The sequence below is a fragment of the Odocoileus virginianus genome, chromosome 7 (assembly GCF_023699985.2).
Source record: "Odocoileus virginianus isolate 20LAN1187 ecotype Illinois chromosome 7, Ovbor_1.2, whole genome shotgun sequence".
NCBI classification, from domain to species: Eukaryota; Metazoa; Chordata; class Mammalia; order Artiodactyla; family Cervidae; genus Odocoileus; species Odocoileus virginianus.
The window spans coordinates 60,632,549-60,776,727 of NC_069680.1; the positions used below are offsets into that span (position 1 = coordinate 60,632,549).

Here is a 144,179-nt window from a genome sequence, read left to right on the forward strand (position 1 = left end):
GCCAGGAAGTCAGCAAACCCTACTGAGCTCCATATTCCAGAGATGGAGGAAGAGGGACCAGGAGGAAGAGGGGGTGAAGTGACTGGAAGTGAGGGATGGGTCCACTTCTCTCTTTGGAGACAAGTGGGCCTTGGGGTGAGCCTGGGAGGTGGCAGCTGGCAGGAAGCAAGGGGCACTGATTGAGGAGCCCACAGCCCTGGGTTTGAATCCACTACTTATTGGCTGTGTGAATTTTGATGTTACCGTTGCTCTGAGCCTTGGATTTTTCTACCTGTGAAATCTACCTACGGGTCACTGTGAGCCCTGAATGAGATCAGATCATCCCAGGCAACCAGAGGTTAGGCATCTGTATTTTTGCAACAGAGCAGTTTCCCATTTGCATGTCATGTGTTTATTTCCACAAAGTGCACTTGGTTCAGTTCGATTCCCTTATCTTTCTCCTAACAGATTGCAGAGCTGCTGAGAAAGATCTCATCTGTTCACAGTCTACCTTCAAAATACACAGGTAAGAAGCCAGACCCAGAATGTCTTCTCTTTAAATACAGTAACAGTGGGTGCAAAGCCAGGCAGTGACACAAGCATTCTGCAGGGAGTTGCGAACGCAAACACAAGATGGAGAAAGCAAAAATAGATAGATTCGAAGGATGGGCTAAGAAACTTAATTTTTTCTTTAGAGGCTATACCTTGAGATATTTTAAAATAGCAAGTGTCTCCATTATATAGTTGTGTATTTAAAAATTACATATGTATTTTCAATTATATATATTTTTTAATTTGGCTGCACCAGGTCTTAGTTGTGGCATGAGGGGTCTTTGATCTCCCTTGTGGCATGTGAACTCTTAGTTGCAGCATGCGGGATCTAGTTCCCTGACCAGGGATTGGACCCAGGACCCCCACATTGGGAGTGAGAAATCTTAGCCACTGGACCACCTGGGAAGTCCCCTAAGAAACTTTAAAAGGGGAGGTACCCTTCAGAGAATAAGAAAATTATGATACTCTGCAGGGGCAGATTTATGATTCTACTAATACTAATACAGTGTATCTAGAGTAGTCAGACTCAGAGACAGACAGGAGAGTGCCAGGTCTTGGGAAAAAGGGGGAAGTGGGGAGTTATTAATGGGTTTCAGAATTTCAGCTTTGCAAGATGTAAAGAGTTCTGGCGATGGCTGATGGTGATAGTTGCATGTGGTGTGAATATAACTAAAGACACTCAACTGTACACTTCAAAATGGTTTAAATGGTTCATTTTATGTTATGTATATTTTATATGAAAAAAACTGGAAAATTTTTGTGGGCTTTCTGGGGGCAAACTGGTGGCAGGGTTGAGGACAGAGCAGGAGGAAGTCAGCGAGATGGCATAGTTTTTGGTTTTGTCTGTATGTTTTGTTTTTGGCTGTGCCACTTGGCATATGGGATCTTAGTTCCCCGACCAGGGATCGAACCTGTGCCCTCTGCAGTGGAACCATGGAGTTCTAACCACTAGACTGCCAGGGAAGTCCCAGGGCATAGTTGTTATAGATGATGCTACCACCAGGGAAACATCCCTAGTTTCCTTTTAAAGGACCTTTCCTTTAAAGGACCTTTTAAAAACAGGACAATTTTATACTGACCATGAAGCTTTTTGCTGGATTCACAGCAAATCCCCACCTAGTCCCTGTTCTTGACTGAAGCCTGCTGAGCAAAAGTTTTGTGTGAAAGGGGTTCCCTGAATTGACATCGGGAGAATGGCAGCGGTGCTGGAAGTGTAGAATGGAGCCACAACCTGTGGACGGAACCAAGTCAGTAGAAGCAGGAGCTCAGAGCCATAGTGACCATGACATTGTAAACACTCAATGCCAATACCCCCAGCCACAACCAAGAAGTCTGCAGAAATCTCAAGGAAGACATTGGCTTCCCAGAGAGTCAGGGCCATCTTCTCTATATCTTAAAGGACAGAGATACCCCAGCTGCATCTGGGTCATATTTATGTAATATCCCTTTCCTTTTTGATTTTGTCAACCACATGGTGCTAACTCTATGCTTGTCCTGAATGTAAGTCCAACTTTTGGTGCGGGTTACTATTCATAGGCAGCAGAGTCCAGCAGATAGAAGCACGATTCTAGAAGCAGATGTGTTGTGTTTGGATCCTCACTTTATTATGTGGCCTTGGGCAAGCTGATTCACCTTTCTGACACTCAGGTTATTCATCTAGAAAATGAGAGTGATTCTCTACCTCCTAGGGTTTTGGGTGAGCATCAGATACAGTACCACATATAAATTTAGTACGTACAACAATACAGAGTGTTCATCAGTAGCTAGTACTTTAGTCCTGCCCCAATGTCTGGTAGGAATTCAGTCGTTGCTATGGATGAGTCTTCTAAAGTGGCCTGTGAGTTCCCCACCTCTGTGCTAATCTGCCCAGAACCCTGTGAGTCCTGACCCAGGGGTGAGCACAGCCCTGTCCACCCCTTGACCTTTGATTCTGTGGAAGCAAACAGAAGCAGGGAAGCCCGACACAGGGAGGCTTTCTCCAAGGGAATCGGGATGGTTTGGTTCAGCTCATCCCCCTTCCCGGAGCAAACTACATAAGCACAGACCTCCTGCTGATGGGAGAGTGGAACTGTCCTCTTAAGGGGAAGACAGTAGTTTAATGGGCTCCACGTGATAGGAAAACCAGTACTGCTGTTGAGGACTTAGGGACGGAGTCTTCGAACTCAGGGGTTTTTCTTGAGGGAGGCGCAAACTCCTCAGCTCTCTGCCTTTGCTGCCTTCTCTTCTGGGTTCTGGCTGGAGTGCACGCGAAGAACTTGAGCTTTGCCAATGTTCTCTGGGATGGGGAGAGGGGACACAGCAGGCAGGAGAGTGTGAGGGAGCTGCCCAGGAGATCTGGGGAGACCCCTGCTCCCCGCTCCAGGCCCCAGTGCCCAGGTCAGGCCAGGCTTCTGCTCAGGCTCCCCGGTCACCTGGGAGGGACTGACTGCCTTCCCCCAGTCTCACCTCCACCCTCTTCTACATCTGGGTGTCACTACTACATCCAGGTCACAGATGTCTGCTCAGTACCTACTCTGTGTCAGACACTGCTCTGGCACACAGGACCCCTTACCGTCCGGGGGAGAGCATTGTACATCAAGAATGCCTGTCTTCTCTCCCTGCAAGCTTCCTCCCTTCACCCTCCTGCCCTGGTCTAAGGCACCCCTTTCCTCCCTTGTCCCCCTCATCCCCTCTGGACCTCCACAGTCCATTCTCCACACGGCCACCTGAGGGGTCCCCCCATGCCCCGATAATCCTCCCGTGGACCCCATGCCCCCTGCGTGAGACCACACGCCTGACCTTCCCTGGGGGCTGGCCCTGCCCACCTGTCTCACTTCTTACCACAGTTCCCAGCCCACTAGGGTCTAGCCGCCCTGGCCTGCCTGCCTGCTCTTTCACCCTCACACCTGGCAATGGAAGCCTTGTCGTAGGCTTTCCCTTGACCCACAGAGGGTTGGATCCTTTCTGCTTCTTGGTTCAAGGGATCTTCTCCATGCCCCCGCCACCCCCAACTCACAGTCATTCTGACTCTCCTATTGCCCTGTTATTTCCCGTATGGCACCGTCTCCCTCAGGTGTCTTTGTGGTCTGCACGTCTCTCCCTAGGATGTAAGCTCCAAGGCAGTGGAACCCATCTCTGAATTCTCCCCCAGTGATCCCCAGATCACTGGGTACTAACTAAGGATCTGCTGAGTGGATGGATGGATGGATTAACCGAGCAGCTTCTTTGGGCAGGGGCCCATCTCTAGAGGGGTCCTTGAATCCCCCAAGGGATCTAGCCGTGGTGGGCTTCAGTGAGCCCCCCAGTGCCCTGCTCTGGGGACTCTTACCTGGTTGTTCGCTTTTTGATAGAGGTGGTGTCTTCATCTTCTTCGGGGATTGGCTAAAACCAACACAAGGAGAGATAGGAAGGTCAGGCTGGAGCCAGATGGCCAGCTGAGTGACAGGGCAGGCGGGGAGGTGGGGAAGGTGCCCCTGGGAAAGGCAGGAGTCAGCAGGTATCTGTCCAGGGATGGCCCCACCCTGAGCAGGACCCCCAACAACTGTGGCACCATCGCTCACTGTGGCCACAAGGAACCCAGGCCTTTCTCCAGGGAGATGCAAGAAAGGCCACTGCACTGGCCCTCCCTTTGCCTGCTGCTTTCCTGTAGATGGGAACCCTAGTGAGCCCTAGTGAATTACTGACAAGCATGGATAACGCCCCTATCCTATATAGGCTCTGCACTTCAGCAAGCCTTTTGATGCACCCGATGTAGTGTTTCTTCTCTATGGCTTTAGGAGAGGGGGTTTTTGAAAGAGTAAAACTGAGGCTCACAGATGGGAGGTGGCTTGCCCAAGATCACCGTGAAATTGCCTTACCATTGGTCTCAAGGTAAACAAGAAAACCAAGTTTGGGGCCAGAGCAAGCACCTGTACCCTCAACACATTCAAACCAGCACTGCATCCCGCCTCCTTCTTCCAGGCTGCCCAGTCTCCAGCCACTCCCAAATTTCACATTCCCTATTGCTTCGAATTCCTGGCTTTCCCAGCCCTCCTCACTTCTGACTTGCCCTACTCTTGCATTTGCTTGTTCAAAATACACATCTCCATGTTCACCCCCACTCTACTATGTGGCAATCTCTGGGCATCTGCCTCTCCAACCAGCTCCTCAGTGACTCTCAGTGCTGCTGGGCTGGGAAGTTGGATAAGCCTGAGTCTGCATGCATGCTAGGTCACATCAGTCTTGTCTGACCCTCTGTGACCCCATGGACTATGGCCTGCCACGTTCCTCTGTCCATGGGATTCTCCAGGCAACAATACTGGAGTGGGTTGCCATTGCCTTCTCCAGGGGATCTTCCCAACCCAGGGATCAAACCCTTGTTTCTTATGTCTCCTGCATTGGCAGGTGGGTTCTTTACTACTAGCGCCACCTGAGAAGCCCATGGCTGAATATGAGTCCCAGCTTTTCTGCTGCCCACCCGGGTGACTTTGGGCTGTCATTCAACTGTCCTGAGCCTCAGTCTTTTTATCTGTAAAATGGGAAGCCATACTGCCTCCATGGGTGGCTGCATGGACTAGAAATGTGTTAAACACCCAGCCAGGTCAGGTACACACAGTGGACACTCAGGATCGCTGGTCCCATGGCTGACCCTCAGGCCCCACTGCCCTGCTGTGTGTAGCCTCCCCTCATCTTCCCCTTGCCCAGCTTGTCACTAATCCTTCTTTCAGCCATCTGGAGGACTTAGTACCAGCACAAAGTTACTTCTGCCTGCCTTATGTTACCCTTCCTTCTCTGCTTGTGTCTTCCCATGGCCCAGGAGCTCCTGGAGAGCTTGATTTGTGTGGCTTATCCAGCTCTGTTTTGCTACAAGTGACACAGGTCACTGCCCCCCCCCCCCACCCCCACCGCCATATCCTCCACAGCAGGCCTCTGGAGTCTGGACTGGCAGAGAAAGTCTCTGAGCCATAAGGTGGCACCAGGGGTCCCAGGGAGAGTGGGGCCTCTTCCTTTAGTGCAGGCACAGGCAGCCCAGGCTCTGGCCTCCTTTCCCGGGCCTCCTCGGGCCACACCTGGGCAGACAGGTGGCTGAATATGAGGGAGCAGTTCCGGGAACAGAGGGGCAGGTGAGGGGTATGACACCCACCTGTAGGGTAGCTGGGGCCTCTCTTGAAGTGAGTCTTGAACTTCCAGGAGCTGGTTCAGGAGTTTTTCTGCTGGGATGGACACTGGGGGTTGGGGAAGGAGCTGAGCCACCGCGGTCTGCAGGAGCCCCAGTGCCATGTCTTTCTCTGTAAGCACAGCCGAGGTGGGGGGGAAAATGCTTAGGGGCAAGACCTCGGCCCCCAGCCTGCTGTTGGATGGGGTGGGCAGGAGCAGGGCCTCCAGCTCTTCTGCCCCACAGGAGTCCATGGGGAGTGCCATGCATCTCTCTGGCTCCTATGTGTGCAGCATGCCTCAGCCTTCCACACCTTTACACACCTGCTCATGTGTACCTTATTCTTGGTTTACCTGCCATCACACCCCCTGGCCCTCTGGGAAGTCTGCTGGGGACCCGCCTTCCTCCCCTTCCTCCTTCCCTCTGGCCCAATCAGCTCTCTGGCTCTCGTTCCTCACTCCTCTACTTAGATACACTCTCCACTCACCATCCCAGTGTGTATGTGTACATCTGTTCACGTGTACACATGTGTGTGCTCCTGTGTGTGTGTATTTGCATGAATGTGTATATCCATTTATGTGTACACATGTGTGTGTGCTCTTACGCATGTATATTAGCATGAATGTATGTGTCCATTCATGTGTACACATATGTGTGTGCTCTTACGTGTGTGTATTTGCATCTCTGTGCATGTGCGTTTCCCACAGTGGTGGATTAAGGTCTGTCTGTCTCCCTCCCAGGGGGTGAATCCTATGGTCAGCATGGAGGAGGGTTCATTCATAAGGAGCAGTATCATAGAAACCCTGCGGAGGAATGTGGAGGAGAGGGCAGTGACGTTGTCTAGCTGGAAAAGGTTAGTTTGTGGCTCCAAAAAGGAGCAGCAGCCCCCGTGTAAGGCCATGGGACTGGGACGGGAGCCCAGTGACATCTGAGTCCTGCAGAACCAGAGGACACGGCCCTCAGCAGCCTCCACTCAGATGAGGACCTGGGCCTAGGACGGTGTTCTCACCCTTGGCAGGCGCATAGAGTAGCCAGAACTGGATAGCATTCAAGGAGTCTGTCTGCAGAATTTGCGAAAGCAGTTCCAGGATCTGTGGGCAGGAGGACAGGCCTGGGTCAGCGTGGCAGGACAGCATGTTCTAGCTGGCAGCACAGCCCCTCCCCATAAAGTGTTCTCTCCCCACATCCTTGGCTAGACTGGCCCCCACGATGGTCCCTGCCTACCCTCTGCATGGACTTTACACTTTGTAGAAAGCTTTCTCTGCCAACAGCCCTGGAGGAAGGTTCTTCACCCCCTTCCTGGACAGATGAGGGATCTGAGGAGGACACCTGGCAGAGATGCTGCGGCAGAACGAAGCCTCTGAGTCAGTTTCTTGGACCCCTCATCCCTGAGCCCTGTGTGGTTGTACCCCAAGGTCCCTCACTGGGAAGGGGAGGTCAGAGCTGGCCGTCAGCTCCTCAGAGACGCACCGAGTCCCGATTGCCTGGGTCCTTGGTGTGGGAATTTCAGGGACCTCACGGGCCTCCTCTCCCTGAAGCGCCCGAGCTCAGAGTCTGGAGATGTTAGCAAAGAGGTGGACTGGTCCCTGTGGACGGCTTCAGGGCTGTAGCCAGCCAGTTCTGTGCACCACTTAATCGGCAGCCCCTTCCTGCCCAGGGCTGGGCTGTCTTTGCTCCCAGGGGCCTCCTCAGCCCACTCAACCCCCCACATCTTTGCTACTTCAGGGCCCTTCCCCCACTGTGTCCTCCAGTAAAGGGTCCGCGGCAGGAGATCCAGGCCTGTCTGAGGAGGGCTACGGGGGCTCCCTAGGCTGGGCTGCTGGCGGTGGCGGCGGCAGCCATGTAGAGCTGGGGCCTGCAGTGGGTGGTGGAGCTCCTGGAGTCCTAGGAAAGTGGGATCCCCTCAGTGTTTGGCGGCCAGTCTCCCCAGGTCTGCCATGTCTGTGGCAGAGTGGAAACTGGGCCAGGCCTCACTCCAGGCCTCCGCCTGCTAGGCTGCCCCACCTCTCCCCCCGGGGAACCCGCCTGCTGAGGCAACCCCCACCCCCCATCGGCCTGGGGCTCTCCTCCCTTCTCCACATCCAACTTACCTGCCCTGTGCCCCCTCCCCATGGGACCCGAGAACCTACTTCCAGGCAAGGTGAGGCCGCCCTATGGTGGAGAAAGCACTGTGTTTGAGCCCCTGCCAGGCCGCTCCTTCTCTGGGGACCTGGGCCATGGGCCATCACCCGGCAGGGCCTCAGCCTCCTCATCTGTGGGGTGGGAATCCCTGCCCTGTCTGATCTGTCTGTTCCCCGTGCTGTCGTAAGGCTCCCGGGGGCCGCGTGCTATAAAGCGCTGGTCACGGGGCAGGTGTCAAGATGCCGCCACAGTCTGGCCTCTCCTGGAGAACACGTGCACCTCTGAACAGAGACTCGCACTGCCTTGCCCACTGGCATGAGTCCTGCATGCCTCGCAGGCCCTAATGGTAGACTCGAACACAGAGGAGGGGTCTTTATGCTCCGCTGCAGCACAGACCAGACCCCTCCAGAGTGTGGGGACCTGGCTGGGACCAGCCTTGCAGGCTGTGGGGGCAACCCACTGGGTGTGGTGAGGATGCACCGGGCAGGGCCTCCACCTCCATGCTTCTCATTCCACCACTGTGGCTCCCTTCCTTAACTCATCAAGTACCACTGCGGGGCCAGACCTTGTGGTAATGCATCTGTTGTTCCAGTTTGACTAAATGATAGAACTAAGGTCCCTAGAACGGAAAAGACTTAAAGATGGAAAGGCTCACACAGAAATCTAGAGGCAGCTGGGGATTGGAATCCAGGCTCCTGACTCCCAGAGCTGGGGTTTTTGAGTCTTAGGGTCTCAGGGACAAGACCTTCTCCCTGGGAGAAGCAATACTTGAAAGCACTTTGCAAAGGTCCTAGTTGGATCCCCGCGAAACTGGGAGCAGGTTCCACCAAGTTCTCTGCCCTCAGATGAGGGCCTCCATAGGGCCCACAGCCCCCAGCCTTCCCAGAGCCTCACCAGCAGCTCCTGATCCTGTAGGAGGAAAGTCTGGTCTCCTCCATCTCTGCTTGCAGGCTGGTTTCGGCCCTGGTGGGAGTGGCGGCGGGCCATGGCCCGGGTAGAAGCAGGGATGAGCCTGCCAGTCTCTGCTGAGTACTTTGCCCCCTGTTCACGCTGAGGCTCCTTCTTCTGCTAGGGAAAAATGTGGCCAGAGACTCCAGGCAGAGAGGGAGAAAGAAGAAAAAGCAGAGGGGGAAAGGTGAAAAGAAGAGGAGGCGGCCAGGGACCCAGGATGTCAACCAGGCCGGCCTCAACCTGTCTTAGACCCCCCACTCACCAGTGGAGGCAGCCCTTCCTTTATAGCCATTGCTCTTCCTCCTGGAATTTTATTGAAGGTCGGCTGCCCTCACCCCCATGGTCCTCAGTCCTGCCTGTGTAGGCCCTCCTTCAGATCCCTCCCCTCAGCCCATCAGAGATTTGAAAATAGTATCCTGTACCAAGACCCCCACTACCTTCCTTAATTCTTAGCTCAGCTGCCCCCAAACCTGTCCCCCACAGCTTAGCATCCTTTATTTGCCCTGGAAAACCTTCCTGAGCCAGGTGGGCACAAGGCCTGGGACCTCCTGCCCCTGGAACTCCAGTTAAGACTGGTAGTATCCTTCTCCCCATTATATCTATTTTTAATATTTATTTATTTGGCTGTGCTCGGTCTCAGTTCTGGCTTGGGGAATCTTTTAGTTGTGGCTTGCAAACTCTTTAACTGGGATCTTCCTGGACCAGGGATCGAACCCGTGTCCCCTGCACTGGCAGGTGAATTTTTAACCACTGGACCACCCATTTTAAAGATAAGAAAACTGAGGCCCAGAGAGCTTAGCTGAGTTACCCTGAGTGTTACAGCGAGTTAGCTGTGGAACGAGAACGAGAACTCTGCTGCCCAAGACAAGGGTAGGACCAGTCTCGGCCAACAGGGGCCAGGCCTGTCCTAGGACCAGTTCCAACTACCTTCATGCTGCCTCCTACTTGTCTTTACTGGTTTATCAACAAATAGCACTCAGGCTACCCCCAACCTCTCTGAAATCCTTCAGTGATTCTTCACCCCTTTGTCAGGTAAAACAGGAAACTAAGTTCAGAAATGAGAAGCAAGCTGATCTTGCCCACATCCAAAGTCGGCCCCCCTCCGACAAGTCTCTCACTGCTGCCCACTTATCTCCTGTACTTTTAAACCCTCCATTTTCTAAGACGATGTCCTGGATTTTCTAGTTTGCGAAAGAACATCTGTGCCAGATGCCTCCACCAGGAACGCCTCCCCCTGTCCTCTTCTAAACTATGAACCCTTCCTGGATTTCTCCACCAGGGACATTGTGTCCTCTGAACCCTCACTGTGACCCTGTCTCTTGGGTTATATTCAAGGACCTTCTCCTCTGCCAACAGCAGTGCCTCCCACCCTCCTGAGAAGGTTTGCTCTGTGCTGGTGTGGTTGGAACCACGTGGGAGCGATTTAGTTACAAAGGAGTGGGCCCATTTCATTTCTTCTTGGACAGCTCCTTTGTTCTGCACCCACCTCCTTGCTCTTCAGCTCACTCTCCTTGGTGAAGATGGCCACCTGGGAAGCCAGGTCCTTCAACTCCTTCTTCCAGGCCTCTGGGAGGAAGGGGCAAGATCTGGCCAACTGATCCCCGGGGTCTCCCCGTGCACCCTCCCATTGTGCTGAGTGTGGAAGGGTGATAGGTGGAAGAGCCTCCTCTCCTCCCTGCCCTCCCACCCAGCATCTTAAAGGGAAGGGCATTTTCACAGGGCACTTGGTGCCCTTGAGGGAAGGAGCTGGAATCACACTATTGGTGGATGGGTGGGTGTGCTTGCTGCTGAAATTTGTGTCCCAGCTTGTGTCTTAACTGGGAAATGCTGGAGAATGTTTGGCTACGTGTACCGAGATATTTGTGATTTAGACTAGCTTTGCCTCCTTTAGGAAAATGAAGCCAGGGCAGAGATTTGGTCAATAGGCTGTGCCAGTTGCTACAACACTGAGTGGCTCCTGGCCAGGTTGGTAAAGGGCACTGCAGGAAGCCTTCTGGGCCCCTCTGCCCCTTCTCCAGGGTCCTCCCTGCTCTTCAGGGAAAGAGAGAGGCTTGGCCTAAGTGGAGGCCTCTGAAATGCTGCCCCAGCACTCTCTGTGGCTAACTCTCCTGACTGGCTGGTGCCTGAGCACACAGGTTACAAAATTCAGTATTTCCAATACTGTTCCTGGCTAGAGCTGGAAGTCACATGTCTGTTGCCCAGATCTGTTTGTCCTCTGCTTGTTCTGACTCCTCAGATACTTCAGATCCAAGCAGGGTTGCATTCCCGAGTGCTGAGGACCCCCACCCAAGAGCCATGGCCTTTTCCTTCTCAGGCACCTGCCCAAGCCAGGCAGCCCTTGGGCACAGGTATAGCCCCAAGGTAGAGGGCCCCAGTACCCACCAGAATAAAGTCGGGGGTCCCGATTGGACTGCGGGTCTCCAACAGGCACTGAGATGGTGGGCATCCTGATCAGGTAGCCGGGTAAGAGTGTGGCTTGAGGGGAGGTGGCCAAAGCGAGCTTGTCTCTGACGACACAGACAGGCTTCCCGGTGAGATCTGTTAAGGGTTGGAGGCAGTGGGAAAGGGGACCTGGTTGGACCCCAAGAACTCCAGGAAAATGGGAGGAGGCTGGTGGGCAGGGAAGCACTCAGCCCCACTTCTTCCAGTGAACACAACCCCAGAGGTGGCTAGGGCTGGGAGGGCCTCTCAACAGCTCTGACCTTACCCCTGGAGACACTTAGCATGGCAGCGAAAGGATGGGCTCAGGGTCACATAGTGAGACTGGCCGAGAGGAGATGAGAACCCGGGATACCTGGGACCCTCATCTGGGGGTCCCGCTGGTTTTCTGTGACAGGGTAACGACGTGCAGGTATGAGCGCACAGACTGTGTGGAGCACACAGAGGCAGGAGCTTCAAGAAGAGGAGTGGGAGCAGGGCATTAAGCCACAGTCTGTGGCGAGAAGGGCCTGGGCTCAAGCCACAGGGGCCGAGACCCTCTGGATAAAACTTCATGCCATCGGTCAGCCTTGCAGGTCTGAGTGCATGGCAGCCTGGGGGTGGTGAGAGAGTTTACATGTGAGGAACCTCCAGGCTAAGGTCTGTGTGGGACCATAGCATCATTGGCTTCCCAGGTGGCACTAGTAGTAAAGAATCTGCCTGCCGATGCAGGAGATGAAAGGGACATGGGTTTGATCCCTGAGGTCAGGAAGATCCCCTGGAGGAGGGCATGGCACTCCAGTATTGCCTGCAGAATCCCTTGGACAGAGGCGCCTGGTCGGCTACAGTCCATGGGGTCGCAAAGTGACTGAAGTGACTTAGCATGTATGCAATGGCATCGTTAGATGGTTAAGCTTTGGAGAGCAGCATGGTTAGGACTTAACCGCAGTGTCTCACTCTGTCCTCCTGGAACACTTTCCTTTGGTGCCAGGACCCCTCTCTCTCCTAGGTCCTCCTAGCTCACCAGTCACTGCTTTGCTGCTTCCTCTTCATCTCCCCAACCCCTTAACCTTGGGGTCCCCAGATTCATGCCAGGTTCTCCTCCCTGGCCTCTCCAGGGTCCTGTGATGACCCCCATCCAGCACACTTCTTCAAACACCACTCCCATTTGAGTAGCTCTCACATTTGCATCTCTGCCTGAAACTGACGCTACTGCCTACTTGGCACCTCCCCTCGGGCTTCCCCACCCCGCCTTCCCTTGGACTTCTAAGAGGTATCTCACATGCTGCATCTCCCAGCATCTCAGAGCAAACCCTGAACCTTCCCATCCTCCACTGGCCCTGTCTATAGGCTCCTCTATCTTAGTCAGCACAAACTCAATTTTCCAGTTTCTCAGACCAAACACCTGGGAGTCAGCTTGACTCTTCTCTCCATCTCATACTCCATTTTTAATCCATCAGCCAAGTCTGTTGGCCTCACCTTCTGTATCTCTCTAGAGCAGGGTCATTAACTCCTCCACTGCTATCTCTCTGGTCTAAGTCACTGTCCATTCAGAAGCCAGCAGAGCCCTTCTCTTACTTCTTTGCTCTCAACCCTCTGATGGTTGCCATCTGACTCAGTGAGATGGCTTAAGGATGACCATGGTGAGCTCCAAGGCCCACCCAACGTGGGCCCCGCTGCCTCTAATGTGTCTCACTTCTCCTCCTCCTTATTCTGCTTCAGCCACACCCACGTCCTCACTATTCTCCAACAGGAGGCTCTTTCTTGCCTCGGGGACATTGTCGCGGCTCTTCTGTCTGCCTGGGACATCTTCCCCTTGAGATCCACATGGGTTATGCCCTGTCTTCCTTTAGTCTTTGCTCGAGTATCATGCTGTTGGTCAGGCCTTGGCTCTGTATATGGCCTTGGCACTTCCGATCTTCTGACACCTTATCTGTTTCCTGCTCTTCCCCACTAAAGTTCAGCTCTGTGAGACCAGGGACACTCTGTCTTGCTTGGTCATAATGCCAGGACCTAAAACGTGCCCGACTCATAGTTCACACTCATTAGATCTTTGATGAACAAATAGCTGAGTGGATGAAATGGCCTGAGTCAGAGAAGAGAGCACAGCTCTGGAGCAGAATATATTCATCCCTTTCTCTGATTTGTAAGGTGGGGGAACCGGCAGTGATGTAAATCCTGCAGGGCTCTGCAGTCTGCCCTTGGAATCCTCACCCTGCCCCAGGTAGGTCTTGGCTTGGCCAAGAGTGGCTGGATCCTCCCTTTCTAGCGGCCCCCCGACCCCCACCATCAGGCCCTGGCCTACCCCAGCCCTACCTTGGATGTGGGTCACGTGCTGGGGCTGGGGGTGGTGCCTGGAGAAGAAGGAGTGGTGGCTGAGGCGACCGAAGCGGTAGGCACTGGGGGTTTGGGGCTTGGACGTCCTCACTGCCTCTCGGATCAGCTCGAAATCCACGGTCCCTGGGATCGTCAGTTCTTTCTGTGGCCCGCTGTCCCCGTGGCTCCTTGGCTGGCACCCCGACTTCTTTTCCAGTTTCGGCTCAGCCTTTGGGCTAAAGGAGAGGACCAGGGAGAAGCAAATGGAGCCCGAGGCAGCGGTTCCCACCCGAGCTTATGGGAGTCCATTCCTGAGATATTCTGAAAACTGCTTAACAGATTCCACCACCACCCCCATGGCGCTAGAGCCAGGCCTCCGCCAGGGTCCTTTCGCAGCCATGCCATTCAGCCCTGAGGAACTTCCCATCTTCCTATGATGCCTGAGTAGAGAGCCAGGATCCATCTCAGAGAACTCAGATGGAATCTCCCAGCACCCCAGTTTTCTCTCAGAGACCATTTCCAAAGCCAGAAGGAGAAGCCATAGACCCACCTCCTCATCCAGATACCTGCATTGGAGTAAAGGTACATTATGTACATCTCCAGGGCCAGGGGGCTGACCCTAGCATGGGCCTCTTCCCAAGCCAAACAGTTGGCGGCCCAGGAGAAGCCAGCTATAGGCTGTCACCCAACCCCCCCTTGCCCTCACGGGCAGTTTTGGCCCAGACTCAGCATCCAGGAGCTGATACCAAAGCCAGACTGGGCCAGCCAGTCCTCTTCCTGTGGGGGCCCCCCTGGGAGCTGCAGAACTAATGGGCTGGCTATCTGGGCTGCGTCGCTGTGGAGAAGCTTCAAGCTCTTGCTTCGCTTCGCTTTGCTTCACTGGAGACAAGCGTCTCAGGTTCTCCGTCCTCCACCTGCACCCCTTCCCTCTCCTGAGGATGCTGTGCCTCCCCCCCCACCCCCAGAGGAATAGGTGGAGTCAGTCCAGCAAGGATCCAGGGGTGGGCTGCTCTCCGCCAGGGACCTGGTTGGGACCACCTGCCTGCTCGCTGTCTGCTTCCCCTTCTGGCGGCCCTGGCTGAAGGGAGGCCCTCTGGAGGTGTGTAGGTGGACTCTGGATGTGCTAAGCAAGGCATTTTGCCTCGGGGCCCTCTGAGAATTTCGCTGACCAGGCCCCTGAGTTTCCTGTTCCATCCTCAATTTTCTTCTAGGGGATCTGGGACTTAAAGAAATAAAGTAAACCTTCCCTGAATGTCACTGTTAGTTGATCTCCCCTGCCCCCAACTAACAGTGGAAGTCACCCCCTGAAACCCCTGGAATGTTTATGCTCCTGCCCCGAGCTACCACACCCACTCCCGACCCAGGAGGGGCCCTGCCTGGGATGTGTTAACTCAGGCCTGAGAACCCACTGGGCGCCTGACTGATAGCAGAGGGAAGGCGACCTCCACTTGGACCCTCGGTCTGTAGAGTTCTTTTGTATTCTACCCTCCCCAGCTCCCTCCACCTCCTCCGTCAGCAGGGAAGGCATTGGGGACCTTACCTGGGCAGTGAATGCTCTGCCAATTGGGCCCTCACTTCTGTAGCCATTGGGAAGCCTCTAACAGTGTAAAGACTGGTGCTGTTAATACGAGTGTTGAAGATGCATAACAGGAACAGACACTTTAGGGGGAAAATTGGCAATATCTTATAAAATTGAACATTTGCATGCCACGTCCCAGTATAACCCAGCAACTGCATGTGTGTGCTTGCTAAGTCACTTCATTCGTGTCTGACTCTTTGCGACCCATGGACTGTAGGCTACCAGGCTCTTCTGTCCGTGGGATTCTCCAGGTAAGAATAGTGGAGTGGGTTGCCATGCCCTCTTCCAGGGGATCTGCCCAACCCAGGGACTGAACCCAAATCTCATGTCTCCTGCATTGAGAGACAGGTTCTTTACCACTAGTGTCACCTGGGAAGCCCTAAAATTGAATGTTTGCATGCCATATCCCAGCATAACCCAACAATTACTGTTCCAGAAATACACCCCAGAGGAACTCTTGCAGATGTGTAAGAATATTCAAACCAACATTGTTCAAATTAGCAAAAACCTGGTGACAGTTTACATGTCCAATGCAGAAGAGTGGATAAATATGCCATGGTCCATTCAGACAATTGAACACTGTATTGCAGTGAAAATGAATGAACCGCAGCTACATGCAACAACATAGATGAATCTTACAAATATAATGAATAGTCAGGGAAAGCAAATTGCAGAAGACCATATAGCCTGAGATCCTGTTTAAAAATAAAATTCAAAAACAAGGAGAATTATCATAAAGGTAATAAGACAAAAGCAATGAAACTCTGCAAAATTCATGTAGTGGCTATGTCTGAGGGCAGATAAAGAGCAGGGGGAGGAGAGGAGCACATAGGATGTCTTGGTGGTGGTATTCTAGTTCTTGGTTTGAGAGGTGCTTTTATTAGCATTCATCATATTACTAAATAAGCTAGATGACATGAATGAAAGATAAGTGTCAACGCCAAATTGACACATCAAGGTGATTATGAATCTGTAAGTGGAGTGCTGGGGTTGCAGGTGCCGAGGATGGGTTGAGCAATCAGTACATTCTGAGAATTAACCCTCTGAGTCATAGAATCTGCAGAGATTCCCTCAGGGCCAGGCTTCCATCAGGTTAGGGTGGAGGGGAGCAGACAGCACTGCCTGAGATTGGGGAAGGGGAGAGACTTTGAGATCAAGGAGGCAGGCATCCTGATTCAATCTCCTAATCTTTCCCTAAAGACAAAACCAGCTGGTAGGGCATCCTTTGAAGGTAGTTTGGACATCCTTGATGAAGAGGCTAGGCTCTGGAGCAGTGGTTCCCAGCCGTTTTGTTACCAGGGACTGGTTTCGTGGAACACAATTTTTCCACAGATCGGGGAGTCAGGGGGAATGGTTTCAGGATGAGTCAAGCACATTACATTTATTGCGCACTTTATTTCTTTTATTATGTCAGCTCCATCTCACATCATCAGGGATTAGATCCCAGAGATGGGGGACCCTTGCTCTAGAGCACTTTGATGCTGCAGGGTTGAGAACAGGGCATTTACAAGCCCCATACCCACCTGCCTACAGGAAAAGGAATCAACACAATAGAGACTTTTAAAAATACTTCTGACTGTGACCATAGTAAGAAACTCATTTTTATATCATAACCCAATTCACACATACACACACACGTGTGCATGTACTTATGTGTGTATCTGAAACTGAAGCAGTTCTTGTTCTTGGTGTATATGACACATACTGATAGTTTCATCCTACTTTTTGTCTTCATTTAGTCATTATCAAATTCAAACTATTACATTGATTTTATAGGCTACTGTGGATTATATCACACAGCTGCTGGGAAGAGGTCAACAGGGCCTCTAGTGGGCCTGGCCTGCCTTTGCCAGAGCGGGCCAGGCCGGGCCCCATTGCATCTGTCCTTGACCTTCCTTCCCTCTCCCCCAGGTCCCCAGTTGGCCAGGCACAAGGGCCCTGAATGCTGATACCAATTCAGAAACAGAACTTCTCTTTCCCCTTCTGTGCCCCACCCCAGGCTGACCCCTGAACTCACCAAGGAAAGTGGCCGCTATCCTATGCGGGTGAGGAGCCCTTGCTGCCCGGGCAGGAAAGAGCCAAAGGTCATGACAGCGGGAAGCCTTGTCAGTTCTGTGGGTAAGCCTGTCGCTTTGTGACTGCATCAGCCAGTGGTTGCTAGGTTACCCCTGCCCTACAACTCCAGAACCGCTCCCCAGCACCCCTCTCCTCACCCCCAGCCAGCTCCTCTTACCCTTCCTGGAGGGGCAGAAGGGCTCACCGAGCGCCCCCTGCTTGCCTGCCCTCCAGGCTCCCTCTCTGTCTCCCATCCAGCACTTTCAATGGGGCCCAAGGAAGAAAATGAGAATCAGGGGCTGGTTGCAGCCAGTGTGCAGCAGGCAGAGAGAGAAAAACTGGCAAAAAGGTTTGGTTGGGCTGGGTGCCAGCTCTGTCGGCAATGGCCGGGCTGTCTGCCACTGTGGAGTCTGTCCCCCCGCGCCCTATTTCTAGGGGTTGATTCTCAGAGAGCTAGCTGTCTCTTAGATGGAGAGGAGGTGGCCGCCAACAGGATCCAAAGTCTTCCTGCGGCCCTACTCCAGGCAGGAGAGCTGGGTGGAAGGGCCCTGGGCTGTCAGTGGCAGGGGTCTTGATGGGATTCTGACCCACCCTAGGTGTGTTGCCCAAGGTGTGGGACAGTGGCAAGAATACTTGGTTCCAATTCCAGCTCTGCTTCCTAGCTGTGTGGCCTCAGATAATTTACCTGATGTTTCTGAGCCTCAGTTCTCATGTCTCTGAAATGGGAGACTCCTCATGCTCATTCTCATGGGATTTTTGAGATTGCCTAATGTAAAGCCTTTGACTGTGTGGATCGCAACAAACTGGAAAATTGTTAAAGAGATAGGAATACCAGACCACCTGACCTGCCTCCTGAGAAATCTGTGTGAAGGTCAAGAAGCAACAGTTAGAACTGGACATGAAACAACAGACTGGTCCCAAATTGGGAAAGGGGTACATCAAGGCTGTATATTGTCACCCTGCTTATTTAACTTGTATGCAGAGTACATCATGAGAAATGCTGGACTGGATGAAGCACAAGGTGGAATCAAGATTGCCAGAAGAAACATCAATAACTCAGATATGCAGAAGATACCACCCTTATGGCAGAAAGCAAATAATAACTAAAGAGCCTCTTGATGAAAGTGAAAGAGGAGAGTGAAAAAGTTGGCTTAAAACTCAACATTCAGAAAACTAAGACCATGGCATCTGGTCCCATCACTTCATGGCAAATAGATGGGGAAACAATGGAAACAGTGACAGACTTTATTTTTCTGGGCTCCAAAATCACTGCAGATGGTGACTGCAGCCATGAAATTAAAAGACACTTGCTCCTTGGAAGAAAAGCTATGAGCAACCTAGATAGCATATTAAAAAGCAGAGACATTGCCTTCCCGACAAAGGTCCATCTAGTCAAAGCTATGGTTTTCCCAGTAGTTATGTATGGATGTGAGAGTTGGACTATAAAGAAAGCTTAGCACTGAAGAATTGATGCTTTTGAGCTGTGCTGTTGGAGAAGACTCTTGAGAGTCCCTTGGACTGCAAGGAGATCCAGCCAGTCCATCCTAAAGGAAATCAGTCCTGAAGATTAATTGGAAGGACTGATGCTGAAGCTGAAACTCCAATACTCTGGTCACCTGATGTGAAGAACCAACCCATTTGAAAAGACCCTGATGCTGGGAAAGATTGAAGGCAGGAGGAGAAGGGGATGACAGAGAATGAGATGGTTGAATGGTATCACCGACTCAATGGACATGAGTTTGAGTAAGCTCCGGGAGTTGGTGATGGACAGGGAAGCCTGGAGTGCTGCAGTCCATGGGGTCGCAGATTTGGACACAACTGAGTGACAGAACTGAACTGAATGTAATGCACATGGAAGTGTTTAGAGTAGTCCCTGGCACCAGATGTGATCTCCTACTTTATTACCCTCTCGGAGCCTGTAAAATGGGGTGTCCTCACCTAATTCTCAGGTCATTCTGAAGGACAAATGAGCTGATAGAAGTGAAGCACCTCATCAGATGCCTGGCGCACAAGGAAGGAAGGAAGGAAGGAAGGAAGGAAAGTCACTCAGTTGTGTCCGACTCTTTGCGACCCCGTGGACTGTAGCCCACCAGGCTCCTCCCATGGGATTCTCCAGGCAAGGGTACTGAGATGCTCACAAATGGTAATAGTACTAATCACTACTCTTATTGGTATATATATATATTTTTAATTGATCTATTACTGGTATCTTGATGGAGGGGGATGGGATGGGTCCTGAGCCTGAGAACTACTGCGAGCAGTTTACTTTTTTTCTTTGAGACTCAGCTGAAAAAGGGGCTCAGGATAATCATTTGTCCACAGGACTGAGGTGAGTTCAGAAGCCGCGAGGGGTGTAAACAGGCTCTGTAAATGGAAGAGTCTGCAGACGGCACTTGGTGCTATCCAAGGAGTGAGGCTGCTGGCCCTCAAAATGGATGGGTGTGGGCCTGTTGGAGGGTCTTTCTTCTCAGCCTCCCTGGCTTCTTATCAGTGGCCCGAGGCTTCTAGACTCTGTGTCTTCTGCTGGGGAGAAGAGCAGGAAGGGGGATAGCTAGAGGCAAACACAAGTCCTTTAAAAGTTCTGCCCATCCCCTCTGGGGAGTGGTGACTCAAGCCATTGCAGTGACCCATTTTGGGGTGGCCTCTGAACTTGACCTTGCCTCTTTTAGGCTCTGGCTTCTCCTGGGCTTGTCTCTAGAAGAATGAGGTGACTCCTTTGAAACCATTCTGAAAGCCCCCTCTTGCATGCTTCTGAGAATCCTGGTGGCTACAAGGATAAATGAGACTGTATTTGAAAGAAGAGAGGGCTTCTTCCCTCCTGCCAGCCCCTCCACGCTGCTTTCAGCTCACCTGGGGGATTTCCCACAATGTGGCCTGACTCAGTCAAGAATGAAACCCACTCATCCTCCCGTTGCACTTCTTCTCCCTACCACTGTGCTGTTTAAAACTGGACCCCAGGTCTCCGTGCAGATTGCAGCTTTGGGACTGAAGGGGTACCTTATAGATGTCCTCGACACTGTTCTGTAAGATTTATGAGAGAATTCAGGGGAAACCCTTCTGACTGCTGTTTGTGTCCAGTCACTCGGTCATGCCCCGACTCTTTGCAACCCCATGGACTGTGGCCTGCCAGACTCCTCTGTCCATGGGGATTCTCCAGGCAAGAACACTGGAGTGGGTTGCCATGCCCTCCTCCAGCGGATCTTCCCAACCCAGGGATCAAACCCAGGTCTCCCGCATGGCAGGTGGATTCTTACTGTCTGAGCCACCAGGAACACTGTCTTAATAACTGCAGTTTTAAGTACATCTTGATTTCTAGCAATGTGAAACTTCAAGGAAAACTCTATTTTTCTCCTCCACTCTCAGTATTTCTGAAACTGGATGTATAGGGGTTTCTCCACACCATACCTTTCTCCATGTCAGCAGGCACCAACTGGGTGTCCTACAGCTCTAACTTAATTCTGACGCTCTCTGCTGGGGGTGGCATTGGACCCCACATGTTATGGGCTCAGTCCTTCAAGGCTGCCCCTCTTCAGACCCTGAAACTGAGTCCCACTAAAATCCAGCTCCCTTACCAAGTCGATGATTGATCTCTCTATCCAAAACTTAATTCCCTTTCTTGTCCCCTCTGACCTCAGTCCTATGCCAACTGGACCCTCACCAACCAGAGTCAGAGGACTAAAATTGCTGTTGTTGATAACATTGTTAATGTCCTAAGGTTGCTACTGTGGATATATCATTAAGGTCTAAGTCATGCTGTTTCTCCAGGTCAAAGTGAGTTAACAGGCCTCAAGCCATGGACAACCTGGCCAAAGAATCCTAAACTAGAGACCTCCTGAATCCCAAAACTATAGTCACAGAAGTGTCACCTGATGATGATTAATCCCAGCCTCTCTGTTCTTCCCTTCAAAACACCTCTTACTCAGAGACCAAATGGAGAGGACTTGAGACTTATCTCCTGCTTCCTTGCTGGGTGTGTGGCCATAATACCCTTACTTTGCTGCAAACACCCACTGTCAGAATTTGGCTTTCTGTGACCTCAGACACATGAGTCCATGCTCATAACAACATCAGGCACAGGTCCAGGTTGTTATCTGTATTTCTGACTGGCCAGCATTAAATTGGGGTTCCCATGATCCCCTCCTTGGGTTTGAAAGGTTGCTAGAATGACTGACAAAGCTCAGGTAAATATTTACCTATGTTTACCAATGTATAGTAAAGGGTATTATAAAGGATACAGATGAATAGTCAGATGAAGAGGTACATAGGACAAGGTCCTGTGTGTAGGAGCGTCTATCCGTGTGGAACTGGGGGTGCCACTCCCAACATGTGGACATCTCAACCCAGAAGCTCTTCAAACCCCCAGAAGCTCTTCATCCTTTCGGGTTTTTATGGAGATTTCAGCTGGGGCTTCCTGAGTGGCTCAGATGGTAAAGAATCTGCCTGCAAAGAATTCCAGTTTGATTTACCTATGGTGTTTTTCAGTGTATCTCTTTGTATAACCTTTTGGTGGTTGCTGTAGGCATTGCATTATATATACAAAACTTACCACAGTCTACTGGTATCATTGTTTTACCAGTTCAAGTGAAGGTTTTAAGTATAGACACCTTACTTCCTTTTATGTAATTTAGCCTTCCCTTTTATAATACAACTGTCTTAAATAATTTCCTCTATATACATTTGGAATCATATCAAGCAATGTTATATATAATTTTTGCTTCAACTGTCAAACATGTATTTAGAAAACTCATGAGAAGGAAAGCCTATTTACACATTTTTTTTACTTACTGTTTTCTTCCTTCCTTCCTGATGTTCCAAGGTTTCTTCTCTTATTGTTTCCTTTCTGTTTTGAGAACTTTCTTTATTCTCTTAGGGCATGACTGCTGGTGACAAATCATCTTAGTTTTCCTCATCTGGAGAATATTTTGATTTCTCCCTTCATTCCTATACGATATTTTTGCTTAGATATAGGATTCTGGGTTTTCATTTCTTTTTTATATCATCTGAAAAATACTGTACCACTACATTCTGATCACCATGATTTGTGAGAAATCTGTTGTTATTCTTTTTTTTCCTTTATAGGTGAGGTGTTGTTTTCCTCTGGCTGCTTTTAAGATTTTTTTGTTGTTGTTCTTTGGTTTTCAGAAGGTTAACAATAATGTATCTGCATGTGGCTTTTTTTGGCTTTATTCTGTTTGGTTTGTTCAGCTTCCTGAATCTCTAGGTTTGTCTTGCCAAATTTTGAAAGTTTTCAGCCATTATTTCTTTGAGTTCTTTTTCAGCTCTTCACTCTTGTTCTGGGACTTTGATAGAACAAATATTAGAGCTTTTGTTATAGTCCCAGAGGTCCCTACAGCTCTTTTCACTTTCACTTTTTTGGGGGGTCTAGTTTTTGTTTTCCAGACTGGGTAATTTCTATTGTTCTATCTTCCAGTTCACTGATTCTTTCTTCTTTCACTTCTATTATGATTTTGAGCCCATCCACTGAGATTTTAGTTCAATTATTGCATTTTTCAGTTCTACAATTTTCCTTTGGTTCTTTATGTCTCCTATTTCTTTGCTAAGGCTTTCTATTTTTTTCCCCCACTTATTTCAAGTATATTCTTTATTGCTCATTGAAACATTTTAAAAATCACACATCTGCTATAAAATCTTCGTATTTATACATCACATACCTTTAATACCTTCTAATACCTTTATGATTTTTCTGTTGGCATCTATTGCATTTTTCAAGGAATTTTTCCAAAGCATCTACCTTTTCAAAGTTTATAGCATCAGCTCTGCCTTTGTATTATCTCTAGGAACTTCTCAGGGCTTCCCTGGTGGCTCAGGTGGTAAAGAATCTGCCTGCAATGCAGGAAACCCGGGTTTGATCCCTGGATCAGGAAGGGCCCCTGTAGAAGGGAATGGCTACCACTCCAGCATTCTTGTCTGGAGAGTTCCATGAACAGAGAAGCCTGGTGGGCTACAAGTCCATGGGGTTGCAAAAAGTCAGAAGTGATGAGCACTTTTACTTTTTTTTTTTTACACTTTTACTTTTTTAGCTTTCACATGTCTTGGTACTTTCTCTAGGAACTACAGTTGATATAGTGATATTTTTTTCATTTCTGATATTGCACTGAATTTGCTCATTCTCTCTCTCTCATTCCTTGATCAGTCCTGCCAGGGTTATTATTCTTAGAAGTCTCCCCCACTCGCACCAAAAATTTTAGGTTTTGGGGTTCTCTTATTTTCTTTCTTCCACTTTCTTTGAGTTTAGTTTGGTTTTTGTAATCTCTTAATATGGATACTTAAGTCATTTGCTTTCAATTTCCTTCTTTTCAAATATATTGTACATTGAAGGTCACAATAGCTGCATTCCACAAAATTTTCCGGTTTATAGGAGATAATGTTACCTTGCAAAGTGAAAGTGTTGGTTGCTCTGTCGTGTCTGAGTCTTTGTGACCCAATGCCCTGGGGCCTGCCTGACTCCTCTGTCCATGGAATTTCCCAGGCAAGAATCCTGGAGTGGATAGCCATTCCCTTCTCCAGGGGATCTTCACGACCCAGGGATCAAACCTGGGTCTCCTACATTGCAGTCAGATTCCTTACCATCTGAGCAAAAAAGTTTAGTTTTAATTTGCAGTTCTTAAATCAGTGGAGTTGAGCATCTTTTCATATGCTTAAGTGCTATTTGTATATATTTCCTGTGATCTCAATTCTTGTCCTTTGTCCAGTTTTCTGTCGGTTTGTTAGTCCTTGTATGGATATATGTTAGATTATTTATTTGTAATATGAGTAAGTAAAAAAAATTTTCCCTAGTTCATTAATCTTCTGTTGACTCTGTCTATGCTGTGAATTTAGATTCCTCTCCTCCTAAACTGGTATTCTGCTGAGGGCTTACTCACCTGCTTTTGGAATTCAGAAACCCCCTTTGCTTTGTTGGGCTTTCATTCATCCCCATGAAAAATCCTCAGAACAGAGGCTCTGGAGATACTCAGACCTGCCATTCTCTAGCTGTGCAGTCTTAGATAAGTTTTGACACCACTAGGCCTCAATTACCTCATCTGTGAAATAAAGATAATAATCCTGCCAAACTTATAGGGCTGTTTGATGCATAAATGAGATAATGCATATAATCACCCAGCACAGTGCCTTGCTCATCATGAAGTCTTAATGCATGGTATTTTTTTCTTACTATTTGAAATCAAGCAAACATTTCATGAATGGCTGCTGTATTATCCTGGTGCTATTTCCCATCAGTGTACAGGAGAAAATCCTGTGATGACGCGCCCTTTATCTCACCTGTTCTGTCTTTTCTGCTTTATACATGGGATTCTGGATTGTGGCCAGTATCACTGGGTGCTTTGATGAGACTTAACTGCTCTGAAATTTGAGTCACTACCAGGCTCTTGGATTTACCTACCATGGCATTACCTGTGCTTCTATTGTCCCAAAGTCTGTGTGACTAGCTGTTTGACGATATTTTAGAGAAGAAAGGAGGAAAGAAAGAGGCATGACTAATGACCCCACATGGCTCAGCCACCCCACCTGTCTCCCCTATGATGGTCAGTTACCTGGTAACCTGTCATCTGAGTGGGACTCACGGCTCAGGAGCTGGCAGCTACAGACTGGTCTAAGTCAGCATTCAGGAAGTTTGACTTAGAAGAGCAGACATCAGAGAAGAGAGAATAAGTCTGAGCTCTCCAGAAAGATCTAAGTTGATGGAATCCAACAAGTTTCCTATCTCTTTTCAACTTAAATGTCATTCTCTGCTTCCACCCCAAGACCTCCCTTCAAACTCTCGTTGAATGCCCAGTAATTCTTATAATTTCACGTCTCTTTACTGTAAGCCTGTCAGTTCCAAGAGATTAGAGGATACCTCTATCTTGTTCATCACCAAGCATATTGCCTTGCTCTGCATGATGGGTAGTTACGTGGGTCTGTTTGTGTTGTAATAACTCATCAAACACCTGGTACAATGCCTCATGCCCAATAAATATTCACTGAATTCATGAATAGATGAAGCAGAGTCTAAGGTAGTTGTTCTGGCCATTCACCTGTTACATATCTGAATCCTCACCTCTATAGAATTCCTACCCACTATGTGCTAATATTTGTCAACAAAACAGCTCTAGTGACAGGGAGCTTTCTGCTGCCCAGGGTTGCCTGTTCATTATCTGTGTGATCCTGTTGGCTAGAAAGTTCTTCTTAATATTGTACTTAAATATATCTCCTTGAAGCTTCCAGTCAATATTCTTCATTTATTCATAAGAATAAATCAAGTCTAGGTCCTCTGTGTGATGACAACTCTGTACACATTTGAACTTAGTTCTCATACCCACCTCTTCTTCTCTAGGCTAGTCACAAAATCACTGAGTAGACACATATTTGTTGAGTACCTGCAACATGGAATACACTAGAGAACACAAAGATGGAAAGAAATAATAAGTATCTTCAAGAGATTACTGGTCTTGTGGGGCATCAATAAAAATGAAGATCAAATGTGATAAGGAGAGCGGAGACTCCAAGTTCATCTGTGAGTTTTGGGGAAGGCTCTACAGAGGAGTGGGCTATAGAAGGTGCTCTCAGTGGACATGGGAGAAGCAGATGTTCTAAGAAGTGAGAGTATATGCAGAAGTCTGGAGATATAGGAGCCCATGGCATGTTATGGGAACTCTAAGTAATTCCGCATGGCTAGGGAAACCTGAAATCCCAGATGGCACAAGACAGTCCAGTTTTTTTCTGCTTTCCCAGAAAACTTACTAATATGTCCTCAGCCTCAGAAGTGTCCCAGATTGGATGATTAATTACATGGTTACTCTAACTATGCCAGGGGTATAAAGTCTGAGAGGTAGGTAGAGACGTGGGAGCTGAAGGTAGAGAGACAGCAGGGGCTGATCCCCAGGGGCCTTCTGGGCCAAGTTCAAGAAGAACATTCAGTTAACTGGGCCTTGTATGGTACCTTCCCTCAGAGGTCATCCTCTCCAGGTATATAATTTAATTCACAGACAGATCAGTACATCTACTGATAGATGTTTATTGCTGTGGATTACCATCTTTTTCATGATTTTTTTTTGATGTGGACTGCTTTTAAAGTCTTTATTGAATTTGTTATAATATTGCTTCTGTTTTATGTTTCTTGGTTTTTTGGCCATGTGGCATGTGGGATTGTAGTTCCCCAACCAGGGATCGAAACTGCATCCCCTACACTGGAAGCCCAAGTCTTAACCACTGACCCACCAGGGAACCCCCCTATAGATTACCATTTATGGGAGACTTATAAGGTAAGCACTTTCCAAATAGTCTGGGGTATGGCCCAGGCAACCTCTGCTGACCCTTGTTCATGCATTTTATGTAATGGATTCTCTGACACTTAGCCTTAGTTTTGACTTGTTGTGGTTGTGAGGTTGTGTCCAGAGACGGCACTGGGCAATGCCCTCTGGACTTCTTGCTCTCAACTAGAGACTTTGTAAGACTTCCCCGGGGGGATGTAGTGAGTGTCAGAAGCAGGCCTATAGCTATAAACAACTTGCTTTAAAGGACCGAAATGATTTGTATATTATAGGGATTTATAAGAATATTTGAACGAAACAAGTTTTTAATTGGGTCTAAGATGATGCAATAATGAGGGATTGTTTCATTAGCTGTGGGCAGTCAGTGGAATGGTTTATACATTTGGAATACTTGACTTATATGAGAAGTGGATAGTCAGAGTGGGTATTTGAGATATGTCTGAATGAGTGGTTTCCATTGCAGTGACCCTTGTAACATCTGTCCCTAAGTGGCAGGTGATGGTTGGCACCTCAAAACTGAGTGTTGCAGTCCCCTCAAGCAGATCCACAAGGACTAGCTTCGGGTTGCTTGTGCCCACCAGGAGGCGAGTTGGCAGTGGACCCCAGGGTTTCTGGAGACTTCGGAACCCCTGTCACTGCTCTGACACTGGGACGCTCAGAGAGAACGTAAGGCAAGCAGGAATGGCCGTGTCATCCTGCCCTCCCCATGTGTCCGTTTTCAACCTACTGAAGCATGGGAATCTAGGTGTATGAGTTTGCTAGGACTGCTATAACAAAGGACGATAAACAGGGTAGCTTGAGCAGCAGACATTTGTTGTCTTACTGTCCTGAAGACTAGAAACCTGAGATCCAGGTGTTGGCAGGACTGGTTCCTTCTGAGGGCAGTAGTAACAAAGAATGGGCCCCAAGCCTCTGCGCTGGGCGGGCAGTTTTCTGGCAGTCCTTGGTGTTCTTTACCTTGTAAAAGCATTGTCCCCATCTCTACCTTTGTCTCTGTGTGGTGTTCTCTCTGTGTGCATGTCTGTGTCCACACTTCTCCTTTTTGTAAGTACACCAGTTATATTGGATGAGAGTTTCATCTTCCTCTAGTTTGACCTCATCTTAACTAACTACATGTGCGGTGACCCTTTTTCCAAAGAATGTTCCATTCTGTGGTGCTGACAGTGAGGACTCCGACATATTAATTATTGGGGGGCACAATTCAGCATACCACACGAGGGTAGATAGAAATAGCTGCAGTGTGAATGTAGCTACTCTATTGGTTACTGCTGAAACCCACTCTGTTTTGTGGGACATGATCAGATCAGGAAGAATCCTGTGGTTAAGGGGGAGGTACCCATACTGGTCTGACAGGTTAAAGGTATAGCCCTCTAGACATGGGTTAGTTTGTCTTGAGCTATGAAATGACTTGTCCCCTGGGGCTGCTGTCCTGAGGTTACACATGGCAGGTTGCTGGTCAGGGCACAGTGTGGACTGAAGTTCTGGGAAGTTCTTTTTAGTCTGTTTATCTCACTTTCCAAGAGTCCTAAGCTCGTGCCCTGGTTCTATCTTAGAACCAACTGTCTTTACTCTTTGCTGAGATAAATGCAAAAGCCTGGTGCCTAGTCTGCCATTTGGATCTTCTTCCAGCCAAGTGATCACTTGATGATCACTCTGCAACTACACATTTCTCTTCTCTATCTTGGGAGAGAAAGATGGAATTAACAAAGAGATGTGATTCAGCAAGTGACATTATGGTCACAAGATAGATTTTGCAAATGACAACAGGAACACAATACGGTCATTCAATATTTTTGTGCTTTCTCCTGAGAAATTATACTGGCTTGCTGTTTCCTATTGCTAGGTAAAGCAAAAGAGCCAATATTCTACTTAAAACGGCAGCATCCATGACCACCTGCTCGTCCCCTACACTTTCTGTTTCCCATACTTGGCTTTACTTCTTTTTTCCATAGCCCTTGGCACCTTCTAACTTGCCATATAGTTACTCTGTTTGTCTCTTTCGAAAAGAATGCAAGCTGCCTGTTGGCACAGATCTTTGTTTTGCTTAGTGATTCATCCCCCACTCAGGATATTGCAACATAACATTTAAATAGTGAATGGATGAATGAATGAGCCTGAGGTCTGCTTCCCGAAGTAGTCACTCTCCCATTTACCTGCTTGGGACCCTGAAGGCATGTGTGTTTGTATACCTGCCCTGCACATCTGCCCCTACTGACCTGTACAGCCTCTCCCTCCCCTCCCCCTTACTCTGGCCACACTCGCTGGCCCTCCTACACTGGCCACTGGGCCTTGGCATGCACAGTTCCCTCAGCCAGAACACTCTTCTTGCATCACTCAGCCTGGTTAACTCCTGCTCATCCCGCCCTCTCAGCTCATGCTATCCTTGATCCCTCTGCCTGCGTCCATTCCCCTAAGCAAAGAACATGGAGAACTGCCCTTAGTTTAAGAACAAACACAGGGAAATTTCTTTGACCTTGTAAGACATAAAATGTTTTTCATCTGCTTGCAGAGATGGATGCCCTCTACTTCCACTCTGACCCTGAGCCCTGGATGCAGGTACTGCCCAGCTGTCCCAAGCCTACTCCTCTGAGTGAGTCAGCCCTGGAAACCGGTTCTACAGGGCCAGGCAAGGAGTAACCATGGGTCACTAACTACCCACTTAGTCCTTTGTTTGCACAGGACTTTGTTTGCATGATGTTTACTCTTCATCACATCCCATCTGTGTCAACACTGAGAGGAGAGGGGGAGGGCGCCGGCATCCAGGCCACACCAGGCATCCCCAGCACAGGACCAGGGCAGACACCCTCTGCCTCCAAATACCTATGTGGTCAGGGATCGCTCCTGGGAACTGGAGCACAGAGAGGTGGAGTGGCATCTGGAAAGTGTAACCCAAGTGGGGCAGAGAGAATTCTAGACTTACAGAGTTGGAGAGCAGTGTCCCCTGTCTATACAATTTTGAGGTCAGGACATTGAGACCCAGAGAGGGTAAATGGTACATCCAAAGCGACACCATGTGTGAGTCTCAAAGCCATCATGAGAACCTGTTTCATTACATTTTGTGGGCATGGGCTTCTGGAGCTGGAAGGTCAGGAATTCCAGGTTTGATTTTTACTGGCTATGAGACCAAGGCGTAGACACTGATGAGAATGAATAGAATCTAGCAACTTGAGAGTGGCGCGCGCGGGGCGTGGGGCGGTGCTGAGGAGACGAGCCTGAGGCACGGAGGCTGAAGCGAGCTAGACGCCAGGACAGCCCAGGGTGCTGCAGCGCGGCGGGAGCCCGTAGCCAGAGCAGTCCCGGAGCAGAAACAGCCGCCGCCGCCGTCCGCGGAGTCCAGCCGAACCGGCCATGGCGTTGTCGATGCCGCTGAACGGGTTGAAGGAGGAGGACAAAGAGCCCATCATCGAGCTTTTCGTCAAGGGGATCTCCCCAATCCAGGGGTGGAACCCAGGTCTCCTGCATCCAAGGCAGATTACCATCAGAGCCCCGAAGGAAGCCCCTCTTCAGGCTGGCAGTGATGGTGAAAGCATAGGAAACTGCCCCTTTTCCCAGAGGCTCTTCATGATTCTTTGGCTCAAAGGAGTTGTGTTTAGTGTCACAACTGTTGACCTGAAAAGGAAGCCTGCAGACCTGCAGAACTTGGCTCCGGGGACCCACCCACCATTTATAACTTTCAACAATGAGGTCAAAACGGATGTAAATAAAATTGAAGAATTTCTTGAAGAAGTCTTATGCCCCCCCAAGTACTTAAAGCTTTCACCAAAACACCCAGAATCAAATACTGCTGGAATGGACATCTTTGCCAAATTCTCTGCATATATCAAGAATTCAAGGCCAGAGGCTAATGAAGCTTTGGAGCGGGGTCTCTTGAAAACACTGCAGAAACTAGATGAATATGTGAATTCTCCCCCCCCTGATGAAATTGATGAGAATAGTATGGAGGACATCAAGTTTTCCACACGTAAATTTCTGGATGGCAATGAAATGACTCTAGCTGACTGCAACCTGCTGCCCAAGCTGCACATTGTCAAGGTGGTGGCGAAAAAATACCGCAACTTTGATATTCCAAAAGGAATGACTGGCACCTGGAGATACCTAACTAATGCCTACAGTAGGGATGAGTTCACCAACACCTGCCCCAGTGATAAGGAGGTTGAAATAGCATACAGTGATGTAGCCAAAAGACTTACCAAGTAAAAGAGCACTTACAAGAAAAAAAAAAAAAAAAGAATCTAGCAACTTTTATCTGGTGCTGGTTTAGTTGCTAAGTTGTGTCTGACTCTCACAACCCCATGGACTGTAGCCCGCCAGACTCCTCTGCCCATGGGATTTTCCAGGCAAGAATACTGGAATGCATTGCCATTTCCTTCTCCAGGGGATCTTCCTGACCCAGGGATCAAACCCAGGTCTCCTGGATTACAGGTAAATTCTTTATCTACTGAGCCACCAGGGAAGGGTGTTCAAAATACAGATGTTTGGACCCTATCCCTCATTCACCAGGGAATATAGGGAAGTCCTAACATGGGGATTCGGAAAAATTCCTTGGCAGTTCTGATGTGTAATGCTAGATGGCAAGGATGGGCTGGATGATGCTTGAGTCCCTTTAACTTGACAGACATTCAGCAGTAGATATGAAGATGAGGCTTGTCTTAGCATGCATTCCTGTCATCAGTCCTCAGTGGGATAGTTTGGCTCCCTAGGAGGCATCTCAAAACTTTAAAAGTTTCTAGTTGTCACAATGATTGGGGCAATTTCTCTGGCATCGGTGACGGTGATGAATGTTAGGTGTCTTGTAATATGGACATTGCAAAGGTAGCCCCTCACAACGAAGAGGTGTCCTGAGCCCTACACATTTTGTTTTTTTAACATAATATACAGCCAGCACAATCATATAGGGAAAAAGCTGTGGTTCACAGTCACATGAGCCAAGAGCTTGATTTCATTTTCATACAAGAAAAAGTGGATTTCTTTAAAAACATGGTTTTATTATACACTCTTCCCGGTAAACATCTACCATGCTGAATGTTGCACATAGGTTATCCTTCATTTTGCTTGGAACTTTATCAACTCTTAATCTGTCATTTTGGAAAATCACATCACCCATGGCATTGCTGTTCACAGAGTGATAGAGTCACAGAGACAAGACCTCTGTTCTGCTTTTGTAGCTTTCCTGCTCTCAAAAGCTGTATGTACTAATGTAAAGAACCTCATTTAGCCCTTATTTCAAAACAGCAAATATAAAGGGAAAAGTGACAAGAATATTCAATTAAATATCACCTTCTCTTCAATGAATACTTATCCATTGTAAGTTCAGGCATCTGCTAACTTCATGGACAATTTTTTAAATGATGTCTTTCACTTTTAAAGTTAGGACACTATATTGCTATATAGGTGGGTACACACCCCTGTTTATGACATATATTTTGTAACCCCCATTAAAAGGGTGTTGGGCTCGTTGGTTTGGGACTTACTGATCTAGAGACAACAGACAACAAAACCCGCAGGAATACTGTAGCTCTTGAGCAAGCCTGAAAGGCCTAGGGCAAAAGGTCTGCTGCTGCTGCTAAGTCACCTCAGTCGTGTCCGACTCTGTGTGATCCCATAGACAGCAGCCCACCAGGCTCCCCCGTCCCTGGGATTCTCCAGGCAAGAACACTGGAGTGGGTTGCCATTTCCTTCTCCAATGCGTGAAAGTGAAAAGTGAAAGTGAAGTCGCTCAGTCGTGTCTGACTCTTAGCGACTCCATGGACCACAGCCTACCAGGCTCCTCCGTCCATGGGATTTTCCAGGCAAGAGTACTGGAGTGGGGTGCCATTGCCTTCTCTGAGGGCAAAAGGTCTAGGGTGCACTTAATGGGGCAAGTGGCACGTTGGTTGGAAAGACTAATCAACTGTCATGATCAGGTCCTGATGGGGTCTGAGCCAGACCAAGAGCAATGAGGTGAGAGGGCAAGGTTTGGTTTAGCCAGTCCCAGAGCCCAGACTGGCAGGTTATCTGAACTCCATCATGCATGTGTGGGAGGTTAGACTAATAGCTCTTGAATGCCTTCTGTGGGTTTGGCCCTACATTGGGTACACATATCTACCTGCCACCACAGTCCCAGGATAGATGCTATCAACCTTTGTTTTTCAACTGAGGAAGCCCAGGCTCAGTTAAACCCACTTGCCTGTGGCCACACAGTGATTTCTGGGTAGAGGCTTAGGCTGCCTTCAAAGTTGTTCCGTCATTGCAGGCCCAGGTGGTTTCCTTTTGCCCAAGGAAGTTGGTATTTATTTGGTTTTCGATAAGCAGTCACTCTCTGGTTTTGATGCTTTGCTAGGAGTGATTGTGCAGCCTGGATAGCAACAGGCGCTTCCTCAGGAAAGGTGGACCTTCTTGGGAAATCACTTGTTTCTCAAGATCAGACTTGGCCACTCTGACTTTTGGCTGATTTGGCGCCTGGGACGCGTAGCTTAGTGATCCACTGCTCCTTAGTCTTCATCCCACTGTGGCAACATCTGGACATGTGATTCCTTCCCAGGTGCTGCCACGTCGGGCCGGCTCTCAGCGCCCTTTTCCCAGTGTCTGGTCCGCTCATGATCATTTCACAGCCTGCTGCCACTGAGCGGTCTACAGCCCCTCCTTGGGCAGGGCGTTTTAGGCTCCATGAGCAGATGTCCTGCGGTATGGGGCTTTCTTGTGGGCTGTTCCTTCTCAAGAGATCAGAAGCTGCAACCTCCATGAGATTTGCTGGCAGTTCTGTCCTAGCCTAAACTCCCACAGGAAATCCCCGGTTGGGAGGGCTGGGGCTGGGGGGAGGGGTGTCAGGGACAGGAGTGGAGGCATGATAGCATGTTCCTGCTTTTCAGAGTGCAGTGTGCTCGTATCCGAAGGGAGGGGTGTCACCAACTTGGCCATGACCAGCTGCCATTTTAAGCAGAAACAGATTTGCTGGTATGAATTATTTTAAAAGAAGCCACGTGGGAGAATAAAGAATCCCGGACCATCTTCCTCCACACTCTCCTCCCACCATCCCCAACCCTCTGTCATCAGCAGTTATTTCAGCCCCTCCCTGGTCTCCCCCCACCCCCGCAGCCACCCTGCCTCTCCCCCTCCTCCTCTCCCTCTCCCCCCACCACCCCAGGCCTTTCTAATCCCTCCCAGTCTTCTGTTATTCTGAAAGGCTCCATGGTGGCACCAAAGGCCAACTTGGGGAGCATTAGTTCTCCTCTTTACCCCTATCCATTTTTTTTTGGATCAGTCTCCTTAAACCATCCCAAACAAATGCACAGTCTTAACTGAAAAACACCGTGCTTTCTCTGCGGGCAAGGTGTTGAGGGAAGTGCTTCTCAAGTTTCACTGTGCATGTTATCATGTCCGGGGATCTTGGTAAAAAGTAGATTGCAATTCAGTAGATCTGGAGCAGGGTTCCAGGAACCTGCATTTCTAATCAGCTCCCTTGGGATTCCAGGGCTGTTCGCTGGGAGACCTCATTGCCAGTACGGGAGCCCCAGCACCCCACCTCTGCCCCTCCACCAGCCAGCTGAACCCCTCATTTGTAGAACTTCTGAAGCCTCTAGGGTGGGAGTGTCTAGGGGGTGGGGGAGGGAGGAGAGGGCATGTGGTGCCTTCCTTGACCACCACTCTTACTTTTGCACATCCTTCCTCTCTCTGAACTTAATTCTCTCTTTGGTTTATGTCCCCTTTGCTCTCTGCTCTCTTCCTTTCTCCCCAAGGCCCACCAATATAGCTGAACACGTGAACCTGATAGTCAGTGGGGACTTTGCTCTGTTTTGGTACATTGTGATTCTCCTGTAAAGGCTGACGTTTTCTTTCTTAATCCTCACACATCTTTTATCTCTGGTCATTTTCTACTTGATGTTTCTCTTGTAATCCCTGATCATATGCTGCATCAGAGGGGGTGTGGAAAACAGGAATAGTGGGGCCTGAAACCTCACCCCCTGTCTGTCCCCTACAACAGGGCCCCTGGGCTCTGCCAGGAATTGCCAGGAGGCATATTCCTTTCTTGGCCTTGGTTTCTTCACGCATGTATTATGGGGCTGAACTGCAAATAGTTGAAGGGCCTCTAGCTCTCACATTCTTTGATTCAAATTCATTAACAAACATTTTTTAGGTACTTCCTACAAAATCTGAAGTCTTTACTTCCCATTTGAACTCTACTCCATTCTCCTGCGTGTCTTTGGGATGACCATTTACCTTCTTGGGGCTTTAGTGCCCTTGGTTACAGGCTTCCCAGGTGGCTCAGTGGGTAAAGAATCTGCCTGCAGTGCAGGAGATGCAATAGACGCGGGTTCAATCCCTGGGTCTGGAAGATCCCCTGGAGGAGGGCATGGCAACCGACTCTAGTATTCTTGCCTGGAGAATTCCATGGACAGAGAAACCTGGCGGGCTACAGTCCATAGGGCTGCAAAGAGTCTGATACAGCTGAAGCAACTGAGCACACACACATGTCCTTATTTACAAGTTGAAAGATGATGACAGTAAGCCCGTCTGGGCAAGTTAGGACATAAATAGAGCTTTGGATGTAAAGGTGCCTAGCATAGTTCTATCTCAGTCAGCTCAGGCTGCTATAGCAGAGTACCACACTGAATGACTTAAACAAGAGACATTGATTTATCACAGTTCTACAGGCTGGGAAGTCCAAGGTCAAGGTGCAGGCAAATTCAGTTTTTGGCGAGATCTTCTTCCTGGCTTGCAAATGCCTACCATTTCACTGTGTGCCTGCATGACTACTTTGTGCAGTGAGAAAGGGAGAGAGAGAAAGGGAGACAGAGAGGGGACGTGCTCTGTCTGGTCTTGTCGTCTTCTTCTTGTAAAGACTTGAATCCTATTATGGGGCTCCACCCTCACTACCTCACCTAAAGCTGTTTCCCAGAGGCCCTGCCATTAGAGCTCAACATATTAATTTTGGGGGAGATCTTTCAGTCCATAACAATAAAGATTAGACAGTACGGTTGAACTGATTCACTTGGGAAGAACGAACAGGCTGCCTGCTGTGCGTGTGACCAGTGAAGCTTACCACACTGGTGTAGGGAGGAATCAGACATGGACCTTGCTCTTCAGTCAGCTGGCACAGACGTTCTAGATGAAAGGATGAGAGGTGACAGCTAAGAAGCAGGCCAGGGAAAGCAGATCCTGGGATCTGAAGAAGTAATAAAGCAGGAGGGAGTGGGCTGAGGACTAGGGAGGACATAACCTGGAATCCCCAAAGTGAAAATGAAAGTCGCTCAGTCATGTCCGACTCTTTGTGACCCCATGGACTGTATCAGTTCAGTTCAGTTCAGTCGCTCAGTTGTGTCCGACTCTTTGCGACCCCAAAAACCGCAGCATGCCAGGCCTCCCTGTCCATCACCAACTGCCAGAGTCTACCCAAACCCATGTCCGTTGAGTCAGTGATGCCATCCAACCATCTCATCCTCTGTCGTCCCCTTCTCCTCCTGCCTTCAATCTTTCCCAGCATCAGGGTCTTCTCAAATGAGTCAGCTCTTTGCATCAGGTGGAGTTTCTGCTTCAACATCAGTCCTTCCAATGAACACCCAGGACTGATCTCCTTTAGGATGGACTAGTTGGATCTCCTTGCAGTCCAAGGGACTCTCAAGAGTCTTCTCCAACACCACAGTTCAAGAGCACCAATTCTTTGGTGCTCAGCTTTCTTTATAGTCCAACTCTCACTTCCATACATGACTACTGGAAAAACCACAGCTTTGACTAGACGGACCTTTGTTGGCAAAGTAATGTCTCTGCTTTTTAATATGCTGTCTAGGTTAGTCATAACTTAATTCTCCAGGCCAGAATACGGGAGTGGGTATCCTTTCCCTTCTCCAGGGGATCTTCCCAACCCAGGGATTGAACCCAGGTCTCCCACATTGCAGGCAGATTCTTTACTAGCTGAGCCACAAGGGAAGCCCAAGAATACTGGAGTGTGTAGCTCATCCCTTCTCCAGGAGATCTTCCTGACCCAGGAATTGAACTGGGGTCTCCTGCATTGCAGGCAGATACTTTATCAACTGAGCTATCAAGGAAGCCCTAAAGTCACTCTTCTTTTAGAGATATTTTATTTATTTGTTTTTGGCTGCTTTGGGTCTTCACTGTTGCACAGGCTTTCTCTAGTTGTGGCAAGCAGAGTCTACTCTTTAGTTGCTGTGCACAGGCTTCTCATTTCGATGGCTTCTCTTGTTGTGAAGCACAAGCTCGAGGTGTGCGTGGGCTTCAGTAGTTCTGGTGCGTAGGCTTAGTTGCTCCATGCCATGTGAGATCTCCCCGGACCAGGATAGCAAAGGTCACCCGTCATTTCTAAAAGCACTTGTATTGGCAGGTGGATTCACAGCCACTGGACCACCAGGAAAGTCCCCCAAATTACTCTTGATGAATAACCATTGGCAGGAAGTCCCAGGACATTTTCTGACCCTTCAACACTGAGAGTGAATGTCTACTGGGGAACAGCAGCAAAAGGGTTAAAGGTATGGCATTATTAGTGCCTGATTCAGGAGCTCTGGATAGTAGAGATGTCCGGGACTTCTGATGGGTGGAGGTGAGGCTGGGGAAGCCCAGAGAGAACTTATTTGACTCTTTGAGAATTTTGACCATTCTAGCTGGGAAACTGGGAAGTGCAAAAGGGGCTGTGCAGAGAAGGGCAGGCGTGATAACAAGGAATTCCATCCTAAAAACACTAGATGAGGGTAACAACAGAAGTAATGACCGCCCCCCCCCGCCCCCCCCCCTGCCAGTTAGTGTCATGACAACATTTTGCAAGAGGATGGAATTCGGTACCCTCCTTAAGTGTCCACGTAGGTGTCATTTAAATAATTTGTTGAAAAAATACTGTATGCAGATCACTGATCAGTTACAAGTGACTAACCTGTCTTCTGCTTCTGCCGAATTAGTGTCGTGACGGCACAGACAAGTCATGAAACTGACTTCAGAGTTAGTGCTTTTAGAAATGACGGGTGACCTTTGCTATCCTGGTGAGTACTTTCACCCACCATTGCTAATGAAAATAAAGTAGTATTGGTAGAATTTTTGCCCAACACCTATAGTCACTGTTCTCCCTTTTTGTGGGTAGAGGGAAGGATGGGGATGACATTTCCAATAAGGGGCCTTTTCCTGTCGCTTTTCTTCACGCATCGTTGACCTCAATAGGAGCCTCCAGGAAAGAGACAAAGAGTAAATCTCTGAGTTGCTCATTGAAATCCCAGAAGCCTCTCCAGAGACACATCTTGAATCGACGTTCTGGATCAGTTTGTACAGTGCTCTGCACGCTGACTCTCTCAGGGGCTTCAAGTCACCAAAAGTGACCAGTAAATTGGCTTTAAACAGGAGACTGACGAAGCTGGGTACCTTCTGGGGAGGGCTGGTTCCACCTTCCCCGGAGGGCTTTGGTACCGCCCCCGCCAGGCCAGTAGGAGGCGCGCGCGCCCCCTGGGGCTTGGAGGGGACGCGGGCCCGGCGCCCGAGTCCCCGCGTGCGCGTGATTGGCGGCGGGGCCGCGCACGCCAGAGCTGGGGAACGGGGCAGGGGGGACGCGGGGCCATTTCCGGGCGGGGCGGGGAGGGGCGGGGAGGGGCGGGGCCGCCGGCGGCCGGATCTTTAATCTCGGCGGCGGCCGGTGAGTCGGTCTCACTGTGAAGAGAGGCAAGGCCGGCTAGAGAGTGTCGGGAGGGAAGGAGCGCGGGAGCTGGTTCCCGGCTGAGAAGGTTTACTGGGCCCCCGCGGACCCGAGGAAGAAGAGGGGTCTGCGCTGGGGAGGAGGGCTTTGGTTTGGGTTTGGAGAGAGTCGGGACTGAATGGGAGGCGGGTCCTGGCCGGGGCGGAGGAGGAGTGTCGGGACGGCGGGGGGTCCTGATGCGGAGGGGGTGCGGACAGCTGGAAGGGCCGGGCCGGACCGAGAGGCCAGCACTTCGGGGGCGGGCTTGGGTTCGGGCTGAGGGTAGGGGCGTAGGCCACCCGAGGTTTTAAGTTGTATGCCAGGTTAGCGCATGGGTGGGGGAGGCTCCAGGGCCGAGACGGAGCGGGATATGAAACTCCACTCGCGGGCGCTTTAGGAGTGGTCTCGCGGCGGGAAGGTTTGGCGATCCTTCCCCGGCGAGGAAAGGGTTGTGTGGAGGGAGGGGTGAAGTCTAGAACGAGGCCAGCTTGTTTCTGAAGAGCGGCCAGTGGAGGCTGGACCCTGGGGCTGGGCTGCCTGGAGCGGCCGCTGGTCCGCCGGGTTAGTTTGAAGTGGGCGGGGCTCCGGGCCTCGAGGCCTCGGTCCGCTGCCGGCTGGGCGTTTCCTTCGTATCTACCTGGGAGGGAATTGCTTTTGTAGAGGGGCTGGCTCTGGTGGCGTTTGGTCAGCGGCGGGAGGGAAGCAGAGTGCCAGCAGGATTCTTAATTCGCTGGGTTGGGGTGCTGGGCTGTAGTGTGAAACCGCGGAGTGAAAGCTGAGCTCTCCAAGGAGGGAAAAGAACCATTTCTCTGCAGCTCTGGCGAATGTAGGCGGGCCAACGGGACAGTTTGTATCGTTAGAAGTAAACAAACCTGGTTCCCTTTTGCAGAGGGGAGACACTGAAAGGACAGCTGGGAGAGGAAAATGCCCAGTACAGACCTAATGTCGTTGGTGAGTCCTTTTCCAAATATCTTTCTTGTTGTAAGGCACTTTCCAGTATGTTTTATTTTTAGTCCAAAGGATGAGTGTGTAGATTTCATCTCTGATGCTTGCCTTTGGTAGCTGAGAATTTCTGCCTCCTTTTATTTTGGATTTAATGATTAGATGGGTAAGTGACTGAAATAAATGTATGAATATATGTATTTATTTAACGAATATGAAGAATATTTTGCAAAATTCTTGCAGTTGATTTTAATCTCTCCCTTCGTATACTACCAGAACCGTTTAAAAACTTCAATGAAATTTTGTCTGGATCTGCCATATATTAGTTTATAAGTGTTAGTTTCCCAGACTAGAGTTATTCCCTGGAAGGCAGATATCTTGTCTTATTTGTTTAGAGGTGATAAACACCTGTCATGGTGCTCTGTATATAATAAGTTGTTAATTGCTGAATTGAGCTAGTTTGAATTTACTTTCTTCTGTTGTGGTGAGGTGTTTGGCCTGTTTTGGTAGAGGCTGTTTTTTTCCCTCTCCTCTTGAGATCTTTCTGTGCTGTTTTTTTTTTTTTTTTTTTTTCCCAGTGAGCAGGGAAAATAGAATTGCCAAATGAGTGTTTACCAAAATGACGTTTTATTCTTGGGACATTTGTGGATTCCATAGAAGTTCTTTATTGATTTTTATTTTTTTCATAGAGGGTGTTAGTGAGAGAATTGTGAGGAACCCATGATTTTCAAATAGCAGTGTGTTTAGTTTTTAATAAGTTACGTCTTTGAATCTGATGTCTCTTTGTACAAAGAGACATTGATTTGAAAACATTTCCTTTCCCTCTCTTGATGTCACTATCCCAGAGGGTTGATAGCTGTCACTGGGAAGTTGGCAAAAACTAGTAGTGAGTTTTTTTTTTTTTTTTTAATATCCATGGCTGATGTCCTGTAGTGTCAAAATCTCTAAGGTCTGCAGGAGAGGTTGAGAGATCAACCAAATTGTGGAGAGCAAGGATGACTCTGGAGACATAGACAAGTACTTGGTTTATCCAAGATTCAGATGAAGGGTTCTAAAATAGGTTTTTTTTTTTTTTTTGCCTCAAATTTCATACATTGTCAGTAGATAATAAATTTTGTTCTGTAATATTAAACTCTTATTACAAGAGCAGTTATGTTAGAAGAATTGGAAGCTGTTAATAAGAGGAAGCAGCCCCCAATAATTCTGCTATTCAGAAATAGCCACTGTTAGCACCTTGCAGAATGATCTGCAATAATTGGCAATTTCTTTCTCTTTTATAAATCAGTATGTATATGTAAATTAAGATTCCTATATGTTAGTAGGATATAACTCCATGCCCAGAGATGCGTGTATTACTTCCTGGGCCTGTAGGCCCCCTTTTAGCAGTCCAAGCAGTGAGTGGTTTTATTTAGAATATTAACTTTGGAATCAGTTTTGTTTTGAAGTATTTCTCTAGCTATCACTACTGCTTTTCATTTCCTTGTTTGAAAATCTAGATCGTTATGGGTGTTGCTTTGCTCATTGGTGTAAGGAATTAAATCGTATGGATAACAGCTGGCCCTTGAGAATCATCACTCTCTGAAGACACTGTATGTGTTGTTTGAGGTGCTCTTGATGGAAGAATTGTCCTTCTTTCTTTGACTGTACTGTGCTAAATGGTAAAGAACCAGTGACCAGGGCTGGGTTTTCAATGAGGATGCTATAAACATTTGGTCAAGATCTGAGTTCAGGGTGTTTCTCTGTACTTGCTTTGTATCTTGTGATGCATTACACATGTTCTTGGCCCTCTAACTGGAAAGAAAGGACTCTAGTTAATAGAAGATAACCTCAGCATAGGGCAGCATATGGTAGAATTTCAGAATTAGAAACAACCTTGCAAGTTGTATGATGCAACTTCTTACTTTTATTGTACATGCATCCTTTTTAGAGTATCTCTGCTAAATGAATATCCAGTCATCCATCTTTTCTCCTGCGGGAATCAGATAGGCATAAGCTAAGATGCAATAAGAGATGGATTCAGGAGTAATAATGTAAGTCTGATAGCTAACATTTATTAAGCATATATTATGCATTAGGTGCAGAAATAGATATTCTACATACTCATTTAATTTTCCTAAAATTCCTTGAAAAATATGCTGGCATTCTCCTTTTATAGATGAAAAACTAGACTTAGCATATCATAGCAATGAAGTGGTGGAGCTTTATTTTAACCACAGTTGGTCTGTCTTAAAAACCCTCTTTCTTTGGCCATTAAAAAGAATTCATTTGAATCAGTTCTAATGAGATGGATGAAACTGGAGCCTATTATACAGAGTGAAGTAAGCCAGAAAGAAAAACACCAATATAGTATACTAACACATATATATGGAATTTAAAAAGATGGTAATGATATAACCTATATGCAAAACAGAAAAAGAGACACAGATGTACAGAACAGACTTTTAGACTCTGTGGGAGAAGGCGAGGGTGGGATGTTCTGAGAGAACAGCATTGAAACAAGTATACTATCAAGGGTGAAACAGATCACCAGCCCAGGTTGGATGCATGAGACAAGTGCTCAGGGCTGGTGCACTAGGAAGACCCAGAGGGATGGGATGGAGAGGGAGGCGGGAGGGGGGATCGGGATGGGGAACACATGTAAATCCATGGCTGATTCATGTCAATGTATGGCAAAAAACACTACAATATTGTTAAGTAATTAGCCTACAACTAATAAAAATAAATGGGAAAAAAAACAACAACCCTCTTTCTTGTCTACTTTGTGAAGCTACCTCTAAGTTGTCTTCATGGAAAGGCACAGAAGTTACTGAACTTTGTGGCTGTTGAGAGCAGGTTTGTGTGGAGGAGGAGTGAAATAGTTCTGTCCTCTAAGGGGTCACTTTGGAAGAGTGGGGGAGGGTGCTTTTGGCTTCTGATCTAATCTTCTCTGAACATACATGTTTTATTATACAGATCTTCATGTTTGTTTTCTCTTACATTGCAGTTGGGGCATTATCTTGAAATTTTTATAAGTTATGTCTCTAGATATAATGTTATATTCTTCGAATTTCATTTCATAATAAAGGGCATTATGAAATATTAGTTATAGAAAAGGGCATTGGGTCTGATAGGGTTGAAAACTACTGTGTGGAGGGCGGTAAAACTCGAAGGTGAACTGGAATCCATGTGTAACAAACCTAGGATTCCAGTTGAAAACTCCTGGGCTGTCAGCCCTCAGTGGTTTCTTGCTGTTGATTTTGTCCTCATTTGATTAAGGTGATATGCCTGCCTTTTTTCCATTTGCTCATTTATGCCATGGACTGTAATACTTTCCACTTATGTCTCAGAATAAAATGAATGAGTGGATTCATTCATCTGAGAATTGCAGCGCTTTCAGAGGGAATTCAAGTCTGGAAATCTTTTAGCAATCTTTCTCCACTTTAGCAACCATTCTTTTTATCCATATTTTCCTCCTTCCTAGTGCTCAGGGGCTAGATCACTTTGAGAGTTGCAAAATACTCCTAGATTTTAAGAAAAAGATACTTTGTAAAGGTAAGTCTACCTTTTAGACCTGTCTAAAGGGGTGGTGCAGTGTTACTGTATGAACTGTGGTAGGCTGGGTGGGGTTTGAGTGACAGGTGTTTATCTAGGGTTGAGATTCTCAACCAGGAGCAGTTTTTGCTCCCCTCCCCGCCATGGCCCATGGACATTTGGCAATGTCTAGAGACATTTTTAAGGGCTTCCTTGCTGGCTCAGCGGTTAAGAATCCACCTGCAATGCAGGAGTTGCAGGTTCAATCCTTGAGTCAGAAATATCTCCTGGAGTAGGAAATGGCAACCTGTTCAGTATTCTTGCCTAAAGAATCCCATGGACAGAGGGGCCTGGAGGGCTACAGTCCATAGGGTTGCAAAGAGCCGGACATGACTAAGGTGAGTGAGCATAAGCACAGTGATAGTTGGGTTATTTTGCCCATGTGTCAAGCTCTACTACTTTGGAATATACATTGGAGAGCATAATTTTCTGAAGCATGGTAAAATTTCTAAGAAATGCTGTCTTTTACTACATTTCTGCAACACTGTTTTCTTGATTTGGAAGCAGTAAACCTGTCTCAGTTTTTTTTTTCAGGTTCAAAAATAAAATCTTTCCAGATCTTAGAGCTTTATCTTTGACCCTTGAATCCTTTTCAGGGATGCTTTCTTAATGACTCTCTAATGGAGTTTAAGCAATAAACTGAAAGATGGACATTAAAAGCTCATTTCTGTTATTTGAATCTGATGTCTTATTTGTAGGCTTGTCTAGAAGAGAGGGAGGACAGACAGGACACTTGAAATTTTGTTGACAGTTTGAGTGGCCATTATAGGATGAGCACTGGTTTTGGTGGTGTTCTAATTTTGTAAATAAAGCAAAATATAATAAAAAGTATGATAATTTCTCCAGGTTTTGGTGTGAAGGAAAGGGAAGTTATAAATAGATAATCCCTAAATCTCTGGCTTGACTTTGCAGTCTGTGTGTCAGGAATTTTTAGTAATATATACCTTCCTAATTAGGTTTTGCACAATCTAGTATTACATGCAGTTTGTTCACATTGGTGGCAGAAACGGCAATCAGCTTGGGATTGAGACTTTTCCATAGGGAACTGATTTGCAGTGAATCAGTCCTTGTGTGGAAACACACAGAATGCAATTACTGAGGAAAAACCATGTTAAGGGGTAAGGGGAGAGAAAGGAGCCATTCACTGGGGGGAAGATGGAACAGTGCAGGCTGAAAATAATTTGTTGGGTCTGTCAGTTATCTCCTGGCGCACTCCAACAGTGTGAGTGCCCAGAGTTAGGGAACACCAGCGGGGTTGGTGTTAAGAGCCATTAGCTGTCTTAGGCCTGAAAGGGCAATGGAGGGACTTGAGAGAGAGAGTAAGCTGTGGGAATGCAGCCATTTCCGACCAGTGGCCTAGCAGGAGGGGATCCAGGGAAATAAACACCTCAGATGTTCTGCTGGAGGTTTTCATCATCAAACCCAACTAGCATCCAGAGGACATGGGGACCTGGGTGATTGAATTGAGAGAACAGCCCCATGAGGCACGTAACATAGTTGGCAAAGGTTGGGTAGAGCATCAGGATACCCAGTATGCGGAAATCAAGGTCAAGTTAGTTTTGTTTTTTTCCCCTTAATATATTTTTGTCTGTGCTGGGTCTTCGTTGCTCTAGTTGCGGCAGCCAGGGGCTGCTCTCTGGTTGTGGTGCTCAAGCCTTTCATTGCAGTGGCTTCTCTTGTCGTGGAGATGGGCTCTAGGGCATGTGGTATGCAGGCTTAGTTGCTCCTGGCATGTGGGATCTTCCCGGATCAGGGGTCAAACCCGTGTCTCCTGCATTGGCAAGTGGATTCTCTACCACTGAGCCACCAGGGAAACCCTCAGGTTAGTTTTGAAAGATACAGTGAGAAGACAGTGTTTGAGCAGAGTCTTGAAGAACGCAGGTCAGGAAACATTATAGAAAAGAAATGTTCTTGTTTATAACAGAAGCATAGATTCAGAAGCACAGTTTGTTTTCATAGTAGCCTTAGAATCTTAATTGTCAGAGGGCCTTTAGAAGTCCTTCATTGCCACTTACCTTGCCATGTGGGAAGCCCTTCTAGGTTGCCTGGCCAGGAGAGGGTGCAGAAGACTTTCTCGGGGAGTCCTTTCCATTGTCGGACAGCTTTAATTGTTAGAAAGTTTTTTATTTGTCCAAATCACAGAATGTATCAGGGTTAGGTTTGGCTGAATATAAGAGAAAAATCTAAAGTATCAGAGATTTTTAAGATAGAAGTAAATTTTTCTAGAGTAAGAGAAATTCCAAGTAGACAGTTGATGACTGATAACCATCATTCTTAATTCTTTGAGGAAGTTCCACTGCTCAGAATGCATCCCTTTTGGATCAGAACAGCTGCTTTGAGCTTGAGCTGTCAGGTTTGCGTTTCATTTGGCAGGAAGAGGAAAGGGAAGGAGAAGAGCTTGCCTGCATTCTTAATTTATTATACAAACACACCTGTATAAAACCTGTGAAACTATTAGTCACTCAGTTGTGTTCTACTCTTTGCGACCCCATGGACTGTAGCTCTCTAGGCTCCTCTTTCCATAGGATTCTCCTGGCAAGAATACTGGAGTGGGTTGCCATTTCTTCCTCCAGGGGAATCTTCTTGATCCAGGGATCAAACCTGGATCCTCCTGCATTGCAGGCAGATTCTTTACCGTCTGAGCCACCAAGGAAGCCCCAATAAAGCACTTATCCTCGTTTTAAAGAATAATAAAGGAAACAATCGTGTATCTACCACCTGGGTTAAAAATAGAATATTTACCCCCAACCCCATGTTCCCCAACCTGGTAACATCTCCTTCCCTTTCTTCTAGGAATACTACTCTACTATCCTGATTTTGGAGAATAGTTATTCCCTTGCTGTTTAAGAAAAAAAAATTGTTACCACCTATCTGTGCATCCCTAATTTTAGTTTTATTTTTAACTTGCTACAAATGGATTTATATGTATTTTTTTAACCATTAAAAAAATTGAAGTATAGTTAATTTACAATGTTGTGTTTGTTTCTGGTGTATAGCAAAGTGATTCAGTTACATATATATACATTTTTATAGAGAGAGAGATTGGAGAAGGAAATGGCAGCCCACTTCAGTGTTCTTGCCTGGAGAATCCCAGGGATGGGGGAGCCTGGTGGGCTGTCGTCTATGGGGTTGCACAGAGTCGGACACGACTGAAGTGACTTAGCAGCAGCAGCATATATACACAGAGATATGCACATCCATTTATATTTCAGATTCTTGTCAATTATCGGCTATTACAAGATATTGAATTTATTTCCTTGTGCTACACAGTAGGTCTTGGTTGTTTATTTTATATACAGTATTGTGTATATGTTAATCCCAAACTTCTAATTTATCCTTCCTGTCCCCAGTGTCCCCTTTGGTACCCATTAGTTTGTTTTCTATGTCTTTGTGTCTTATTTCTGTTTTGTAAATAAGTTCATTTGAATCATTTTTTAGATTCCACTTATAAGTGATGTCATATGATATTTGTCTTTGTCTTACTTCATTTAATATGATAATCTCTAGGTCCCTCCATGATGCTGCAAATGGCATTATTGCATTCTTTTTTTATGGCCGAGTAGTATTCCATTATATGTATGTACCACATTTTCTTTAGTCATTCATCTGTTCATGGATGTTTAGGTTGCTTCCATGTTTTGGCTGTTGTAAATAGTGCTGTGATGAACACTGAGGTGAATGTATCTTTTTGAATTAGAATTTTTCTCTGGATATATGTCCAGGAGTGTGATTGCAGGATCACATGTTAACTGTATTTTTAGTTTTTTAAGACATTTCCCTAGTATTCTCCATAGTGGATGCACCAATTTACATTCCCACCAACAGTGTACAAGGGTTCTCTTTTCTCTACACTCTCTCCAGCATTTATTATTTGTAGACTTTTTAATGTTAATCTTTCTGACTGGTAGATACCTCATTGTAATTTTGATTTGTGTTTTTCTAATAATTAGAAATAACGAGCATCTTTTTGTGTGCTTGTTGGCCATCTGTTTATGGTTGATTGATTTTTATTGTTGTATAGCATTTAGTTATAGTATAATCAATATATGATTACCACAATTTATTTATCATACCACTGAAGATAAATATTTGGACTGTTTCCAATCTGGGACTTCTTTATGAAGTTTACTGTTATGAACATTCTTGTATATGTGTTTTTTTGAAAAATGTCTATTTAGATCTTCAGCCCATTTTTGGATTGAGTGGTTTGGGTTCTTTTGATATTTAAGCTGCATGAGCTGTTTGTGTATTTTGGAAACTAATCCCTTGTTGAGTAGCATCATTTACAAATATTTTCTTCCAGTCCATAGGTTGTCTTTTTGTTTTGTTTATGGTTTCTTTTGCTGTGCAGAAGCTTTTTAGTTTAGCTAGGTCTCATTTGTTTGTTTTTGTATCTGCTTCTGTAAGGGATAGGTCCAAAAAAAAATGCTGCATTTTATGTCAAAGAGTGTTCTGCCTGTGTTTTCCTCTAAGAGTTTTATAGTATCTGGTCTTACATTTAGGTTTTTAATCCATTTGGAATTTATTTTTGTGTGTGATGTTAGGGAGTTTCCTAATTTCATTCTTTTGCATGTTGCTGTCCCGTTTTCCCAGCACCGCTTACCGAAGAGACTGTCTTTTCTTCATTGTGTGTTCTTCCCTCCTTTGTCGTAGATTAATTGGCCATAAGTGTGGGTTTGTTTCTGGGCTTTCTGTTGTGTTCCATTGATCTGTATGTCTGTTTTTGTGCCAGCACCATACTGTTTTGATTACTGTGGCTTTATAGTATAATCTGAAGTCAGGGAGTGTGATTCTCCCAGTTCATTCTTCTTTCTCAAGAATGTTTTGGCTATTCGGGGTCTTTTATGTTTCCATACAAGCTAAAATTTTTTTGTCCTAGTTCTGTGAAAAGTACCACTGATAATTTGATAAGGGATTACATTGAATGATTTATATGTATTTTTGATGGTCTTCCTATATTACTTAGTAATATTTGAGACTCATCCATGTTCTTGCATGTAGTTCATAGTTTAGTTCATTCATTTTCATTGTTGTATAGCATTTCATTATAGCATAATCAATGCATGACTATCACAATTTATTTACCATACCTCTGAAGATAGATATTTGGACTGTTTCCAATTTGGGAGTTTTTTGAAGATTACTGTTACAAACATTCTTGTATATGACAGATGATCACAAGTGTTAAAGAGTTTTTCTGGGATTTATTCCTAGTAGTGAAATTGGTGTATTCTAAAGAGTATATATCCTTAACTTTCCTAGGTAATGCCAAACTTTGCCAAAGAGGTTGATACAGTTTATAACTCCTATCAACATTATATGCAAGTTCTTGTTTCTACAGAGCTTGACAAACTTGATATTTTAAAGGCTTTTAATTTATTTACCAGTCCAGTAGGGTTGAAATCTAATTGCTTTCCTTGCACATTTCCCTGATTACTAATGACATTGTGTCCTTTAAATGTTTATTGACTATTTGGATTTCCTGTTTTGTGGATGCCTCTTTGAATCTTATGCCTTATTATTTATCTGTTTCCTCTTGTAGTTCTGTTAGATTTTGTTGTATATAATTTGATGTTTTCTTACTAGGTACATATAGATTTAAAATTGTTACATCTTACCTAGTGAGCTACGATTTTTATCTAACAATGCTTTTTGACTAAATATAACATAGCCACATGAGCTTTTTGTTATGAAGTAGGCAAACTATACATTTTTGGTGAATGAATGACTACCTGTTGTAGAGGCAGAAACTTCAGAGCATTCTGCCAAGTCTGTTCTCCTGGCACAGTGTAATTTATGTGTCCTGTTATCCTATGAAGTGAACAAAGCACTTTAAAAAAAAGGCAATAGAGTTTTCTTTTTGGGAGGTACAACTTGTATACAGCAAAGGGCCCCAATCTTAATTATACGGGCATGTGGATACACATCCTCACTGCCCAGATCAAGATGTGAGAAGTGTCCAGCATCCCAGCAAGCGCCTCATTTCCCTCCCACTTGATGCCTGCCAAAGGTGGTCACTCTTCTCAGGATAGGTGGTTTTGAAGATTTTTCAACTTTGTGTAAATGGAAACATATGTTATCTTTCATGAATGTCTTTTTCCCTCCAGTGTTGATTGTATCTCTGAATTTCATCCATGGTCCTGTGTAGCAAGATTTTTAAAAATTATTACTGTGCAGTTTTACAGTGTATGAAATACCACAAGTTATTCATCCTATAATTGATGAACATTTATGTCTCTGTTTTTTGACTTGTTATCAAGACATTGAGCATTTTTGAACTTGTCCTTTAGTAACCGTAAACACAGTTTGTTGGATATGGTTGTTGGGTCATGAGGTATACTGCCAAACAGGTTTCTAAAGTGGTTGTACCAGTTGCTGCTACTCTGTTTTCTTAATATGTAACTTCTGGATTTAGCTTTGGGCAAAAAGTCTTCACTTTTTGTTGCCCGCATACTAGACAGTGGAGAGAACTTTGAGAACTTTCCTGAAGTAAAGCAGGTACTTTTAAAATGTGATCACACCCTTTCTTTTCTCTGCATTCTTATTTACTCTGTAAATATTAATAAACATTTGATGGGGAAAACAAGCAAACTTGGTCTTTTTTGAATATTAAAAGTTTAGATTTGTAAAACACCATTTGTAGCAGTTAATTCCAAGGGTAATATCATAATCCTTTGGAACTCTTTGGAACCTAAGTAGGAGTTGTGGAGTATTTGCACTTCATGCTTGGTAGTGAGAAGACCTGTCTCTTTGGAGACTTTTACCACAAGGCATTTGAATTCAGCCCTTTGAATTGCATTTTGGCTGATGAGTCTAAAAAGGAATGCATTGATCCTATCTTGAGTTCTCGTCTTAATGGTGCTGAGTCTTTGAGAGAGCTGAGGCAAATGGATATTTGTTTCAAATTTTAATGGGACGGAGTTGAGGACAAATATGAGAATGCCTTTGTGGTTCTGCTCATGGTTGAGTTGTATCACAGCCAGGATGAAAGAAAGCCTAAGATTACATTACCCAGCCCTTCTTTTTGATAAGGTTGCAGATGTTTTCCCACGTATCATGATTGTAGCAGTCAGCAGCATATATCTGGATGACTGAAATCAGGTTTATGATCTGTAAATGTAATTATTAATAGGTAACTGGTTTAATCTGGTTTTCTTAGAATGGAAGGGGACATTTGCAACCTTCTGATTGAATTCAATTGATGAAGGCAGTAAGATGACTTAACATCTGTCCTGCGAAACCGAGGAGCAGCTTACTATTTACCTGCATTTATTAGCATCATCTGTAAGAAAATACAGCATAGGCATGGGAATCAAACTTCGTAAAGCCTCTCAAAGCTCTGCCTCTGTGGCTTTGCTTGGAATCTTGCAAAGGTCACTTTTCCTTGCTGCCTATGAAAAGGAAAGGAAAGTGTTTATCACCAGAGAATTCATTCATCAGATGCTTAGTTAAGTGTGTATTATCTGAAGCTGTTTGCTCATTACCTTACTGCACTTAAGATTCACAGCAACCCTTGAATTATTATTTTTCTTGTGAATTTTTTTGTTGAATTATAACAATGTCATCTGTTTTTGCAGATGAGGAAAATCCAGTTGCATAGAGGTTCAGTAACTACCAAAGGTCACACAGCTTCTACGTTAGAGCCAAGATCAGAGTAGAAACCTTTGAACACTATCCAGACTTTCTAGGATACAGCGGTGGCCTGTGAAACACTATTAACACAACTCTCAGAGTCCACAGGAGTTGTGATGAGTTATAAGTTCAGGACAGTACTCAAGAGGTGGGTGTCCTTTTCAGATATGCTGGATAGTGGCTGGAGTATGTGTTCATAAAAAACACACAAAAGATGTTTTTTAAAAGTTTCATCGTTTTAGCAGTTAGTAATTCTGTTTATGAACTCTCAAAACGATACCTTTAAACAGTAGTGACCCTTTTTGTCTAGTTTATACATAATTACTCTGCAAATTTCTTCGTTTTTAGACGCTTACGGATGCTTTCATTTGGAGCCCAAAGCTTTAATCTCTGTTTTTGAAATTGCAAAGCTTCTGCTATCTTTGGTCATATGGAAACTTTTTTTCAGAAGCACTTTTTTTTTTTTTGAAGTCTATGAATACAAACAACTTAGGTGGTTGGTCTTAGCTGAGAGAGCATTTGGTGAACATAAATGGAATTGCTGAGTTATAATGCTTTTTTTTCTTTTAAAGTATACAATCCAGTGGTTTTTAGTGTATTCACAGAGTTTGTGAAACCATCACAACAATTTTAGAACATTTTTAGAAGAAACCCCTTACTCTTTAGTAGTAACACTCTCCTAGTCTTGGACAAATACCAGACTACGTTTTGTTGATAGATTTTCTTGTTCAGAACGTTTCTTATAAATGGAATCATACACTATGTGGTGTTTTATAATTAGCTTTTTTCACTTAGCATGATGTTTTCAAGATTTATCCATGTTGTAGCTTGGATCAGAACATCATTCCTTTTTATTTATAGGTGTGAGGCTTTTTCTTGAAGAATTTTAAGTAATGGATATATTCAGTGTTTCTCTTTTGTTCTCACCTACAGGGAACATGGGAGTCTTGGGTTTACTTTATACAATAGGATAGTTTGTTGTATTAGAGGAGTTATTAACCTGAGGAATATGACCCCAGTGACTGGCCTTTAGGATGCCCTGAACCCTTTGTAATTATCTGCGAGATTTTATATTCCTAAGCATTTTTTGATGGGGGAACATAGGGGACTGAGAACATTTAGGTTTTGTTAAAAGATAATTTACCCCAGAAGGTAATGTCGTGACACTCATACAGGTATGAAATGAATACACACTTTATTTTACTTACAGTGTTCAAAAGAGAAGTCCAGCGAACCAATACATTTTTAGATCAGGAGTATTAAAATGAATATGCAAATGGAGTCAAAACAGTTTCTTCCATAATGGAGAGGGACGTCATTGAACCTTTACTGGTCATGCAGATATAAATTAAGATCAGTCTGCATTGCTGTCAGCTTGTACATGTCTGACTCTTTGTAACCCTATGGCCTGTTAGCCCACCAGGCTCCTCTGTCCTTGGGATTCTTCAGGCAAGGATACTAGAGTGTGTTGCCATGAACTCCTCCAAGGAATCTTCCTGACCCAGGGATCACACCTACATCTCTTGACCACTGAGCCACCTGCAAAGCCCAAACCTGTAAAACAACTTAACATATAATCAGAATCCAATAACCCAGAGGGGTGTCCTTGACAGTATATACTTTTCCAATGGAAGCACACATTTTCTCTTACACTATCCAAAAAGTCTGAAAGTACTGACTTTTTGAAAGTAAAAGTCTGAAAGTAATGAATACTTCCAAGTATTCATTTTAAATTTAGAGTCTTCAGTTTTAAAAAGTAGCTCCTTCATGACTCGATTTTGAAAACAGACATTCTAAAAGTGTTTATATCAGTTGAGGATCAGTCAGAGACCCAGGGACAGGTCTCTAGTTTATTTTTTTGAACAGGATTACTTGTTAGAAAGTTCCAGAGAAGTAGCCCTTGCGGTTTACTTAGGTTACTCTTTTGGGCATGTGTTCAGTATTTCTCGTCTCTAATAGCTGCGTGACTGTTACTGAAGGGAGGGGATTTCTGTAACTAGTTATAATTTGGAAAGTCTAGCTATCTTAACTCTGACAAAGGTAGGTGGATAATCCTATTAGTAAAAGAAGTATGGGCAAGGGAGAAACCTAGATGACTTACTTCTTCCCCAGTTGCTCAGGGAAGTCAAGAATTCTCCTTTTTGTGTGAAGAGTGGGATTATTCCCACTTGACTTTGCTTATTAGCCAAGGGGTCCTTTCCAGTATTACAAGGATGATGAACTTCTTTTGTACTTTGATAGGTAACTTCGTGTACATGTGCACAGTAAGTCATTTAGCTACTGACTGTGAGAGACTCTGGGAGTTCATTGCAGATTTGGTAACGTTATGTGCTCAAATTTGCGGAGTGCAATTTCCCCCCACATCTGCCCTATTTGCCTCAGCCTGAGGTCGTATTTACCAAGAAAACACAGGTGGCTCAGTGGTAAGAATCTGCTTGCAAATAAAGAAGACATGGGAGATGCCAGTTCAATTCCTGGGTCAGGAAATAGCAACCTGCTCTGGTATTCTTGCCTGGAAAATCCCATGGACAGAGGAGCCTGGAGGGCTACAGTCCATGGGGTTGAGAAGAGTTAGACACGCCTGAGTGACTGAGCGTGCATGTATCCCTCAGTCTGTTCCTTTTGCTTGTCGGACTTAGTTTTGTGTATTTCAGTATTCTCTGCTGGGTTGAAGCTCCCCATAATGTCTTTTTTGATATATTTCAGAAGAGCGGTGCTCAGAATTGACAGTTGACAGAATCAGCATCTGTCTTCACTGGATGCCTGCTCTTGACCACAAGTAAATGAATAAAAAGTTTTCAACGACCATTTGGTAGTCTTTGGGGCTGCCAGCTTTTAGGAGCTTGAATTTTCTGTGAATACACTCTTAACAACTGTGTTACATTGCATGGCTGTCTCCTCTCTGAAGCCAAGATTGTGTCCCAGTGATGGTTGAGGTGCTTTGCCCAAATAACTCAGTGTAAAGTGTAGAGCAGTCAGTCTTGTCAGGCCTGTGGACTAGGACTGAGAATGTCTATCTGACTCTCCAGGCCTGACTGGAAGGCAAAATATGGACAGATAAGCGTTTTGAGATGAACTTCTCAGATACTGGATCATTTGACTTACATAGCGGAATTTTGGGGGAAGTATATGGTTTGCTCTTTACCTCCTAAGAAATGATGACTCATTCCCTTCAAACATTTCTGTATCACACAGTCACCCCTGGTTGGTTGGAATGGCCGTTTGGTTTATTGCTCAATTTCTTTAATGACTCAAGGGAGTTTTCCCTTTGGGCTTGTGATCTGTTTTTGCTGATAAACTTTAATGCCTTTTGAGGCTCTAAAGACAATAGTGTTTTCTTACCTGTTTACTTTGTACTTTGAAGTTCTGCAGAATGTAATCTGTAGGAGAATCAGATTTGATTAACTTTTTTCCTCCTATTTTTAGAGTAGAAGTAAAGTAATAATAAGCTCTTAACTCTTTGACTTTCTTCTCCATTTTAATTTCACGCCCTTACTGCAGTCTCTGTCATTAGAGTATGGTTTGCTTTTAAGACGTTAAGACCGTGGGTGGACTGTGGGTGGACCGTGGGTGGACCGGGGGTGGACCGTGGGTGGGGGTGGACCGTGGGTGGACCGGGTAAAGCAGGCTTTTCTTTTCCTCAACAGCCCATTCCTGCTTTAAAGCTCAGACCTCTTCTGGCTCTTGTGGAAAAACTACTGAGTGTTGAGTTGTGTGCTTTTATTAGAGGATTTTGATTATTAGTATCTAATAATTAGATTAGATCATTAGTATCTCGCCAAAGAATAAATATTAGCCATGAGCAGTGAATTGATGTGGCTGGGCCCCAGCTTTAACACTTCCAGTTAAGCTTGGTGGATGTCTTTTACCCCCATCTGGTAATATGTTCTGGAGAAGGAAATGGCAACCCACTCCAGTATTCTTGCCTGGAGAACCCCATGGATAGAGGAGCGTGGTGGGCTACAGTCCGTGGGGTTGCCAAGAGTCGGACACAACTGAGCGACTCAGCACAGTAATATGTTAACTGCTGAGTATTTCTTTTATCAAAGTAGGGGATGGGGAGAGAAGGGACCATGTTATGGTGTAGAGAAAGGGTTCCTAACCAAGTGAGGATGTCACCGTCACCTGGGGGACATTTTCCAAAATATATATTTCTGGGCTCCACTCTGTATGTACAGTCCTCCAGGACGGATTGTTCTGAGAAAAGCTCCTTGGATAATTTTGGTACCTCCTGCTGGTTAGAATCCTTTCCATTACGGGGAAAGGATTGTTATTATTAAGGAAAGAAGCATCATCCCTTGTGGGTCTGGAAATACCTTCTTTGAGTGATAGTCTTTTTTAGAATGCTTCTTCTGGTCTAGTTGTTAAGAGGGATTGGGTGGAGAGGGAGGTGGGAGGGGGGACCGGGATGGGGAATACATGTAAATCCATGGCTAATTCATTTCAATGTATGACAAAAACTACTGTAATGATGTAAAGTAATTAGCCTCCAACTAATAAAAATAAGTGGAAAAAACAAACAAACAAACAAAAAAAAGAAATTTAATGGGGAAAAAATATCACTGCATATTTGGGAAGTTGATTAAGTGCAGTACTGTTTCTCAAAGAAGTTTTTGTGGAGGGAGAGGGGGAAAGAAGAAGTGGATGGTGCCATTATACAAAGTTTGCTTACAGAGTCATGTTCTCTTGAAGGGATTCAAGGACTGAAAATGGCTAATATCACTGGGGAGATCTGTAGGTCAGTGCTGATAGGAAAGTAATTTGTGATGGAAGAATTCTGAGTCTCCTGGACTTAGATGGACTCTGTCACATCATAGTCCTGGCCTCGTGAAAATGTTAAGAAAATAAAGCCTAAGTATAAAAAGCATTGAGATTGTGTTGAGTGGAACCTTAGTGTTAATTCCTGTGCTGTTACACAGCTACATTCTAAATTTAAGGAAGTCAGGAGGGAAATCACTCTTAGACACTGGTTTTAAACCTGAAGGTCATGATCCATTTAGAGGGATGCAGAATCAATTCAGTGCCAAGCCTTTAAAAAGAAGGAAGAAATAGAAAAGAAATGTAAGTCTCTCACTAGTAGTAAAGTATTTTGGAAATTTTTGTTTTGTTTTTATATCTTCTGTTGCTATATATGCTAGTTTGTGTTGTAAAATACATTTCTGTGGAACTGCACTGGGAAAGTTTGAAACTCAGTCCGAAAAGTAACAGGCCCCAAATTTACTAGATTTGTAGACCGCTACTGTTGTGTTCACGAAAGTGTCTTGCTCCCTTGAAATGACATGGGAGGTGAAAGAGTTCAGTATTAGAATGCTACCAAGCTCCCAGACACTTCAGCAGTTGCCTTTTCTTTAATAATGATTAGGGTTATTGAATAAACCTTTAGATTGGAAATGGGATAAAGAAAAAGAGGAAGTCTGGTTGCTTTATCATTATTTGACAGCTTCTTAAAGTGCTTAATGTTTGAATCTTCACACTAAAGTTGATCTTTTTTCCTTTAATTAAAAGGTTTATGGTATCCTTTACTCTCATTTTATATACACTCATTGGGCAAAGTGTTTTGGTTTTTTCCTCTACAAGAATACATTTTCAGTTTTCTAACAGTGTGAAGGAGAGAATGCTTTTTTGGTGAAAGTTTCACCAATACCAAGATCCTTGCTTAATAGATCACACCCACACTCACCCACAGACGCATACACACAGACACTATTTAGTGACTATTCTGTGTCCCTTCTAGATAAAGAAATAGAGTCACAGACAGGTGAAGTAATTTTCCTGGAGTTGTACAATAAGCTAGTGGCCTTCGTAGATGACCATTCATAGCTCTTGTATTTCCACAGACACAGTGTAGAGATTAAGCTGGAATAAACAGAAGCCTCTGTAGTTGTGTGTTACCATATATCCAAGGTATATTCTACCCAGAACATAAATTGTGGAAAGAAAATCCTTGGAATGGCACTGGATTGTGATGTGTTTAGTCCTTCTCTGCCTGTGATGCTGAGGATGAAGGATTGAAAGAGGACTGGTTTCCTAGCCTCTGCTCTAACTCAAGCCCATCCGGATGAGCTTAGGTACCCCATTTCACTTCAAGGCATCTATAAAATGAAAACGTGGGTTTGGCCTCTAAAGTTCTCTTCAGCATTTAGATTGCATGCTCCCCCAGGGCTGGTTTATTGCATCAGAATCCAGCCTGGGGTTGGTGCTGTTGGCAAGGTCCCTAGGAGCTGCCGCCTCCTTCTTTCCAAGGAGATGGCAAACATGACCCCACAGAGCCCTTTCAGGCAGCGAGCTGTCAGTGTTGAGGGGCTTCTTCATTGAGGACTGAGCCTAGGTGGTTTGTGGTGACCTAAAAGGACCTTGGAATGAGGCCGGGAGGTGTACTTTCTGTGAGCAACTAGTTACCTATTCAGAAAACTTGCTAGGACCCGTCCAAGTACAGTAGCGTTCTATCATTGGAATAAGAGAATATAGAAATGCATCTCCTTAAGAGGTGTTTCTCTGTGCTTAAGGAGATGTAGTCAGAGACTTCAAATTCATGGATTCCCATTATCTTCTCAGAGCAATTACAAAGAAAATATACTTCTGCTGATTATAATTTTGTAAATATTAGCAAGGAATGCCTTTGTATTTTAATAGGCTTTTAACGATGGAATTATTAATAGTCTGCATTTGTTGATCCTTTGCTCTTTCCCTAATATTAGTTATGTTACTTTTTTGTTCAGTCAGTGCTGTGATAACATCCACAGTTACCGTCTGACATTGGTAAACTCTTATTTTATGGGTGAACTAGGAACTAGAATCACCAGAGGAAAAAGTGATCCGAAAAGCTGGAATGATGGTTCTCCTATCGTCCCATTCATGCACACTATTTAACCATTTGGCTTTATCACAGCTCTAATACTAGAAGATGCTCTGTAATAATCGAAACTGTGACATACCTTCGATGATGGTAGACTCCTCTGATCTTTGTCAGGTCTCAGCCAGCACCGCCACTGCTGTGCGGGGTTGATTGTTGATAGCAACAGTGGGCTCTCGGGAATGGCCACCAGGAACTGTGGGGAGGGGGTTGCAGATAAGCTGTGTTTCTATGGATAGCCCTCTGGGGACCCAGGACTTGCCCAGTGCTAATTACTGTATACCATAGCCTAATTGCTAAGGGCATAAATGTTTTCAGCAAACATTAGTTGAACTATGCATCTTCCTTCTAAGCGTTCATGCTACTGCTAGAACATCGCATGTAGATTGCCAACAGGAATGCAAGCCAGCAGCATTGTCTTTTTCTCACAATCTCCTCCACCATCTTCAGCTCCCCTCCCTCTTGTCTACCACAGTTAATGCTGTCACTGCTTACCCAGTCTCTCAAACATGAATTTGAGAATCTGGAATTATCTCCGTACTTCCTATGTCTAATAAGTCACCAAACCCTATTTGTTCTGCCTCTAAAATTATTTTTCAAATTGTGCTGTTTTTTTGACCTCGATGTATAGCTTGTAAGGTCAAACCCAGTTTATTTCTGTTTTGGACTATTTCAGCAGTCGTCTTAACTAAAATTTTTTGTCTCTAATCTCTGTCCTGTTTCTATTCCTTTCCCATGAAGTTATCTTAAAAAAAAATTGCTCTCTTGATTAGTAACCCAGGCATTTTGTTTTGTTTTTATTTGCTCTTCAGTTTGCTTTTTTCTTAAACTCTACACTGTGTTCTGGGAAATTTTCATTGTGGTTCATTTAAATCTGTCTTCTTTTTAATGCTGCTAAGAATGGGTATATAAAATGTATATATTATAATTTATTTAACCATCTCTATCAGTAGATGTTTATGTTTATTTATATTTTTTTCTTTTGCTGTCACAAAGTGTATGTTCTTGAAAATGCACATAGATACAAACAGGTAGATACCAAAAATTGGAATTACTGAGTCAAAATGAATGTACATTTAAAATGTTAATAGATACTGACAAATCACTTACAAAAGTACCTGTCAATTTATACTTCCAGTCTCTGTGCTTTTTTTTTTAAAGACCAATTTAAATCTGGACCTAGCGTACTTCTCCTAGCCTCGGTTCTCTTGTAACTTGATGTGCTCCCTCATTGACTTGGTCTCTGTCAGCCACTGTCCAAGCCTTTGTTCAGTACAGACTGTCTGCCGGGCACCATGCTATGTGTTGAGGATGAATTCTGGAGAAGACAGAATATGGTCTCTGCCCTCATCTTGTGTGTGCTCTTACTGCACAGAGCTTTCTGCCATTCCCAGACTCCTTTATGCATTTGCAGCTGTTATTCTCTCTTCTGGGTATGAGTTTTTTTTTTTTTTTTTCCCTGCCTAGAGACTTTTCTTTGGTCATTCTCTAGATTTTATCCTCTGTCTTGTGTTCTTCATCTCCCCACAGGTAGAGGTAGGTAGGCCTTTTTTAGTGATCTCTCTTAGCATTCTTTTTATAGTGTTTATCCTGAATAGTTCTGATTACTCACTTATATATGTGTGTGCCCATGTGTGTCTGCGTGTGTATGTATGGGCCTCTCATTAGATTGTAAGCTCAGTAAGGGCAAGAACTTACACCATTTACCTTGATGTTCCCCCAGCTTAATGCCTTAAACATTGGAGAACCTTCATAAATGTTGAGAAAGGGAATGAATGGAAAACTAAAGATGAACTTATTTTGTCTGGGGCACTCAGGGGCCTTGTGAATGTGACTGGGATCTGGTCAGCCTTCCGGGAGCCAACTGTGCAGGGAGATGAGGGTCACGAGGCGACTGCACTGCACATTGTCATAAGCTCTGTGTTGAGGCACAACTGAATGCTTGACAAGAGATTTACTGTCATGAGTTGGGTATTCTGGTGACTCTTCAGAGGAGAGGGTTTTTTTCTTGCTTGTGCTAGCTGTTGTGAGTGATTCACATCGTAAGATACAGTTCCTTGCCTTAAGAGTTTTTGTCAAGTGGGGCCTTAGAGCAGAGAGGGATGGACTATGGCCTATGGGCCAAACCTTGCCTGCTGCGTGTTTTTGTATAGCCTGTGAGCTAAGAATGATGCTTTAATTTTGCAATTGTTTTTACAAAAAGTATTTTGTGATTGTGAAATTACATGAAATTCAAGTTTTAGCATCTGGAATTAAATTTTGTTGGAACACGGCTCCCTTCAAGTCTTCACCCTCTGTTTTGTGGCTGCGTTTGCTGCGGCCGCAGAGCTGAGTAGTTGTGACACAGACTGTTTGGCCCGTAGTACCTAAAATATTTACCCTGTCGCCTTTTTCAGAAATAGTCTGCTGCCTTTTGGGTTGTGTTGTTGTTGTTCAGTTGCCCAGTCGTGCCTGACTCTTTGCAACGCCATGGACTGCAGCATGTCAGGCCTTCCTGTCCTTCACCATCTCCTGGAGTTTGCCCAGGTTCATGTTCATTTCATCGGTGATGCCATCCAGCCGTCTCATCCTCTGATGTCCTCTTCTCCTTCTGCCCTCAATCTTTCCCAGCATCGGGGACTTTTCCAATAAGTTGTCTGTTTGCCTTTTGGGTTAAAGATTGGGAAAGATTCAGATAAAGAAGAGAAGAAGAAAAAGACATATTGAGAGGATCAGTTTGAGTTAAGATAATGGGATGGGCACTTCCCTGGTGGTCCAGTGGTTAAGAATCCACCTTCCTATGCAGGGAATGTGGATTCGATCCCTGGTCAGGGAACTAAGATATCACATTCTGTGGGGCAATTAAGACCGTGTGCCACAACTGGAGAAAGCCTGTGCCACTGCAGCGACCCAGTGCAGCCAACAAAAAAGGTAGTAGGACAGTAAATCCTGCAGTCTTCTAGAAGTTTTAGAGCTGAAATGATGACCCAGCTTAACCTTTTATTTTACAGACAGAGGATCAAAAACTTGGTCGAAGTCCACATGTCTGTTAAGGGGCAGTGTCCGCTGTAGTTCCTGGAGCAGAAGCTTTGCGGACTTTAGAGGATGATAAGATTACTGCTGGGGTAGGGCCACATCATGAATGGCCTTGCCCTTGAAAAAAAAGGGCTGAAGAACAAACTAGGAACAGACTTCCTTTCTCTCTGAAAGTAATATATATATTTTTTCTTTTGTATTTCTAGAAGGCCTTTGAGCCCTACTTCGAGATTTTGGAAGTATATTCCACAAAGGCCAAGAACTATGTGAACGGGCACTGCACCAAATACGAGCCCTGGCAGCTGATTGCATGGAGTGTTGCGTGGACTCTGCTGATAGTCTGGGTCTATGAGTTTGTCTTCCAGCCAGAGAGTAAGTACACTGCCCCACTCTGTAAAGGTACAGTGGCGTTAACACCGGCTTTGAAACTCGGGGCTAATGGACTGGGCTGACTTCTTGCCTGGTTGGTTTGGTTCTGATTTTTAAAATCTGTTTAGATAGAAAGGGCATTGCCTTCTGACTGGTAGTTTTAATAGGACTCTTGTGTGACTGTAACTGTCTATGTTGATTTTTCTGGATTGGCAGTTTACATTAAAACCCCTGAGAGATTAGTTATCGTAAGGATTCACAGAATGTGGCTCAGACCCTCTTCACTTTTACTTTCTTGCCTAAAACATAATTGTGTCACCCGGCGTCCTCCAAGCATGGATTTATTGCTTTCATTGTAGGCTATCTTTTCGGTAAAGATTATGTGAAATTGGAACAGCACCCATGCAGTGACCACTGGCATGTCTGCTGTGTGTTAGGTACTGCCATGCTCTAGAGATAGCTGTACAGTACAAGTAATAGAGGGTCCCTGTCCTCTTGAAATTGAAGCTCTGCTGTCAGGAGACAGCACACTTTGAGCTTCCTGGGTAGGGACTCCGGGAGCCAGACTCATGGGATGAGAAGGCCACTCCTCAGGGAGTGTGGAAACTGAGAGGTTTTTTAGTGATAAGTTTGTCCATCTTCCATCCTTCCTAAGACCCTGCTCATGTTCCCTGTACCCCCACCCTCACCCCACCACCTGGTTGTGTGTTACCTGCTTACAGATTCTTCCCCTGTGGGCTGTGTTGGGTAAGTCAATGGTAGGAGAGGTGCTGGGTATTCTGTACATATCCCTGCACCCCTTCCTCACCCATACTAGGGTATCTGAGTTAGTAACATTGATGAGACTTGCTTGTCATTTCTCGTCTGTTTAAAATTTCTGTTAACTATTTGCTTCCTTGATAACATCTATTTGAAGGGGCTCTTCAACTGATATTTATTTCTTCTTTTTTTCTTATTCCCCTAGGAAAGTCAGCTTAGGGGCCAGATTCTGTTTTATCCCTTTACCATGAAGATTAGCCAGCCATCTGGTAACACTCTGCCACATTGCCAAGTTATAGCAGAGTTAGCATTGCACTTAATTAAAGTAGAGATGAAATGTCCTCAGTTTCTGCTCCTAGTGCTTGCAAGACTTTCTCATAAATTCATGACAGACTGGACAGACTAACCCTTGTGCTTCATTTGCTCCATGGTTTGGAAACAGACGCAGCCCTTGTCCTTCTGCTCAGGCTCATTCCTTTCCTGGGAAGCATTTGATTCAGTGCCGCCCACCATCCTGTCTGATTCCAGAGGGTTCTAAGGAGTAGCAGTTCTTGCTTTTTTTTATTGTGATGAAATATACAGAACATAAAATGTATCATTTTACCCATTTTTAAGTGGAAAGTTGTGACATTAAGAACATTCACATTGTTATGGAGCCATCACCACCATCCATCTCTAGACCTTTCTGGTAGGCTCTGTGCCCATGAAACTTGAACTTCCCACTACTTTCTCTCCTCAGCTCCTGGCATTCACCATTCTGTGTGCTTTTTCCTTTTAAAGTGGCACATTCGTAAATCTGAACTACGGTCAGAGACCTTGAGGCTTATATTCCCTCAATATGCTGGGTATTAGCTTTAGGTATTTACTTGTATTTCCCATTGTTCAGCCCACGGTGCCTGTGTCCGTTTTGTTTAACCCATAGTAGAAGCTCAGCCATCTGAGGTCCTGGTACTTAACTTACCTGCCTTTAGTGTTCAGAAATGAATGTGCTAGCTCTGAGTACGCCATGAGAAAACTAATACTAGCAGTGTGTTAATGGTATGTGCCATCTAAATCTTCATGAACTCCAAGCCACTGCATGGTTTTAGTAACATTTTTTCTTACTATAAAAGCAGTACATTTTCATTGTATAAAATCAGGCAATATGGTAAACCATAAGAATAAAATTAAAATCTTGTTACCTAGAGATAACCACTGTTTATGTATCTGTGTGTCTGTGGCTTCCCAGGTGGCTCAGTGGTAAAGAATCTGCCTGCCAATACAGAAGACACAGGAGATGTGGGTTCGATCCCTGGGTTGGGAAGATCCTCTGGAGTAGGAAATGGCAACCTGCTCCAGTGTTCTTGCCTGGAAAACTCCATGGACAGAAAAGCCTGCAGGCTCCAGTTCATGGGGTTGCCAATAGTTGGACACGACTGAGCAACTGGCCATGCACGCACCCATCTCTTTCTATATCTGAATCATACAAAATTAATTTTGTAGTTCAAAAATTGCTGAATATTGGCAATTTCATACTGCTTAAATACACAACACGCTTTTTATTTTATAACTTCCAACTTGAACTTTAGACACAGAAATGTCTTCCCTCCAGAGATCAGGTATTTGATAGAATTTCCAATTTTTTCAGCACCTTGCTCACGTAGAAGTATTCTGTATATTAGTGAGCATCGAGTTCCTTTTGGTATATTGCCCTAGAGGAGTCTAAAGTCCGACTAGTGATAAATTTTGCTGATCTTCAAATTCTGGGTACCCTTCTGAGGGAGAGAGGGTAATTGTGGAACACAGGATGGACACAGGTAGATAAGAACTGGACGCGGCAGGAGCGTAGGGCAGGGTTGGCAGTCTTCTAAGGCGTGATCTCATTTTTACTTCTCCTCTGTGGTTTTCAGCTTACATCCTTCCTCATTGATGTTGGTTTTACCTCTGGGATTGTCTGTAGTTCATCAGTAGAAATCGGAGTTCTGTGGTGGGATGAGGTTTCTAGCCATGGCACCTTGGGCAGTGCCCTTAAACCTGTTAGCCTGTTTCCTCGCAGTGAAATGGGCACACTCATACTGCTTTACCCTGTCAGAGAGTGCTGTGAAGCTCGAGTGGCATCGCTGGTGTGAAAGGGATTTGTAAACTAAAAAGAGGCATGCGTTGTTGTTCTTACACTGGCATTTCCTACTTTACCACCTTAAAACTTTCTCGTTACTCTTCTTTCTGGACATCTGGGGACTTTTACTTTTTAAAGAAATTAACTCATCAGTGTAGTTGCTTTACAATGTCGTGTCACTTGCCGCAGCCCAGCAAAGTGAATCAGCTATCCGTGTACACGTTTGTTCTGGTTTCCTTCCCATTCAGGTCACACGGAGCTCTGTGTTCGAGCTCCCTGAGCTACACAGTCGGTTCTCATTAGTTACCTGTTCTGTACATGGTAGTGTACCTCCTGTTAGTCCCACTCTCCCAATTCTTAACTTTTACTTTGGAGATAATCTTTTTAGGTCTTGACCACATGGTCTTTTCATTCTTAATTTCCCTGTCTCTGGTCTGTATTCTGTTCTTTTTACTCTGTACCATGTTATCTCACAGATTTCACAAAATTATGTGTTCTCCTCCACCCAGTCACATTAATGTACTTTCAGACACCTGATTCAGCTTGCTGATTTTTAGATTTCTTTCTACCTCATTAATTAATTGCTTCATCCATTAAAATAGGGAATAGTTCTGAATCTTTACAGCTTTAACACTGTTAGAAATAATCAAATAACAAGCAGCTGAACCATCTAACACTAAATGCTACTCATTTGATGGATTGTTGTGGTGACATTTAAAAATACACTTTGGAAAAGTTTTTAATAATGTAGAAATACTGTAAATGAGAAGAGAATACAATATTCTGTGTACTGTAAGATTTTAGGACTGAAAGGAAATACTCTAAAATTTAACCAAAAAGTAACTGGTTTCAGCTGTTTGTCTTAGTCAGCCTGTGTCTTAGATACCTGGTTTTGTCCCAGATATTTACAGAGTGTTAACCTCAGTGCTAGGCCCTTAGGGATGCAACCTAGGCAAAAACTACTAGTAAAGATGCATAGCATCATTTAATAAATACCTGTAGATGGTGCAGACATTTTCTTTGGCTGTTGAAAGCTACTTCTGGGCAAGGAAATTAGAATACCCAGATCTCCTAGGACAGCGGCAAAGTTCATTCAGTTCATGCCTTGTATCCTTGCAGAAAGCTTAGGTCTAGATTCCTTTGAAACTCATTTGGGGTAACTGAAAATTCTGTTGTGTATGTGAAGCAGTATACAGTCCTGGGAGTATAGGACTAGAAAAACAGACTTCAGTTAAATCCTTGCCCCATCACTGATATGATCCTCGGTCTTGAGCAAGTTATTAATGCTTTGATCCTCAGCTGCCCTTGGATAGTAGGTAGTGCCTTCTATGCCAGCCTCAAAGTCTTGCTGTTGGAGTCAGTTGAGATACACTGAATGTGAATTCATTAAAAGGCATGACTGTGTGTTTAGTTGCCATGTATTTATAATAATTGTAATTTACAGGATCAGAATTTGAGATTTGTCCTATGTACTGCCCAACAGAATGTCTGATTGGTGTCCATGATATCTGAAAGCCTTTTTAGGTCCAGAAAATGTTGTTGGGATATGTGTTGAATGAAAGACTAGAGCATGGATTCTGAGAAGATGCATGGGTTGGTCATTTGTTTTGAGGCAGGGGAGAGAAATGTTGGGCACCTAGAAACCTTGGGAAGGTGAGGAACTCTGCGGTACACTTGGGCCAGCAGTTCTGTTTCTGGGAACTTACCTGTAGGTACGTTCTCAAGTATGCAGTATAGCATGTGTTACAAGGCTAAGCTATTTCAGTGTGGTTTGTAACAGACATCAGAAACAACCTAAGTTTCCATCAGGAAAGGGCAGGTTAAATAAACCAAGGTACGTCCATCTAATGGAATACTCTACAGTTGTAAGAATGCATTAGGGAGCACTGATCTTTAAAAGACTGATACTGAGTAGAACAGGTCTAGTGCAGTGCTGGAGTATGCTACCCATTGTGTAAAAGAGACAGACAAGAACGTGTCTTCACTCTTGCTTGTGTATGCATACAGAAACTCTAGAAGGGTATCTAGAAACTAGTGGTAGTAGTATTAACCTGGGGGTAGGATGAGGGTCTGGGGGATAGATGAGTGTGTGTGTGTGTGTGTGTGTTTATTTTTTTGAACCATGTTATAATATATTACTTGTTCAAAAATTAAAAGTTTTTTTTTTTTTTTTTTTTTTTTTTTAAAGAAACTACCTTTGTAATCTGAAGGCAAGTGTGATTACAGAGGACATGTTGAATATTGAATAGTTCATCCATTATGACTGTCAGGTCATAATCCATGGGAATTTCAATAGAACCATTTGTTTCTTTTAGGTTTATGGTCAAGGTTTAAGAAGAGATGTTTCAAGCTTATCCGGAAGATGCCTATCATTGGTCGTCAGGTAAGCAGAGTCATTTTACTTTTCCCTACTGCTTCCCTCCCCCATGATCATCACACCTCTTTATTTCTAATTACTAAAGCTAGGAGTTCAAGGGGGATGGGTGCATTTTGTCCCCCACCTCCAAGAAACGTTTGACCATGTCTGGAGACATTTTTGGATATCAGAAGAGGAGGTGGGTGCTCTGGGCATTGAATGGATGGGATGAGGGATGCTGCTAAACATCCTCCAGCGCGCAGGGCAGGCCACGCAGTGGAGACCCATCAGACTCAGAACGCCAGAAGTGCCACAACTGAGAAGCGTGACGTCACTCTTTCTCCACCATATTTGACCAAAGGAGAAAGATGTCTGTTCAGGGAAAATTTGAAATTAGACAACCTGACAGAAGTGACAGGAAACTTTGGAAAAATATTTGGTGGTGGCGGTTTAGGCGCTGAGTCGTGTCCAACTTTTGCGACGCCATGGACTGTAGCCTGCCAGGCTCCTCTGTCCATGGGGATTCTCTAGGCAAGAATGATGGAGTGGGTTGCCAGTTCCTTCTCCAGGGGATCCTCCCGACCCAGGAATCGAACCCGGGTCTCCTGCATTGCAGGCAGATGCTTTACCAACTGAGCTGCGAGGGAAGCGGAGCAATATTTGGCTGAGCTGAATTTAGATGCTTAGCAGGGATTGAGTGCTTACATGGTTCAGGGTTGGCAGGCTTTCTCTGTCGCGGGCTGGATGTGAAGCATTTTCAGCTCTGTCCCTGTGGAGGGAAAGCAGCAGTAGAACAGTGGGTGGAGGAGTGGGCCTGCTTTGCAGCAAGAATCTCTTCATAGCCACAGTCCACACGGCCTGTAGTTTGATTAGGCCTGTAGTTTGCTGATCCCAGGTTCAGAAACCTAGAGAGCAGAGCTGTTCTCTTGCTCTTTGTTCATATCTGTAGTCTAGTCTGTTCCCTTCACTGGCTCCTCTCTTACCTCACCCACGCTCAGGATGAGACAGTCGCCTCTACCTTCCCCCCGGTTCGTTATCACAGATGAAGACAAACAGGGCCGGCCCCACTGCAGGCTCTAACGAAGGCACACGGCCCTGATGGCTTCATCTCTCCTGCTTCTCACCCTCCCCCTCAGCTTTCCTGCAAGCTTTCTTTCATTTTGGCTTTCAGTTCTTTCCCCCTTTTTTGGCCAAATCAGAAAAGATGGCAGTTACTTCGAGCCTTTGACTGAATGTCCGTTCAGACCACTGTGTGAACTCTTCCAGAACTTTGTATTTTTAGGTTCATTTCCTGTGGGGAAGTTGAAGTAATAACGGCTGGTGAAGGAGAGAAATGAGGGCTTTTATTTGACCCTTAATCATATTAAGCCCTAAAATTAATCTACTGTAGTCCTTAGAGAACAAAGAGCAGGGGAGAGGAAGGATACCTGATTACAAGGGAATCAGGATACCGAGGATAGGCTGATTACAAGGGAAAAGAGTGTTTCCCCTTATCATTTCCTGTATCTTTTCCCTACCCTTATTCGTTACACTTTGCTCCTTCCATTTCTAATTTTGATAACAAATGAATGTTGGGGTTCCAGAACCCATTAAATTTATATATCAGCATTGGAAGATACTATTCCATTGTGTTATTGGGTAAATACAACAGCATTGGAAGGTACTTAGAAAATGTATAAACACCTTTCACCTTTCAGATGCAGATTTTGAGGTGCAGAGATGAAAGTTACTTGTTCTGAGTGAGTGTGTGTGTCCCTCCCTCATTCGTTGAGCTTTGCTCAGCGTTAGGTACCATTCTGGGTGCTGGGGACATAGTGCAGGACCACTTGGGAGGCCATGCCCTTCCCACATGGAAACTACATTTCAGTACTAAGGAAAGACAAAATGAATAAGGAAGCAAACACATACGAATTTCCCTTTGAGGTAAATGCTGTGAAGAAATTAAAATGCAGTGGAGCTTCTGAGGCAAGAATTGATGAGGTGATGTGAGGAAGTGCTTGCTGTGCTTTCTGATATGCCTCTGATGGTCATTTTTGTCTATTTTATTACAGTAGCATCATCTGTGCATGGAAGCCCAGCTTTCATAGTTTTGGTTACACTTATGCAGCACAATTCTTTATTTAAATCTAAAAAATAGCTTCATGTCCATCACATGCTGCCCTGGCATTGTCCAGGACTGTGCCCTGTTCTTCCTGCCAGTGCCTGCCTGATAGACTGTTGCAGACATGTTCTAAAGGAGTGGCTTTCCCTCTGGTTTTATTGAGGGCCACATCTAAGAAGACCATCTTGGATTCTAATCATCCACTGCTAGAGATGAGACAACCTAAATGTTTGGAATGAGACATAAAACTTTAACAGACATATTGCTGAAACCATGTCACTGTAACACAAATCATAATGTGTAGCCACTCTTCCCTAAATCTACAAACCAAGAGTGTCTCATTATAAACAGCAGCGTCTGCTGTATTCTTCCTGTCTGCTCTGTTCCTCCCCTAGCCCCTAACCCTAGCACTTTTCATGACCTTTATTTTCTGACTGTGATGCTTAAAGATAAGCTTCAGGACAGGACTTAGCCCCGCCCCACCTAAGCTGTGTACTGCCTAAGTTTGTTTTTCCCCTGTGTATCCCTGGCCCACTGTGTATCCCTGTTGCATAGTTCAACACGTGTTTACTAAGTGAAGGAATGAAAGAACATGTCTGAAGAGGATGGAAACGAAATGACCATAGTTGATAAATTATGTGGCAGAAAGGACCTTAGTGCTTCCTAGCACTGGAGAGTGGGCAGGGCGAGCTGTCAGCCTGAGGAGACAGGGGCCGCCTCCCTGGCTCTTCCCGGCATGCCTGCCTTACTCTTCCGGTGGGGATTCTTGCAAAGCCTCCAGTTCCTGGTGGGTCCTTGGGCGTGCCTGGTGAGGGAGCCCATCACTTGCTTGAGCATGGGACTCTCTTTCACTGCTGCTTGGCCTGCTTTCTGGCTGCCGTCTGTGGTTCTGCCTTGGCTTCTTTGGTTGCATACATTGTAGCTGCTACCAAGGCACGAACAAGGTCCGACTGGTGCCCAGAGAAGTGCTGACTTCAGCAGATGCACACCAAGCAAAGCATTGGTGATCACAACATGACAAAGGAAAGGGATGGGGTGGGGTGGGGAACTGAGTGTATCTCTGACCTTTGGAGAGAAAATTGACTTTTTAGACTTCTAAGAGACTGCTTCCCAGGTGAGGTAACAGCTGAAGGGTCAAAATGTCAGCATATCTCTTTAAGAAAAAGTACCGTCCTTGCTCTCAAGCACTTGTGCAGTACCTGGCATCAAGCAGTTAGTTTGGTGATGTAACTGGTTCTTCATTCTCAGTACTGTATTCTCCTGTCTCCCTGTTAACTTTGTCTTCCTTACCTTTGGAGATCCAAGATAAGTTGAACAAGACCAAGGAAGATATTAGCAAGAACATGTCATTCCTGAAAGTGGACCAAGATTACGTGAAAGCCCTGCCCTCTCAAGGTCTGAGCCCGGCTGCAGTTCTAGAGAAGCTCAAAGAATACAGCTCTAAGGGTACGATTCTCAGCAAATGCATGCTCCCCACTTCCTTAATGTGGCTGGTCACTCGCTCATCATTGGATGTTTATAGAGGTTAAGTAGAGTTCATCCCTGGTGCTTCTGTGTTCAGGAGGGCCCACCTCCTGTCTCAAAGGCTGAATTTCATCTTTTAAAAATTATATTTAGATTCACTCTTCACCTATAAAGCAAGCAGATCTCAGAGAAGATGGAACTTGGTTCCATTTTCTTTTCTAAGCCTGAATAAAATAGATTTGTCTTTTGGAAAGACAAAATATGTGATAAGACTGAAATAGAGATTCATTTTAGAAATTATAGAATCTGTCTAGAGGCACAGAAGAAATAACAAGTCAGTGTAATTTCATCCTCAAAAGACAAACACAGATGTTATATATATATATATCTCAAAATGTTAATGGTATTTTGTGTAATAAGCCCACACATGTACATGTATGCATGTAGGAAGGATAAATGCACTCAGCAGCCTAGTGTTAAGAGCACAGCCCATGGACTCAGCCTTGGCTCACATCTGGTTCAGCCACTTAACAAGATGACCTCAGGTAAGTTACTTCACTTCTCTATGCCTCTGTATCTGTCTCTCTACAATGACGATAATAATAATAGTACTTATCTGAAAGGATAATTGTAGAGATTAAATGAGATCATACATATAAGCATATAGCACCAGCCTTATAATAGGTATTCAATAAATGTCAATAAATGTTAACTATTATTAATGCAAACATGTTTGTTACAAATTAGGATTATATTACAAATAACTTAAACATAGGCTTTTTCATTTGGCATAATTTTTTAGATTTATAGAAAGTTTGCAAAGATAATAACAGAGATTTCCCACAAACCCCTCACTCAGCTTCTCCTGATGTTAACATCTAAAATAAGCTGGGTACATTTGTTAAAACTAAAAAAAAATTAACATTGGTACAGTGCTTTTACCTCAACCACAGATTCTATTCCTATTTCACCAGGGTTTCTATAATGTCCTTTCTCCTGTTCTAGGATCCAGGGTACCATACTGTGTTTTAAAATTTCTAATTGACATGTGTTGAATTTTTGATGATATTTTTGATCAGATGATACAAAACTAGATACAGTCCAGGATTTATACTTGATATAAAACAGGGATTAGCATTCTGAGACCTGTAGATTAACGATCTCTATGATTATGAGTGCTGGGTTGGCTGCCTCATATCTGCTTCCCTTCCATTTCTAAGTCACTGTCCATCGCCATTGCTCTGCAGCTCCAGTAAAAGAACAGGAAATGAAAGCACACACCCTGCTTTTGAAATGTAGGTGACCTCTGGTCTGAAGAAGTGCCTGTCACAGACCAGTCCCTCTGAGGACAAAGTCGGCTTGGCCACAGGCCAGAGCTGGCAGGTCATCTAAGAATGAGGGTTTGTCTCAATAGTCACTGCTCAGTCTTCTGCTCTCACTGGAGCCGCAGACCTTGGCTTTATGAGAAGCATGGCAGCAGTTTTCAGTTTGAGTGCTTCTGTAATTCTCACTAGCCACTTTCAATAGGGCACAGGCATGTTATCTTAAAGGACCCGAGACCCCCACATGAATGGATTTGTTGGTATTGTGGAGTGTCTCTGGGGGAGCACCTCAGAGAAAAGTGGAAGGTCGTACCTTACATCCTGGTCAGGATCCTTTCCTCTGATCCTTCTCCCAGTGCTGGCTGTGTTCCTGACGCTGAGTGCTGAGGCAGATGTTGCCGGAAGCAGGTGGCTAACTCTGTATGGGTTTCCAGGCTTGTCTGAGGACGATGCTGATGGCTCACATCTCACCATGGTTTGTCCAGTCAGAGATTCAGTTCCCTGACTCTGGGTCTGGTGATATTGTGCTGAAATTTTGCACTTTGCCTTACTCTTTTCTGCTAACTCTGCTCATAGCAGTTTCCACACTTCGTTTGACTGGCTAGAAAGGGAGAGAAGGTGGAAGCCACTGCAGAAAAATGTCAAGCGGAGCCATACAGAGAACAGAAAATGAGTGTAGATAGAGGAGGTGGTTCTGCTGTTAGAAGCCAGTTGGGGATGATGACATTACTAGTGGACTCTCTTTATCGTACCTAGATGCTGTTGCTAACCTTTTTCACACTGTTGTTGATGGTTGTGGTTGACCTTTGATCTTTATTTTGCTGTGACACTCTACTGAAGCTCTTTTTCTTGATTTAATGTAAGGACACCTTGGAGTTTCCGCTCCAGCTCTTTTGTACGCAGAAGAGTTTCTCCCTGTTTCTTCTTTAGAACCTGTCTCCCCAGAGGCTCCTGCTTACTGATCCAGTGGTTTGCCCTTTCTTTGCAGATGTCTTGTGGCAAGAGGGGAAAGCCTCCGGAGCAGTGTATAGCGGGGAGGAGGAGCTCACCAACCTCCTCGTGAAGGTGAGCAAGTGCCTAGTCCTTGAAAGGAGTGTGCGGCTCTGCTGGTTTAGATGATCACTTCTTTTTCTCTTTATTCTTGTAATGAAAAAAAAATTACTTAAGGAAAGTTTATTGTTAAAACTAAAGAGGTTCAGTGTCTCTTACCCAAACATAGACAAATATGCATAACATTGTCCAAGACATCTTCAGTCTTTAAAAGAGTAAGATGTTACTTATGTCTCCAGGCTTAATAGACACCTTGTGTAGAAAGCAGATTGCTAGGGAACGTAGTCTATCATTTGCGATTATTAATGATAAGATATATTTTGTTGGATCAGAAGGGATAAGGGATGGAAACTTGGTCATGATTTCCTGCACCCCTTGAGTCTCAAATCACAGAATCTGAAAATGAGCCAATGATCTCAGTTATAATTCATATAATTCTCATATTTTTTTGTTGACTGTAGAATTGCTTTAGCTTCTTCCATTTCTAATCAGATTTATTTTTTCAATCTCACTTTGTCATACAAAATTGGAATTGGACTATTGCTTTCTAAGGTCTTTGTGTTTGATTATTAGAACTATGAAACTGTGCATACCTTACTACATACTACATACATGTTTTACTCAGCTGTATTTTGACATAATACCCTGACCATACTTCCTGTGCTTAACCATTTTTCAGTGACTTCCCATTGTCTACAGAACAAATCCTAAGCTGCTTATGCAACCAAAAATACCAGTCCCTTCGTGAGCCAGATCCCACCTATTTTTTTCAATCATTCCTGTTATTTTCCCACATGAACACTAACTCCTTTTTCTGTTTACTGAGTATCTTGCTCCTTTGTTGTTTTCTTTTCCCTCGTTCTTGCTACCTGTTCTTAATGATGAATTCCTATTCACTGCTCAAGGTTCCACTCAACAACCACCAGACCACTCAATGTTCGCTACTCCCTCTTTGAGGCCCCTTACTTTCATGTACACATATGCATCTGGTATCACACTGAAAACAGCTGTGCCACACACTCAACTAAGTGCTTTGCATGTGTTCTCTTATTTATGGCTAGAACCCCATCAGCTGTGTACTGTGATTATCCTCTTTAACATATGGGGAAACAGCCTCAGTGAGGTTATTTACTAAGATTACACAGCTAGAAGTGACAGATAAAGCTAAAATTTCAAACTGGGTCTGTAGGGTGTTTTAGTCAGTGCTTTTAACCACATTTATACTTCCTCTGTTACCCCTTTGTAAAATAATTTTTATGCCTGTCTCTTCCACTACAACATTTTGGTCTTCTTTAGACTGGAGGACATATCTTCCATTTTCCCAGTTCCTATTGTATCTAACATGGTTTGCCTGATTCTTTGTCCTGTATGATGTAAGCGTCTCCACATGTACTTGCCTTTCTCCATAGGCTTATGGAGATTTTGCATGGAGTAATCCACTGCATCCAGATATCTTCCCCGGACTCCGGAAGATAGAGGCAGAGATTGTGAGGATGGCTTGTTCCCTATTCAATGGGGGACCAGATTCCTGTGGATGTGTAAGTATATGCAAATGACATTCTATAATATGACTTTTTTTTAGCATAAAATAGAAGTTTATTAAAAACATTACATAAGTAATACATGATTATTGTAGGAAGATCCAGCTGAACAGAAATTTTTAAAGATTACTTGCAATTTTGTAATTAGTGTCTCATCAGCATTTTAGTAAATACCTTCTAGATTTTTTTTCTCTTCAGTTTTTTGTTTTGAAAACCTTTAAACTTGTATCATCAGGATAGTTCTGTCTCTTCTTTCTCTCCCTCCATCTCTTTCTTCTACCCGCAAACCTAACCACTTTGTTGTTCAGATGCTCAGTCATGTCTGACTCTTTGTGACCCCATGGATTGCAGCACACCAGGCTTCCCTGTCCTTCACCAACTCCCAGAGCTTGCTCAAACTCATGTCCATTGAGTCGGTGATGCCATCCAACCATGTCATCCCCTATTGTCCCCTTCTCCTCTTGCCCTTAATTTTTCCTAGCATAAGGTCATTTCCAATGAGTCGGCTCTTCGCATCAGGTGGCCAAAGTATTGGAGTTTCAGCTTCAGCATCAGTTCTTCCAATGAATGTTCAGGGTTGATTTCCTTTAGGATTGATTGGTTGGATCTCCTTGCTGTATAATTTTGTCAAAACATCTCATTGTTTTTTGATATACTGTTTTGCTTGAGCTGGATATTGTTTTGCCATAAATCAAATCTTAGTTGGTTTAGGATTAAAGAGAGTGTCATTGTATTTAAAGATACCCATGAGGATTCTTGCTCTCAACTATTCTTTTCTAGTAGATGTTTGTTAGTTTTCCTAAACTGTGATTGATGAACTTCTGTTGAGATTTGTTACTACAGACTGGTGTTGCCTTCTCTAGAAAAAACTAAATTTCAGCTTATGCAAGATAGAGTTAACCCAGGGTACTGTAATGGTAACCTCTAGGTGCTGATCCTGTCATACTTCTCTAATCACCATAAAGTCTGCAAATTAAATTACTAAAGGGCCCATCCCACGACGAGAACATTTTACAGTTACTTCCCCCTCCCCGGCCAATAAGCAGCATTGGGTTTTACTTTTAATTGGCACCATGAAAAATCAACATGTTCAGATATTCAGTAGCTTACAAAAGTGGTATTTCAGACACTCATTTTTCCAAAAAAAAAAAAAAAATTCTAAAACTGTTAAAAACTGAATCAACCATAATCTAGCGGTGGGTTCCCTTATGACATTTAGATGAATTGGAGTGACACAGATGCCAGTTTTCTTATAGTACCTGGGTATTCTGTGCCATTAGACTCTTCATGAACTTTTAAGAGAGTACAGGTTAAACAACCACAAAACCAGTTTGTGGTTTATCTAGTAAAGTTGAAAATATCAGTATTTTATGACCCTGAAATTCCACTTCTCGGGATATATTCTAGGAAAACTAGTACATTTGTATATCAGGATAGATGTATATTCATAGCAGCGTTGTTCATGATAGTTAAATACTGGAAATAATTCAAATATCTGTCAGTGGTGGGGTGGATAAATTGTAGGAGACTGTGTATGCTTCAATCTACTGTAGCTGTCACTCAGATTGATGCTCAGATTACTCCAGTTTTTGCCAGTGGGAGCTTCTTAATTTTGACTCCTGTGTCTTTTTGCATGACTCAAAGTAGTTTTTGAAAGCTTCCTTTCTCTCCTCCCTTTTTTTTTTTTGGACAAAATATTTTTATTTGGTGAAAATATCTTTTACATTTCGTGCTCCAGATCCGGAATCAGCCCTAGTTCAAGGAGCCCTAGTTCATTTATAACCATGTAAAATATTTTCATTGGAAGGACTGATGCTGAAGCTGAAACTCCAGTACTTTGGCCACCTCATGCGAAGAGTTGACTCATTGGAAAAGACCCTGATGCTGGGAGGGATTGGGGGCAGGAGCAGAAGGGGACGACAGAGCATGAGATGGCTGGATGGCATCACCAACTCGATGGGTATGAGTTTTCGTGAACTCCAGGAGTTGGTGATGGACAGGGAGGCCTGGCCTGCTGCGATTCATGGGGTTGCAGAGTCGGACACAACTGAGTGACTGAACTGAACTGAACTGACTGAAAATACTTTCATGGTTCCTAAAAGTAAAATTTATGGAACAAAGACAGTTAACCAGAATAAAACCCAGAGAGATGACTAGAAAGTTAAGAGACATGAAAGATAGAGTGAGAAAGGCTAACACACCTCTGTTCATATTGAAAAGCAGTCCCCGAAACATAACCTGTGAGGGTGTAACTATTAGAACAACTGATATCCTTGATAGCAACAGTGGCTGGGGCAGTTGCTGGTAGACGAAGATGGGCTGTGAGTTAAGAAATGTTGGAGCTGGGTGATACATGCGGGGGTGTTATTAATTCCCTCTTTAACTATTCTACTCATTAGTTCTTCCATTGGGTTTCTAATTTCATTTACTATGTTTTTCATTCTTGAGAATTCTGTTGTTTTTTTTAATTTGTTTGGTTCTTTGTAGTCCCTTTCCTTTGCTTATGTTTTATTTAAATATATTGCACATAATTATTTTATATTCTATGTCTGATAATTCCATGAGCCTTACTTGTATGTTTCTGTTCTGGTTTTACTTATGTTGTCTTGTATCCTTATATCTTTGCTTTTTTTTTTCCCTATGAGTTCGGGTTTTCCTGGAAACTTAACTTTGATGGTTGAAGTTAAATTCTTTCAGAGATTTGTGTTTACTTCTGCCAGTTACTGGGGAATTGCTGGGAAGTACTGCCACATTGGAACCAGTGTAAGTCTGATTTTCAGCCCATAGTTTTGTACTGTGGAAGTAGTCTGAACTCAGACCACATACTCAAATAAAAGTTGTTTTGGCGTACATTCCTGAGAGATCCTTATTTTTCTTTACCCTGAGTATCTGGGTTGAGAAAAGCAATTTTTCTTGCTGTCCTCTTCTGTACTAGCAGGGTTTATTTCTCTCACTGCTAAGAGTGTGGGTGAAGTCAGTGTTTTCAGCCATGCCCTCTTAGATGCCTTACCTTGAACAGGCCCCAAACTTGTTTCCTGTTTATTTTTCAAAGTGAAAGTTTGAAGTCTGATCTAGGAGTTTGGCAGTAACCTTCAGAATTAAAACCAGCTTTGACACTTAGCTTACATGATTCTTGACTTTGTTTTGTTGGAGGGTTCAGTGTGTTCCTTTGTGTTAGCTTAGTCGTGGATGGATGTAAAAATACTTTTTAATGTTTTAGCAGACTTTTTTAGCTGTTTCATTTAGGAGGGTGGCCCAGGATGTATAATGTATGTTGCTGGAAACAGAAGTTCCATGATTATTTTTTTCTACATGGGAGACCTCTGTATACTTGAAAGCATCTTTCCCCCAAATCCTCTCTTCACCATGGTTTTCCTAGGATACTCAGCTTTCTAAGAGAATATGATCTCACAGATTTCCACCCATGCCCAGCCTTCCTCTCAGTGTTTTTTAGCTGTGTATGACTAGCACATGGACACAGTTCTCCAGAGCACTGGGTTTTCAGTCTCTGCCTTCTCTGGATTCACTAAATTTACCTAAAATCTTTCCTATAATCAGTATAGTGGTTCTCAGCTTTTTAGCAGTGTTTAATATATTCCTTGCCATTTCTAATGTATATAGTAATTCTGCAGTCATGCTTTTTGATACTTTGTGTTTAGGTCTGCAGTCTCATTCTGCTATTTCAGTGTTCACTTTCTCAGCTCTTGTTTTCTTGAATTCCTGTTCTTATTATATTGTCCTACAGTGAGAAACAGGAGGAATTTCCTTCTGTTCCTTAGGTTGTTACCTTCTGAGTTGGCCTTTATTTTGCGGGCTACCTTCTTTTCTTTTTCTGTGTTTGCATAGTTACCATGCCATCTTCTTTCATCTTGGCTCCTGTTTTGGTGACTCTCTGTAGACATTCTGTTTGTTCTGATGCATGGCGGGTCTGGTCTTGTCTGTAAAGCTTTGCTCCACCTGTATTAGAATATCTCTGCCATTTCATTCAAAGTCACCTACCAGAGTTCACTCTGCCTAGCTGGAAGCGAATACTCCTTTTCGGGCTTCAATTATTCCTTTAGCTCGTCCTATGTCCCTGGAGTCGTCACTTTAAAGAGCAGGTCCTGGTGTTCCCTCTCCTGGGCTGCGTGCTTCTTCCCAGCCACCATGTTTCTCTCACCCACTCATCTGACAATAAGGAAACCCCCGCCACTTGCTTCTCTGAAGACTTGGGGAATATTAATGACAATTCTCAGCATTTTGCTGTTTCACCTGGACAATTTCCTCATCTTGGAGGAGGGATTAGGAACTGTGTTTGATTCTTTGCCATGATTCAGAAACTTGTTTTGTTTTCTCATCACCAGTATTTGAAGTTTATTGTGTTAGATTATCTCCTTGTTGGGTGGTTGTTACTGCTTTTTTCCTTCATTCTTGCATGTACTGAGGGAGAAAAACTCTGTGAAGCAGTTTCAGTCTTCCATCTTAATACCACAGTCCAACTCTGTTTTCTTGCATTGCTACAATTAAACCGTGCCTCTCTGATTAGGATCTTTAAAGTGCTGTGTCAGGGGTCAGGAGAAGGACAGATAGAATCTCAGATCCCCAGCCTCTTCAGATACTTAAGACTTTTTTTTTTTTTTGATACTTATAGACTTTTATGAGAACTAATTACCTCAGATTATGTGAGTTTCTCAGGTTCTTTCTTAAGTCTCTGCCTTTCTGTGTATCTGTCTCTGTCTTGATGATCTCCTTTTGGTGAGGAAAGTTCAGAGGTAGGAAACAAGACAAAGCCAGCTGACTGAGCAGTCTGGAACGTGTTCCCAACTAAGGTCTTAAGCTCTTCTCATTCTTTATTCTTCACCTGAAACTGTCTTTCCTTTTTGTAGCTTCATTTGCCTCAGGTAGAATGAGTGAGGTGACTTTGTATACTGAAAGAAATTTGGTTGCTGCAGTAAAGTCTTGACTTGTACAAATGCCATCAGGTCCAAAGAGTATCTAAAAGAAAAATTTCCCAGTAGGTCCCGTTCTACTCTTGTTTTCTGACATAGCATATACAGGGTGAGAGTTTTTGAAAGTGTTGAAAGATGTTGACTAACGTGTCAAGTAGTTACTGAGGCTTCTGTCTTCTTACTTTAGAATTAGATTTCCATTTTGGGGCGTGGTATGGGGGTAGAGGAAATAGAGCAGCAGCAAAATCTGAACACAGAGTGTGGGTCAGAAATGAAAATCAGAAGCAGAATTTCGGTGTTCCTGCTTTTACAGTCCAAAGTACACCATTGTTTGCCTAACAGATAATGATACTGATTGGATTTGTTACTGGACTGAAAATAGGACATGTAAAGTGAGTGACTAGGCATTTGGAAATATTTCTGCTTAGGTCATTGCTGAACCTTAGTGAGAGAACAGTGCACGGAGAACTTGGTCCTTTGCTGACTTCCTTCACAGCTGTCTTGGTTCCTCATGTGATGTTATGAGGTTTTCTGCTGGACCACAAGACACAGCGCGATCTGCAGCACTGACCTCAGCTGTACGCAGAGAAATGCCCGAGCCTACAAGCAAGGGTCCTGTGCCCCAGTTCAGCGCCTTACTGTGTGCATGATAGCCACGTGTTTCCTGCAGGCTTCCTCAATTACAGAATGACTGACTTTTTAATCTGCCACATAACTCCTGACCAGTTGCATTTTGTAGCCTATGGTATTTTTGTCTTATATGTGGATATTACTTTAGGAAATTACAGCCATCATCCACTCTCATTTCATCTCATCAGGTTACACTAAATATGAAAATATAGAAAGTTTTACTTTTTATCAAAAGATGGATGGCTTCGGGTGAACCAGTCTCTCAGGGATCAGTTATCTTACCTATAAAATGGAGAAGTTTTCTAGGATTGTGTGAATCTTTGGAGATGATAGATCTAAGGAAATATTCACCTAGCTCAGTGCTAAGGCTCTTTTTTGTGTGTGTTTGTTTTGAAATGATTTCATTCCTAGAAGTTACCAAAAGATAGCCAGATGGGTATGACGTACCTGTATTGGTTGTGGTTTACTGAGAGTCAAATCAGGCATTAGGAAATGTTAACTGATGGTCTGATAGGTTTCAGCTTTACTGGCTGGGTATCAGGAATATTGTCATGAATAGACTGGTTGCCACCTTCATGAGGTTTTAGTCCACTGAGGAAAACAGGATGAATGAAATGACATCGAGTATTTTTGTATCAACTCAGTAAAATTTGCCTGTATCAGAGGGGCTAGGTAGGCCTAGCTTCAGAAAGACATTTTTCTTCCTTTAAAAACATTAGGATTTTTGTTTTGATTTTAGATAAGTAAGTTAATAAACTTCTAAGCAGAGGCTTCTGCTTTTCTTTCAAACTTGTCAAAATCACAAGTTTACTCTGGAATGTCTTGAGTGTCTCTTCTTGGTCTTCTAATGTATCACATAGTTGACTAGAGCTATAACTTCCCAGTTTCACATTCTTTCAGTTCACATTCTTTAATGGGCATTAAAAATTTAAATCAGTCAGTAACCCTGATGCTTCTGGAAGGGGATAAAATGCCCTGTCCTGTCTGCAGTTCGATGAACAATAGAAATGTAAGTGTATTGTGCACGGGTAGTCTGGGCAGATATGCATTTATTTGTTCATACATACAGTGTGGAGCTTCTGATCATTCAGTAGTTTTATTCTTCTCCTGAGCCAAGATTGGGCTTAGCCAATAAAGTCAAATTTTCCATCTGAAAGACAGCAGCATGTGCTCTAAAGTGTGCATCCCAGAGCTTATCCGTCTCTGCATCAGATACCCGCAAGATCAAGGCAGGAAGTGCATGCTGATAGCTACCCCAACTCTCTTTTTTATTACAGGTGACCTCTGGGGGCACAGAAAGTATTTTGATGGCCTGCAAAGCTTATCGGGAACTGGCCTTCGAGAATGGGATCAAAACTCCAGAAATGTAGGTACAGTTGTTCTTAGTATCCATGGAGCATTGGTTCCAAGACCCCAGTGGATACCAAATCCTCCATGCTCCGGCCCCTTATTTATGTAAAGTGGTGTAGTATTTGCACATGACCTTCACACATCCTCCCTATAGTCTTAAATCATCTCTGGATTACTTACAATACTTAACATGTAAATGCTATATAGGAACAGTTGCTGGTGTGCAGCAAATTCAGGTTTTGCTTTTTGGAACTTTTTTCCCCTTTTCCCCCTAATATTTTGTGTTACGTGTAGCTGACTTTTTTCCACATTTAGGTTTTTCTGTGTGAAACGGCCTGACCATTTGTTTTCTGCTTCTTCTGGCAATTCCAGTCCTCTTCCATCCTATCCTGTGCCCTTGACCATTACCCTTCACATTCAGCAAAATCCTGAGTGCATCTGCTAGTTAATATTCCCTTTCCTACACCCCGCCCCCCACAAATTTATACATGGTGTATACTGCAAGACCAAGATTCTTTTTCTAAAAGTAACAGTTATAGGACTATATCTGAGTTCTGTGATACTTCCTGTAAGTTTATCTGGAACCTAAGGAAAACTCTCGAACTTATCTTAGTTCAATGAAAATTACTTAGACTGCTTCAGGGTGCTCTCTAAGAAAATTTCAGCCTGCCAGCTGTGTTCTGGGAAGGAAAATGTTAAAAATCCAGAGATGACCATAATTTTATTTGGTTGCTTTAATTTTATTCATTTGCTTTGCTTTTTTCTCTCGGCCCTCTCCCTTGTACCGTGTGCTCACACCACGGCTTTTGGGTTAATGGTTTCCCACAAGTGTCAGTGACTAAGGGTTTTGTTGCATGTGATCTCATGCTATAATTCACGCCAGGCATCAGAGAGGAAGTCAGGCTACCATCTTTCTTCACACATACATCTTTGGTACTTGGTACTTAGTCAGTGATGGCAATTTTTTTCCTTCAAAGGGAACAGATTAATTTTAAGAGTGGAGTAATTGAGGAAAGTCTGAAAGCAAATGAGATATTTCCTTTTTGAATAATGTCTGAAATGCTGTTCCCAAGTGTGTAGGACAAAGGGGAATTTTAATTTTCCACAGGATCATGGTCTTCCACAGATGAAGACGACCATCGATGTGATGCTTTAACATCCCTGATAGGCAGTTTTACGTTTTCTGCCTGAGCATGTATTGTGCCAGGAAGCTTGCTCCTCATTGGGGTGCCCTTCTTTCGATAGACAACCACCAGAAGGCACACCCTCACATTGATCTGATCCAAATTCTCTGTCATCTTTTACTTATCTGCCCTGATTTAAGCTTGGGATTCCTCCGTGTGGCATTACTTTCAAGTTCTTCCTGTTACCAAAGTGATTTCCTAAATAGTAGGGAGGTTTCTTTAGAAAATCATTTGACCTCTTTGTGTTTAAAAAGAAAAGTAAAATAACATAAACTCTCTAAAAAAAGTTTATTCCTGGTGATTGCAATGAGCTGCTAGCCATGGTATCTCTTGAACCTGGTTTGATTGAATTTCACTATTTTCCTTTAGCGTAGCCCCCCAGAGTGCCCACGCTGCATTTGACAAAGCTGCCAGTTACTTTGGGATGAAGATTATACGGGTTCCCCTGAACAAAATGATGGAGGTGGATGTTCGGGTGAGTTTCTCTGAAGGGCTGTTGTCTGTCTTGGGCTGGGAGAAGCAGGAAGTGTACCTGATCACTAGCTTTTCTCAGGGTCACATGGATAGGCTTGAAGTGCCTTTGCTTATAGCATTAGGACTTGCAAAATCTGCCACTGGCAGTGGTGAGTCATTGCAGCATCGGTCTTTTCACAGTACATGAACTCTTAATAGGAAGCTGAGACTAACTTGGTACTTTAAAGACCTGGGTTTTGCTTTAGCACCATCACTTTCTCTTCTCTTTGTAAAATAAGCCTGGACTAACTTGCCCCAAGACTCTCGTTGTTTTCAATTGGCCTGAATTAGTACCATTGCCCTTATAATGGTAAGTATTTTTTAGAAGTAAACTGTCCAATTTATTACCACTAATGTTATCCCCACACCTTAATTGAGGTGTTAACTGACAAGTAAAAAAAATTGTGTATATTTAAGGTATGCAATTTGGTATTTTGATATATGGATACATTGTGAAATAATCATCACAATTAAGGTATTTAATATCTCCATCACCTCACATAATTTTGTTTTTCTTTTTTCATGGTTAGAATACTTAAAACTACCCTCTAGGTCTGTGAGCAGACTTCAGCTATACAGTGCAGTGTTGTTCAGTATAGTCATGACTTTACATTAGATCTCCAGAACTTACTCATCTTAATAACTGGAACTTGGCACCCCTTGACCAACATCTCCCCATTTCCCTCATTTTCCAGCTCCTAGCAACCACCGTTCTATTCTTTGCTTCTATGAGTTTGACTGTTTTCAATTCCCCATATAACTGAAATCATGCAGTATTTGTCCTTTTGTGTCTGGCTTATTTAATTTAGGGCTTCCCTGGTGGCTCAGAGGGTAAAGCTAGTCTGCCTGCAATGTGGGAGACCTCAGTTCGATCTCTAGGTCAGGAAGATCCCATGGAGAAGGAAATGGCAACCCACTCCAGTATTCTTGCCTGGAGAATCCCATGGTCGGAGGAGCCTGGTAGGATACAGTCCACTGGGCCACAGAGTCGGACACGACTGAGCGACTTCACTTCACTTATTTAACTTAGCATAGTGACCTCCAAGTTCATCTACATGGTCTCAAATGGCAGGCTTTCTTTTTTAAGCCAGAATAATAAGCCTATAGTAATTATTTTTGTGCCTTGCATTTATGTAGAGGAACTTCCTAGTTTGAGCCACATTTGAGCCTCATGATAACCTGGGGAGATCATAGAAGCAGTTAGTATTATTGCATCTCATAGATGAGGAAACACACTGACTGAAGTTAAGTAGCTTCCTCAAGCTTTCACTGCTAACATGTGGGGCCAGAACTCACGTTTGGCTGTCTTGCCTCTTAGCCCAATATTATTCTTTACCATCACAATGATTTTGCTGTTTTGTATTATGCTCTCAGACTGTTTTCCCCAAGTGTTAGTATTTGGCCACCATGGTGGGACAGTGGTCTTCCTCTGGGCTGGAGAGGTGAAGGGGGTGTGCTAGTGGAGCTGAACCTTTAGGTTGGTAGCCTAGGCTGCTCCTGGCAGCATAAGAGCAGAGTAACTGTGATGTGACTTCTCATTTTCCTTTCAACTTTATCCCCTCAGGCGATGCGCAGAGCCATCTCTAGGAATACAGCCATGCTTGTCTGTTCTGCCCCACAGTTCCCTCATGGTGTGATAGACCCCATCCCTGAAGTGGCCAAGGTATGCGGGGGAAAGGACTACTGGGCAGGCAGACAGAGAGTTTAGAGCAGAGTCTAGTCGTGCAGTTTAGGAAAAAAGAACGTGATTTTGAGTTTAGATTGTAACCCAGTGGTGGTGAATACCTCTCATCCACCCTGTGGTAAGCTGCATAGCTCTCTGGAAGCCTCTGAAGGTGACTAGCTCGGGCTGTGGGGGAGGGATAACACACATTTAAACTGTACATTCTGCAGTAGTACTGACATTTTGATTCAGATCAGGAAATAATCTGCATTTAGGGGCATGCCAACCAGAAGGTGGTCTTCACCCACTGTGCTGCCCCAGAGCACCCCTCCCTCCCCACCCTGCAGTTACTAGAGTAGGACACCACACACCTCCAAGCCTTAATCAGAGTTCTGCTCATTCCTTGCATGATTTTGCAGTGAGTTGGAGGCCCTGCATATTTAAAATAGAAATCACATTTCAGGTGAATTATTTTAAAAGCTAACTACACTTGAAAGATGAGCTTTATTAAGAATGTCAAACATAGCCAGGATTTTAAAACATAGTACATAATGCTCTGTGGTTATATCCCAGCTTTCCACCCATGTCTTGCAAAGCTTTTGTTATAGGGCCATAACTGATATTCTTTATGGCCTTTGGAACTAGCTGGCTGTCAAATACAAAATACCTCTTCACGTGGACGCTTGTCTGGGGGGCTTCCTCATCGTCTTTATGGAGAAAGCGGGATACCCGCTGGAGCAGCCATTTGATTTCCGGGTGAAAGGCGTGACCAGCATTTCAGCTGATACTCATAAGGTGAGTGAGGAAAGAGACCACATGTTAATCAGAGTTGACAGTTGATGGCTGTGACAAGGTAAAGTGATATGACAGGATATAGAGCTGCAGGTGACGAGCAGTAGTGAAAAGGAACCTATTATCTTTGTGTCATGTGGCTAAGAGAATTTCTGTATCCAGGGGCTGTACGTAACCAGGACGCACTAGTGTGGTGGCTCTTAGACAAAGGTTCCTGGACCCTTAAGAGTTCAGGGGTTGGGGAAGAGGTGAGGTTGATACCAGAATTCCTAAGAGGAGGTATGTTAATGTTGCAGCCCCCATGCTCCTGGGGCTGCTGCACTTGAGTGACTGGAATTTATCAACAGAAGAGGCCTCCGGGAAAAGCGGTGAACTTACGAGCTCAGGAATGTTCGGCTTGTGATGTTTGAAATGTCCCTGCCTGCTATCCCTGGTGACCTGAAGCAAAGTCTATATAAGATAGCCCCATGCCCTTTTTCTTACCATCTGTCTTTGTGTGGCTCAGGAAGTAAAATGAGTTCCATCTTAGCTTCAGTGAGAGTTAATTAAGAGGGCACATTAGTCAAGTACATAGTTTATTTTAAAGCTGGATTAAGTAGCTTCTAGATTTTGAGCACCATGGTATTCTGAAGAGGAAAGTATACTAAACAAAAAAGATGGAAAGTAAGTCAAATCATTTTAGTTGCTCCAAGTGACCTGAATTTCTTTCTTTCCTGGCTTCCAGTGGAAATTTACCTTTGTTTCCATCCTGACATACGGCCCTGAGGTCCTGTTTTAAATAAGGAAAACTACATGCTGAATGAGAGAGAGAGGAGGCAAACCTATTTCTAGATAAGAGATTGTTTTTCCTAGGCCTCAGATTCCTCAGTCCTAAAATAGAGAATTTGAAACCCCATCCCTTTGGTTTCCTCTATTCTAAAGTTCTAAGTTGGAAATCTCAATGTGAGATGAAACTGTCAGAGACACTGGCAAGTGAAGGGGAAATACCTAGAGTTCTGGGGCAGGTCTGCCACGTGAACCACTCACTCACCTGTTTGCTTCTCCCTGCAGTATGGCTATGCCCCCAAGGGCTCTTCAGTGGTCTTATACTCTGACAAGAAGTACAGGCGCTATCAGTTCTTCGTTGCCACAGACTGGCAGGGCGGCATCTACGCTTCCCCAACCATTGCAGGCTCACGGCCTGGTGGCATTAGTGCAGCCTGTTGGGCCTCCTTGATGTACTTCGGTGAGAATGGCTACGTTGAAGCTACCAAACAGATCATCAAAACCACTCGCTTCCTCAAGTCAGAGTACGTGTGCAAGATTGGCATTCTGCCTTGTCTCTTGTGTTGTATGCACATAGGCACAAGGCATCTGCCTGACCAAGCACCACAGCTCCAGCACCTGTCGTCCCCTGAAGCTTAGGAGTGTGGTGCTGGCCGAGGAGCATAAGCTCCCTTCCTGTGCTGTGCCTTGGGGTCACAGCTAGGCTTCCTCTGTAGGCCATTGTGTCTCCAAGGATGTCTTACCAGCTGGCAGCTCTTACCAAGTGCTTAATGGTTAAGACAGTAGTTTTCAAACTTGAGGCTGAATCCTAATCACCTGGAGGGCTTGTTAAAATGCAGATCACCAGGCCCCACTCCTAGTATTCTGACGCAGTAGGTCTGGAACAGGAATGTGAGGATTTGCATTTCTGAAAATGCCCAGTAGACACTAATGCTGCAGGTCTAAGAATCACACTTGTAGAATCACTAGAATAAGAAAAGAATTGGAAGGGGTGGGGGAAGAAGGGGTGCTGAAATCTGGGTTAAGGCAAAATCATGCTGCATGCTTTGTCTAATATCTCTTCTTCATGTGTTACCTGCTTGGTTCTCTGTGTTACTGAGGTTGGGGAGGTCTCTTCAGGATTTTGAGGTTGAATGAAAGCGGCCGCTAGGCCTGGCTTGTTAGACCAAGGCCTGTATATGGTCCTGATACACCCATCTGCTGAGAACTGGTATACCATCTCCTGCTTCAGGGATTACATGGATGACTTTTTAAGGAGAGATGGAGGGATCGTTTTTCTAGGATTAAAAAAAAGTTCATCGCTTATTCGTCAGATACTCCTGTGGAGGGGGGGGGGATACATAATTTAGGAGTCAAAGGTATTAGATCTAGAGGGGTTTGGGCCTTTAAATGTTTGTAATATTTAGGAACTACTGATCTCAGTTTAGCTACCTTATTAGGAAACTTAAGTCCCCAAAGCTTAGATTGTTATAAGGGTGACATGAGATGATGGCCAGAAGAATGTGACTGAATTTCTTTTCTGTTCTCTTTTAAGACTAGAAAATATCAAAGGCATCTTTGTCTTTGGGAATCCTCAGTTGTCAGTCATCGCTCTGGGCTCTCGTGATTTTGATATCTATCGACTATTCAACCTGATGAATGCCAAGGGCTGGAACTTGAATCAGTTGCAGTTCCCACCCAGGTGAGCTTGAAGATACTTCTTCCTTTGGTCTATGGCTGCTGAAGAACTTGGGTAGCAAGGTGACCTCAAGGATAGACGGGGACTGCTAGAGCCCAGCACTTTCATGGCAGCTATAGTATCTGTAGGTCGTTTGTCTTGCTATTAGGAGTTACTCAGTTTCAAGAATAAGACTGTTAGCTTTAAACTGTGGCAAATGAGGTGGCAGCCTCTTGAGACAGTAAGATTGTTACCCCCACCCCTGCTCTGGGCTCTGTTCTCTCTTTCCTCTGATTACCTGAGTAATAGTGAGCTTAGAACCTTCCAGAGGGCCTCTAATCAAGGGCCTGACACTGTCACCTTTCATATGCATTTCTAATCTTCCATGATGCCCTTAAATAAGCACTCTGCTCCAAGAGTAGGTCTCTCAGCGTCCTTCACGCAGCCCCATTTTTTTCACGTATTGGTGCCACTGCCAGTTCCATCCAGACTCCGTGTTCTCTTCACAGTCTTTTTGTACACAGTCTCCCTCCAAAGGGAGTCAAGAGTTTCTCTGCCCTGGAGTCCTTCAAGACCCCAGCCATATGGCCCTGTCACCATGAGGTTTACCACCTAAGATAAACGTGTTGTCCTGTGGTTGAAGGAACAGCAGTGGACAGTTTGAGGGGAGGGGTGGCACAGAACACCCTGCTGTATTCGACTTACCAGGGTTGTTCTTGATCACGCTCAGGGCATGACACCCTCATGCCAGCCTACAGTCAGCAGTCTGGGTATGGAGAGCCCTGATGCCTAGGACTGGGAGCAACTTGACTATGCTTGTCATGAATAACAACCTGAGTAAGCAACCAGTAAACTCCTGCATTTGGAGCTGCTTGATCTCAGAGTGGTGGTCCCAGACTCATCTCACTCAGTCTCTGTCCCCCGCAGCCTTCATTTCTGCATCACACTGGTGCACACCCGCAAGCGGGTAGCCATTCAGCTCCTGAAGGACATCCGGGAGTCCGTCACTCAGATCATGAAGAACCCGAGAGCAAAGACCACAGGCATGGTAGGGGCACTTGCGGTTTTTCCTTCCTGTGGGAGCGCAGGTGTTGGTGGTGGGTGACCTCTAGTCTATTCCTGCCTCTGCCCCTTATCCACAAACCTCCTTTATTAACCAGGACTGATGATCTCTGCTTACCCATTCCCAGGGATTTTTGGTCTCAAGTAAGGTATCTATAGATACAGAGAGTGTTAACATGAAGGCAGGCAGTGGTAGTGTTCCTTTAAAAAGACAATCTTTGCACAGGAAAGGCACTAAGCCAGTTTCCTCTGAAATTTTCTACACTGGATCCCACAGGCTAGTTCTTTAGGCAGAAACGCAGACTGGCAAATGCCTGTGACAAACATCTTATGCCAGCTATCTTTCTGGTGGAACTGCGCCTGGGCTGGGAGTGGGGAGATGGTGGGGAGAAGGAACGTATGACCACAGCTTTCTGTTTCCTTCAAACCCCTCATCACTAATGACATTCTTTGACTGGATTTCTAGGGTGCGATCTATGGCATGGCCCAGGCTACCGTCGACAGGAACCTGGTGGCGGAGTTGTCCTCCGTCTTCTTGGACAGCCTTTTCAGTACAGACACTGTAACTCAGGGCAGCCAGATGAATGGCTCTCCGAAACCCCGCTGAGCTGAGACCCTCTGTAACCCCGAGGGACGTCTGGCCTTCAGAAGGTTCTCGGGGTGTGGGACAGGCCACGCGGTTTCAGCATTTGGTCTTGCTCCGTAGAGCACGACACAGACCACGAGACAGCTTGATCCTCAGGATTCTCATCCTTTGGTGGTTTTTAATGTGAAGACCTCAAAGGACCCCATGACGTCATTATTTTGTCCTTGTTCTAAATGTTCCCCCCTGGGAATTGTTTTAACCATTTCCTTCTCTAACCTGTCTTGCTGTCAACTTCATTTAATCACGGTGTGGCAGCTCTGACCCGTCCTGACTTCTTAGGGAAGCTGGGCTCCAGTTTACGATAGGAAAAGCTGTACTTTGTTAGCTCAGGCAGCTGGGCTAGTCAGACAGGAATCCTGTTCTGTACCTGGTGTTCCCCTAGGTGGGGGTGAGGTCTGCTCAAGCAGGAGGCTTTCCCAGCCCTAGTGTGCTGTCTTTCAAGGACACAGGTTGGCCAGCCACCATCCTGCTCTGTGGGGCCAGCAGGGTCAGGCAAATCTGCTCAGTCCTCCAAGGCAGGGTCTGGAGTGGTCGATGGTCCCCGTCTGTGCTTGCAGTCCCCATGTGGTACTTGGTTGCAGTCATCTTCCGTTCCCAGCGGTTTGTTCCTATTTCCATGGAGTAGGAAGAAAATGGTGTGGGTTCCAGAGATGCTAGGACCTTCTGGCCCTGGTGCTGCCTCTTGGAGCTGGCAGTGTCAGAGCACACCTGAGCCCTCTCCTGGGCCCCTGAAGATGGGAACCAGGCCTTTTTCTAGACTTCCCTGAGTATCAGCGTAGGATGAGCACCCAGACTCCAGGGTGTGCCACCAGAGTTAGCAGCAGTCCTCCCCACCCTGCTGCTCTGGCCATCATGGCACATATGTTTTTTGTTTGCCTGAAGGAACAGCTCAAAGCACCTTCACAAGTTGCCTTGACTTACCCAAGGAGGGTGTGAGAGAGCCCCCAAGGCAAGGAAAATCTCTGTTAGTGTGTTCTTCCTGCCTCTTCCCCCTTCATTCAACTCCCAAAGGTACGACGGCAGTCAAGCCTCAGGTACTGGATGCTCCTTGGCCCTGGCTAGGATCAGAGAAACTTTCTGGAATAGGAAGACATCAAGTGTCACTTGAGGCCTAGGGCCTGGGATTCCTTTGTTAAGACTAGTTGCTCAGGGTGGCGCAGGAACAGGACCCAGCCCTGCGCCCACTTCCTACCCTCTGCCCCCTGCACAGGGCACTAATCTCTGGTTGAGCCACTGTCCTACCCACATGACAACACACGATGTGCCTTCTTTCTCAGCAGTGAGCAGTGATGGGCTACTCCTGACCCAGGCCCAGAGGGAACTGGATCAGTCTTTGAGTTTTTTACCTGGGTAGGGGTAAGTCGGGAGACACTTTTCTCTGTCCCACCACCCTTCTCAGGGACTTCTGAATCCCCGGCCTCCTCAGGCTGGTGTCCTCTAGCCTTCTTCACTGGGAGAACTGGCCCAGAGAGCCACGGCTTCCCCCAGACTCCCTGGCGCATTCGTCTAAGTGTTCTTTAGCGCTGTACTTCCTCCACAATAACTGACTGGCTGGCTGCGTCAATGCAGGGCTGGTGTGTTGTGTTTCATTCTGTCCTTGTGGGCTCCAGGAAGGTGGGTATGTTTGTGTTAGAAGCAGAGATCCTTTGGATAGGGGGGTCACATTCCCCCCCTGGTTGATGAACTGATGGGCACTTCCTAAGAGAGAAACTGTGTGAACCATCGCTGGATCTCCAGTGCGTTCATCATGTTGGAGGAATTCCAGGGACCCAGAACCACTCAGCAGGCACCACTGTGGTTTGTCAGCTGCTAAAAACGAAGAAGCACATACCTGCAGAGTGTCCTGTTGCTTCCCGTGTCTCCCCAGGACCTTCCTCTGTGGGCTATGGTGTTTTCAAAGGGACCTGCTGTTGCCACTTTACGATCATGAGTGTTAGACTTAACACTTGTGGGCTTTCTGTTCTGTACGTACCTGTGTGCGTAAGTAGCATCTAGTCTGCAGAGGTAGATGGAATGTCTTCATGATATCATGTTGCTTGCAGATGTCTCATTGGCCTCTGCAAAAACTGTACTCTTGTTTCTGGGTTAGAGTTAAGTAGTTGCATGAATATACTGCCATGTCACTTTTAATATGACCAGTTTTATACTTGGAAAATGGTACTTGCCTCTTTTAGATCTTTTTTGTCTTTAACCTCCCCCCTTTCCATCTCAAGGCTCCCTTCCTAATTGTAGCAATAATCTCTTAAGAAGCAACTAAGTAATAAAATGTCCCAAATCTTAATCATTGTGGATGGATGACTACATTCATTTGTTTATTTAGGCATACAGGGGAGATACCTGCTGGGCTGATGGTTGCTGTAAACTGGGTGCTGTTGAGAAAGTGCTCCTTTGTGGTGAGGTGGTTGTGCGTGCTCACTGATACTAGAACCAGTCACAGCCATGGACGAGTGGCAGCCCTGCTCAGTTCCAAGCACTACCCTTGGAGTAGTGCTACACCACCAGGAGTGGTGGTCACTCCTGTTTAAAGGGAAGTTGGGAACTCACATCTCGAGTTCCTCAGAGCAGTGTCCTGCCTTATGTTTTCAGTTGTCATCATCTGTATCTGCACACATCTTAATGATGGACTGGACTGTCTCGGGTAGTCCCCAGCTAGCTGGCCGTGCGGTTCCATCTTATGAAAGGACACTGTTTTCAAACCCTGCATTTGGTTTGGGAGCTGACAGAACCCTTCAGATATCTGCAGAGGTAACCACTGGGCCTCTTGCTCCCATTATGAACAGGAAGTGAGAAGTCTTTCTGAAGGATTATTTGGATTAGTTCTGTCCATCAGGTACCCTAGCTTTGCATTCTGGCTCTCAGCTCACTTGTACTTTGCCAGAATCAAGCCAAGGAATGCCACCTTTGCTATATAGTTTTCTGCTGAATGACTTGGTTCCTTGAGGACCTACTTGCTATGGGGTAAACTCTAGAGAAAGAAGGCCCAGGATATGATTAGAGGGAGGCATGGTATACCCAAGAGGTGGTGTTTTGATGCTTCTACCTGCTTCTTACAGCTCTGAGCTCCTTTGCCTTCTCTGTGGGTCTTAATAGCAACAACTTGCTTTTAGCTAGATCCAGTAGTGACAGAAGTAATGACAGAGGCCTGACTTGGTAGCCACCAGCTACAGCCTGTAAAAAATCAGGTGTTTGAGAGCCTTGTGAACTGTCTGTTGTAACAGCCTTACTTTCTTTTGTGCTTGCTTTTTTTTCATAATCTCTCCTTAACATCCTCTTTTATAATTTTAATTATTTGCATCAATTTTAGAATAAACATATTTATTTCTTAAAAGTGTTTATGTCTCTGTACCACATAAAAGTGCTTCATATAACTGTAGTGCCCTCCAGGTTCGTGTTTTTCAGCCTTTGATGCATGAGAGTAAGCAGAGACAGGAAGGTGACGTAACATAGATCATACCTCCATGACTAGTGACTTGTGCCCTGATCCATAGTCATCAGGTCAAAGCACGTTTAGAAGAGTTCAAGTCAGAAGTGATATAGGACCACTGTCTGCACTTTGTTGGTTTGATAATAGCACTCTGCTGAATACGCAAGAGCTTACTGAACAAATCAAAGAGGAAATAAAAAATAGAAACAAGTGAATGAAAACATGATGACCCAAAGCCTATGGGACACAGCAAAAGCAGTTCTAAGAGGGAAGCTTATAGCAATTCAGTCTCATCTCAAGAAACAAGAAAAATCTCAAACAATATAACCTTATACCTAAAGCAACCAGAGAACTGCAACAACAGAGTTAGAAGGAATCATAAAGATCCAGCAGAAGTAAATGAAGTAGATACAAAGAAAACAGTTGCAAAGATCAGTTTCTCTGAGAAGATAAACAAAATTGATAAACCTTTAGCCAGAATCAAGGAAAAAAGGGATGGCAAATAAGCACATGAAAAGTTGCTCAACATCACTTAATAGAGAAATCAAAACTACAATGAGGTATCACCTCACACCAGTCAGAATGGCCATAATCCAAAAATCTACAAGCCTTAAATTGCTGGAGAGGACATGGAGAAAAGAACCCCCTGACACTGTTGGTGGGAATGGAAACTGACAGAGCCACTATGGAGATTCCTTAACTAGGAATAAATCTACCACATGACCCAGCACTTACACTACTGGGTATATATCCTGAGAAAGCCACAATCCTAAGACACATGTACCCTAATGTTCACTGCAGCACTATTTACAATAGCCAGGACATGGAAGCAATGTATATGTCCATCTACAGATGAATGGATAAAGAAGATGTGGTACATATATACAATGGAATATTACTCAGCCACAAAAAAGAACAAATTTGAGTCAGTTCTACGGAGGTGGATGAACCTAGCTCCTGTTTATATAGAGTGAAGTAAGAGGAAAATATATATTAATGCACATATGGAATCTAGAAAAAATGGTTTTGATGAACCTATTTGCAGGAAGGAATGGAGACGTACACAAAGAAAATGGACATATGGACACAGTGGGGAAGGAGAGGGTAGGATGAATTTGAGAAAGTAGCATCAACATATATATACTATCATGTGTAAAACAGATAGCTGGTGGGAAGTTGCTATGTAACAGAGAGCTCAGCCTGGTGCTCTGATGACCTAGATGGATGGGATGAGGGGAGGGAGACTCAAGAAGAAGGGGATGTATGTATAATTATGGCTGACTCACACTGTTGTGGAGCAGGAAATGGCAACCCGCTCCGGTACTCTTGCCTGGAAAATCCCATGGATAGAGGAGCCTGGTAGGCTACAGTCCATGGGGTCAAGAAGAGTCGGACACAACTGAACGACTTCACTTTCACTTTTCAGTTTCATGCATTGGAGAAGGAAATGGCAGCCCAGTCCAGTGTTCTTGCCTGGAGAATCCCAGGGATGGAGGAGCCTGGTGGGCTGCCGACTATGGGGTCGCACAGAATTGGACACGAGTGAGGTGACTTAGCAGCAGCAGCAGCCGCAACACACTGTTGTATGGCAGAAACCAATACAACATTGTAAAGCAATTTTTATCCAGCAAAAATTTTCTTTTTAAAAAGGGAGAGGACTCAGATCAATAAAATTAGAAATAAATTACAACTAACACTGCAGAAGTACAGAGGATCATAAGAGACTACTACTACTGTAAGCAACTATATGACAATAAAATGGACAACCTGGTCTTCAACCTGGACAACAAATTCTTGTAAAGGCACAACTTTCCAAGACTCAACCAGGAAGAATTCGAAAATACAGAGAAACCAATCACAAGTAATGAAATTGAATCTGCAGTGAAAAATCTTCCAGCAAACACAAGTCCAGGACCAGACAGATGGCTTCACATGTGAATTCTATCAAACATTCAGAGAAGTGGTAACACCTATCCTCCTCAAACTCTTCCAAAAAACTGCAGAGAGAGGAACACTCCCAAACACACTATGAGGCCACCATCACAGATACCAAACACAAAAAAGAAAATTACAGACCATTTTCACTGGTGAACATAGATGCAAAACTCCTCAAAATGGTAGCAAACAGAATCCAACAATACATTAAAATGATCATACACCATGATCAAGTGGGATTTATCCCAGGGATGAAAGGATTCTTCAACATACACAAAATCAATGTGATACACTATACTAACAAATATAAGAGTAAAAACCACACAATCACCTCAATAGATAAAAAAAAAGCCTTTTGACAAAATTCAGTACCCATTAACGATTACAAAAAATAAGCTCCAAAAAAGGGCATACAGAGAACCTATCTCAATATAATAAAGGCCATATATGACAGACCCACAGCAAACATCATTCCAATGGTGAAAAACTGAAAGTATTTCCTTTTAAAAGGTCAGGAACAAGACAAAGATGTCCACTGTCACCACTATTATTCAACCTAATTTTAGAAGTCCCAGCCATGGTAATCAAGGAAAAAAAATTTGGAAAAGAAGTAAAGCTGTCACTGTTTGCAGATGACATGATACTATTTACATACAAAATCCTACAGATGCCACCAGAAAACAACTAGAGCTCATCAATGAATTTGGTAAAGTTGCAGGATAGAAAATTCACGGAAATCTCCTGTGTTCCTATACACTGCTGCTGCTGCTGCTGCTGCTAAGTCGCATCAGTCGTGTCTGACTCTGTGCGACCCTATAGATGGCAGCCCACCAGGCTCTGCTGTCCCTGGGATTCTCCAGGCAAGAACACTGGAGTGGGTTGCCATTTCCTTCTCCAGTGCATGAAAGTGAAAAGTGAAAGTGAAGTCGCTCAGTCATGTCCGACTCTTAGCGACCTCATGGACTGCAGCCTACCAGGCTCCTCTGTCCATGGGATTTTCCAGGCAAGAGTACTGGGGTGGGGTGCCATTGCCTTCTCTGTCCTACACTAACAACAAACAAAAGATCAGAAAGAAATTAAGGAAACACTCCCATCTGCCATCACAACAAAAAGAATGAAATACCTAGGAATAAACCTACCCAAGGAGGAAAAAAAACCTGTACTTAGGAAACTAAAAAACTGATGAAAGAAAGATGACAAACAGATGGAGAGATACAACCATGTTCTTGAATGGGAAGACTCAATACTGTGAAAATGCTTATACCACCCAAAGCAATCTACACATTCAATACAACCCTATCAAATTACCAACAGCATTTTTCACAGAATGGGAACAAAAAATTTTACAGTTTGTATGGAAACACAAAATATCCCAAATAGCCAAAGCAATCTTGAGAAAGAAAAACACAGGAATCAGGCTCCCTGGCCAGACTACTACAAAGCTACAGGAATCAAGACAGTACTGTATTGGCACAAATACCATACAGATCAGTATGAAATACAGGTCAATGGTACAGGACAGATAAACCCATGTATCATGGTCATCTCATCCATGACAAAGGAGGAAAGAACATACAACAGAGAAAAGACCATCTTTTCCATAAGTGGTACTGGGAAAGCTGGACAGCTATATGTAAAACAAAATAGAACACTACCTAACACCATACACAAAAATAAAGTCAAAATGGATTGAAGACCTAAATGTAAGACCAGACACTATAAAGTGTCAGAGAACGTTTAACAGGAGGATTCCTGTGTGCTGTTTTCTGTCTCTCATAAATCCTCTTTTCCTTATCAGTTCCTGGTAACAGGAACGAGTGGAACAGCATGCTGCTCCCAGGACTGAGGTCATAGGATGAGACACATGTATGGATTTCCTTCAGTAAACATTCTCCTATGACAAAACTGCTTAGTCACGACCCTCTTTCTTGAGATATGGATTGTCTTCTGACCTTATGACTATTGTTAATTCCTTGTTCCCTTGATAATGGTTGCTGTACATTTGGTTTTCTGATCTTTATCATTGTTGAAAGAAATTCCTTGTACAACAGCCTATGTATACTCACAAAAAGATCATTAAAGCACCCTTGCTCCACCAGAGACTTGGGTCCCCGTGTCTCTCTCTCTCTCTCTTTCCCTCCAGTTAATTCTCTGGAGCATGGAAACCTGCCGAGCTCACTCTCCTACCTGGGCTTTCAAGACCTCTTTGAGAGGGTGTCCTGTGCCTCCATGAGTGATAACAAGCCCTGTCTTAGGGCTTTATTGGTTCTCTGCATAACCCAGGGAATATTAGCTTCTTTCTCTTTCACTTTCTTATTGTTGACTCTGGACCACCAAGTTCTGATCCATTAAAGGACCCCAACAATAAAGTTCTTACAGGAAAATACAGGAAAAATACTCTGATATAAATCAATCACCTTTTTGGATCCACCTCCCAGAGTAATGAAAATAAAAACAAATGGGACCTAATTAAACTCCAAAGTTGTTGCACAGCAAGACAAAAAGACAACCCTCAGAATGGAAGAACATATTTGCAAATGAAGCAGTAAAGGATTTAATCTCCAAAATACAAGCAGCTCATGCAGCTCAATATCAGAAAAACAACCCAATTTAAAAAAAAGAAAAGGGTAAAGACCTAAACAGACATTTCTCCAAAGAAGACATACAGATGGCCAAGAGGCACATGAAAAGATGCTCAACATATCACTAATTAGAGAAATACAAATCAAAATTATAATGAGGTACCATCTTATGCCAATCAGAATGGCCATGATCAAAAAAAAAAAAAAAATACACAAGTAGTAAATGCTGGAGAGGGTGTGGAGAAAAGGGAACCCTCTTGCACTGTTGGTGGGGATGTAAATTGATGCAGCCACTATGGAGAATTAATACGTAGGTTCCTAGCAAATTAAAAATAGAACTACTCTATGACCCAGCAATCCCACTAGTGGGTATATAACCTGAGAAAACCATAATGTAAAAAGACACATGTACCCCAGTGTTCACTGCAGCACTATCTACTAGAGCCAGGACATGGAAGCAACCTAAATGTCCATCCTAAATATCCATGAATGGATAAAAAAGATATGGTACATATATACAAGGGAATATTACTCAGCCATAAAAAGGAAAGAAATTGGATTATTTGTAGAGATGTGAATGGATGTAGAGTCTGTCATACAGAAAAAAGTCAGAGAAAAACAAATATACATTAATGCATGTATGTGGAATCTAAAAAAATGGTACAGATGAACCTAGTTTCAGGGCAGGGATAGAGATGCAGACAGAAAAGACATGTGGACATGAGAGAAAAGGGAGAGGGTGGGATGAACTGGGAGACTAAGTTTGACATAAATACACTACCATGTGTAAAACTTACATGCAGTGTACATCATGTGAAATGCCAGACTGGATGAAGCACAAGCTGGAATCAAGATTGCTGGGAGAAATATCAATAACCTCAGATATGCAGATTACATGACCCTTATGGCAGAAAGTGAAGAAGAACTAAAGAGCCTCTTGATGAAAGTCAAAGAGGAGAGTGAAAAAGCTGACTTAAAACTCAGCATTCAAAAAATGAAGATCATGGCATCTGGTCCCATCACTTCAAGGCAAACAGATGGGGAAACAATAGAAACAGTGACAGACCTTATTTTCTTGGGTTTAATATCACTGCAGATGGTGACTGCAGCCATGAAATTAAAAGATGCTTGCTCGTTGGAAGAAAAGTTATGACAAACTTACACAGCATATTAAAAAATAAAGACAGTACTTTGCTGGCAAAGGTCTGTCTAGTCACAGCTATGGTTTTTCCAGTAGTCATGTCTAGATGTGAGAGTTGGACGATAAAGCTGAGCACCGAAGAATTGATGCTTGAACTGTGGTGTTAGAGAAGACTCTTAAGAGTCCCTTAGAGTGCAAGGAGATCAAACCAGTTAATCCTAAAGGAAATCAGTCCTGAATATTCATTGGAAGGACAGATGCTGAAGCTCCAATACTTTGGCCACCTGATGTGAAGAACTGACTCATCTGAAAAGACCCTGACAGTGTGAAAGATTGAAGGCAGGAGAAGAGGGCAACAGAGGATGAGATGGTTAGATGGCATCACCGACATGATGGACATGAGTTTGAGTAAGCTCTGGGAGTTGGTGATGGACAGGGAAACCTGGCATGCCGCAGTCCATGGAGTCGCAAAGAGTTGGACACGACTGAGTGACTGAACTGAACTGATGTATAAAACAGAGTGGGATCCTGTGGTGTTAGCCAGGGAGTTCAGCTTGGTGCTCTGTAATGACCCAGATGGGTTAGATGGGGTCAGGGAGATGGAAGAGAGGCTCAAGAGGGAGGAGTTGTATGTATACATATAGCTGATTCACTTTGCTATACAGCAGAAACTAACACAACATTATAAATAAATTATATTCCAATAAAAAATAGGCATCAGAGAGAAAGATCAATAGATAGATATTTGATAGATATTCTATCAAATAGAATGATATGGAGCTCACCTTCTCCCACAAATACATCAAAAATACATCTACATGTGGCATAATTCTCACAGATTACCTACTGAATGCTGGTAGAAAATCTCATACAAAGTTGCAGGAAAGATCACCATGTAACTGGGTAGGATGAAACAGGAAACAAAGTAAGAACCAGGATGGAACTGTCAGGGGAGTATAATCTCCTCGGTCTGTCTCATCTCAACAAAAATTTGAAGCGACGGACGTTAAAGCCCTTGGCACGTCACAGCTCTCAGACAGTGTTATAGCTCCCTCAGTTTTATTTAGAAAATAAAATACATCCTAGAGGTGTGAGGGCATGCCGATCCAAAAGATGAAGGGAGAGACAGAGAGTGTGCGTGCGTAGGAGAGAGAGGACCCCCCCCCCCCACCACCCCCAGCCCTTTGGCTCCTCTTTTTATGTTTTTTTCTTCCCCCTGGGCTTGCTCTATGTAAACTGGGCTAGCCAGGAGTACTGTTTGTCTCACCTGAGATCCTCACTCTGGTCCTCGGAGCTTCCTTTGTTTTATTTTCACAGGCTTTCCCCTTCCTTGTCTTTTAGCCACTGCCATTCTGGACTCCTGTTTCCTATTCTAACTACCTAACAGAACCTTCACCCCTTGGAGGGAGTTGTGAAAGAGGAAAGGTTCCCTCACCCTGGGCACCCCCTTCATCAGCTGAGTGATGAGCCAGGACAGGGAGCTTCAGAAACTCAGAGGCGTGTGCAGCAGTTGGCTTGCAGCAGGCAGAAGAGAGAGAGACCAGCACACTTGGTCCTGGCCACCTTGCTGCATTCTGCAACCCAAGATACATATCTCCTGGAGTGTGTGGGGACTGGTGCTGAAAACCTGGGCTTCAGCAGACAGACCTGGAGAGAGAACTGAGGCTGGGTGCACGGACAGCCCAAAGAGGCTGGAGTGTGGTCCAGGCTGCAATGGGATGTGTGCAGGACAGAGTCCAGGTCGTCACAAAAGCCCCACTGTTAATGTGCACACCACGGGAGAGGTGGGGTCCTGCCATAGCAGCCGCACAAGTGCTTAGAGTGGGCATGGCACTACCTCTACGAGTGTGCAAGTGCTGGTGGGTTGCCCACATGCGGAGGCAGGGCTGAAATCTCAGCCATGTGACTTAAGTAGATTTATACTGCTTGCAGGTGGCCTTGTAACCTCACTGCCTGTGGGGCCCCTGAGCAGGTATCTAGTTCTCCTACAGGTAATGTGGGTCCAGCATTAATAGCTGCAGGCTTAGTGGGCCCCACATGTGTGGCTGCAGGGCCAGGGCCTGAGCTAACTAGCTCCCATGGCGGGTCCAGGTGTGTGACCACCACAGTGCCCGTAAGTGACTCTGGAGAATCTGCGCTAGTGGCTTTGCAAGCACAGGGCCTCAGGTACACCTGGCAGGTTGCTTGCATTCTCACAGCTGACATGGGGCTGAGGGCAGTTCCAACAATATTGTACTGTGTGGGCCTGCACAACAGCTGGCAGAGAATGCCATGGAGCACCTCCGACTGGACAGCTCCTTGGAGGAGTACTCAGCGGCTCTTCTTTTGGCGGGAGAACTCCAGTCCCACCTACCTCACATCACAGCTCAGAAATGGATCTGGGGCTTTTACTGCAACAACTGGGGAGGGGACCCACCCCAAAGAGGGCTGTAACAACCACAGAGGCAAGAGAAGGCCCTGCTGGACATGCAGTACAGGCTCTGGTCACCATAATACCAATCACACCACCTACCAAGGGGATATCGTTCAGCACACATTGAGAAATATGTGGCAGGCATCCATACTAAAAACAGTCCTCACACCAGAAATATTAGACTGAGGCTACATAGGGACACTCCCACACAGAAATAGCCCTTCAACACCACAGTAGATAAATTTCTCTTCAAATCAGTCAGAGAATTTTAAGTGAAATGAAAAAGCAGAGGAACTACTCCCATTATTGACTGGGGGGTTTTTGCAGAAACAAATACCTTTGGCCAGGTATGTGTTATGTAAGTGAACACTGAAACATTTTCAGTCAATAATGATCAGGCACCAAAAGACATTAATACATCTCTGGTCAATAATGTGTTAAAATAACAAGAAAATCTCCTGAAAGAACAATAAAACAGAACGCTCTGGTCCACTAGACTCTGAGTTCAAGAAGGAGGTAATAAAAAAGACTGAAGGGATTACGAAAGGCTATTGATCAAAATACAAATCAGTGTAAAAGAACCTAGAAACCATAAAGAGGAGCCAATTATAAAACTCATTTTCCAAGATGAAAGTCAAGATAAAGGCAACATATAGCAAACTAAATAATGCAGAAGAATGAATAATCTGATTATTATTCAGAATAATCTGAATGATCTGGAAGATAGAATAATGCAAGTCACCCAATTAGAACAACAGACAGAAAAATTTTTTAAAGAATATATGAGACCTATGGGATAGTATAAAGCATGTCAATCTATGCACAACAGGAATCCCAGTAGAAGGGAAAAGGCAAAGGGGGATTTAAAAAATGTATTTGAAGAAATTCTGGCTGAAAATTTCCCAATCCTAAACAAACAAATATCCAGGTAGAGGAAACGTGGATGGTCCAAAATAAGATAAAGAGACCTACACCAAGATGTATTATAATTTAAATGGCAAAAGTTAAAGAGACCATTATAGAACTGTCATATGACCCAGCAATCCCACTTCTGGGCATACACACCAAGGAAACCAGATCTGAAAGAGACACGTGCACCCCAATGTTCATCGCAGCACTGTTTATCATAGCCAGGACATGGAAGCAACCTAGATGCCCATCAACAGATGAATGGATAAGGAAGCTGTGGTTCATATACACCATGGAATATTACTCAGCCATTAAAAAGAATTCATTTGAATCAGTTCTAATGAGATGGATGAAACTGGAGCCCATTATACAGAGTGAAGTAAGCCAGAAAGATAAAGACCATTACAGTATACTAACACATATATATGGAATTTAGAAAGGTGGTAACGATAACTCTATATGCAAAACAGAAAAAGAGACACAGATGTATAGAACAGACTTTTGGACTCTGTGGGAGAAGGCGAGGGTGGGATGTTTCGAGAGAACAGCATCGAAACATGTATGTTATCTAGGGTGAAACAGATCACCAGCCCAGGTGGGATGCATGAGACAAGTGCTCGGACCTGGTGCACTGGGAAGACCCAGAGGGATCGGGCGGAGAGGGAGGTGGGAGGGGGGATCGGGATGGGGAACACAGGTAAATCTATGGCTGATTCATGTCAATGTATGACAAAACCCACTACAATATTGTAAAGTAATTAGCCTCCAACTAATAAAAAAAATTTTAAATAAAGTCAGCAAGAGAAAGAGTTAATTACAAGGCAACCGCCATAAGGCTACAGCTGAGTTCAAAACAGAAACACTGCAGACCAGAGGTGAGTGCAGGAAAAACCTGAAACCTAGGATATTCTAACCAGCAAGATCATCATTTAGAATGGAGAGAGAAAGAATGAATGTCTCAGAGAAGAGTAAACTAAAAGAATACAGTAAAACTAAATCTTACCCTAAAAGAAGTATTGAAAAATACTCACTAAAGTAGAATCTATAGGAAAGAGAAAACATAATTGGAAATTAAATCACTTAAATAAACCAGTACAAAAATTTAAAAAATAATCAAAAGTTTTCCTGTATGTTATGATAATTACAAGGAACAAGAAAAGGATAAAAGAGGACATAAAAATCTTAAAATGTGGAGGAAGAAAGACAATGTAGATTATTTTTCAGAATATGTTTGAGCCTATATGACTGCCAGTTAAAAACAAGTAGATATAATAATGGGTTAACATACTTAAAAACAGGGTAGCCACAAAACAAAAACATAGAACATATACACACACAAAAAACAAAAAAAGAACAAGAGCATAATACAAAAAAGAGCCATCAAATCACAAAAAAGAAAAAGAGGACTTCCCTGGTGGTAAGTGGATAAGAATCCATCTGCCAATGTGGGGACAACGGGTTTGATCCCTGGTCAGAGGAAGATTCTACATGCCCTGGAGCAACTAAAGCTCATGTGTTACAACTACTGAGCCCACTCTCTAGAGCCTGGGAACCTCAACTACTGAACACATACTCTAGAGTCTGCAAGCTGCAATTACTGAGCCCACATGCTACAACCACTGAAGCCCATGTGCCTAGAGCCCGTGCTCTGCAACAAGAGAAACCACCACAATGTGAAGCCCCTGCTCCGCAACGAAGACTAGCCCCCACTCGCTGCAACTAGAGAAAGCTCACACAGCAACAAAGGTCCACACAACCAAAATAGATAAATTAATTTTAAGAAAAGGAGCAAAGAAGAAATGAGAAATCAACGGGGAAATAGGGTTTAAAATGACAATAAAGATAGCCTTCAGTAATTACCTTAAATGTCAGTGGGCTAAATGCTCCTATCAAAAGACATAGATTGGCAAACTGGATAATAAAACAAGAGCCAACAGTATGCTGGCTACCTTAGAACCACTTTAGGGCAAAGGACACATGGATTGAAATTGAGGGGATGGAAAACAATATTTCTTGCAAATAGAAATAACAATAACATGGGGGGGGGGATCAACACTCATATCAAACAACACAGACTTAAAAACCAAGGCCATAAAGAAACACACACAATATAATGATAAAAGGATCAATATAAGAAGTGGATACTACATTCATTAACACATTGCACCTATTATAAGAGGACTTAACTATGTAAAAACAAATACTAACAAACATAAAGGGAGAAACTGATAAGAATATAATAATAGTAAGAAATTTGTACACCCCACTGACATTAATGGACAGTCCTCTAGACCAAAAATCAGTAAGGCAAAAGAGATCATAAATGACACAATAGAACAGTTAAATTGATATTTTTAGGATATTACATGGAAAAAACTAGAATACACATTCTATTCAACTGCACATAGAGCACTGTCTAAGATAAGCCACATATTAGACCACAAAAGAAGCCTAAATGAATTAAAAAGGATAGAAATTATTTGAAGAATCTTTTCTGACCACAGTGGCATGAAACCAGAACTCAACTACAGAGACACAAGAGAGAAGAAAAGGCTTACATGGAGACTATACAACATGCTACTAAGAAACCAATGGGTGAATGATGACATCAAAGAGGAAATTTTTAAAAACTGTAAGACAGACAACAAAGAAAAATCAACGTGGGCTTCCCTCGTGGCTCAGCAGTAAAGAATCCACCTGCTAATGCCGGAGACAGAGATTTAATTCCTGGCTGGGAAGAGCCCAGAGGCTGGAGAGCAACTAATCCTGTGCACCCCAACTACTGATCGAGCCTGTGCTCCAGAGCCCAGGATGGCAGCTGCTGAAGCCTGCACATCCTGAAGTCCGAGCTCTGCAACGAGAGAAGCCACGGCAATGAGAAGCCTGTGCACTGCAGTCAGAGTTCTTCCCACTTGCTGCAACTAGAGAAAAGCCCATGCAGCAGTGAAGATGCAGCAGAGTAAAAAAAAAAAAAACCAGCAACCATGCCAAATCTCTGGGCTGGTGCCAAACAGTCCTAAGAAGGAAGCGCAGTCTTCCTAAAATACAAGTCTCCCTAAAATAAAATAAATACAAGTCTTCCTACAAAATGAGAAAAATCTCAAATAAACAACCTAACCTACTACCTAAGAAAATTAGAAAAAAACAGGTAAACGTAATGAAATAAACAATAAAGATCAGAGAGAAAATAAAACAAGATGAAACAATTAAAGATTTCAAAACAACTAACAGCTGTTTTTCTCAAAGAGTAATAAACAAAATCAACAAACCTGGGCAGGACACAAAGAAGAATAAACAGAAGACCTAAATTAAAAAATTAAGATATGAAAGAGGAGATATAACAACTGATATTGGAAAAATACCAAAAACCCCCCACAATCCTGTGAACTGCACATATCCCAAATCCCCCAGAACTGCACTACCCTAGAAGAAATGACAAAGTTTGTAGAAAAGAACATTCCACCATAATTCAATCAGAAAGATATAATTAAAACAGACTGATCACAAGAAGTGACAAATGATAATTTTTAAAAAATATACCACAAACAAAAAACCAATCTAACATGGCTTCACTGGGAAATTACAAGAAACATACAAAGAACTTACATGGATCCTTCTGAAACTCTTAAAAGACTGAAGAGGATGAACACAGAGAAGTCATTTGGTGAAGGGAAAATTACCCCAATATAAAAAACAGACAAAAACACTAGCAAAAAGAGATTAAAGGCATCCCTAGGGAATGTAAGTGGAATAATTCTCAACAGAATATTAGCAAAAAGAAACCAACAACACAGAAGAAAGATGAAATACCAAGTTAAAGTTGGATTCACCCCAGGCTTTTAAGGATGGCTGGACAACAACAAATCAACAACCCAGAACACCAACACAGGAAAGGGGAAAAAAAAAAACAGCAACCACACAACACATAAATCACTTCATAGATGCAGAAAAGCATTTAATAAAATTCAACATACATTCACCATAAAAACTCTGTCCAAGGCAGGTATGGAGGGAACATATCTCAACATAATATAAGCCACTAATAACCAACATACGAGCCAGCATAGTTCTCAATGGTGACAAACTGATAGTCATCCCACTAAAATCTGAAACAAGTCAAGGATGCCCACTCACATCCCTTCTATTCAACATGGGATTAGAAGTCCTACTGAAAACAATCAGACAAGAAACAGAAGAAAAGGTCTCGAGATGGAAGCAAAGATGTATGATTTTCATGGTATGGAGAGGACGTGATACTATACACAGAATACCTAAGGATGCACACATCAGCTACTAGCACTGATACACAGGTTCAGCAAGGCAGCAGGATACGAGACTGACATACAGAAATCTATTGCATTTTTTCATGTTAACAATAAAAAAAAAGGTAAAGCAAACACAAAATTCCATTTAAAATCATATCAAAAAACAATATGCATAAAAATAAAACTGACCAAGGAGGTGAGAGAATTTCATGTAGAAAACAATAAACAGTGATAAAGGTAATGAAGACTCAAAGAAGTGGACAGCTACTGCTGTTCATGATCTTGGAATGAAGTATTAGGGTTATTTAAAGGGTTCTACTACCCAAAGCAAACTACAGATTTCAAGCCATCCCCATCAGAGTATCCGTGACATTTTTCAACAGAACTAGAACAAAGAATCCTAATACATATATGGAAACATAAAAGACCCAGAACTACCAAAGCAACCCTGTGCAAAATAGAACAAAGCTGCCCAGACTTCAAACAACACTACCAAGTTAAAATAGCATGGAACTGGCACTAAGAACAAAGCCATATGGATCAAGGAAACAGTACAGAGACACCAGAGATAAACTCAGACATGTACGGTCAATTAATCTTCAACACAGCAGGCAAGAATATACAAAAGAGAAAAGACAGCCCCTTCAACAAGTGTTCTTGGGGAAGCTGGAAATCCACATGTTGAAACACTCATTCATACAACACACAAAAATAAACTCAAGGTTGCTTAATGACTTAAATACAAGGTGTGACACCAAAAGACTGCTGAAGAGAATATCAGGCAAAACATTCTCTGACATAAATCCTAGTAATGTTTTTCTTAGGTCGGTCTTCCAAGGCAATGGAAACAAAATCAAAACTAAACAAAGAGGACCTCATCAAACTTATCATCTTTTACATGGCACAGGGCACCATAAACAAGATCAAAACACAACCTACAGACTAGGAAAATAAATATATACAAACAGGGTGACCAACGAGGTCTTCATTTCCAAACTATAATAACAGCTCAAACAATTCAATATCAAAAGTACAAACAACCCAACTTTAAAATTGGGCATGGAATTGCCTGGTCGTCTAGTGGTTGGGCGTTCGCCTTCCAATGCAGTGGACACGGGTTGGACCCTTGTCCAGGAATATCCTCATGTCACAGAGCAATTAAGTCAGCACACCAGTACTGCAGCCCGTGCATGTTCTGTAGAGTCCAATGAGAAGGAAATACTGAGCCTGTATGCTACAACAACTGAAGTTTGCACATCTAGAGCCTGTGCTCTCCAACGAGAAACAACTGTAATGAGAAGTCTCAACACCACAATGAAGAGCAGCCCCTCTTCATTGAAGCTAGTGAAAGCCCATACAGAGCAATGAAGGCCTGGTACAGCCAAATTAAAAACTGAATCAATGAATGGATGAATAAATGAATACATAAAATTGGGCAGAAAACTTCAGCAGACAGTTCTCCAGGGATATATACCCGTGGGTAATAGACACCCTTAATTATTAGAAATGTTCAAGTTAAAATTCAAATGAGTTGTCACATCACACTGGTCAGAAAGCCATCATCAAAAGGGCTACAGTAATAAATGCGGGAGAGGATGCAGAGAAAAAGGAACCCCTCCCACTCTCCGGTGGCCATGAATATTGGTGTAGTCACTCTGGAGAGCAGTATGGAGGTTCCTTAAAAAACTAAAGCTAGAGCTACCGTATGAGCAGCAGTCTCACTCCTGGGCTTATACCAGGAGAAAACTAATTCCAAAAGACACATTTCACCCCAAGGGTCACAACAGCACTGTTTATAATAGCCAAGACATGGAAGACACCTAAGTGTCCATCAACAAATGAATACATAAACAAGACGTACTCGCTACAGATATACAGATATCTCTTTAGAAACACTGAAATACTACTCAGCCATCAAAAAAGGATGACATAATGGCATCTGTAGCAACGAGGGAACGAGAGATATGATATGATGAAATGAAGTCAAAGACATATATGGTATCACTTATATGAGGAATCTGAAATATAATACCAGTGAATAAGAAACAGGCTCACACACATAGAAACCAACATGGATACCACAGCTGAAAGGGTGGCAGAGGGATAAACTAGGAGTTTGGAATAAGCATATTCAGACTACTGCACATAATACAGAGGGGATTTCCCTGGGGGTCCAGTGGTTGGGAGTCAGCCTTCCAATGCAGGGGATGTGGGTTCGCTCTCTGGTTGGGGAAGTACCATCCCACATGCTGCAGGGCAACTAAGCCCACGTGCTCTAGAGCCCACATGCCACAATTAGAGAAAGCCTCAACAAAGATCCCAATGGGCCACAACTAACATGCAATCCAGCTAAATAAATATTTTTAAAAATATGTAACACAGAGAGACGAAGTCCTCTCATACAGCAGAGGGGACTATATTCAATGTCTTATAGGAAACATAATCTTAAATAATATGACAAAAAACAGGTATTGTTGCTGTTCAGTCGCTCAGTTGTGTCTGACTCTGTGATCCTATGGACTGCAGCACACCAGCCTTCCCTGTCCTTCACTATTTCCTGGAGTTTGCTCAAACTCATGTTCATTAAGTCAGTGATGCCACCCAACCATCTCATCCTCTATTGTTCCCTTCTCCTCCTGCCCTCATTCTTTCCCAGAATCAGGGTCCTTTCCAATGAGTCAGCTTTTCACACCACGTGGCCAAAGTATTGGCGCTTTAGCATCAGTCCTTCCAATAAATATTCAGGGTTGATTTCCTTTAGGATTGACTGGCTTGATCTCCTTGCTGTCCAAGGGACTCTCAAGAGTCTTCTCCAGCACCACAGTTCAAAACCATCAATTTTTCAGTGCTCAGTCTTGTTTATGGTACCACTCTCATATCCATGCAGGACTACCATGCAGGAAAAACCATAGCTCTGACTATACGGACCTTTGTTGGCAATGTGATGTCTCTGTTTTTTAATACGCTCTCTAGGTCTGCCATAACTTTTCTTCCAAGGAGCAAATGTCTTTTAATTTCATGGCTGCAGTCACCATCTGCAGTGATTTTGGAGCCCAAGAAAATAGTCTGCCACTGTTTCCATTTTTCCCCCCGTCTATTTGCCATGAAGTGATGGGACCAGATGCCATGATCTTTGTTTTTTGAAATGTTGAGTCCTAAGCCAGATTTCCCACTCTCCTTTTTCACTTTCATCAAAAGGCTCTTTAGTTTCTTTTCACTTTCTGTCATTAGAGTGGTGCCATCTGCATATCTGAGGTAATTGATATTCTCCTGGCAATCTCAATACCACCTTGAGCTCCACTCAGCCTGGCATATTGCATGATGTACTCTGCGTAAAGTTAAATAAGCAGGGTGACAACATACAGCCTTGACATACTCCTTTCCCAATTTGGAACCAGTCCATTCATTGTTCCTTTTCTGGTTCTAACTGTTGCTTCTTGACCTGTATACAGGTTTCTCAAGAAACGGGTAAGATGGTCACATATTCCCATCTCTTTAAGAATTTTCCATAGTTTGTTGTGATCCACACAGTCAAAGGCTTTAGCGTAGTCAATGAAGCAGAAGTAAATGTTTTTCTGGAATTCCTTTGATTTTTCTATGATCCATTGAATGTTGGCAATTTGATTTCTGGCTCCTCTGCCTTTTCTAAATCCAGCTTATACATCTGGAAGTTCTCAGTTCGTGTACTAGTCGAAACCTCTACTGTGCTATAAGTCACTTTAGTCATGTCCGACTCTGCAACCCTGTGGACCATAGCCCACCAGGATCCTTTGTCCACGGGATTCTCCAGGCAAGAATACTGGAGTGGGCTGACATTTCTTTCTCCAGAGGATCTTCCCAACCCAGGGATTGAACCCATGTCTCTTATGTCCCCTCACTGGCAGGTGAGTTCCACTGGTGTCACATGGGAAGCCCCACTGTTGAAGCCTAGCCTGAAGGACTTTGAGGATTACCTTGCTAGCATGTGAAGTGAGTGCGACTGTGTGGTAGTTTGACCATTCTTTGGCATTGGAATCAAAACTGACCTTTTCCAGTCCTGTGGCCACTGCTGAGTTTTCCAAATTTGTTGACATACTGAGTGTAGCACTTTAACAGCATCATCTTTTAAGATTTGAAACACCTCATCTGGAATTCCATCACCTCCACTAGCTTTATTGATAGTAATGTTTCCTAATGCCCACTTGCCTTCACACTCCATGATATCTGGCTCTAGGTGAGTGATCACACTATCGTGGTATCCAGGTAATTAAGATCTTTTTTGTACAGTTCCTCCGTGTATTCTTGCCACCTCTTCTTAATATGTTTACTGAGTTCACCTCTCATATATGTTTACTGAGTCCCTTGTCTATAAACCAGAAACTATTAAAACACTGTAAATTAATGATAATAAAATAAAAAAATACGGGGGATCATACACCATGGTCAAGTTGGATTCATCTCAAGTTCACAGGGATGCTTCAACAAATGAAAATTAATTAACATGAACCGGCACATCAGCAAAGGAAAAGACAAAAAAACCCCACATGATCATCTCCATAGACACAGGGAAAGTATTTCATACAATTCAACATCCATTCATCATAAACATTCTTCCCAAAATGGGTATGGAGGGAACATATCTCAACATAATAAAAACTACACAGGACCAACCCACAGCAAACATAATAGTCAACAATGACATGCTGATAGCCTTCCTGCTAAAATGTGGAAGAAAAAAGGGACTACTTGCACATGGGACTGGAAGTCCTACCTACAACAATCAGACAAGAACCAGAAATGAAAGGCATCCAGACTGGAAGCAATAGGTATGACTGTCATGGTATGCAGATAACATGATACTATACTGACTATCCCCTAAAGATGCCACACATCAACTCCAGGTACTGGCAAACAAATTCAGGAATGGTAGACTGCCATTCAGAAATCAGTTGCATTTCTTCATTCTAACAACAGAATATCAAAAAGGGAAAATAATGCAAAGAAAGCAAAGCAAACCCATTTAAAATCATATTGAAAAACAAAATAAAATATGTAAAATAAACCTGACCTAGGAGGTGAGAGTTGTATGATCACAACTAAATCATACTGACAAAGGCAACTGAAGATGATTCAAATAAGTGGACAGCTCTCCCATTCTCTTGGAATGGGAATATCAGTATTATTTAAACGCCCTCCTAACCAAATCAAGCTACAGATTTTATGCCATCTCTGTCAAAGTATCCATGACATTTTTCACTCAACTAGAACAAATAATCCTAACACCTATATGGGATCACAAAAGACAAAAGACCTAGAATTACTAAAGCAATCTTGTGCAAAAAAACAAAGGTGCCCAGACTTTGGACAATTCTGCCAAGCTACAGTAAACAAACAGCATGGAACTGGCACAAAAACAGGCCGATCAAGGCAACAGGACAGTGACACCAGAATTAAACTCACATGCCTATGGTCAATTAATCTTTGACACAGGAGGCAAGAATATATTAGAGAGAAAAGACAGTCCTTTCAGCAAGTAGTATTGGGGAAGCTGGACATCCATATGTCTATCAATGAAGTTAGAACACTCCTTCATACCACACACAAAAATAAGCTCAAGTTTGCTTAATGACTTAAATACAAGGCATGATACCAAAGACTGCTAGAAGAGAATATTAGGCAAAACATTTTCTGACATAACTCCTGGTGTTTTTCTTAGGTCGGTCTTTCAAGGCAATAGAAACAAAATCAAAACCAAACAAAGAGGACCTCATCAAACTTATCATCTTTTACATGGCACAGGGCACCACAAACAAGATCAAAACACATCCTACAGACAGAAAAATATATACGCAAACAGGGTATACCTGCATGTATATATATATGCAAACAGACAATTCAATATCAAAAGTACAAACAGTCCAACTATAGAAATTGGGCATGGAATTGCCTGGTGGTCCAGTGCCTGGGAGTTCACTTCCCAGTGCAATGGACACAGGTTTGACCCTTGTCCAGGAAGATCCCTCATGCCACAGAGCAACTAAGCAGGCACCCAACTACTTCAGTCCACTCACGCTCTATAGAGCGACGCGCTGCAAATACTGAGGCTGTATGCCACAACAACTAAAGCTCGCACACCTAGAGCCTGTGCTCTGCAACAAGAGAAACCACCACAATGAGAAGCTGTAACACTGCAACGAAGAGCAGCCCCTGCTCGCCACAACTGGAGAAAGCCCAGGCACAGCAATGAAGACATGGGGCAGCCCAAAATAAAAAATGATCAATGAATGGATGAATAGTAAGTAAAAATAAATTTAAATAAATTTAAAAAATTACACAACCTCAACAGACAGTTGTCCAAGAAAGATATACCTGTGGGTAATAGACACGTGAAAAGATGGACAACATCCCTAATTATTAGAGAAGTTCAATTTAAAACTCAGATGTATAGAACAGACTTGTGGACTCTGGGAGAAGGCGAGGGTGGGATGTTTCAAGAGAACAGCATTGAAACATGTATATTATCTAGGGTGAAACAGATAACCAGCCCAGGTTGGGTACATGAGACAAGTGCTAGGGCCTGGTGCACTGGGAAGACCCAGAGGGATCGGGTGGAGAGGGAGGTGGGAGGGGGGACTGGGATGGGGAATACATGTAAATCCATGGCTAATTCATTTCAATGTATAACGAAAACTACTGTAATGATGTAAAGTAATTAGCCTCCAACTAATAAAATAAAATAAAATAAAATAAAAAATTAAAAAAAAAATAAAAAATAAAACTCCACTGAGTTGTCACCTTGCACTGGTCAGAAGGTCATCATCAAAAGGGCTCCATATTATGAATGCAAGAGAGGGTGTGGAGAAAAAAGAACCTGCTTTACCCTTTGGTGGCCGTGAAAAGGCACAGTCACCCTGGAGAAGAGTATGGAGGTTCCTTCAAAAACTAAACACAGAGCTACCATATGACTAACAGTCACATTCTGGGCTTATTTCTGGAGAAAACTCTTAATTCCAAAAAATACAAGCAGCCCAAGGGTCATAGGAACACTGTTTAAAATAGCCAAGACATGGAAGCCACCTAAATGTCCATTAACAGATGAATGAATAAACAAGATGTACTCTGTACAGATATATAGGTCTCTCCATATAAACACACTGAAATGCTACTCAGCCATCAGAAAAGAATGACATAATGGTATTTGCAGCAATGTGGAGGGACAGAGAGATGATCTTATGAAGTCAGAGAAAGACAAATACCCTATGGTATCACTTATATGAAGAATCTGAAATACAATACCAATGAATTTATTTGCAAACAAGAAACAGACTCACGCACACAGAAACCAAACTCCTGCATACCACAGAGGAAAGGGTGGGGGAGGTATAAATTGGGAGTTTGGAATTAGCAGATTCAGACTACTATACTTGATACAGAGGGGACTTCCCTGATGGTTCAGTGGTTGGGAGTCCACCTTCCAATGCAGGGGGCGTGGGTTCGACCCCTGGCGGGGAAACTAACATCCCCCATGCTGCACGGCAACTAAGCTCACAAGCTCTAGAGCCCACAGGCTGCAACTAGAGAAAGCCTCAACAAGATTCCACAGGCCACAACTAAGACCCGATCCAGCTAAATAAATTAAAAAAATACTTACATATAAAACAGATGGGGAACTCCCTGGTGGTCCAGTATATAAAACTCTGTGCTCCCAATGCAGAGGGCTGGGGTTCGATTTCTGTTCAGGGAACTAGATCCCACATGCCACAACTAAAAGTTTGCACGCCACACGTAAAAGGTCCCACATGCTGCAACTAAGACCCACCCAGCCAAATAAAGAAATACTGGAATATATATATAAACCAGAGAGACAAGGTCCTCCTGTATAGCACTGGGGACTCTGTTCAGTATCTTCTAGGAGTTATAACTGCAAACAATATGACAAAAAACAGTTATGTGTGTACATACATAAATATATATATGTACAAATATATATGTGTGTATATGTGTGTATGTTTAGGGCTTCTCAGGTGATCCTAGTGATAAAGAACCCACCTGCCAATGCAGGAGACATAAGAGACATGGGTTCCATCTCTGACTCAGAAAGATCTGATGCAGGAGGGCATGGCAACCCACTCCACTGTTCTTGCCTGGAGAATCCCTTGGACAGAGGAGCCTGGTGAGCCAAAGTCCACATGGTTGCAAAGAGTCGGACATGACTGAAGCAACTTAGCTTCACACACACATTATGTATTTAACTGAATCCCTTGTCTATATACTTCCTTGGAGAATCCCACTGACAGAGGAACATGGCAGGCTACAGTCCATGGGGTCATAAAGAGTGGGACACGACTGATGTGACTTAGCACACATGCATACACCATGATCAAGTTGGATGCATCTCAGATTCACAAGGATGCTTCAAACAAATGCAAATTAATGAACATGACTCAGCACATCAACAAAGGGAAAGACAAAAACCACATGATCATCTCCACAGATGCATTTCATACAATTCAATATCCATTCATCATAAACACTATTCCCAAAGCAGGTATGGAGGGAACACATCTCAACATAATAAAAGCTACACAGGACCAGCCCACAGTAAACATAATACTCAATGATGACAAGCTGATAGCCTTCCAACTAAAATCCAGAAGAAGAAAGGGAGCCTTCTTGCACCCCTTTTATTCAACATGGGACTGGAAGTCCTACCTACAATAGTCAGACAAGAAACAGAAATGAAAGGCATCCAGATTGGAAGCAAAGACGTACAACTGTCATGGCATCCAGGTAACCTGATACTATACAGACAATACCCTAAAGATGCCACACATCAACTACAGGCAACAGTAAACAAATTCATCAAGGTAACAGGATATAAGACTGACATACAGAAATCAGCTGCATTTCGTCACACTAACAACCAAATATTAAAAAGGGAAAATAAAGCAAAGCAAACAATCCGTTTAAAATCATACCAAAAAACAAAATAAAATATGTGAAACTAAACCTGACCTAGGAGTGACAGATTTACATGCTTACAACTATAATACACTGATGAAGGCAACTGAAGATGATTCAAAGAAATGGACAACTACCCCATGCTCTTGGAATGAAGTATCATATTATTTAAAAGTCTACTATCCAAAGCAAACTACAGATTTCATGGCATCCCTATCAAAGTATCCACGACATTTTTCATAGAACAAGAATAAAAAAAATCCTAATACATATATGGAACCATAAAAGACCCAGAATTACCAAAGCAATCCTGTGCCAAAAGAACAAAAGTGCCCCCCCATCAGGCCAAGCTCTCCCCTCTTCAGGACCACCTCGTCCTCCTGGCCCCATCAATTCACCAGGGCTCCCACCAGACCCCCGCTGCTCTCTGCCTTGCAGATTCTTCCTCTCTCTGGGGTTGTGTCCCCCGGAAACCCCTCATCCCTCCAGGGACTCCCATCTGCCCTCTGGACTGGACTCTCTGCCCCTGGGTGTTCCCCACTGACCTCTGGGCCCTCCCTTTGCCTCCAGAGCCCTCTCTTCCCTTCCAGGCCCTCTCACCCTTCTAGGCCGAGCCCACCACCATCCAGGAGCCTCCCTCCACTCTCCAGTTTCCTTCTCCCTCCAGAGTCTCCATCCTCCATGTGCCTCCTCACTCCCCAAGGGCCCTGTCTGACCTCTGGGCCTGGTTCTCTGCCACATGGGACCCCCTACCCTCCGGTTCCCTTCTCCTTCTGGGGGCACCCTCTATCCTCCAGGCCGAGCCCTTCAAGGCCCCCCTCTGTCCTCCAGAGACACCTCAGAGGACACCCTCTGCCCACATAGCTCCTGCAGGTGAAGGAGGGCAGGGAAACAGAGCAGGGCTGGTCAGGAGCAGGTCCCTTTGGATGTGGAGGAGAGGGGAATCCATCTGGTGTTCCCCCACCCACAGCCCTGGGGAGCCTCCCAGGGGCTTAGGCCTTATCCTCTTCACCCCGAAGGTGGAGGCACTGCAGAGGTCCCCTTGGCTGGGTGGAGCCCGGGCTACCCCCTCACCCAGGACCTTTTCTGAAGGCTTGAGCCCTGAATCAGAATCCCACCCTGGCCTAAACCCACCACCTCCACCTAAACACCTTCACTGCCTAAGCCTTTCTATCCCTAAGCCCTGCCTTTCACAGCAAAGGTTTTTTCTACTTTTTTGTTCTGTGTTTCTACTATTTGCCAGTGGAGTTTGGTTTTACCCTCTAGTGGTTGTTTCATATATATTCTTAACTTTTCTATTTCTGCTAGGTTTTAAACTTACTCCATTATTTTTTAATCTTCAATATTGTTCTGCTAGATTTTATTTTTTATTTTCTTTATATATATACACACACACATATATATATATACACATCTCTTTTTTATTTTTTTCTTCTCTCTCTTTGCTATTGGAGTCTGGTTTTACCCTTCATGGGTTGTGCTAGGCTTCAACAGTACATGAACCGAGAATTTCCAGACGTACAAGCTGTATTTAGAAAAGGCAGAGGAAACAGAGATCAAATTTCCAACATCCAGTGGATCATAGAAAAGCCAAGGGAACTCCACTCCAGAAAAACATCTACTTCTGCTTCATTGACTACACTAAAGCCTTTGACTGTGTGGATCACAACAAACTGTGGAAAATTCTTAAAGAGATGGGAATACCAGACCATCTTACCTGCCTCCTGAAAAACCTGTATGCAGGTCAAGAGGCAACAGTCATAACCGGACAAAGAAAAATGGACTGGTTCAAAATGGGGAAAGGAATACATCAAGGCTGTATACTGTCACTCTGCTTATTTAACTTACATGCAGAGTATATCATGCAAAATGCTGGGTTGGATGAAGCTCAAGTTGGAATCAACACTACCAGGAGAAATATCAATAACCTCAGATAGGCAGATGATACCACCCAATGGCAGAAATCGAAGAGGAACTAAAGTGCTTTTTGATGAAGGTTAAGAGGAGAGTGAAAACGCTGGCTTAAACCTCAACATTCAAAACACGAAGATCACGGCATCTGGTCCCATCACTTCATGGCAAACAGATGGGGAAACAATAGAAACAGTGACAGACTTTATTTTCTTGGGCTCCAAAATCACTGCAGTCAGTGACTGCAGCCATGAAATTAAAAGACACTTGACCCTTGAAGAAGAAAGGCAATGCCAAAGAATGCTCAAACTACCTCACAATTGCTCTCATCTCACACCCTAGTAAAGTAATGCTCAAAATTCTCCAAGCCAGGCTTCAACAATACATGAACCGTGAACTACCAGATGCTCAAGCAGGTTTTAGAAAAGGCAGAGGAACCAGAGATCAAATTGCCAGTATCCGCTGGATCATCGAAAAAGCAAAAGAGTTCCAGGAAAACATCTATTTCTGCTTTATTGACTATGCCAAAGCCTTTGACTGTGTGGATCAAAACAAACTGTGGAAAATTCCGAAAGAGATGGGAATATCAGACCACCTGATCTGCCTCCTGAGAAATCTGCATGCAGGTCAGAAGCAACAGTTAGAACTGGACAAGCAACAAGAGACTGGTTCCAAATAAGAAAAGGAGTATGACAAGTCTGTATATTGTCACCCTGCTTATTTAACTTACATGCAGAGTACATCATGAGAAACGCTGGACTGGATGAAGCACAAGCTGGAACTGAGATTGCCAGGAGAAATATCAATAACCTCAGATATGCAGATGACACCACCCTTATGGCAGAAAGTGAAGAAGAACTAAAGAGCCTCTTGATGAAAGTCAAAGAGGAGAGTGAAAAAGTCAACTTAAAACTCAACATTCAGAAAACTAATATCATGGCATCCGGTCCCATCACTTCATGGCAAATAGAAGGGGAAACAGTGGAAACAATGACAGACTTTATTTTCTTGGGCTCCAAAATCACTGCAGATAGTGACTGCAGCCATGAAATTAAAAGATGCTTGCTCCTTGGAAGAATAGTTATGACCAACCTAGACAGCATATTAAAAGGCAGAGACATTAGTTTGCCAACAAAGGTTCATCTAGTTGGTTTTGCCAGTAGTCATGTATGGATGTGACAGCTGGACTATAAAGAAAGCTGAGCACCAAAGAATTGATGATTTTGAACTGTGGTGGTGGAGAAGACTCTTAAGAGTCCTTTGGACTGCAAGGAGATCCAACCAGTCCATCTTGAAGGAGATCAGTCCTGAATATTCATTGGAAGGACTGATGCTGAAGCTGAAACTCCAAAAATTGGCCACCTGATGTGAAGAACTGACTCATTTGAAAAGCCTCTGATGCTGGGAAAGATTGAAGGTGGGAAGAGAAGGGGATGACAGAGATGAGATGGTTGGATGGCATCACCGACTCAATGGACATGAGTTTGAGTAAACTCCGGGAGTTGGTGATGGACAGGGAGGCCTGGTGTGCTGTAGTCCATGGGGTTGCAAGGAGCTGGACATGACTGAGTGACTGAACTGACCCTTGAAAGAAAAGCTATGACAAACCTAGATGCCATATTAAAAAGCAGAGATGATACTTTGCTGATAAAGGTCCATATAGTCAAAGCTATGTTTTTTCCAGCAGTCATGTATGGATGTGAGAGCTGGACCATAAATAAGACTGAGCACTGAAGAACTGATGCTTTTGAACTGTGGTGTTGGAGAAGATTCATGAGAGTCCCTTGGACTGAAAGGAGATCAAACCAGTCAATACTAAAGGAAATCAACCCTGAATATTCATTGGAAGGACTGATGCTGAAGCTGAAGCTCCAATACTTTGGCCACCTGATGTGAAGAGCTGACTCACTAGAAAAGATGCTGATGCTAGGAAAGACTGAGGGCATGAGGGGAAGGGGGTGACAGAGGATGAGATGGTTGGATAGTATCATCAACTCAATGGACGTGAGTTTGAGCAAACTCTGGGAGATAGTAAAGGACGGGGAAGCCTGGTGTGTTGCAGTCCATGGAGTTGCAAAGAGTCACATATGACTGAGCGACTGAATAACAACAAGAACTCATTGTTATTATTCTGCTTTTTTCTCTTTTTCCCATATCCCATGGCTTGTGGGATCCAAGTTCTCAGGCCAGTGACCAGGCTTGAGCCAGGTGAGAGGTCAGAGTCTGAACTGCTGGAGCATAGAGAACCCCAGGCCTCAAGGAATAGTCACTGGAGTGAGGTATCCCAGAGGTTCACATCTCAGCACCAAGACCCGGCTCTACCCAACTGCCCACAAACTCCACTGCTGGAAACCTCAGGCCAGACAGCTAGTAAGATAGGAACACAGTCACACCCATCAAACAAGCAAAAAAGGAAATGACAAAAAAATGTTAAAAATGAAGGAGAAAGTAAAAAACTACAAGATCTAGTAAATGAAGAGGAAATAGGGAGTCTATCTGAAAAAGAATTTAGAGTAATGATAGTAAAAAAGTTTCAAAATATTGAAAAGGGAATAGAGAAAATGCAAGAAACATTTAACACATTTAACAAAGACCTAGAAGAAATAAAGAACAAACAGTGACAAACAACACAATCACAGGAATTAAAAATTCTCTACAAGGAATGAACAGCGGAATAACTGAGGTAGAAGAATGGATAACTGAGTTGGAAGACAGAATGACAGAAATGAATGCTGAGTAGTGGAATCAAGGAAAAAAGAAGAAAAGAATTGAGGACAATCTCAGAGACCCTTGGGACAATATTAAACATAACTACATTTGAATTATAGGGGTCACAGAAAGAAGAACAGAAAAAGAAAGGATATGAGAAAATATTTGAGGAGACAACTTCCCGAACGTGGAAAAGGAAATAGCCACCCAATCCAGAAAGCTCAGATATTCCCATAGAGGATAAACCCAAAGAGAAATATACCAGGACACATATTAAACTAGCAAAAATTAAACACAAAGAAAAAATATTAAAAGTTGCAAGGAAAGAGCAAAAAAAAAATATCATACAAAGGAATCCCCATAAGGCTAACAGCTGATTTTTCAACAGAAACTCAGCAGGCCAGAAGGAAGTGGCAGGATATATTTAAAGTGATGAAAAAGAAAAACCTAAAGCCAAGATTACTCCAGCCAGGAAGGATTTCATTCAGATTTGACAGTGAAATCAAAGGCTTTATAGAAAAACAGAAGCTAAGAGAATTCAGCACCACCACACCAGCTTTACAACAAATGCTAAAGGAACTTCTCTAGCAAGAAATACAAAAGAAAAAGACCCATAAAAACAACCCTAAACGATTAAGAAAATGGCAATAGGAACATATGTTTCAGTGATAACCTTAAGTGTAAATGGATTAAATGCCTCAACCAAAAGACACAGATTGGCTGAATGGATACAGAAACAAGACCAATGTATAAGAGACTCACTTCAGACCTAAGGACACATATAGACTGAAAGTCAGGGGATGGAAAAAGATAATTCATGCAACTGGGAATCAAAAGAAAGCAGCAGTAGCAATACTCATATCAGACAAAATAAAAACTATTATAAGAAATATGGAAGGACACTACATAATGATCAAGGGATCAATCCAAGAAGAAAATATAACAGTTATAAATATTGATGCACATTACACAGGAGCACCTCAATACAGAAGACAAATGCTAACAACCATAAAAGGGGAAATTAACATAAAAACAATAGGGGACTTTAACACTTCACTTACAGCAATGGACAGATCATCGGGACAGAAAACTAATATGGAAACATAAGCCTTAAATGACACATTAGATCAAACGGGCCTAGCTGGTATCTTCAGAACATTCCATCCTCAAACAGCAGAATATACTTTCAATTCAAGTGCACACGGAACATTCTCCAGGATAGAGCACATCTTGGGTCACAAATCAGGCCTCAGTATACTTAAGAAAACTGAAACTATATCAAGCATTTTTTCTGACCAGAATGCTGTGAGACTACAGGTAAAAAACTGTAAAAAAACACAAACACATGGAGGTTAAACAACACACTTCTAAATAACCAATAGGTCACTGAAGACATTAAAAAGGAAGTTTAAAAAACACCTAGAAACAAATGACAATGAAAACACGGCCACTCAAAACCTATAGGGTGAAGCAAAAGCAGTTCTTAGAGGGAAGTTTACAGTAATACAAGTCTACCTCAAGAAAGAGAAAAACATCAAATAAACAACCTAACCTACATCTAAAGCAATTAGAAAAAGAAGAACAAAAACCCCCAGAAGTTAGTAGAAGGAAAGAAATTGTAATGATCAGAGCAGAAATGAAGGAGACAATAGCAAATATCAATAAAACTAAAAGTTGGTTCTTTGAGAAGATATACAAAATTGACAAACCCCTAGGAAGACTCGTCAAGAGGGAAAAAAAAAGGGAGAAGACTCAAATCAATAAAATTAGGAACAAAAAAGAAGTCGCAACAGGCAACATAGAAACACACAGGACCATAGAGACTACTGTAAGCAACTATATGCCAATACATTGGACAACCTGGAAGACATGGACAAGTTCTTATAAAAATACAACTTTCCAAGACTGAAACAGGAAGAAACAGAAAGCATGAACAGACCAACCATAAGCACCAAAACTGAAACTGTAATCAAAAATCTTCTAACAAACAAAAAGCCCAGGGCCAGATGGCCTCACAGGTGAATTCTACCAAAAGTTTAATGTTTGCTGTGGGTTTGTTGTATATGGCCTTATTATGAGGTAGTTTTCTTCTATGCCTACTTTCTGGAGAGTTTTTATCATAAATGGGTGTTGAATTTTGAATTTCAGAAGAGCTAACACCTATCCAGAAAAACTCTTCCAGAGAACTGCAGGGGAAGGAAAACTCCCAAATTCCAAGAGGCTACCATCACGCTGATACCAAAACCAGACAAGAGATACCACAAAAAAAGAAAATTACAGGCCGATATCACTGATGAACATAGATGTAAAAATCATCCACAAAATTCTAGCAAACAGAATTCAGCAATACATTAAAAGGATCATACACTATGATCAAGTGGGATTTATCCCAAGGATGCATGGATTCTTCAGTATATGCAAATCAGTGTGATACACCATATCAACAAACTCAAAAGATAAAAACCATATGGTCATCTCAATAGATGCAGGAAAAGTTTTTGACAAAATTCAACACCCATTTATGATAAAAACTTTTCAGAAAGTAGGCATAGAAGGAAACTACCTCATAATAAGGCCATATACAACAAACCCACAGCAAACATTATTCTCACTGGTGAAAAACTGAAAGCATTTCCTCAAAGATCAGGAACAAGACAGGGTGCCCACTCTCACCACTATTATTTAACACAGTTTTGGAAGGCTAGCCACAGCAATCAGAGAAGAAACAAAAGGAATCATATTGGAAAAGAAGTAAAAGTCACTATTTGTAGATGACATGATACTATACATAGAAGATACTAAAGATTCCACCAGAACATTCCTAGAGCTGATCAATGAATATAGTAGTCTCAGGACACACAGAAATCCCTTGCATTTCCGTACAGGAACAATGAAAAATCAGAAAGAGAAGTTAAGGAAACAATGCCATTCACCACTGCAACAAAAAGAATAAAATACTTAGGGATAAACCTACCTAAAGAGACAAAAGACCTGTATACAGAAAATTATAAGACACTGATGAAAGAAATCAAAGATGATACAAACAGATATACCATGTTCTTGGACTGGAAGAATCAATATTGTGAAAATGACTATACTATCCAAAGTAATCTATGGATTCAATGCAATACCTATCAAAAATACCAATGGTATTTTTCACAGAACTAGAATAAAATTTTCACAATTTATATGGAAACACAGAAGACCCTGCATAGCCAAAGCAATCATAAGAAGAAGAATGGAGCTGGAGGAATCAACCTTCCTGATTTCAGACTATACTACAAAGCTACAGTCATTAAGACAGTATGGTACAGGCACAAAAGCAGAAATACAGACCAATGGAACAAGACAGAAAGCCCAGAGGTAAACACATACACCTATGGGCAGCTTATCTTTGACAAAGGAGGCAAGAATATACAAAGGACAAAAGAGAGCCTCTTCAACAGGTGGTGCTAGGAAAACTGGACAGCTACATGTAAAAGAATGAACCTATTCTAACAGAATACTAAAAAATAAACTCAAGATGGATTAAAGATTTAAATGTAAGGCCAGATATTATAAAGGTCTTAGAGGAAAATATACATTATAGCAACATCCTCTTTGGCCCACCTCCTAGAGTAATGGAAATAAAAACAAAAGTAAACAAATGGGACTTAACTTAAAAGCTTTTGCACAACAAAGAAAACAATAAACAAGATTAAATGACAGTCCTCAGAGTGGGAGAATATAAGTGTAAATGAAACAAATGACAAAGGATTAATCTAAAAAATACGCAAGCAGCTCATGTAGCTCAGTACCAGAAAAACAAACAACCCAATCAAAAAATGGGCAGAACTAAACAGACGTTTCCCAAAGAAGAAATCCAGATGGGCAAAAAACACATACAAAGATGCTCAACTCGCTCAATACTAGAGAAATGCAAATCAAAACTCCAATGAATTACCATCTCAGACTTGTCAGAACAGCCATCATTGAAAAATTAACAAAAAAATAAATGCTGGAGAGGATGTGGAGAAAAGGGAAACCTCTTGTTCACTGGTAGGAATGTAAACTGATACAGCCGCTATGGAGAACAGTATGGAGATTCCTTTAAAAACTAGGAAAAGAACTACCATATGACATAACAATCCCACTACTGAGCATATACCCTGAGAAAACAGTAACTGTACTGTACTCCAATGCTGTTGTAGCACTTTTTACAACAGCTAGGACATGGAAGCAACCTATTAATTAATCAATGGATAAATGGATACAGAAAATGTATATATACACAATAGAATATTACTCAGCTATAAAAAAGAATGCATTTGAGTCTGTCTTAACCAGACAGGTTCTAGGATGAACCTAGAACCTATTATACAGAGTGATATAACTCAGAAAGAGAAAGACAAATATTGTATTAACGTATGTACATGGAATCTAGAAAGATGGTACTGATGAACCTATCTGCAGGGCAGCAATGGAGACACAGACATAGGGAACAGACTTGTGGACACAGAGTGGGAAGGAGAGGGTGGGAAGAACTGAGACAGTTTCATGGAAGCATACACATTACCATAAGTAAAACAGATAGCAGATGGGAATTGGCTGTGTAACATAGGGAGCTCAACCCAGTACTCTGACAATCTAGAGGAATGGGATGGGGCGAGAGAAGGAAGGGCATCCAGGAGGAGGGCACATATGGTCTGGTATTCCCATCTCTTGAAGAAAATTCCAGTTTGTTGTGATCCACACAGTCAAAAGCTTTGGTGTAGTCAACAAAGAAGTAGTAGATGTTTTCCTGGAACTCTCTTGATTTTTTGATGATCCAGCAGATACTGGCAATTTGATCTCTGGTTCCTCTGCCTTTTCTAAAACCAGCTTGAACATCTGGAAGTTCACGGTTCACATACTGTTGAAGCCTGGCTCGGAGAATTTTGAGCATCACTTTGCTGGCTTGTGAGATGAGTGCAATTGTGTGGTAGTTTAAACATTCTTTGGTATTGCCTTTCTTAGGGACTGGAATGAAAACTGACCTTTTCCAGTTCTGTGGCCACTGCTGAGTTTTCCAAATTTGCTGGCATATTAAGTGCAGCACTTTCACGGCATCATCTTTTAGGATTTGAAATAGCTCAACTGGAATTCCATTGCCTCCACTAGCTTTGTTCATAGTGATGAACATAGTTCATAAGTTCCTAAGGCCCACTTGACTTGGCACTCCAGGATGTTTGGCTCTAGGTAAGTGATCACACCATCGTGATTACCTGGGTCATGAAGATCTTTTTTTTGTATTGTTCTTGTGTGTATTCTTGCCACCTTTTCTTAATATCTTCTGCTTCTGTTAGGTCCATACCATTTCTGTCCTTTATTGAGCCCATCTTTTCATGAAATGTTTCCTTAGTATCTCTCATTTTCTTGAAGAGATCTCTAGTCTTTCCCATTCTATTGTTTTCCTCTATTTCTTTGCACTGATCACCGAGGAAGGCCTTCTTATCTCTCCTTGCTAGTCTTTGGAACTCTGCATTCAGATGGGAGTCTATAGACCCCAGGAACTGCCAATACTGAACCCATATGCAACAATAACTGAAGCTCGAGTGCCTAGAGCCTGTACTCACACAAGAGAAACCACCACACTGAGAAGCCTGGACAGTGCAACGGAGAGTCAGTCACCCCTGCTCGTTGCAACTAGAGAGAGCCTGTAATAGAAATGAGGAACTGGCAAAGCCAAAGAAAAGAAAAGAATGGATGGGTGAATAAATAAATAAGTAAATAAAATTGGGCAGAAGACCTCAACAGACAATTCTCCCAAGAAGATATACCTGTCGGCAATAGGCACATGAAAAGATGGACAATATCCCTAATTATTAGAGAAGCTCAAGTCAAAACTCAAATGAGTTGTCACCTCATGCTGCTCAGAAAACCATCATAAAAAGGGCTACAAATAATATGGTGGAACTGGAAGTGAGTCCTCTAAAAAAAAAAAAAAAAAAGGGCTACAAATAATAAATGCAGGAGAGGATGTAAAGAAAAAGGAATGACCCTATCCTTTGGTGGCCATTTAAAACTGGTACAGCTCTTATGAGAGGAGTACAGAGGTTCCTTCAAACACTAAAAATAGAGCTACCATGTGAGGAGCAGTCATATGGGCTTATATACAGAGTAAACTCTTGATTCCAAAAGATACAAAAACCCCAAGGGTCACAGCAGTGTTGCTTATAATAGCCAAGACAAAAGCCACTTAAATGTCCATCAACAGATGAATGCATAAACAAGATGTACTCTATATAGATATATGTATGCTCAGTCGCTTTAGTCATGTCTGACTCTTTGCAAACTATGGACTGAAGCCTGCCAGGCTTCTCTGTCCACAGGACTCTCCAGGCAAGAATACTGGACTGGGTTGCCATGCCCTCCTCCAGGGGATCTTCCCAACCCAGGGACTGAACCTGTGTCTCCTGCATTTCAGGCAGGTTCTTTACCACTGAGCCACTGGGGAAGCCCCACATAGATGTACGGATCTCTCTATTCACATACTGAAACACTACTCGGGCATCAAAAAAAACCGACATAATTGCATTTGCAGCAATGTGGAGGGTCTGAGAGATGATCATATGAAGTGAAATCAGAGAAAAAGACAAATATCATAGGTATCGCTTATATGAGGGATCTGAAATATGATACCAACGAACTTATTTGCAAACCAGAAACAGACTCACATAGAAAAAACTCATGACCACCACAGGGGAAAGGGTAGAGGGATCAATTGGAAATCTGGGATTAGCAGATTCAGACTATTATGCATAAAATGGAGGGGACTTTCCTGGAGGTCCAGAGGTAGGGAGTCCACCTTCCAATGAAGGGGAAGTGCGTTTGATCCCTGGGTGGAGAACTAACATCTCATATGCTGCACGGCAACTAAGCCCACATGCTCTAGAACTCACAGGCCACAGTAGGGAGTCTCAACAAAAGATCCCATGTGGCACAGCTAAGACCTGACAGCTAAATAAATATTTATAACATATATAGAACAGAAAAAAAAGGACCTCCTGTACAACACAGGAACTCCACTCACTGTCTGATAGAAATTATCATCCTAAGCAATATGACAAAGAAAAGGTATATATTTAACTGAGTCCCTTGTCAATACACTGGGAACTATCACAACACTGTAAATTAATGGTACTTCAATCAAAAAAACAAAAGAAGGATCATACACCATAGTCAAGTTGGATTCATCTCAGGTTTACAGGGATGCTTCAACAAATGCAAATTAATGAACATGCCCCAGAACATCAACAAAGGAAAAGACAAAAACCACAGGATAATCTCCACAGATCCAGGAAAAGCATTTCATACAATTCAATATTCATTCATCATAAACACTCTTCCCAAAGTGGGTATGGAGGGAACCTATCTCAACATAATAAAGGCTACGAGGGACCAACTCAGAGCAAACATAATACTCAACCGTGACAAGCTGATAGTCTTCCAACTAAAATCTAGAAGAAAGGGAGCCCACTTGCATGCCTTCTCTTCAACATGGGACTGGAAGTCCTACCCATAACAATCAGCCAAGAAACAGAAATGAAAGGTATCCAGGTTGGAAGCAAAGAGATATGACTGTCATGGTATGCAAGTGACATGATACTATAGAGACAACACCCTAAAGATGCCACACATCAACTACAATTAACAGCATTGGTAAACAAATTTAGCAAGATACCAGAATACAAGATTTATGTATAGAGGTCAGCTGCACTTCTTCACCCTAACAACAGAATATCAGGGAGGGAAAGTGAAGCAAAGAAAGAAAATCTGTTTAAAATCATATTGAAAAACAAAATAAAATACGTAAAACTAAACCTTGTTAAGGAAGTAAGAGTTGTATGATGACAACTATGAAACACTGATAAAGGCAACTGAAGATGATTCAAAGAAGTGGACAGCTACCCCATGCTCTTGGAATGGAAGTATTAGTGTTATTTACAAGGCCCTACTACCCAAAGCTAACTACAGATTTCATGCAATCGCAAAGTATCCATGTTATTCACTGAACTAGAACAAATAATCCTAACATGTATATAGAACTATAAAAGACTCAGAATTACCAAAGCAATCCTGTGGAAAAACAACAAAGCTGCCCAAACTTCAGACAACATTACCAAGTTACAGTCATCAAAACAGCATGGAAGCGGCACAAAAACAGATATGTGGATCAAGGGAATGGAGACATCAGAAGTAAACTCACACACCTACTGTCAATCTTCAACAAAGGAGGCAGGCATAATACAAGGGAGAAAAGACATCTATTCAGCAAGTGGTACTGGGGAAGCTGGACAGCTCTCTATCAATCATTGAAGTTGGAATGCTCCCTCATACCACACACAAAAATAAACTCAAATGGCTCAATGACTTAAATAGAAAACAGGACACCAAAAGACTGCCAAAAGAGAACATTAGGCAAAACATTCTTGACATAAATCCTAGTAATGTTTTTCTTAGATCATTCTTCCAAGGCAATAGAAACAAAAGCAAAACTAAACAAATGGGGCCTCATCAAACTTATCTTTCGCACAGCAAAGAGAACCATACCCAAAACCAAATGACAACCTATGGACTGGGAGAAAATTTCTGCAGAGAGGGTGACCAACAAAGGTTTCATTTCCAAAATATACAAAGAGCTCTTACACTTCAATACCACATCAGTAAACAACCCGATTATAATACTGGACAGAACCTCAACGGACAGTTCTCCAAAAAGATATACCTGTGGTCAAGAGGACATGACATGATGGCCAACATCAATAATTACTAGAGAAGTGCAAGTCAAAATTCCAATGCGTTGTCACTCACACTGGTCTGAAAGCCATCATCAAAATGGCTACAAATAAAATACATACTGGAGAGGATGTGCAGTTAAAGGAACCCTCATATCCTGTTGATACCCATGTTTTTAGGTACAGCCACTATGGAGAAGAGTATGAAGTTTCCTTAAAAAACTACAAATAGAGCTACTCTATGGTTCCCACTCCTGGGCATACATCTGGAGAATACTCTACTTCAAAAAGATACATGCTCTCCAATGGCCATAGCAGCACTGTTTACAACAGCCACTAATGAAAGCCATCCAAATGTCCATCAGCATCAACTGGTGAATGCATAAGGATGTACTCTATATAGATATAGGTATATCTTTATATATACACACAGAAATACTCCTCAGCCAACAAAAAAGAATGACATAATGGCATTTGCAGTGACATGAAGGAAAGAAGAGATGATTATACAAGTGAAGCAGACACAGAAAAAACAAACATGATATGGTATCACTTACATGTGGGATTTGAAATATGAAACAAATGAGCTTACATATCAACCAGAAACAGACTCAAACACAGAAAACAAACTCATGGATACTGCAGGGTGAGGAGGAATAAATCATGAGTTTGCATTAGCAGATAAAAACTAGTATATATAAAATAGATAAACAATCCTGGTCCTACCTTACAGCACAGGAAACTCTATTCAATGTTCTATGAAGAAGTATCATGGAAAACAAGATGACAAAGTATAGATATAAATATATGTTTAACTGAACTACTTGTCTGTGCACCAAAAACTATCATTGAAAAATAATAATACTTCAGTAAAAAAATAAAAAGATTAGACAGGACTCATCTCAGGCTCACATGTGTGGATCAACACAAGCTAATCTATCAACGAGACTAAGCACATCAACAAAGGAAATTCAAAAACGACATGATCATCTCCATAGACGCAGGAAAAGTATTTCATTTAGTTCAACATTCATTCATCATAAAAACTATTCCCAGAGTGTATATAAAGAGAACATAGCTCAACCTAATGAAAATTATTTAGGACCAACCCACAGCAAACCTAATTCTCCATGTGACAAGCTGATAGACTTCCCGCTAAAAATCTGGAACATGGCAAAGATACCTGCTCGCACACCTTGTATTAATATTCAACATGGAACTGGAAGGCCCATCCACAACCATCAGACAAGAAACACAAAAAAGGGATCTAGATGGGACAGAAAAAGGAATGACTGTCTTGGCAAACACATGATGTGATTATATATATGTGTGTGTGTGTGTGTGTGTGTGTGTGTGTATATATATATATATATATATAGAGAGAGAGAGAGAGAGAGAGAACACTCTAAAGATGCCACACATCAATTACTAGTATTGGTAAACAAATTCAGTAAGGCAGCAGGATACAAGATTGACATACAGAAACCTGTTGCATTTCCTCACGCTAACAATGAAATTTCAGAAAAAAGAGTAAAACAAAACAATCCCATTTGAAATCATATTGAAAAACAAAATAAAATATATAGGAATAAGCCTGACCAAGGAGGTGAGAGACTTATATGCTGACCCCTACAAAACACTCATAAAGGTAGCTGAAGATGGTTCACACAAGTGGACAGCTATCTCTGCACTTGGAATGGAAGTATTAGTATTATTTAAAAGCCCTACTACCCAAAGCAAACTACAGATTTCATGCCATCCATATCAAAGTATCCATGACATTTTCCCACAAAACCCAAACAAGTAATCCTAAAATGTATATGGAAGCATGAAAGACCTAGAGTAATCAAAGCAATCTTGTGCAAAAAGAACAAAGCTTCTCAGACTTAAGACAATACTACCAAGATACAGTAACCTCTTGATCAGGGTGAAAGAGGGGAGCGAAAAGCTGGCTTAAAACTCAACTAAGTGAAAAAGCTTAGTGAAAAAACTAAGATCATGGCATCTGGTCCTATCACTTCATGGCAAGCAGATGGGGATAAAGTGGAAACAGTGGCAGATATTATTTTCTTGGGCTCCAAAATCACTGTGGACGGAGACTGCAGCCATGAAATTAAAATGCGCTTGCTCCTTGGAAGAAAAGCTATGACAAATCTAGACAGCATATTCAAAAGCATAGACATCACTTTGTTGACAAAGGTCCATATGGTCAAAGCTATGGTTTCTCCAGTAGTCATGTATGGATGTGAGAACTGGACCATAAAGAAGGTTAGGTGATGAAGAATTTTGAATTGTGGTGCTGGAGAAGACTATTGAGAGTCCCTGGACAGCAAAGAGATCAAACCAGTCAATCCTAAAGGAAATCACCCTGAATATTCATTGGAAGAACTGATGCTGAAACTGAAGCTCCAAAACTTTTGCCACTTGATGTGAAGAGCTGACTCATTGGGAAAAGACCCTGATGCTGGGAAAGATTGAGGGCAGGAGGAAAAGGGGGTGACAGAGGATGAGATGGTTGGATGGCCTCACTGACTCAGTGGACACAAGGCTGAGCAAGATTTCTCAAAGAGCACATTAAGTAAAACATTCTCTGACATAAATTCTAGTAATGTTTTTCTTAGGTCAGTTGCCCAAGGCAATGGAAACAATAGCAAATCTAAACAAAATGGGACTTCATCAAACTTCTCTTTTGCATAGCAAAGGGAACCATTCACAAAACCAAACAGCAACCTACAGATTGGGAGAAAACATGTAAACAGGGTGACCAGCAAGGGCTTCATTTCATAAAACTATGAAATGGTTCACACAACTTCATACCCAAATCACAAACAACCCAATTTTGAAAACTGGGCAGAGACCTCAACAGACAGTTCTCCACAGATGACGTGGCAGCAGCCATGTGAGAAAGATGACTAACATCGATAATTATTAAGTGCAAGGCAAAACTTCAATGAGTTGTCACTTCATACTAGTCAGAAGGTCATCATCAAAAAAGTTACAGATAACAAATACTGGACAGGATGTGGATAAAAAGGAACCCACCCTACCCTCTGGTGGTCATGAAAAATGGAGCAGCCACTCCGGAGAACAGTATGGAGGTTCTTAAAAAGCTAAAAATTGAGCCACCATATGACCAGCAGTCACATTCCAGGACTTAAATCTGGAGAAAACTCTAACTCGAAAAGATACATGCACCTCAAGGATCATAGCAGCACTGTTTGCAATAGCCAAGACATGGAAGAGCCACTCAAATGTCCATCAATGGATGCACACATAAAGATGTGCTCATTATAGATATATGAATATTTATATGTGTATACACACACACACACACACACCAAAACACTACTCAAAAAAAAGACAAAATGCCATTTGCAGCAACGTGGATGGGCCAAAAGATGATTGAACAAAGTGAAATCAGACACAGAAAGACAATATTCTGTGATGTCACCTACTTGTGGGATCTGAAATTTGATATACATGAACTCATTTGCAAACCAGAAACAGACTCCTACACACAGAAAACAAACTCACAGAGACCACAGGAGAAAGGGCTGGGGAGTGATAAACTGGGAGCTTGGGATTAGCAGATACAGACTACTACATATAAAACAGATAAAGAAAAACAAAGTCCTGCTGTATCATACAGGCAACACTACTCAATATCTTACAGGGAATCATATTGGAAAATAAGACAACAGATATACATACTGTTTATCTGAAACTGTCTGTACACCAGAAACTATCACAATATTGATATTTAACGGTATTTCAATTAAAAAAAAATAGTGGACTTCTGTGGTGGTCCAGCAGTTAAGAATCCAACTAACAATGCAGGGAACATGGATTCAACCCTTGTTGGGGAACACTTCACATGCAGTGGGGCGACTAAACACACACACACGACTACTGAGCCTGCGTGCCCTAGAGCCCCTGCTCCACCACAAAGGAGTTTCCACAATGAGAGCCTGACCACGACAACAAGAGAGCAGACCCTGCTTGCCGCAACTAGAGAAAGCCCGAGCTCAGCAAGAGAACCAACACAGCCAAGCAGAAACGAATAAATAAAATTTTTAAAAAGAGGTCATATACCACGATCAAGTTGGATTCATCCCAGGCTCACGAGGATGTTTCAACAAATGCAAATTAATGAACGTGACCCAGCACATCAACAAAGGAAAAGACAAAAACCACACGATCATCTCCACAGACGTAGGAAAAGTATTTTCATACAGTTCAACATCCATTCATCATAAACAAAGTGGGTTTGGAGTGAACATATCTCAACATAATAAAAGCTACTTAGGACCAAGCCACAGCAAACATAATACTCAAGGGTGACAAACTCATAGCATTCCAACTAAAATCTGGAAGAAGAAAGGGAGCCCACTGGCATCCCTTCTATTCAACATGGAACTGGAAGTCCTACCCACAACAATCAGACAAGAAACAATACTGAAAGGTATCCAGATTGGTAGGAAAGAGGTAGGACATTCATGGTATTCAGGTGACGTGATACTATACAGACAACACCCCAAAGACGCCACACACCAACTACTAGCACTGGTGAACAAATTCATCATGGCAGCAGGATACAATATTGACATAAGGAAATCATTTCCATTTCTTCATGCTAACAATGAAATTTCAGAAACAAAGGAAACAAAACAATCCCATTTAAGCAAACAAAACAATCCCATTTAAAACTGTTTCAAAAAACAAAATACGTTATGAATAAACATGACCAAGGAGGTGAGAGACTTACTTGCTGACAACTTAAAAACATTGATAAATGCAGCTTTGAAGATGACTCAAAGAAGTGGACACTCATCCCACGCTCTTGGAGTAGAAAAAATTATGGCTTTTAATTGGCCCTAATACTCAAAGCGAACTGCAGATTTCACGTGATACCTATCAAACTAACCATGATATTTTTCACAAAACTAGAATAAATAATCCTAAAATGTATAAGGAACATAAAAGGCTTAGAATAACCAAAGCAATCCTGTGCAGAAAGAAGAAAGCTGCCCAGAATTCAGACAATACTACCAAATTGCAGTAATCAAAACTTCATGGAACTAGCACAAAACATTCATATGGATCAAAGGCACAGGTCAGTTGTTGCTGTTCAGTGGTATGTCATGTCTGACTCTCTGTGACCCCATGGACTGCAGCATGCCAGGCTTCTCTGTCCTTCACTATCTCCCCAGAGTTTATTCAAACTCATGTCCACTGAGTCAGTGATGCCATCCAACCATCTCATCTTCTGTCACTCCCTTCTCCTCCTGCCCTCAATCTTCCCAGCACAGGTCAGAGAGCCCAGTAATAAACCCACACACCGACAGCCAATTAGTCTTTCAGACAGGAAATAGGAACATACAGTAAAGAAAAGATAGTCTTTCAAACAGTGGTGCTTGAAGACCTGAACAGCCACATGTCAATGAATTAAGTTGAAAGACTCTCTCACACCACACACAAAAATAAACTCAAAATGGCTTAAGTACAACACAATACACCACAAGACTCCTTGAGAAGAACAATATATTTTCTGACATAAATCAAAGTAGTGTTTTTCTATCATCATTCTTCCAAGGCAACTGAAACAAAAGCAAAACTAAACAAATAGGACCTCATCAAACTTACCATATTTTACACAGCAGTGGGAACCACAAACAAGATCAAAACACAACCAACACAACAACCGACTGGAAGAAAATACCTACAGAGTGACTGACAAGGGCTTCATTTCCAAAATACACCAACAGCTCATACAACTCCATACCAAAACCACAAACAACCCAGTTTTAAAATTGGGCAGAAGATCTCAGACGCTTCACCAAGGCGACTACCCCTAGGCAAAGGCACATGAAAAGATGGTCAACATCCACAATTATTGAAGTGCAAGTCAGAACTCCAAAGAGGTGTCACTCACACTTCAGATGGCCATCATCAAAAGGGCTGCAAATAATCACTGCTAGAGAGGGTGTGAAGAAAAAGGAGCATGCTACTCTTTGGTGGCCTTGAAAATTGGTGCAGCTACTGTGGAGAAGTGTATGGAGGTTCCTTAAAAACTAAAAACACAGTTACCACATGATCCAGGAATCCCTTTCCTGGCTTATATTCACAGAAAACTCTTAATTCAGAAAGGTATATGCACTCCAAGGGTCATAGCAGCACTATCCACAATAGCCAAGACATGGAAGGCACCTAAATGTTCATCAACAGATGAATGCATAAAAGAAGTTGTGCTCTATAGAGATATATGGATATGTCTATATATACACATGGATATGCTACTCAGCCATCAACAAAAAAATGACATAATGCAATTTGCAGCAACGTGGACAGACTGAGGTGGCTCAAAGGTAAAGAATCTGCCTGCAATGGAGGAGATGCAGGAGACATGAGTTTGATCCCTGAGTGAGGAAGATGCCCTGGGGGAGGAAATGGCAACCCATTCCAGCATTCTTGCCAGGAACATCTTATGGACAGGGGAGCCCCTGGGGTCACAAAGAGTCGGACGCGACTGGGCAACTGAACACATAGTACTCAGCCATCAAGAAAGAAAGACGTAATTATGCCATTTGCAGTAACATGGCATGAGAGACTGAGAGTTGATCATACAAAGTGAAGTCAGATGGAAAAAGACAATTATCCTATGAGATCACTTGGGTAATCTGAAATATGATATAATAAACTTATTTGCAAACCCAAAACAGACTCATACACAGGAAAAAAAAAAACCTCATGGTCACTACAGGGGAAAGGGTGAGGGAGGGATAAATTAGGAGTTTGGGATTAGCAGATGTGTACTACTATATATAAAACAGATAAACAAGGTCCTGCTGTATAGCACAGGGAAGTCCACTCAATGTCTTACAAAGAACTATGAAAGAAACATTATAACAAGGAGTAGATAGATATACATATATTTAACTGAGCTGATTTTCTATATACAAACTATTACAACATGCTACTCTGGTAGCTCAGCTGGTAAAGAATCTGCGTGCAATGCAGGAGACACACGTTCAATTCCTGGGTCGGGAAGTTCCCCTCAAGAAGGGTTAGGCTACCCACTCCAGATTCTTGGAATTCCCTGATGGCTCAGACCCTAAAGAATTCACCTGCAATGCAGGAGACCTGGGTTTGATCCCTGGATTGGGAAGATCCCCTGGAGGAGGGCATGACAACCACTCCAATATTCCTGCTTGGACAGAGGAGCCTGGCAGGCTACAGTCCACGGGGTTGCAGAGAGTTGGACACAACTGAGTGACTAAGCGCACACACACACAAAGATCCTACAGCATATTCAAGTTGGATTCATTTCAGGCTCAGAAGGGTGGGTCAACAGAACACAAAAAAATCAATGTGAGCCAGCACATCAACAAAGGAAAAGACAAAACCACATGATCATCTCCACAGACACAGGAAAAGTATTTCATACAGCTCAACATTCATTCATCATAAACCCTCTTCCCAAAGCAGGTAAGGAGGGAACATATCTCAATATAATAGTTATGCTGGACCAACCCACAGTAAACATAACACTCAACCATGACAATCTGATAGCCTTCCAACTAAAATCTAGAAGAAAGGGAGCGTGCTCACATGCCTTCTCTTCAACATGGGACTGGAAGTCCCACCCACAACAGTCAGCTAAGAAACAGAAATGAAAGGCATCCAGATTGGAATCAAACAGGTATGACTGCCACAGTATGCAGGTAATGTGACACTATAGAGATAACATCCTAAAAATGCCACACATCAACTACAGGCACTGGTAAACAAATCCAGCAAGATAGCAGAATATAAGACTGATGTGCAGAGATCAGCTGCATTTCTTCACATCAACAACAGGATATCAGAATGGAAAAGTAAAGCTAAGAAAACAAACAATCCTGTTTAAAATCATTGAAAAACAAAGTAAAATACCTAAAATTAAACCTGACCAAGGAGGTGAGAAACTTATATGCTGACAACTATAATACACTGATAAAGGCAACTGAAGATGATTCAAAGAAGTGGAAAGCTACCCCATGCTCATGGGATGGAAGTATTAGGGTTTTTGAAAAAGTCTTACCACCCAAAGGAAACTACAGGTTTCATGCCATCCCTGTCAAAGTATCCATGACTATTTTCACAGAACTAGAATAATCCAAGGATGTACATGGAAGCATAAAAACCCAGAATTACCAAACCAATCCTGTGCAAAAAGAACAAAGCTGCCCAGACTTCAGACAATACTCCCAAGCTACAGTAACAAAACAGCATGGAACTTGCACGAAAGCAGATAGATTTATCAAGGGAAAGGACAAAGACACCAGAAATAAACTCACACACCTATGGTCAATTAATCTTCAATACAGGAGGCAAGAATATACAAGAAAGAAAAGACAGTCCCTTCAGCAAGTGGGATTGAGGAAGCTGGACATACATCAGTGAAGTTGGAACACTCCCTCATCCAACAGACACAAACTCCAAAAGGCTTAATGACTTAAATAGAGAGCATGATACCAAAAGACTACTAGAAGAAAACATAAGGCGAAACATTCTCTGCCATAAATCCTAGTTATGTTTTCCTTAGGTCAGTCTTCCAAGGCAATAGAAACAAAATCATAATTAAACAAAGAGGACCTCATCAAACTTATCATCTTTTACACCTCAGAGGGAACCATAAACATCAAAATGCAACCAACAGACTGGAAGAAAACATCTACAAACAGGGTGACTAACGAGGGCTTCTTTTCCAAAATATACCAACAGTTCAAACAACAATATCAAAACTACAAACAGTCCAACTTTAAAACTGGGCATGGAATTCCCTAGTGGCCCAGTGGCTGGGAGTCTGCCATCCAATGCGGGGAACGCAGGTGTGATCCCTGGTCACTGCAACTACAGAAAGCCCATGTAAGCAATGAAGACATGGGGCAGCCATATATAAAAAATGAATGAATGGATGGATGAATAACTGAATAAGTACATAAATAAATAAAATTAGAAAGAAGACCTCAACAGAGTTCTCCAAAGAAGATATACCTGTGGGCAATCGCACAGGAAAAGATGGCCAGCATCCCTAAATATTTGAGAGCGTGCTCTGTCACTCAGTCGTGCCTGACTCTTTGGACTGTAGCACGCCAGGCTCCTCTGTCCATGGGACTTTTAAGGGAGAATACTGGAGTGGTTTGCCATTTCCTCCTCCACAGGATCTTCCTGACCCAGGGACTGAACCCAGGTGTCCTGCAAAGCAGGTGGATTCTTTACTGCTGAGTCACTGGGGAAGCCCAATTATTAGAGAAATGCAAGTCAAAACTCCAGTGAGTCGTCACCTCACACTGGTCAGAAGGCCATCATCTAAAGGGGTACAAGTAATAAATAAATGCTGGAGAGGATGTGGGGGAAAAGGAACCCCCCTACCCTTTGGTGGTCATGAGAACTGGCACATCCACTCTGGAGAAGACTATGGAGGTTTCTTAAAAAACTAAAAATAGAGCTACCATGTGAACAGCAGTCACACTCCTGGGCTTAAACCAGGAGAAAACTCTAATTCCAAAAGATACATCTATCCCAAGGGTCACAATAACACTGTTTACAATAGCCAAGACATGGAAGCCACCTAAATGTCCATCAACAAATGAAAGCATAAACAAGATGTACTCTATACAGATATACAGGTATCTTTGTATATACCACTAAGATACTGCTCAGACATCAAAAATAATGACATAATGGCATTTGCAGCAATGTGAAGGAATTGAGAGATGATCGTATGAAGTGAAGTCAGACAGAAAAAGACAAATATGATGGTATAACTTACATGAGGACTCTAAAATATGATACCAATGAACTTATTTATAGACCAGAAACAGACTCACACATATAGTAAACAAATGCATGGATACCACAGGGGAAAGCATGGAGGGAGGGATAAATTGGGAGTTTGAAATTAGCAGGTTCAGACTACTATACTTTAACAGATAGGACTTCCCTGGGGGGTCCAGTGGTTGGGACTCCACCTTCCAATGCTGAGGATGTGGGTTCGATCCATGACTGGGGAACCAACATCTCACATGCTGTAGGGCAACTAAGCCCACATGCTCTAGAGCCCACACACCACAACTAGAGAAAGTCTCAACAAAAGATCCCATGGGCCACAAATAAGACCCAACAGAGGTAAATAAACATTTTTTAAAATATATAAAACAGAGAAACAGGGTCCTCCTGTATAGCCAGAAGATTATATTCAATGTCTTTAGGAACTATAATCATAAGCAATATGACAAAAAATAGGTATACATGTATATTTAACTGAGTCACTATACACCAGGAACTAAAGTAAATTAATACTTTAATCAAAAAAATAAGGGAGAATCATACACCACACCAGGTGCTTCCAAGGTGGTGCTAGTGGTATAAGAACCTGCCTGCCAACTCAGGATACATAAGAAATGCATGTACGATCCCTGGGTCAGAAAGATCCCCTTAAGAGGGCATGGAAAAATGCTCCAGTATTCTTGCCTGGAGAATCCCATGAAGAGAGGAGTCTGGAAATCTACAATCCACAGGGTTGCAAAGAGTTGGACTTGAATGCAGTGACGTAATACACACGCATACACCACAATCAAGTTGGAGTCATCTCAGGTTCACCAGGATGCTTCAACAAATGCAAATTAATGAACGTGACCCAGAACATCATCAAAGGAAAAGACAAAAACCACATGGTCATCCCCACAGGCACAGGAAAAGCATTTCATATAATGCAACATCCACTCATCATAATCTTCCCAAAGCAGGTATGGGGGCAACACGTTAGTACATTAGTTGCTGAATCATGTCCAGCTCTTTATGACTCTATGGACTGTAGCCCGCCAGCTCCTTTGTCCATTTGCCTTTCATTTGTGGAAAGAATTCTGCACAAGAATTCTGGAGTGGGCTGCCATTCCATTCTCCATGGGGGCAACATATCTCAACATAACAAAAGCTACGAAGGACCAACCCACAGCAAACATAATGCTCAACAGTGACAAGCTGATAGTCTTCCAACTAAAATCTGGAAGAAGAAAGGGAGCCCAAATGCATTCCTTCTATCCAACATGGGGCTGGATATCCTACCTGCCACAATCAGATAAGACACAGAAATGAAAGGCATCGAGACTGGAAGCGAAGAGGTATGACTGTCATGGTATGCAGGTAACGTGATACTATACAGACAACACCCTAAAGATGCCACACATCAACTACTAGCACTAGTAAACAAATTTGGCAAGGTAACAGGATATAAGATTGACATACAGAAAATTGGCTGCATTTCTTCACGCTAACAACAGAAAATCAGGAAGCGAAAGCATAGCAAAGCAAACAAAGCAATCCCATTTAAAATCATACTGAAAAACAAAATAAAGTACGTAATGCTAAACCTGACCAAGGAGGTGACAGACTTATATGCTGACAACTATAATACATTGATAAAGGTAACTGAAAATGATTCAAACAAGTGGAGAACTATCCCATGCTCTTGGAATGGATGTATTAATATCATCTAAAAGACTCTACTACTCAAAGCAAACTACACATTTCATTCTATACCTATCAAAGTATCCATGACATTTTTCAGAGAACTAGAACAAATAACCCAAATACGCACATGGGAACCAGAGAAGACCCACAATTACCAAAGCAATCTTGTGCACAAAGAACACAGCTTCTCAGACTTCAGACAACACTACCAAGCTAGAGTAACCAAAACAGCACAGAAGTGACACCAAGACAGACTAGTCAAGGGAACAGGACAGAGACGCCAGAGACTGACACACCTACAGTCAATCAATCTGACACAGGAGGCAAGAACATACGAGAGAGAAGACAGTCCCCTCAACAAGTGGTATTAGGGAAGCTGGACAGCCACATGTCAATCAGTGAAGTTGGAACACTCCCTCATACCACACACAAAAATAAACTCAAAAAGGATAATGATTTATGTAGAAAACATGACACCAAAAGACAGCCAGAAGAGAACATCAGGCAAAACATTCTCTGACATAAATCCTAGTAATGCTTTCCTTAGGTCATTCTTCCAAGGCAATAGAAACAAAACTAAACTAAACAAATAGGACTTCATCAAACACTATCTTTTTACACAGCAAAGGGAACCATATACAAGATTAAAGTACAACATATGGACTAGGAGAAAAGATGTGCAAATGGGGTGACTGACAAGGGCTTCATTTACAAAATATACTAACAGCTAAATCAACTCCATACCAAAGTGACAAACAACCCAACTTTAAAAGTGGGCAGAAGACCTCTACAGTCTATCTCCAAAGATAACATCCACATGTGCAGTAGACACATGAAAAGATGGCCAACATTGGTAGTTGTTAGAGAAGTGCAAGCCAAAACTCCAATGAGTCATCACCTCACACTGGTCAGAAAGCCATCATCAAAAAGGTTATAAATATTAAATGCTGGAGAGAATGTGGAGAAAAAGGAATCCCCACCCCGCCTCCCACCCTGTCGGTGGCTGCGGTTTTTTGTTCAGCCACTATGGATGTTCTTTAAAAACTAAAAATAGAGCTACCATAATATCCAGCAATCCCACTCTTGGGAATGCATCTGGAGAAAACTAATTAGAAGACATACATGCACCTGCATGGTCACAGAAGCACTGTTTACAACACTCATATCTTATATGGAAGCCACATAAATGTTCCATTAACAGATGAAAGCATAAAGATGTACTCTATTTAGATATATGTTCCCTGGTGGCTCAGACGGTAAAGCGTCTGCCTACAGTGCAGGAGACCCGGGTTCAATCCCTGGGTTGGGAAGATATCCTGGAGAAGGAAATGGCAACCCACTCCAGTATTCTTGCCTGGAAAATCCCATGGATGGAGGAGCCTGGGAGGCTGCAGTCCATGGGGTCACAAAGAGTCAGACACGACTGAGCGACTTCACTTTAAATCTGTATACATACACATGAAATACTACTCAGTCATCAAAAAAGAAATGACATAATGCCATTTGCAGCAATGTGGATGGACCGAGAGATGGTCCTTTGAAGTCAGACACAGAAAGATAAATATTCTATGGTATCACTTAATGTGAAATCTATAATTTGATATCAGTTCAGTTCAGTCACTCAGTTGTGTCCGACTCTTTGCAACCCCATGAACCGCAGCACACCAGGTCTCCCTGTCCATCACCAACTCCCGGAGTTTACCCAAACTCATATCCATTGAGTCGGTGATACCATCCAACCATCTCATCCTCTGTCGTCCCCTTCTCCTCCCGCCTTCAATCTTTCCCAGCATCAGGGTCTTTTCAAATGAGTCATCTCTTTGCATCAGGTGACCAAAGTACTGGAGTTTCAGCTTCAACATCAGTCCTTCTAATGAATATTCAGGACTGATTTCCTTTAGGATTGACTGGTTGGATATACCTGAACATATTTTCAAGCCAGAAACAGACTCCTACACGTTTAAAAAAAGGAAAGAAAGAAAAACTCATAGTTACCACAGCTTAAAGGGTAGGGGAGGGACGAATTAGGAGTTTGCGCTTAAGAGATACAAACTACTATATATAAATCAGATAAAAAACAAAGCCCATCTGTACAGCATAAAGAATTCTACTCACTGTCTTAGGAACTATAATTTAACAATATGGCTCCTCTTTCCCGGCTGGAACCATGGAGGGTGCAGAAGAGAAGAAAAAGAAGGTTCCTGCTGTGCCAGAAACCCTTAAGAAAAAGCGAAAGAATTTCGCAGAGCTTAAGATCAAGCGCCTGAGAAAGAAGTTTGCCCAAAAGATGCTTCGAAAGGCAAGGAGGAAGCTTAGAAAAAGCTAAACATTACCACAAGGAATACAGGCAGATGTACAGAACTGAAATTCGAATGGCTAGGATGGCACGAAAAGCTGGCAACTTCTATGTACCTGCGGAACCCAAATTGGCATTTGTCATCAGGATCAGAGGTATCAACGGTGTGAGCCCAAAGGTTTGAAAGGTGCTGCAGCTCCTTCGCCTCCGGCGGATCTTCAATGGCACCTTTGTGAAGCTCAACAAGGCATCAATTAACATGCTGAGAATTGTGGAGCCACACATTGCATGGGGGTACCCAAATCTGAAGTCTGTAAATGAATTGATTTACGAGCGTGGTTATGGCAAATTCAACAAAAAGCGAATTGCCCTGACAGACAACGCATTGATTGCTCGATCTCTTGGGAAATACGGAATCATCTGCATGGAGGATCTGATTCATGAGATCTATACTGTTGGAAAACGTTTCAAAGAAGCAAACAACTTCCTGTGGCCCTTTAAATTGTCTTCTCCACGAGGTGGAATGAAGAAAAAGACCACCCATTTTGTAGAAGGTGGAGATGCTGGCAACAGGGAAGACCAGATCAACAGGCTTATTAGAAGGATGAACTAAGGTATCTACCAGGATTATTTTTGTAATCTGGTCCGTTAATAAACAATTGAAACAAAAAAAAAAAAAAAAATAACAATATGACAATGAACAGATATATCTTTAACTGAACCTTTCATCTGTACACCAGAAACTATCACAACATTGAAAATTAATGGCAATTCAATTTTTTAAAAAGTTGGGACTTCTCTGGTGGTCCAGTGGTTAAGAATCAACCTCCCCTTTTTCCAGTAAGTGGCCTGAGCTGACCCCTAAAAATGGTGCGCTATTCACTCGACCCAGAAAACCCCACAAAATCATGCAAATCAAGAGGTTCAAATCTTCATGTTCACTTTAAGAATACTCATGAGACTGCCCAGGCCATAAAGGGTATGCATATTTGAAAAGCCACCAAGTATCTGAAAAATGTCACTTTAAAGAAGCAATGTGTGCCGTTCCGTTGTTACAATGGTGGAGTTGGTAGGTGTGCACAGGCCAAACAGTGGGGCTGGACGCAGGGTCGGTGGCCCAAAAAGAGTGCTGAATTTTTACTACACATGCTCAAAAATGCAGAGAGTAACGCTGAGCTTAAGGGCTTAGATGTAGATTCTCTGGTCACTGAGCACATCCAAGTGAACAAAGCCCCCAAGATGCGGCGCAGGACTTAGAGAGCTCACGGTCGGATCAACCCCTACATGAGCTCTCCCTGCCATAATGAGATGATCCTTACTGAAAAAGAACAGACTGTTCCTAAACCAGAAGAGGAGGTTGCACAGAAGAAAAAGATATCCCAGAAGAAACTGAAGAAACAAAAACTTATGGTCTGGGAATAAATGCCACAGAAAATAAATGCAAATAAAAGTAAAAAAAAAAAAGAATCAACCTCCCAAAGGAGAGGACACAAGTTCAAAACACAGTCTGGGAAGATTCCACACGCAGCAGCACATCTAATCCCACACGCTGGAACTACTGAACCCACATGCCCTACAGTCTGTACTCTGCAGCAAGAGTGTCCCCACAATAAGAAACCTGCCTACTGCAACTATAGGAAGCTTGCACTCAGCACCAAAGACTCAGGGAAGTAAAAAATGAATGAATAAAAAAATTTTTTTAAAAAGGGCATACACCACAATCAAGTTGGATCCATCCCAGTCTCACAAGAATGATTCAACATACACATATCAATCAACGTGACCAAGCACATCAACAAAGGAAAGGACAAAAACCAAATGATCATCTCAATAGACATAGGAAAAGCATTTCATAAAATTCAGCATCCATTCATCATGAAAACTCTTCCCAAACTGGGTATGGGGGGAACACATCTCAACATAATAAAAGCTACTTAGAACCAGCCCAAGAGAAGGCAATGGCAACCCACTCTTTCCTGGAAAATCCCATGGACAGAGGAGCCTGGTAGGCTGCAGTCCATGGGGTCACAAAGAGTTGGACATGATTGAACAACTTCACTTTCACTTTTCACTTTCATGCACTGGAGAAGGAAATGGCAACCCACTCCAGTGTTCTTGCCTGGAGAATCCCAGGGATGGCGGAGCCTGGTGGGCTGCCTTCTATGGGGTGGCACAGAGTTGGACACGACTGAAGTGACTTAGCAGCAGCAGCAGAACCAGCCCACAGCCAACATAATGCTCAATAATGTAAAGCTGATAGCCTTCCCACTAAAATCTGGAATAAGTCAACAATCAGACAAAAAACAGTAATGAAAGGCATTCAGATTGGAAGGAAAGAGGTATGACAGTCATGTTATGCAGGTGATGTGATACTATACAGATAACACCCTAAAGACGCCACACATCAACTACTAGCACTGGTCAACAAATTCAGCAAGGTAGCAGGATACAAGACTGACATACAGAAATGTTACACTTCTGCATGCTAACAATTAAATATCAGGAAAAAAGTTAAGCAAACAAAACAATCCCACTTAAAATGGTTTCAAAAAACAAAATACATAGGAATAAACATGACCAAGGAGGTGAGAGACTTCTTTGCTGACAACTTTGAAACACTGATAAAGGCAATTAAAAATGATTCAAAGATGTGGACATTCATCCCACACTCTTGGAGTGGAAAAATTATGGTTATTTAATTGGCTCTACTACTCAATGCAAGCTACAGATTTCATGTGATACATATCAAACTAACCATGATATTTTTCACAAAACTAGAATAAATCTAAAATGTATATGGAACCATAAAAGGCCTACAAAAAAAAAAAAGAAATCCCGTGCAAAAAGAAAAAGCTGCCCAGAATTCAGACACTACTATCAAGCTGCAATAACCAAAACATTCATGGAACTAGCACAAAAACATTCATATGAATCAGGGGCACAGGTCAGTTGTTCAGTGGCTAAGTCATGTCCGACTCTTTATGACCCCATGGACTGCAGCACGCCAGGTTTCCCTGTCCTTCACTATCTCCTAGAGTTTGTTCAAACTCATGTCCGTTGAGTCGGTGATGCCATCCAATCATCTCATCCTCCGTGGCTGTTTCTCCTCCTGCCCTCAATCTTCC

The 144,179-nt window shown here is 43.3% G+C and overlaps 2 protein-coding genes, 1 non-coding gene and 2 pseudogenes across 19 annotated transcripts; 4 read left to right on the plus strand and 1 right to left on the minus strand.

The window, feature by feature from the left end:
* Positions 1–373: 373 nt before the first annotated feature.
* SGPL1 (sphingosine-1-phosphate lyase 1) lies at positions 374–90,540 on the plus strand. 8 transcript variants are annotated; one of them, XM_070470773.1, is made up of 16 exons: positions 374–505; positions 17,029–17,147; positions 28,866–28,912; positions 60,219–60,384; positions 65,551–65,618; positions 68,991–69,138; positions 71,467–71,543; positions 72,938–73,066; positions 79,905–79,993; positions 81,531–81,636; positions 83,239–83,337; positions 83,983–84,132; positions 85,180–85,418; positions 86,429–86,575; positions 87,479–87,599; positions 88,080–90,540. In XM_070470773.1, exons 1-16 carry the CDS (start codon positions 381–383, stop codon positions 88,218–88,220), a joined length of 1,971 nt encoding a protein of 656 aa, XP_070326874.1. In that variant the 5' UTR covers positions 374–380; the 3' UTR covers positions 88,221–90,540. The 8 variants fall into 8 exon arrangements, with proteins under 8 accessions (XP_070326874.1, XP_070326881.1, XP_070326882.1 ...); XM_070470780.1 differs by lacking the exons at positions 17,029–17,147; positions 28,866–28,912 and adding an exon at positions 38,890–38,951 and having other exon boundaries at positions 461–505; XM_070470781.1 differs by lacking the exons at positions 374–505; positions 28,866–28,912 and adding an exon at positions 38,890–38,951 and having other exon boundaries at positions 17,129–17,147.
* On the minus strand, positions 2,584–21,047 carry TBATA (thymus, brain and testes associated). Of its 10 annotated transcripts, XM_070470783.1 has the most exons (13): positions 20,951–21,047; positions 19,935–20,105; positions 14,991–15,109; positions 13,451–13,686; positions 11,099–11,254; positions 10,203–10,282; positions 8,660–8,833; positions 7,735–7,795; positions 7,115–7,528; positions 6,654–6,735; positions 5,633–5,777; positions 3,839–3,891; positions 2,584–2,806 (listed from the first exon to the last, which is right to left on the minus strand). In XM_070470783.1, the coding sequence occupies exons 3-13, from the start codon at positions 15,035–15,037 to the stop codon at positions 2,608–2,610; spliced, it is 1,647 nt and encodes a 548-aa protein (XP_070326884.1). In that variant the 5' UTR covers positions 15,038–15,109; positions 19,935–20,105; positions 20,951–21,047; the 3' UTR covers positions 2,584–2,607. The 10 variants fall into 10 exon arrangements, with proteins under 10 accessions (XP_070326884.1, XP_070326883.1, XP_020733122.2 ...); XM_070470782.1 differs by lacking the exon at positions 19,935–20,105; XM_020877463.2 differs by lacking the exons at positions 19,935–20,105; positions 20,951–21,047 and adding an exon at positions 17,047–17,136 and having other exon boundaries at positions 8,660–8,830.
* Positions 29,617–30,555, plus strand: LOC110127305 (chloride intracellular channel protein 4 pseudogene; annotated as a pseudogene).
* A 49,456-nt stretch (positions 90,541–139,996) lies between the features above and the next one.
* TRNAC-ACA (transfer RNA cysteine (anticodon ACA)) lies at positions 139,997–140,068 on the plus strand. The gene has a single exon. It is a non-coding gene; the product is annotated as a tRNA-Cys (tRNA).
* Positions 140,069–140,896: 828 nt separating this feature from the next.
* Positions 140,897–141,737, plus strand: LOC110131305 (large ribosomal subunit protein uL30 pseudogene; annotated as a pseudogene).
* The last annotated feature ends 2,442 nt before the right edge of the window (positions 141,738–144,179 follow it).

Bases quoted from the DNA above. Each gene is read 5' to 3' on its own strand.
- SGPL1 (XM_070470773.1), top strand. From the start codon at position 381: ATGTCATGTGTTTATTTCCACAAAGTGCACTTGGTTCAGTTCGATTCC. The intron at 69,139-71,466 runs GTACGATTCTCA...CTTTCTTTGCAG, and splicing joins CAAAGAATACAGCTCTAAGG to ATGTCTTGTGGCAAGAGGGG. The intron at 87,600-88,079 runs GTAGGGGCACTT...CTGGATTTCTAG, and splicing joins GAGCAAAGACCACAGGCATG to GGTGCGATCTATGGCATGGC.
- TBATA (XM_070470782.1), bottom strand. From the start codon at position 15,037: ATGGCTACAGAAGTGAGGGCCCAATTGGCAGAGCATTCACTGCCCAG. The intron at 7,529-7,734 runs GTAAGTTGGATG...CCACTTTCCTAG, and splicing joins GGGGAGGGGGCACAGGGCAG to GACTCCAGGAGCTCCACCAC. The intron at 6,736-7,114 runs GTGCGTCTCTGA...TCCTGCCCACAG, and splicing joins ACCCAGGCAATCGGGACTCG to ATCCTGGAACTGCTTTCGCA.